At 40.6% G+C, this 111,120-nt stretch overlaps 2 protein-coding genes, 1 non-coding gene and 1 pseudogene across 4 annotated transcripts; 1 reads left to right on the top strand and 3 right to left on the bottom strand.

Moving 5' to 3' along the window:
• Window positions 1-4,611: 4,611 nt before the first annotated feature.
• birc5b (baculoviral IAP repeat containing 5b) lies at window positions 4,612-7,956 on the bottom strand. 2 transcript variants are annotated; one of them, XM_059333568.1, is made up of 4 exons: window positions 7,762-7,956; window positions 5,305-5,423; window positions 4,912-5,029; window positions 4,612-4,828 (listed from the first exon to the last, which is right to left on the bottom strand). In XM_059333568.1, exons 1-4 carry the CDS (start codon window positions 7,885-7,887, stop codon window positions 4,742-4,744), a joined length of 450 nt encoding a protein of 149 aa, XP_059189551.1. In that variant the 5' UTR covers window positions 7,888-7,956; the 3' UTR covers window positions 4,612-4,741. The 2 variants fall into 2 exon arrangements, with proteins under 2 accessions (XP_059189551.1, XP_059189552.1); XM_059333569.1 differs by having other exon boundaries at window positions 5,314-5,423; window positions 7,762-7,954.
• Window positions 7,957-21,177: 13,221 nt separating this feature from the next.
• Window positions 21,178-90,869, top strand: znf385a (zinc finger protein 385A). Its single transcript, XM_059333716.1, has 8 exons — window positions 21,178-21,296; window positions 56,110-56,261; window positions 66,629-66,739; window positions 74,712-74,886; window positions 82,652-83,026; window positions 87,207-87,391; window positions 88,166-88,258; window positions 88,664-90,869. Exons 1-8 carry the CDS (start codon window positions 21,287-21,289, stop codon window positions 88,910-88,912), a joined length of 1,350 nt encoding a protein of 449 aa, XP_059189699.1. The 5' UTR covers window positions 21,178-21,286; the 3' UTR covers window positions 88,913-90,869.
• A 4,103-nt stretch (window positions 90,870-94,972) lies between these two features.
• Window positions 94,973-95,150, bottom strand: LOC131972401 (U2 spliceosomal RNA; annotated as a pseudogene).
• Window positions 95,151-103,867: 8,717 nt separating this feature from the next.
• Window positions 103,868-104,059, bottom strand: LOC131972407 (U2 spliceosomal RNA). The gene has a single exon (XR_009394467.1). It is a non-coding gene; the product is annotated as a U2 spliceosomal RNA (small nuclear RNA).
• Window positions 104,060-111,120: the final 7,061 nt, after the last annotated feature.

Here is a 111,120-nt window from a genome sequence, read left to right on the forward strand (position 1 = left end):
CTGGAAGGCTTTAATCAGTGTCTGTGTGCCGGTAATCCCTCTGCCTTTAAACTGGGGCGGACACGGTGATCCCCCTCCCTCCTCTTGGACCACAGTACACACACACACACACACACACACACACACACACACACACATGCACACACGCCTCTGTGGGGAGCACAGGGATATGAGTGCCCAGGTTGTGAGGTGGAGCGGCCCGAAACGGAGACGCCCTAGACTTAGAGTAGCAGCTGGTAGAAGAAAGACTGAGGAGATGGATGGAGAGAGAGATGTGGGAAAAGACAGAAGAAAACAATGAAAGATGGCAAGGCTGGCGTTGAGAAGATGTAGGGGCCCGGGTTGGTCACGGTCAACATGGTGGAAGCAATTAAATGTAAATTAAAACTTCAATCTATTACTAAGTCATGTCAGACAAGACCTTAATTTATAAACTGAATAATTCAAGCTTTAAGTAATAAAAAGCTTCTGTACATCAACATTTCTTAATAAAACACTGTAAAAAACTATAAAAAGGATAAATAAATAATGCATGCTATAAGGTGACAGCTTGTTCTACCGGTGCAGGAGGAAAACAAAAAAGGAGATGTACATGGGTGGGGAGGAAAGAGGGCAGCTCACGGACTCATTACCTATGGGAGTGGGTGTAAAAGGTGACATTGTGTGCATGAGGATAAGGGGTGGTCCTTCTCCTCCCAGAGTTCTCTGAGAGTATTAGGGTGTAGGAGTTAAAGAGCTTCTAATGGGATCTGGATGCTGTCGTGTTTACCCTGCCTCCCCCCCTCCTGCACGCCCACTGCATTGTGGAAGTTGCTGGGCTTTGGGACACCACAATAGGCTGAGTGTAGGGACAGATGGAGGTCCCTTTCGAACAGGGCACAAAAAACAGCCAAGGTAGGAGGGCCGTGGTGTCTGCGAGCAGCGAGCAGCATGCCCCGCTGCCAGAGACGTGGGAGAACATTAAAGGTGGAGGAGGGAGAGGAGAAGCTGAAAAGGGGATTCCTAATTATAATGCAAGGAAGAGTGTAACTTTGAGAGTCCCTTTGCTCTGGTAAGCTGTTTGTAAATGCAACGTGATCGAGACACATTCACATGGATCACTGGTCTGTTTACATGCCAGCCTTTATAATCATTTATCATGCTTTGTGTTTCCACGCAAGTACTTTGCAGAGCGGAACAAGCAAGAAAAAGTTAAAACAGAGTGAGAAAAAGTGTTTAAATTCTACAGATATGATAGGCAGTTCCGTCTTTAATTAGCACTGTTTATTAAGGGTTAAACCAGGTCAGACGGGAGGGTAAATGCTGATGTCAGGGCAGTATTTGGAGCATCAGGGGAGAGGGGTTTGATGATAGATGCTGATGAGGAGAGAGGAAAAGCATTGGAGGAGGGTAGAGGGAGGTACCGGGGCGCAGGAGCAACAGATGGGGCCTGATGGAAAGCTCAGGTTGTAAACTTTCTGTTGGTAACATCTGTCCGTTTGTCCATCTGCTACACTCACTGTTTACAGTTTGTTTAGCAGAAACTCATTAATTACAAAAAACTGCAGTTGAGGCCACTGGTGCACCCTTTGTCACAGTGTATTCATTAGATAAAAATCCCATGTGTAGTTAAGGGAAGGGCAATAATTAAATATGATAATTTATCATCTTTTAATAAAATTGTATCGATTATATCATATCAAGATTGTGATACACAATAACATTGTCTAAATGAAGATCATTTGAAGATTGCAGTTGTATTTTTATATCACACTTCACATTTTCACTCAACAACCTTTATATCACACTTCACATTTTCACTCAACAACTCAACAAAGAAACTTTTCATTCTGGGCTCGCCAAAAATACACCGTTTGACATAGAAACTGTAAAAAACATGCATTTTCGGAATATGAACTTGGAAAAATCATAGGTTATGAAAGGTTTTCCATCAGAAAAAGTAACCATAACAAAAGATGAAAGATTAAAAAAGAAAGATTCAAATTGTGAAATTTCTGTATTCTACATGTCTCATTTAAAACATCAACACTTTGGAATAACTAGATCATGTCAAAAACATTAAATTCTGCTCCTCAGTGACACTGTGAAGCCATGATTGATTCTGCTGAGATGAACAGTCACGTGACAAATATTCACTGAAAATTTGTTTACACAGATCAGAGAGGACAGGAGAGGTTGTAAAAATGCATTTAGTTCAATATGTATGGAGACCCATCACCAATATTTATGACACTTGCAAAAGTGTTATCTAAATTCCATTTCATTCTTATTATTGCTGAGAAATTCAACTTGCATTTTGTCTTTTTATGATTTGTCTTTTAACTGATGTACACGGGCCACAGTGAGTAAATTGTAAAAAGACACCCTAAAACTGCTTGGGGTTTGGAGGGTTAAACTACATTACCCAGAATTCAATAGTGCATACAGCTCAGATCAGGGCTCTATCTGCATATTTATGGTAGAGAATAATGTGCAAAGGTCCAATTGGAACCCAAATGTTGGTTAAAATAAGTAGTTTGACATGTTTTACAACATCAGTGTGCAAGATTTACTTCATTCATTCAGCTTTATTGTTAAAGTCCTGAATACCAGAGTGTAGTTAAATGGGCTGTACACAACATTCAGAATATTCACATAGCAGTAAAAAACGTTTGTTTTAAAGTTATGGGAAAATACTCAGTGCTAATTCCCACAGGAGTATATATAAAAATAGGCTTAACCATGTGGTTATTTTTAATATATTTATTGAATTGCCAGAAAACAAAATATAATCATATCTAGCATTATGGAGACAGGGGTGAGCCATATGGCCAAATTCATCTATGTGCAGTAGTGCAATGCAGATTCCTATTAACTAATAACTAATTCCAAATACCTTCTAATGGGTTTATAGTTTGAACTGCCATAAAACTGGGCTGGGGGAAAACATATGAAGCCAAGCTCCCACCTTAGTTATGATCCAATCAAATCAACAGTTTCGTCTCATTCCCACAGATAAGCCCATCTCTCACATCTGTGCCGCTCAGGGACAGAAGTCACGCCATGCCATTGTCTCTGTTCATTTTCTGGAGCACACATAAATAAGTGGATTTACGTTGGATGTGGGTATAAATCCTGATTAGATCTACATTAGCAATTACTGTAAACACACTCAGTATAAGCTGTTACTTATGCAAATTCCACACCACTTACCTAACTAAATATCAAAACCAATATATGACACCGTCATGCATCTAAAATATTTGGTTGTGACCGCAAAATATGTATAACTGGGGGAATATTTTGCAACAGCATCGATTTTACAGCACAAGAAAAACACCCTGAACAACTGAAGCATGACAGTTTCATTAGAAATGTTACATCACCTATGGGTATATTACTTTTTTTAGTCTCTCTTCAATTTGCTCTGCAGCGAGCGGATAAAGGAGAATTAAGCAGCTGATCTGGGCTCAGTGGCCAGAGTGTTACATTAGACATTAATCCAGAACAGAGGAAGGTTGCAGAAGGGATAGCATCTTTTAATCCTGCCAACCCTCCCATCAGACTCACACAAACTGAGCCCAGCATCCTCCCTTCTGTTACATTAAAAAAATGGTAAAAAATCTCAAGACTTTATGCCAACTTTGGCAAATAGTCTATAGAAACATTTGTTCTTTAAGGGCACACTGCAGGTGAATAGGGTAATTTTTTAATCTTATAAATAAAATCATGAAACTTCCTCAGTTTGATATTTACATTACAATTTATTTGGAAATTGGGATAAGACCTTTTATCATTTCATAAATCAGAAAACACTGTTTAAAAAGCTATTTTAATCAGTGATGACTATTTGAAGACAACATTTTGACTAATTTACAGCAACAACAACAATAAAGAACATGTTAAACAGATATTGTGCTGTAGAGTGGGAGCTTTCTAACGATGCCTGTGATGGTGAGGTTTAGACTATGCTTTCTGTACTACATGCTGCAATAGGATGCCAACTTTTACCGAATTTAGAAGAAATCTACAGGCGCAAACAGATCAAATATGGTAACATATACACTTAAATGTTTGTTTTGCATGTTTTCTTTCCACTATTCTGAAAGAAGGCATGTTATGGGACTAGTGCATGAAAAAAACATTTTGCCTGTTTTGTCTCGCCTTAAATGCTAAATGAAACATTACAGTGTGGCAGCTTTGACTGCATGAGTACCTTTTCCACATTTCCCCATTGTCAGCAGCAACTTCCTTAAGGGTTTCCTAAATCTCAGCCTGCTCACAGGGTTAGGCAAGTGTCCTGGTGAGCCCTCTCAGTGCACACTGTCCCCCTATATGTAACAGATGTTTCTGGGGCAACAGTTGGTATTGGAAGGGAGGGGCTTCAGGCCATCTGTCCAGGGTCAAGGTTTGAAAAGGGGTGGTAGTGATGGTGGCACGTTCAGGAAAATGGTAAGTATTTGCTTGAAAAGAGGGAATATAGCCCACATTGTAATCCTGCTCAATGTGCGCTTTCATTTCAGATTGCCTTTGTGGAGGTTTGAGAGTGAGAGAACTTCACAAAGTGTCTGAGGCAGAAGTGCAACTTTAGTGCTAAAGCACCATCTGGTGGTCAAAAACAAAACTACGAGCAAAGAGTAATATTCCTTTATTGATATCTTAAACTGCCATAAATACTAATTAAGAGTATAGGCTCGTGCAACACCCTTAAGATCAGTGTGCCAATAAAATCACAATATGATTGAAATCAAATATCTGGTGTTTATGAGTCCAACTGAGATTTAAGCCTCTCAACCGTAAGGTCTATTTCATCCCGGAAATATGCCATCTTCTTATGAAAAACCTTTCTCTGAGGAAAACAAGCAGAATATGGAACAAGTAAACAAACAGCAGAACCTCACTTCATTACACATAGGGAGCAGAGACACTCACGATGTAGATCTTCAGCCTCTCCTTTTCCATGTGATAGAACTCTGCCACAGTCAGCTCGGTGAAGTCCTTGCTCAGGTTTAAGAAGCCGCAGTAAGGGGAGCGTTTCACATGCTCAGACCTGGGCGAGAAAATGGAAAGAAATTAGTCAAAGGCACAACGTCTGAATTCTTAAGTTCTTTATGTGCATGCATATACCTGCATGTTTCTTTGTATATGTATGTATTTATTTTACTTCATAAATGTATTTTTTTTTCTCCTTTTAAAAAAATCATCATTTCATTTCTCTTTTATTTATTTTTCTCTTTTCCAAGGACCTGAATGAAACAAGGAGAATCTCAGATATAAAACTACACTGTTCCCTGGCAGTCGGCATACTATTTTTTAGTGACATACTTTACTAACCAGGGATCGTCCTGTGGCTCCCAGCCCTCAAGTTCAATGAGACAGAAGAAACAGCAGGCAACATCGGGCTCATTCTCACTGGGGCAGTGGACAAAACCAGCCTTGGCCATCTGAAAGACAAAACAGTTATATAATAAAAAAAACAATCCTCCTCTGAACCCCAACAGACTGTTTCGGGGCATTTTTGCTCTATTTACATTTTACTCACTGTGGCCTTGAATTTCGCCGCAATATATAAAATGTATATGAAATATACAAGTACTTCAGCTCTTTGAAATCAGCATAACCATTGCTAGAAGTGTGAACTCAAAAATATATTTTGTGCAGAATAACAGTTATAATGGCAAATCATAAAAGAAAAAGGCCAATTGAATTTTTCTGATTTACAGCCTCTCCTGTCCTCTCCTCTCTGCGTAAACAGATTTTCAGTGAATCTGTCACGTGACCATTTGTCTCAACAGAATCAATCATGGCTTCACAGTGTCGCTGAGGAGCAGAATTTAATATTTTTAACAGGATCTAGTTATTCCAAACGGTTAATTTTTGGGGACGTTTTTCATGAGACATATAAAGTGATAATATTAAAAAGTGAAACACATGTCAGAGGAGTCAAGATAAAGTGATTTTGGCAGAAAAATCACAATTTTAATCTTTGATTTAGTTAGTTTTTCTAATTGAAACGTTCATAACCTATGATCCAACAATGACTGCCAGAAAGCTAAAATTCAGACGGGTGTAATGGTGTATTTTTGTCGATCTCTCAAAGATAACATAGGAATTTAATGAGCTGATAACTCGGTAACAAATATGAAATAGCGAGAACAAAAGGCGATAGCCACAGGAGGATTAGTGTCAGTGAGAAGGAAACTGCTTTTGGCTGTTGGGGGTTAAGAGTTGGTAACATGGTGCTCAGCATTGCTCATCAAGTGGTGTGTCAGCAGCTCATCCATCATGACAAGATGAGGGTGGGCGAAGGCGAGGGTCTGTGCACCGACACCTGATGCAACGAAACTGAATCTGACAGCTGCTTAACCGTACATCACACGCTGTCACAGCCTAAACCTCTGTAGTATAAAATTGCGTCACTTAAGAGTGTAAACAAGGTTGGGTTATAGCAATAATTATCTATCAGCCATAGTCAAGTACTGCATAGGTTCATGTACATTAAGAGCTTAAGAGCTGTGTGACACATCCTGAGTAGAATAAAAACATCACAGGAAGGCTGTTTATATCATTATAAAGCAGTTAGATGCTTCACTGCAGAAACACACCTCTTCAAAACGGCTTTAAGTTGTTTTGTGCTAGATTTCGGTTTTCTTTCTTTTGCTCTCAGTGTGTTCATGTGTTTTTGTGTTTTTAAATTATGTTTGTTGACGTGTAAAGTGTCTGACTACTCTGAAAAGTACTCTATAAATAAAATGCATTATACCAATTATTATTTTTATTTTTAACTCATGAATGATTTTAATGAACTTTACAAAAACACTGAGTTAGGGCTAATAATTACTTTCATTATTGATTAATCTGTCGCTTAAATTCCTGATTCTTCTGTCAGAAAATAGTGAAAAATGGCCATCCTGGTTTCTCTAAGACCAAGGTTATATCTTATTTGCAGAAACTCAAATAAGACATTGATTTAAGTTGCACCTTCTGCAGAGAGCTCAGAGAATCACTTATTTTATACTATTTTCATATTATTCTGTATGGTTTGTATTCACTGAATGACAGAAATATTTGCTAACAATTCTATTTGAATAATATACTTATTTTGACTAAATTCTACTACCATAAATACACATTTGCAAACAAAAAGCCAAACTTTACAGAGCTAACTGCCAAAATCAAATATGAATTCCTTCTATTTGTGAATGTAATAAGAAAAAAGCTTTGAAAACATAATCTCTGTAAGCTTTACTATGTTTATTTAACTTTTCTTAATTATTATTAGAATTTTTCTTGTTTCTCAGCCTTTAGTCTCCCTGGTTTGCTTTTAATTGTATACTTATTCTATAAACACAAGGTATGCAAGACTTGTGTTGTTGTTGATACAATAAAGTTTGGAGGGAGAGAAAAAAGGACAAACATGAAGGCCAGGTGACGAATCTTTTGAAATCACACGTAAATGGTACTAAAATGCACTAAAATGTGTTTCTGGAAGTTTCAGGGGATAAACAGGTGCGTAGTAACAGCATCTTGATCCATATTTGATCGGGGTAGTTTGATGTGACCAGAAGGCAGCTAGATAAATCCTTTGGGTACTTCATGTATATTTTGAAACCAATACTTGACTTTGAATGCAGTACTTTTCTTGTACATTATTTGTACACTGCAGTATTGCTACTTTTACTCAGGTTTGAGTACTTCTTCCACCACTGGTTCCTGAATATCCACCTTCTGATTATTCATATTTCTGAAAGCATTTTGCGGCGTGGAGACACAGCGGCCTACCTTCTCAGGTGTGCAGTTACATTCCTCTCTAAAAGGCCAGTCTGAAAAGCTTTCCTCACGTAAATCATGGCTGTACATCTTGTCATATGAGAAGAACCTGCTCGCCAGTACATCCGTGCTGGCCATGTTACAGCTGGACTTCACTGAAAGTAATTTTCGCGATGTGATTGTACACGTGAACGTGTGCTGACGGCGCCTGCAGCTCTCACAGGTGTTGGTAGTTTTTGCTGATTAACTGCGCCAACTGTCCGATGTGGGCGGGGCTACGTAAGGTCACCTGACCCCACAGGTAACTGGCAGAGTGCAGCCTTAAATTTACTATTAACCCTCTGAACCCCAACAAGCCGTTTCAGGGCGTTTTTTCGTTGTTGCTGTTTTTACATTTTACTCACTTTGGCCTTTTATTTCACATCAATATCGCCACCCTGTTAAAATAATCGCTTAACTCATTTTTTTCAACTTTTGCAGGAAACACAAAAAAACTTAAGAAACCAAAAAGTGTAACATATGACATTTATTGATCATTTCACTCAAAAAGGATGTAACAAAGGATGGCTATTGGCATAGTAATAACACTGTGTGTAAATTATGTAACTTAAGAGAAATAAATGACTTTGATATGGTAACACTTTATTTTGAAGGTGTCTACATAAGAGTCACACAAGCCTGTCAGAAACATGACAAGACAAGTATCATGAGCATGAATGTTACTTCAAAGTATCATTAATGTTCATGACACATACCATGTCATGTTTATGACACGCTCATGTCACTCTTATGTAGACACCTTAGAGTAAAGTGTTACCAATATTAGTGTCAACAATAAAACACTGATAAAGTAAAATGATAACTAAACAATCTCCCTCTAGCTCGGACACACACACCACTACACATCAACGGAGAGGGTGGAGAGAGTGTCCAGCTTCATATTCTTGGGCATACACATCTCAGAAAACATGGACAACAAACACCACAGCAATAGTAAAGAAAGCACAGCAGCGGTTATACTTTCTCCGCACACTCAGGAAAGCCAATCTCTCACAACAACACCTGAGGTCCTTCTATCACTGCTCCATAGAAAGTGTGCTCACATACGGCATCCTGTCGTGGTATGGTAGCAGTTCTGCTGCAGACAGGAAGTCACTGCAGAGGTCCATAAAAACTGCCCAAAAAATAATCAAACAACAGCTACCTACCATGGACACCATCTTTAACTGTCGATGCTTGCAGAAGACACACAACATTCTGAAGGACTCATTCCACCCTGCCAATCATCTGTTTGAACTGCTGCCCTCAGGGAAACGTTACAGGTCCATCAGAACACGCACCACAAGATTCATGAACAGTTTCTATCCCGCAGCTATCACCATACTCAACTCAGACCTGAAAACAAACTCAGTGGTCTGACAGCACTAATCAGGGACATCCACACCTAACACAATCCTCTGCACTTTATATATTTATATAATTACAGTATTGTTTTAATGCATACAATGGCACTAAGTTGATGGTACAGTGAATGAATGACATGAATATACTAAGTGCTGAGAGAATGAGAATGTATCTTTTCTATTTACTATTTATTGAGATTAGATGATAAGAATGTATCTTGTTATTTACTATTTATTATGCTTTTTTTATGAGTCCAGTACGTGAGTGCATTGAATTTCGTTGTATTTCTGTGCAATGACAAATAAAAATCTAATCTAATCTAATCTTTGCTGGGTTCTTATCTGATGCCTATGAATGTGGCAAATTGTCAAAGAAGTGATGATCTTAAAGGGATAAAATCACATGATCTGATCAACTGAAGATATAGGCGATTTTACCATAGGTGTCCAGTGTCATGAGGAGATGATTTAGGCAAAAAAAAAAAAAAAATTGACAAAAATGACTTCGGCGATTATTTTAACAGTATGACAATATATAAAATATGTATAAAATCTATAAGTAGTGCACCTCAATTGAATCAGCACAATCATAGTTAGAAGTAGGAACAACTCAACATTTATTTTGTCCAGAATAACACAATTATATTGACATACTGTGACATGTGTTGATTAATGAATATTTTTTTTTATTTTATAGAAAAAAATGATATTGTATAGCCAATTGACTTACTGCAATTATACACTTCAACATTTTAATAATAATTTTATAATGTAAAAAAATAAGATAATAATTATTAATCATATGCTCTTTATTAATTGATTAATATGATTAGAAACAATAGTAATACATAATAAAAAATATGAAATAATAATCAGAAGAAAAAATATATGTGTGTGTGTGGGTATACAGAATATTAAAATTATATTTTTGTATTCAAATTTTAAAAAATGATTTTATTATTATTAATTTATATAAATATTCATATTCATATTTATTTATCTAATTCTTGTTTTTACTGTTATTCTAACCATTATTCTTTATTGCCCACCTACCTTTTATGGCATAACATAAAAAATGTCCCACCCTACATCACATATCATGAATAAATAATCATACCCTCTTAATATAGCACGAATAAAAGCTACTAGAAAAACCTAAAACCAAAGATTGAGCTGAAGATGAAGTGAAGTTTCTTCAGCAGTCTGAGCGAGACAAATCAAGGGTATATTCCACAGTTACAGTCTTTTTAATGTTGATCTGACTTGATCCACTGAAGTATTGAAGTAACTAAAGCATACGAAAACATATTGAACTTAATAAATGATAAATCTCTCATATTACAGTTGGGAAAGTGGAGGGAAATAACGCTCCCTGTTGGCCATTAAAAGAAATTCAATGATGTTTGCTTTAGTGTTTATTTTATTATATCTCTACCAAAAATAACAAAGTTTTTTTTACTGTGCTTTTTCTTAATATCTGAGCTTCTATTCGACACATCACTGATGTGTATAATAATGATATTTATTTGTATTTGTTTTGCACAATTAAAAATAATAATAATAATAATAATAATAAAAATAATATATATATATATATATATATATATATATATATATATATATACATGCATACATACATACATATATATATACATATATATATATACATATATATATATATATATATATATATATATATATATATATATATATATATATAAAGTACAGTGCAGGTAAGGACAGAAAACCCAAAATTATTTGAAACCTTCACATAAATAAGTAATAATAACACAATATATGAAATAAGAACAACAGAAAATATGAGTTTGTGTGTGTGTGTGTGTGTGTGTGTGTGTGTGTGTGTGTGTGTAAATAATAATAGTATAAATAATCTAATTTATAACTACTAATACATGACTACAGTAATATGATCAGGCATTCTTATAGAAGGTGTTCTTGCTTTAATTCTGACTGACTTGAATGATTTCCAGCTGAGCGTGTTTAAGACATGTAGTAAAAGAACACACACACACACACATAAAGAGTAAAGTCAACTGTCCAGTTTAATGGTTTGTGGTGTAAATTTTACTGGCCTGTTTATGACTGTGAGAGACAGGGACAGTCCTGGTGAGCAGTGTGTCCCTGTAACACTACCCCTCAGGCCCCTGGGTGCTGAAATGTGCTTACAACTGTAAACTGCCGTCCTTTTCCCCTTCTAACCTTATCTTCCAGTGGAGCGCCTGAGGGAGCGCGGAGACGCAGTGTGCCTGCATATAAGGCAGAGTGTGTGATTTTCATTCTTTATATATATATATCACACTCTGAGATGATGTAAGGGCTTACTGACTGTACATTTCATGTCATATTACTGCAGCTCGCCCGTATGGTGGGTGGCTGCAGAATAACAGCTAGCTCTGAATTTACACATGTGTGTGTTACTGTTGCCACTCACTATTTTTCCATCATATGTGCAAATTTTCTCGCTGTTTTGCGCCGTTTCTCTCTGCACCACAGGAGTGATGTTTAAGCTTCCTCCTCCATTATTCACAAAAGGGAAGTTTGTTTGGCATTTTTGCTTGAAAAATAACCTCAACAGTGATTATCAGAATAGTTGTCGAAATAACTCTAAATTACTCTTTTGATCGACTAATCTGTTAAAAGATTATTTTCTGATGACACTTAAAGAATGTGCTTAAGGTGGCTGTCTAGTATGATGGTGTAGTTGTGAGTTTCAGCGATAAATGCTCATAATTAGAGCCCGACAGATATATCGTTGACAGATATTATCAGCCGATGTTGGCCTATCAAAAGCATATCAGTATCAGTGTGTATGCTGTCTGATATGCGCCTAAAGAAAGCTTTTCTTACACAATATATAATGCAGAATTATTATTATTTTTGGTCAACAATTGACTGAAACTGAACAGTAATAATGTTAATTTAGCTATTTATTTTATTCCTTTTTTCCCCTCGGTTATCAATTATAGAATTGGCTGGCAATGTAATACATTATTTGTATTATATATATAACAATGTTAAATATTATTTAATGAGGTTTTATGTTTAAGAAAATAGCTCTCTGGGTACATCTGCAGAGCGGTGAAAAACCAGTTCAATCCACGTAAAAAAGGTCTATTTTCATTCTAGCTCAACCAGATCAGTTATTGATTCATCTTGATTACTCATAACAGTTATTAAAAGTAGTTTTTGTTTCCCTCTCTGAATGGATGGTCCTTTATGACACAGTTTTGCAGCTTTTTAAAAAACTTTTTGTCTTACCAAAAAACATCTTTTCATAGGTTTAAGTTTCTTTATCACACTTTAACTCCTCATGCCCTCATTGCCATTTGATTCTCTGCCTCAGCCTTCAACCCTCTGCCCTCTTTCTTTCTTCCGATGCCCTCACTTATTAAGCTCTGCCACGATTAGCCGCTGCACTCCAGTTTTGTTTTCACACAGGCCTGAGAGTGAGCCAGTGAGCGAGCGAGAGAGGGCAGGAGGGAGGAGATAGGATGTAGAGAGGTGGAGGGGAGGTGACAGAAGCAATGTGTTTGTGGTCTCAATTTCCACATGTCCTTTTTATTGCCAGCTTGGGCATCAGGCTGTGTTGTTTTCATACGGGATCCTTTCGAATTAATGAGAACAGTTGAGGATCTTTCCTGTTCATTTTTCTTCCACCTGGGCAGTTTTATGCTGGAGGGCTGTGTGTGGGGGACTTAACAGAGGAAATAGTTGAGTCTCAGTGTGCCTGTGTAGGGTTGGAGATTGGACTTAGTCAGCAGGCGCAGCAGGAGGTGCAATCAATGTGGAGCACAGGTAAGAAAGGAGCCTATTACCATCTACTGCTACTGTATCCCTCCGTTTAAAATGATGCAGCACTGTCTCTGCAGGGAGCAAGAAATATATCTCCCTCTCTATCTTTTTTCTCCCATCTAGTGTGTATATATATATTTAAACATTCAGCAGATTATTGTGGCAGTTTTTTGTGCCATAAATGTGCTTTGATGCAGCACAAAAATGTATTTTAATGAGTGATTGGACAAATGTGTGAGCAAGCAATTGGTCTTCATTCTTGGGTCAAATATATACATGACTGTGCAGCTGACAACTATCCTGACAGCTCCACCTGTCTTCTTCTGCCCTCACACCCACACTGAACACTGCATATTCAGGGTGAGGCTGACCTTATCTTGTGTGTGCGCAGTGCTGAAGAATAAAAATAAGATGTGTAAATGTCTGTGTGAAGGAGACTACATTTTAAAGCAAGGATGTAGTTTTAGCTTCACTCTCAGCTGAGGAATGTCTGAGCTTTAGAAATAAACTGTGATTTTGAGAAGATAATTACTGCAAATTGCTGTCTTCTAAAATAGAGAATTGCGTAATATGGTCCAGGAATGTGTCAACCTCAAGTATTTAGTCAAGTAGGAGCAACATAACAGAAATTATTGGAGTGAAGTTTTGACGAGTATGAACTGCGAGCAGTTCTAGCGCAGACGTGTGATTGTGATGTGAATGTGGTTGGAAAGAAAGACGTCCTGTCCTGTGGTGTAAAAATGTCGGGGATGTGTGAGTGTGTGACAGTCAACATCAACATTCTCCGTCTCTGTAGGCGGGCGTGGATCGTCAGGACAGGCACTCCCACCTGAGCACACACATCAGAATCAATCTCTCTACATTTTAGTTCCCCTCTGTGAAGGTTTATAGTGTTTTCATCAAAAATGATGTTGCTAAAACAAAAACATAAAGTTAATCATACTTGCAATGTATATTTTTGTAACTTTTTAACACACACTTTTCTTTTTTTGCCTAATGGAAAAGCTTAAACTGTAATGTTTTTGCATGAGGCTTAACTTTTAAGGTAACATCTTCTAGTTTCTGAAAATCTGTTGGTTTGGCTGAAATAAAACCTAAAGACACAATTAGTTTCCAGTGGCTCAAAACGATTTTTTAAAGGTCCTTATCTATAGTAAATGCTTCATGCCATATCTTTGCAATTTACAACATACTTTCTTCATCTTGTCAACCATCTCTGTATAAAATGACAGATCGCTAGACTGATCTCTAGACCTAACGTCATGGGAGCTAAGAGGTTTTTAGTTTTTGCTGTCACTGGTCTTCCTGAACCTCTCCAGAACTTTTTGAACACAATAAAGGGTAACTACACGGTCACCCATAAAGTTGGAATAATTTTGTTTTCAGGCACAATCCTCTGTTAGCTGTGGTTTCATTTCCATTGTGATATGTTTGGAAGAGATTGACTGATAAAGTTTTGAGAACATATACACGTTATCTGTCAAGAATAAATCACATTGTCACAATCATTTCATGGCAAAAGGTAAAAAAAATTTTTTATTTGCAACTTTATGAGCAACCATGTATATACAGTATACTGTATACTATATAGTTTGTATTGTAAACTGTACAAGGGGCTGCAAAAGTAGGTACACAGTAATGAAAAACAAAACACAAAACATATTTTATTGATTTTTACAAACATATCATATCAATAATAACATAGTAATCCCTACTATGGTGGTATGTGGAGTCAATTAATCATTTGACTTACAAAATGTCAGCAAACAAATAAAAATGGTTATCATAATATCCGACAGCTCAAGGTTACATCTTCAAATGTCAACATTTGAAAACCCAAATATATTAAAATGACTTTTCTCCAGAAAAGCAGCAAATTGTCACATTTGAGACTCTGAAACCATCTATTGTTTGGCATTATTGGTTGAAAAATAACTTGACTAAATGACTAAAAAACATTATTCTGTTGACCAATCAGTTGAAATATTAGTATCTGATGATCTGAAACAAAAAGAAAGGACATGTTCTAAGTGAAGGATTGTCTTAAAATTTCTCCCCAATGTGCTTGTTATAATTGTTTTTTTTCATGCACATGCACATTTTTCCATAAATTTTTGTAAAAAGGTACATAAATTCAACCTCATTTGTAACAATCGAAACACGTGCATCTTGATATATTAAAGTCTTTCCAGAGAAAAAAAGAAAAGAAAAGTGAATGCACAGGAAACATAGTGTACAGCTGGCCACATTTCCTGCACATGTCCACACCTGATCAATAGTCTAAATTTAGTGAGATGATTATCCCTCACAGTTGCAAACTGATATGCTCAACTGTCAGACGTGCAGCCTCAGGCCACTTCAAGGGGAATGCAGAGGTCCTTTTACTCACACTGAGCTCGCCTGCTCTGTGCTGTGAACGCTCCAATGAAGATAAGATTTATTTGGTAAATATGTACAGATGATTCTTGTAAAGTTCCCTAAGATTTAATCATCAAATAAGCTGTGATTTATCATCTGGTAGCTTTAGTTAATCCTCTGCCACATTGTGAGGGCGAGTGTGTGCATGCTGGTGCCCGTTGCTTGCCTCACCCCTTCACCTTTGACCTTCATAAGCTGCCTCTAAATTCACCACCACAGTGCCAGGAGACACCCAGAGCATGATATACGACCTAGGTGTGGACTCTGTATCAACAGAAATCCTTTTCATGACACCAGGCAAACAAACTCACTGAGAAAAGAAAAGGGAGAAAAAAGGGTGAACTAACGTTTCTGGAAAGTCACATACCGCCTGCAGGCCCGGACTCATGAAATATGGGTAGAATTTACGATCAACAGAAGTTGCATTTTGACACTGCGTTTGAGCTGTTGTGAGGAAGTGAGTTACAGTCTGTCTGGCAGATTTCAGTGAGTTTAGATTTACTGTGTTTTTACCCTGCAGGAAAGAATGAGGACGACAGATCTTAACGTCGTTTATATGGAGTTTGATGTCTCTCTCGTGGATAAAGTCCTTATTCTTGCTTAGTACTCAGCAGCCTGTCGCTCCCTTCACATTTGACCTGCTGCACTCACTCCTCTGCCTCATTCACCATTCTGCCCCTAAACTACAGTTCCAGTAAAGACACCGGACTCAGCAGCTTTTTGTCAAGTCTGTTGTAAAGATAGTTTTCTGCACAAGTAAGGTGTTTCTGCTTCAGTCTGACAGGCCATCAATACTACATCAGCTGTGCCTCATGTCTGTGTGGTTCCCTTATTTAACCCTGTGTGATGTCATGCCTCTTAGCCTCTCACTTTACATGGGATCATTTTCCAGACTGCTGTCTACTTCCAGGGGTTGCTAAAGCTGGAATATTTAGGCAGATTCCCAGGGTCCTTTTACATGGAATGAGTCATGTGTTGACAGACTTACACCACTAGAGGGCAGCAGAGGTCAACCACAAATCACCTTACATGCTCAGCAGTGGTGTCCCTTTGCTTTTACACTATGTGTAGTGTGTGTGTGTGTGTGTGTGTGTGTGTGTGCGTGCGTGCGTGTGTGTGGGCTTGTATTAATAACATTGTTTGACCTCATCTTCAGTGCTGCTCTTCACAGTGCAAACCACTTATTTTAGGGCTTGGTTTCAGTGTTAAGGCTAGAATTAGGCTCACATTGCATTTAAAAGGCAAAGGTAGGATAAATGCCATAAGGTGGCAGACCTTTGCCAGGTTGTACCGACACTTGGCGTCTGGTGCACCAGACTTTCAAGTACCTCCAAAGTAAACCCATCTGCAATATTATTACACACTCAGAGAAAATGCTCAGGAAGTCAAGTGACATGGTTTATAGTGTGACAAAGTGTGCATCAGGAGGACGGAGTGGATGGGCAAGTGGATGTTTGTGTTTCGTTCTGTTGACTTATTTATGTTGACTACGTACATTACAAACGGCTAAAACACAACTGAGTTTGCAAGAAGAGGTCCTAAAAATGCAAATAGTTATGCAAAGTGTAATAAGTTCAATTTTACTCCAATGTTTAAAAGATCACTTATCAGAAAAATTCAACTTGTGTTTTCTTCTTTTTTATGATTTATGTCATTATAACTGTTATTCTACACAACAGACATTCTGCGTTGTTTAGTTTGTTTGTAGCAATGATTGTGCTGATTCCATAGAGGTGCAGAACTTATAGATTTTATATGTTGCAGTGAAATACAAGGCCAGAGTAAATAAAAAGAGTAAAAATGCCCTGAAACAGCTTGTTGGGGTTCAGAGGGATAACTTACGTAACAAACTTGTTTATTTTGACCCAAAACATGATCCTTTCCTGAACCTTACAAAGTATTTTTGTTTAAATTCACAATGTTAACTCAACATGCTTTTATGTGTTAAAACTGAGAGTGCCATAGTTTGATGTGTAGGGCTACAAAGTGTTATCAAAGGGCTCCTGACCAAGCATCTGGGAATGGTGATGGGTTTAAAGTGAAGTTAGGATGAACCTCCAGAGGATTGTTGAGGAATGTGTGTGAGTCAATACACAAAATAATAAAAACAAGTCTTTGTGTGTTGGTTGAATCCACTAATCGTCCTCAGCCAAATTAGCCTCTACAGTGGCCCTGATGTTTAAAACACAACAATATGGCACAATTCAGTGAAATATTTCTTATTTTAGTCATTTATTGCTCTTTTATTTACATTTCTTTGTTATAGCTGAGAATTAAGGGTACTATATTGTTAAGCTTTCTCTGTAATGGTAAAAACCTATGATCTATGACAGGAATTAATGGACATCAGTGACAACACTTTGCCCAAAGATAATGTTGCGTGACTCACAGTTGGATCACATCTTGGAGCGGCATGAAGCTTCTCAGTTGTTTTTTTTTCTCTACAGGGTCACAATATCTTTATCATGTAGATACAGTATGCACCATGCATGCACACACACACACACACACACACACACTGGACCTATTGTGATGCTTTCTCTTTTTCTTCTTCCTGCTCTTTAAGTTTATCTGTTTATTTAGCATTGAGTGTCAGTCAAAAGAAAAAAAAACTGTGAACAAGAGTGAACCTAGAGGAATACATTTGGTCTGAAATACATTTTAAAAGTTTTAAAAAACAAAACAAAAACACTTCACATTGGAAAAAATGTAAAACAAAAAAACCAGCAACAAATTATAATGACAAATATTTTTTTTCTGATTTTCTGACAATAATAATGCAAGGTTCTGCAAGGAAAATACCAAAAATTTTCAGTTGCTACATTTGTGCTGAATTAATTCAAAATCATCAATTAATTAATTCAAAATTTCCCTTCAATAAATATGAATGGTTAAAAAAAGGGCAGTTCATCTTATTTTTCCCTATAATTACTAACTTAGACAGTTTTCAGAATGTTCCCTTTTAAAATGAAATTACCGATCTGTAGAATAAAACCATATACTTTATTACTCACTTCACATTTGTAAAGGCATTTGTGAGTGAAGTGCCTCTAGCAAGTGGAGTGGATTGCAAATGAAACAGTGTTTGTTCATTATTCATTGAGGAAATACCCCTCATGGCCACTTAACATGTGTCCCCTGATGCGGGGCCATCTAAAGGTGATGGAGGTCAGCACATCATCATAGGAATGATTGATCTGTAGCCAATGGCAGACAGAGGGACCTAATAGCCCAATTTCTCTCTCTCTTCTCCTCTTCCTGTGTCTCTCCATCACATACCTGTCCATTAAAACCATCTGTCCTCCTCCCCAGCCCTGTCTGTCTGTCTGTCTCCTCCTCTGCCCTGTCCTCCTTCCCTCCTCTTACCTATAGATGATACAGGATCTCCATGCTCCGATTTCACCCTCTCATCATGACATCCATTAAAGTGGCGCTGGGCCCTGGGCCCCCGTTGGCCCGACAGCACATTAGCACTCGGCCCATTGAACGCCAACAAGGACCAACTCTGAATTATTGATACCAACACAACTAATGAGGAAACCCTATCTCAGCTCTTTTTTCTCACACACAAACACACACACAGACAGACAGACACACACACACACACACACATGCTCATGAAAGGACTTGCACGCAAAGCTGTATTGATGATAAGTTATTGTTCTAGCTGCTTCTCAAATTTTCAAAAACTAATACTCTCAGTTTGTTTCCTACAGACACTTTGTGTTTTTCCTGCGTTTGATCCAAGGATTCCCTTTTTTAAAAAAAAATCTGTTTGTCTTTTATGCCTTCTGTAAAACTGCTTATTTTTATTACACCTGCAGGTGTTTGATCTTGGTGGCGCTTGTGAATGTGGGAAGATTTGTGCACCTTTGTTAACAGCCACCATATGTTCCATAACAGCAGCAGCTTTTAGTCATGAGGCTTTTACTCCAATTTACAATCTGTATGACTGTGTGTGGGTGTTTGTGGCCCCTAAGTCTACCAATGTTTACATACAATGGTTTAAATGTGTGCAGTGGAGCTGCTGTGCAGAGAGGTATTGGAGGTGTCAGCCAGCCTCCTTAGTATTCACTCCAACACCCTGTGACTCACAGCCTCAGCCTGAGAGCGTGAGAAGGGTGGGGGGGTAGAGATAGAAAAGAAAAAGGGAAAGAGAGAGCAGGACAAGAGGAGGCAATATGAACATCAGGCAGCATTTTCTGTAGCCCCAGGCTCACGTGTTTGTATCTGTGTGTTTGCAAGCATGCCCGCCCAAGGGGATTAATTTTTTGACAGCTTTGTTAAGCCTTCTCTTAAGCACTGAGCTTCTCAATAACATTGTGGCTGTGTGATTTTCAAAAGTCTCTTTGGCTATCTTGCCTCTTCACAGGGGAAAAGGAAGAGAGAGAGAGAGAGAGCGAGAGAGAGAGAGAGAGAGAGAGAGAGAGAGAGAGAGGGAGCAATACTCGGACATGACAGTACGTTGTTTGAGTGGTTTCTTGGTGTGAAGGAAGCGGACCATAAGAAGCTGGCTGTGAAGATCCTCTTCAATTAGTGGCTGCATTGCTATGGTCCACAGTTTAATTCTCCGCAGCCCTTCTCTTGTGTCCGACTCTCTGTCTCTGTCCCCGTCCTCCTGGTTGTCTTTCTTCATGTCACTCCACGTCTCTTCATCCCTCTGTCAGTTTGTATTTAGTTTAATCTCTGCCCCTCCTTCTTCTGCTTCCTCCGCTCTGTCGCTTTCTATTTCATCTCTCCTTTTTGCTTGCCACCCCCCCTCTCCTCGCCTTCCCCTCTCCACTCCCAGTCTAAATTCCATCCCTTTGACGAAAACACAGAGGTTGATAAAATGCGTAACCTTGCCTGGGCAGGTTAAGAGATCGAGGGAGAAAAAGGGAGAAGGACAGAGCCACACAGATAAAAGGTTAATCCTTTAACAAGTCCCTCGTACACATGGAGTCAAAGGACATCGAGGGCGGGTTACACAACAAACACAATAAACACATCTGACAGTCAGGCGAAGGGGGAGGATGGGTGAGGAGAATATGGGGAAATGGAAGGGGGAAACAGTGGTTTTTGGGGGGAGACGGCATTTTCAGTCAAGCTCTGTCTCTTCTTCATGACTTCCACTCTGCATGATGACAAGTGTCTGCTGCTGTTCCCATTGGTCGAGGCTGCCACCAATCAGAGCGGAGGCATGTAAGGTGCCTTTAGGTTATACCCAACCCCAAAAACAAGAAGCAGAGAGAGAGGGAGAGAGAGCCAGAGTGTGGAAAAGGCAGTGTGTGTTTTACTGAGAGGGAGAGACCAAAGCAGGCGTTGCTTTAAAGTGCACTGAGGACCTTCAGTATGAAGCTCTGTTTGAAATGACACAGTTAATAAGAAGATATTGCTTGTCAGCTGTTTGTTGGAGACCCCTGCAATTCCTCCTGGCTGCTGTGGAGAAGAAGATCTGAGCTGTGAAGCCTCCCCCTGTGATTGGCTGTCACACTTTAGGCTCCCCCTCCTCTCTCTCTGACTCCCCTCTTCTCTCTCTCTCTCTCCCCTCTGCTACTAACCCCCTCCATACTGTCCTCAGGCTTACCTGAGCCACAACTGCAGAAACGCTGGACCCCCTCCTCCACACACATACACACACTCTCCCCCTTTCTCTCTCTCTCTCTCTCTCTCTCACACACACACTCAGCTTTTCACCTGGAGAGGGCAGGCGCAAGAGACGGCATGTGCAGCAGCAGCAGCAGCAGCAGCAGCAGTCTCTCCTCACATCTAGTGCTGCCGCTCTGAGTTGCCTCTTTTCTGGAGAGTGGAGAGGAACTCTGAAAAGAGATTTGGGAGCCATTGTCCCTTGGCGAAAGCAGGCGAGACAGGGGCAGTGAGGGAGCACTTGTCAACCCAGGGACACCAAAGGCAACACACACATCATGATTTTGGGTGAGTTGTCGCTTTTTTTTTTTTTTTTTTTTTTTTTGGTGCATGGGATTTTTGGAGAGGTCAGTCATGTTGCTGGATCACTAATCCCTACTTAAACTTGGCCACCAGCAGCTCTTTATTAATGTGTTCTCTGCTTGGTTTTCATTCTAAACAGACATCTGTCAATACCGAGCACTGGGATCAACCTTTAAATCATGCTTAGTGCTTGTAATTACGATAATAGTGTGTCATTAATATGGCAGGTGTGAGTGATGACAGGGAAGGTCAAAGTGTTTGGAGCTGGACTGTATCATTATGGACTGTTTGGTCACATGACCACGCTCTATCAGGTCCTGTCAGACGAGGTGAAGATGCTAACTGATAATTCATGAAATGCTTTTTTAAACAAGTTGTCAACACAGGATTTGACATGTTTAAATGTATTTCTTTAGGGGTTTTGTTGCAGTTTCTTCATAACCTTTTCCTGAGCCAAACAAATGGTATTTTTTGAGAAAAACATAAAAGATTCAGGCCCCGGTTTGCAGCACAGTATTGCTTTTAGTTATTATAGAGGGTTTGTTCTGTTCTGAGTCAGCCAGCACTTTCTTCTTTAGTATTCTGGTCTCATCATGGCCATGTCTGAGAGAGGGGATTCTGTGTGGTCTCTGTGCTCTACATACTCAGTGTGCACGTTCATACAGAGGATGGGAGGTTGCCACTGTAAGTCCAGCGACATGACCGATCCTGTGTGTGCTGCTGCGTGGATCGGACAAGAAAAACGTGTGTGCGCGTGTTTTTAAAAAAGCAACGCAGTGCATGTCAGCTCGTGAAGGTGTTCTTCTAATTTTTCTGTGTGAGGTTATTGTGTGTGCATTTGCTTTGTGTGTGTGTGTGTGTGTGTTGCTATGTTCTCTGCCAGAGAGGCCACTTTGTTTTAACGCATGCCTGGGCTGATTCAGGCGCAGCTCTGCTCCCTTGCTCCCGGCAGGCATGTTTTTCAGGCAGACATCTCTAATGATTATAGGGAGTCATGTAGTCTGAGGTGTGCGGGTTTGAAGTGTGCACACTGACGGATATGTATTCCCCCAAGCTAAAGGCTCCAAGCAAGTTAGTAAAGTTCATGAGATTCTCACTCTCTAAAGTTTTTCTTTTGGTCATTTTGTCTTGTTTTTTTTTTGGCTTCTGCTGCTGGTCAAAGGGGAGCGATAACCTGACTTGAGCCTCATTTAACTGTTAGACAAGCACGGTCTTGATCAGGGTGCAGGTGGTAGCAGCTCATGTAAATGATATTTGGCCAGGATGTGCCCTCAACCACAGCTGTCTCATGATAACAAACAGTTGGTAGGCTTGCTTATAGGAGCAAATGGTTTATAGCTTAGCGTAGTTATTATAGTGCATCTATTCTAACGATTTACTACAGTTGTGGTCGGGGCAATAAAATGTGGAATGTGACTTGTTTTGTTGTGCAGTACCAGAAATTCTGCCTTTGCACACTGAATGCTGTCAGTATCAGCTGGCTGCATGTGCGGCAGACTGAATGGTATTTAAACAGCGATAATGTACTGTAGCTCAGATATATAATCTGTGTGCTTTTCATCACGTCTAATGGTCTATAAAATTGCCCCCACCCCCCTTCACACCTGCCAAAAAGCTGACCTAGACTTCTCCTCATTAACTTGTCACTCAGATAGGTATCTTCCATTATTCCTGCCTGAACGTTGAGATTTCGCAGTGCCTAACATTCTGCTCCATTTACGTGATGATGTGGCTGCTGAGCGATTTGACATTTCTGGCTTTCCTCCCCTGAAAAGGGTAATGTCATTGTAATGACCTTTACAATTTTGATGCTGGCTGATCTGGACCTCCGATCAGCAAATTTCCTGATTCAGCTCACTGATACGAATCTGCAAGGCCGTGATAACATATCTCTGACAAATGGCGCTATATATAAATATATATATATCATTAAAAACAAATTGAGAATAAAATGTGATATATGAGGCGAACCACATCGCCACATTACCAGCTGTGTGTCTATTCCTAAGCTTTATTTTCATTGACCTTGAGAATATAACCTTTCCCACTGCGGCTCTGTCCTTGACGTTGTATCCACAAGTCCATGATAACTAGCTTCGTAGGCAATCCGGGCCCCTGGCAGAGGTCTTTGGCCGCCGTGATAGCGATGACAGTCCTGATGCTGATAATGGCAGTGGATGTGTGGTTGTGCTGTACAGTGAGCTCTATACAAAGCCGCCGGCAGCAAGCTTAGCTCTCTGCCTCACATGAGCTCTGCACCAAGTTAGAGGTATGGGGGCTGCTGCTGATGCTGTGTGTATTTGTGTATCAAAATGCGTGTATGTGTGTGTTATCTGGGAGCCAAGAGAACAATGGCAAGATAATGGAGAACATGATCGCTGAGTTCCCGTTAACGTAGAGCCTCTCGATTGACTGGGGTGTCATTGTGATCAGCCGCCATGTTGTCGAAAAAAATCCTCCTACGCTCCTCAGCTCCCCAGTGCCTGGAGGGAGCTCATGGTATGGATTCTGCTTTTAGATAAGAAAAAGTGTCTATCATGTCCTCTCACTGTCACCCAAAATGCTGCATGATGACGGCCTGACAAGCACTCCTGGGACATTCCACTTTGTTAGCTTCATCTTAAAGTATTTTTTGGGGGGGTAGCCTCAGTCACGATCACTTCATGTTTGGATGTTGTTTTATGTCTCATCTGTCTTGTCTGTTTGAGTCAGAGCCCCCACCCCTCCACCCCCCGAGCTCAGGGCCATGCAGTCTATCTGTCTCTTTGTCTTTGTGTTTGTGTGTCCACTCCAGCCTCATCTGTCTTCATAAAATATGTCTCTCTGTTGACCTGTCTGCATAGCTATTGCTCATTCCATTGAGCGATCTCTCCGCTCCTCCTCCCCTCTGTCAGCGTGCACACACTCACCTGGTTCCAGAGGTCAGCTCAAAGAGACGCCGGAGAGTGCGTCTTTGAGCACATCAGCAGTTTTCCCCTCACATTTTCTCCATGGCTGCTCTGCTCTCTTTGTTTATGTCAAAGTGACACAGTAATTATAACTCCTTAATGAGCCAGATATTTGGTATGCATGGCACAGTTTGTTCTGTTAGTCTTCTTTGCATATCTGAGATATAACTGGAACGCTTTTGTGCAGCTGGAACTTGAGAATTCTGCAGTGAGACATGCTGAACATTTTTGCATGGCTTCTTCTTAATGCTTTGGCAATACTGAGACTATAACTATATATTAACTTTTAGATTAGCACCTGTGAGTGCCAAATCTCAATAAATTAAACTCCCAAAACTCACAGCTAAATTGGCTGTTTAGTTAAAGCAACTAAGGAACTGGCTAATGCGTGCATTGCATGTGAAAGAAGGACGCAACTTATTTTTATTGCTATTTTTCTTTTTTAAACACTGCTGTTTGCAGGCTGCATAATGATGAGGTAATCTTTCTGTTTGTGTCTCTGTAGGATTCATAGCTCATTCATAGGTAGGTAAATTCATATATTAATGTAAAAACCACATCTTGCAAAGTCTTTCATAAATAAAATAGACATAGCTGTCTAGGAGGAAGAGGGACAATTCAGAATAAGTTTTGAATCCTCCCAAAATCAGCCATTACCACAAATTATAACGAAAAAAATAGAAGAAAGAAAAATATCCTTCTTCGTTTTAACTGGCTAATGCACTACTCACTGCCAAACTGTGCCTGGGAAAATGTAAACATAGGCTCTTCTGGTCTGCATGCCATAAATCGTAAAGAAAAACTATATAGAAAAAGTGAATTAATCTCTCTGACAAGCCTGTTTGCTAATGTAGGTAATATAGAGGCATCAGTATTAAATTGAAACAGTTAAAGCTGCTTTAAAACTCAATGTGCACGCTTTAAGTGGGCCACTGATGTGTTGTTACGCAGAATATCACATTTTCCATTCTTTTTTTTGTGTTGGAAGGCTGTGACATAGTGCTGTGTGATGAGATAGTTCACTGCACTTGACCTAGTTCACCTTTCAATGGCTCCTCTATGAGGCGCGGCACTCATCAAGGAAGACTTATTCCCATAATCGTAATTAGGATAGGCCACATATCTCAGGAGTGACCTAGGATGCAAGATTAATGTGGCACTCATCTGAAGGGAGACTGTGTGTGTGTGTGTGTGTGTGTGTGTGTGTGTGTGTGCGTGCATGCGTGCCTGCGTGCGTGTGTGTGGTGTATGTATGTATGTGGCAGCCCTCTTTCTCTCCTCCTCTTTCTCTTGTTGAGAGGGCTCCTCAGTCAAAAAGCCACTATAACAGGTCTCTTCCTTTTTTCCCCTCCCTCCTTTGCTCCTCTCTATAGCTCCATTTGTTTATGCTGGAGTGACTGTGTGTCAGCAGGTTGTCAATACCGTCTGTAAGAGACTCTAATGAATAGGCCTGTTATTGGACTGGTGGGAAGGCAACCCATTGTGTCCGTGAGTGCATCTGTGTGTGTGTGGCCCATCAGTGTGTGTAACACTGCAGAGCAGAGGGAGGTGGAGGTGTCTGTTCTGCTCCGACTCCCACTGCTTCATTGGCCTCACTGCAGTGCCCTCTGTCAAAGAGCATTCACTAAAAGTAAAGGCCAGAACGGCACCAGAGCATGCATGGCTTCATTCTGTGAATCAGAGTGATGAGGTCTTTTCTTACTCAAAACACACACTGAATGTAAACACGATGCATACACTTGATAAAAAATGTGTAGTTTAGGCGACACACACCGGCGGCTGCACCTGCCACCACCAGCAGCCTGCTGCCGCCGCCGCTGCTGCTCTGTGAAGCACAAAAATGCACCTGTGCGTGATTATGGTGTCACATTAGTGCATTCACCAAGGCAGCCTGGCTGACTACTTACTGGGAATCCTGGGGCTACAAGACACCTGGGAGTTGGAGCCTGGAAAATGTTCTGTATGCTTCAACAGTCACTCTGATCACAAAGTGGAAAGAGGCACAGATGATTCTTCACACTGCAGCTCTCTAGTGTTTGCAGAGAAGCACTCTTTCCTTTATCATGTTGAATATTTATTGTCATCTACTTGGAGTACTTACACTTCTGAAGCATCTTATTGAGATCTTGATTGTCAATTGCCTTTTCGTTCATGGCGACATTGAGCCTCATTCTTCATATATACCTAAGTTTTTCTGAAATTTGTTCTTGAGTTGGAGTTTTGGGCTATTTTGGTCGTCTTTGAATGCTTTTCATTCTGCCTGTATATGCTACTATAAAAAATCCTGTTACCATGCCATGTTGGTAACACAACCTCACCTATATGACCTGATATTCATTTTTTCACTTTGACTTACTGGATCAATGCACAATCATGCTCAACAAAGAATTTTAAATGTTGGAAATGTGAGTACAGGTTGCAAATCTAACATATAAGAGGGATCTAGTACCATATTTGATCTTATCTTTGGTTTTACTATGTCTATCATCATCAAACAAAAACTAGCAGGGAGTTTCAGGCCACTACTTTAGAGGGAAGGTGACGGCATGGATCCATGCTGCTTCGTTTTAATGAAGAAATGTGATCATCGACTCCAGAGGGTTGAGAAAAGTCTTCAGAAAATTCTACATCATCTTCATGAAGGTATTCTTAAACCGTTGAATTGTTCGGACCTGTGTTCTTATAATGGTGAATCACTTTTTCCTTTCATGTTCGTGCAAGTGGATCCTAATTCTCATAGGTACATGCCCAGTCACTCCCCATAAAAGTGCATGATACTGCAGGGCCACACGGAAATTGAAAAGAAAAGTTGAGTAAATAAGTCCAGAATGCCCAAATGAAAGTCTAAAGAGGGTGAAGAAACAGACTGTGAAGTGGAGGTACTTCCTCAGGAAGTGAATGCCAAATGAGCTGTCATATTCAGTAGCTTCAGTAGTGGATATAAATTAACATTGATAATGAGAACAGGGCTGCTGGGAAGCTCACCTGGTGCTATAGACCGTTCTCCTACTGCAGCAGCAGAGTTCAGTCGCAGTTCACAGACATGTGCTGCATGTCATTCTCTCTCTGCTTTTTCTTGTCTTCTTGCAGATGTACTGTCCAATAAAGGCAACAAAAAAGCCCCAAAACAGTGTTTTTATGGTAGTAGTATATCTGTTTGTCTTTTTGATTGTTTTTCTTTTTTTTTTCTAGTTTTATCTTAACAAATATTAACTGTAAAATGTTTTGTTTAAGTTGACCTTCAACTTTAAAAATTAAAATAAAATTATATATATATATATATATATATATATATATATATATATATATATATATATATATATATATATATATATTAGTCAATATATAAAACAGACAATTAACAGTATTAGTTAGTTGCTTAATTGTCTTGAATGTTATAGTGAATTCTATGTAAAAAATGCCAAATGCCAAAAAGTCAGGCAGCAAAAAACATACCATCATATATATATATATATACTTTGTTATTTTTAATGGTAAGCAACTGCCAGACTTCTTACTTTTTTTTTTGCATTGGCTCTAAAATATCACTCAAATATAAACCAGACACCAACAATATATACTGACATAATCAGATTAAGACTTGCATATCATATCTCTACAGGTGCACGGTAGAGATATGAAAAACATATCAGCAAGCTTTAAATCACCCATGCTTGTCCATTTTTATTTGTAGGATACACTGTAATTTTTTTATTCGATCTGCTGCTACAGGGCTTGAAATAGCAGAATGCTATCCAATACTATATGTGAGATTATGAAAATACGAAATTATGCGAGAGGTGCAGTCGGTTTCAGATCCAGCCCTTGTGTTTTCTCTGTGCTGCTCATCAAATGGAAAAAGTCAAACTGTTTTATTGATCAACTGATGCGATAATTCACTAACAGCGTTGGAGGGTGCATGAATAACAATTTCCCAAACAGCGGCAAAGCATAAAAAGGTTGAGCAAAGCTAACGTTTGGCGTCGATAGATGTTGCATTAATCATGCCTGCTCTATTTCTGTGTGCTCAGAAGAGAAGAGGGGTAGAGGAGGAGGGGGAAGAGAGAGAGAGAAAGGCAGACAGATAAAATGGAGTGAAAAGTGTCCTCATGAAAGAGAATTAGCTTCATCCAGCTCTGGGGGGAAGAGGAAATTCCTCAGAGTGCTGTTGAGATAGGGTTTCACACAAAGACCAAAAGAGGAATCAATTCTCCTTGAGATGCAGCAAGGTCAATTCATAGGGGCATGGCTGGAGAGGAGGAAGCTGAAGGAGGGGAGGAGGAAGTTGATGAAGCAACCAAAGAATGGGGGAGCTAGATTGAGGGAGTCGTGTAGGAGGAGAGAGACTTAAGGGAGCAGTGAAAGGATAAAGGCAGAGAGGAAATGTGACTGGATACAGGGTGGGGTGACGATCTTTCGGTTAAAGCTGGCCTGCAGGGAGGAATAGATGCTTCCTTGCAACAGCGATGCATTGAGCTGCAGTCTGTGTATCATCTGACTCACGCAAAGGGGAAATGTGAGCAGTATATGTGACAAACTGTTGGGAATGTCAGCCTACAGAATTGCATGAACTTTGCCACAAGGACGTCTCCTCACTTTGTGACCTCATCCATCTGAACCGCTCTCACCTCACTCTCACAGGGTTAGCCGGGCACACAGACTGAATGAATAGTACTAGCTTTTGCTTCCAAGAAGCCTTGAGCTGGCTTTTAATCCTTAATGTTACATGAACAGCTCAAAATAGCCTAAATCTCCTCCTCTAACGCCTTCCCCCTGCCAGTTAAATCTGTTCCAATGTGTTTTAACGGTGTGTATAGTGGCTGACGGGACGCAGAAAACGCTTGGTGATAAAAAGGTGGCAGTAGGTTGAGTTCAGACCTGCCTTTTTTGGCGTCGTGCCCACTCACAGCTACTGTAGCTGCACAGCTATAGCAAAGGTTTAGTTCCACACTGGATGAGAGCCGGGGAAGCCTCGCAAGCAGGTAGTTATGGGATCCGCGTGGCGCAGAGCTTAGTGCAGGCGTCTGGTATGCACACCTGTCTCCATGCAAGTTCTTCCCCGAACAAGTGGCCCTACCCCTCAGAGAGAGAGAGAGAGAGAGAAATCGAGAGAGAAGGAGAAGGGGCTCTGCCAGGACCTGCACCAGAGCACCTGCCTGAGGGGAGCAGGGGGAGGAGAAAGGGAGGATCAGGAGAGTGAGGTGCCAAAGGTGTGGATTAGAAGGCTGTAAGGGACACAGGGGTAATGTGGTATCTGAGGTCAGTCATTTACAGTATGTTACTCGTTTGTTTGTATTGTGTTGCTGGTGTTGTATTTCTAAAAAAAAAAACCCCCCACAAATATTCAAACTATTCAATATTTTGCACATTTTGTTCCGCAAGATGTGATGTGAGACATATCTGCAGGTACAGGTTTATTTATTTCAATGTAAACATTTCTTTCCATCTTCAAACCTATACATCACCAAAATAAACAAATAATATAATGTTCATCTTAATCTTCATCCTACTCGTTTTTCAGACATTTCATTTAAAAAAAAAAAAAAATCTTTTCGATTTTTGCTGTTATATTAGTTATATAAGTCAATAAATAAATACATTTTATATCATAAAAAATTTCAATTTAAAGACCGTAAACCACCCTGCACCAGAGGCTTCTGATGGTTGAACCGGCTACTTCCAGTTTCTACTAATTGAATGGGAAAAAATTATTTATTCATGCAGCTCTTCTAGACTTTCCCAATGTTATTGGACCTAATTAATCAAATTCTGATAGTGAAACGAGTCATTTTGTGTGGGTTATGACATTTGGAGAACAAATTCTGCAAAATTTAAAGAGATCCCGATGTAAGTCTATGGGAAAAAGTATTTTTGGGCCCAGTGGCATCACATGATGGATCTGGAAATTGTAATTCTGCATGGAAACAACTTTGATGGGAGGAGAGCAAACTGTAACTCCGGACACAGACAAGCAATTTACTAATCACACATCACTTTACTTCCTCTCTGGTATACACTAATGTTATCTTCGCTTACAGTTATCAAATTACAGAGCTTTTTAGCCTTCAGTTAGTTTTATACACATAGTATTTACAGTTTATTTCATATAATGTACTTTTAGCATTTTTGGCCATTTTCATAGTCACCTCTGGCTAACCTAATACTGAGGTTAGCCTGTCAGCTAGCCTAGCTGGCTACTAAAATTAAGAAAAGCACCTTCAGATTTATGAGGAGTGTGTGTTTAGCTCTAAAGAGTTTAGCTCGGCCCCTCTTTGCTTTTTATGAGTTCATTTTTATTTCTCTGCCAGCTGATGGTGAGCCAGAGTGACCTGACGTCAGCTAAGCTGTGAAAATCAGGCTAACGGGGGTTCTACACTGAGTGGCGAGCTAATGCTAAAGCCACTGAAGTGATTATCAAAATGATCAAAAATACTCAAAGTGAACACTAAATACTATAACAATATGTACACAGCACAATATGAAAGGTGAAGAAACTTCCCCCCACAATTGAATAATAATTGTTTTATTTAAATGCCTATTTATTTTATATGTATTACTTAATTTTTAGATATTCTTTAACAGTCTTAGTTTACATTCAGTGTTGCAGTTTCTGTGCATGATGTTCATGAAGATCGAAGTGTGCAGATTGTTGCCTGTGCTGAATTTTCAATCCTCCACAGTCAGTGTCTTCCAGTGCAGTAGCAGCCTGTATATTGGGATACACGGATGGATGAACTCTGGCTTCCACACAGCTCTCAGCTAACACTGAAACTCCGACAGTGGCTGGTAATGTGGTTCAAAAGAGCACTGATGAAATGTAACAAATCGGAGGCAGAGAGGAAGAATGGAAACAAGCATTTCCATAAAATTAGCATAGTCGGGATCGGTGCAATTGGCCCGATGAGACAGGAATAACAGCATAAACATAAGCGACTTCACATTGCATTCTTCATATCTGAATAATGCCGGTTAATGTTTGGGCTTGTAATGAGATGGCGTATTAAAGCAGCATCAGGGGTATGGCGGTGTGTCAGAGCGCAGCAGCAGCCGGCCCACAGGCCCATACATTCTGCCTCCATCCTAAATTTTCTCATTTGTGTCTGTGATGGCTTGCGTAAATGTGAGAGATTGTATTTACAGTAGCACTGAAGATGGTTTTTGTCTCAGTGCCGGGCCAATAATCACCAGCCAGCCACTGCCACAAATCTTCATTAGAGGATTAGCCGGCAGGGAGACAGCCTGTGTTCTTTTGCTTTTATTGGTGGCCGGGCGTCCAGCGCCTTCAGCCTCGGCTTCTCCCCATCTTGTCTCCTCTCTTTAAACCTGTGAACTTAGCCTCGTGCTCACCTGAGAATCACACTCACGCCTACATATTCCTTTTTCCTGCATCACTCTTTACCTTCCCCTTTCTGTCTCAGCCTTTCTCACACATATGTTCAAACCCCACATGTACGTAATGTACGCTCACACATCCTGTCAGTTTGTTCCCTGGAGGTGCATCAGCTGCCCGTTGGGCTCTCGTACTCAAGACAGAACAAATTAAGGTCACAGCAGGGAGAGACGAGCCAGCAAAGGACAACGGGATCTGCCAAGTGTATTTGTGTGTGCCTATATTGTTTTGTCTCTTCTGACCTCTAAACAGTGGCACGGCTCCAGAGAGAGCCGTTGTCAAATGGCTCCTGTCCCACTCAGAGGAAAACTGACCCTCGTTGCACCATTTTGCAAGATAAAAGGTGTCATCCCCTCTCTTTGTATTCAGGCTAGAAATCAGAGTAAAGAATGCTCTTTTGAAGGCTCTTTGATATCACCTGATGAAGACTACGGGATTAGATTCCCTCTTGTGCCTGCTGAGAGTGTTGTGACTCAACTCGTTGTTGGCTCATCAATGCCGTTCTGATACCTGAGGGTTTCTTTCTTTTTTAGACACTTTGGTGCTGAGCATACAGTAGCCCTACACAGCAGCCATGGGCACGTAGCGAGAACACACTGATGTCTGTTTTTCTTTTCATCCGGACCTAGTCAGAGTCACCAGATACAGACTGTGGGTATAAGCCTATCATTGGCTGTGTCTCTCATGCGACATTCTCCCCTCCTGCTACTATCTCCACTATCTATTTTGCAGAGGGCATCATTGCTGCATCTTGGGCTTAGTGCCGCCCAAGATGATTCTTGATTGGTTTAACCTTCTGAACCCCAAGCTGTTTCAGGGTTGTTGTTTTTTTTCTTTTTAGATTTTACTCACTGTGGCCTTGTATTTCACTGTAATTTTTAAAATATATATAAAATATAGAAGTCCTGCAGCTCTATGAAATCAGCACAGTCGTGTCTAGAAATGGGAACAACTAAAACATTTATTTTGTGCAGAATAACTCAGTTACCATAATTCATGAAAAAAAAAGAAAAAACGCAAGTTAAATTTCTCTGATACATTTTTATTATTATTTTAATTGGAATAAAAAATAATTTATATATACAGCACTTTTCCACGTGCCCACAAATGTCATGAACATTGGGGGGAAATTGAGTTTTCACATGCTATAAATATTTAACTATTTGCATTTATACAGCCTCTCCTGTCCTCTCCTCTCTTCTCTGTGTAAACAGATTTTCAGTGAATATTTGTCACATGACCGTTCATCTCAGCAGAATCAATCATGGTCCACAGTGTTGCTGAGGAGCAAAATGTATTGTTTAAACAGGATCGAGTTTTAAATGAGACATCTAGAATTAAGTGATTTTGACAGAAATATTACAATTTTAAGCATTGTTTGGTTACTTTTTCTACCAGAAACTTTTCGTAACCTGTTTTTATAGTTTCTTTATATGATAAATGATGGATTTTGACGATCTTTTGAGAAAAACATACGTTTGGGGTTCAGAGGTTCAGGGCAGTTTGCAGTTGAAAATGTGCATAGCAAGTTAGTAGGTGAAGTGGTTACTGGATCGTGTGCTGTAGTTACTAGTATTAAATAAGAGATGTGAGTTAATTTGGCAGCTTTGACAGTAGAGCTTTATAAATTAATATCTTGAATGAACACTATAACTTTTGCCGCTGTGCCTATTGTGCTTCTTGCTGCCCTTCTACCTTTGAGCACTTGACTAAAGGTAGCTACATTGTCATAATGGCTGGTCCCAGTGGGGTCCAGAAGGACCAGTGGGCTCGTCTCTGCCAGCCCGGGCCTCAGACCTCCCCTCAAGGGCAATATCGTATTCTGCCTGACTGTGCTCGCCTGTGTAATCCATAGCTGCAGGGAGGGTGACCTTCACAGCAGGCACCCTCACAGCAGGCTGCGACACAGGCACTCAGGGAAGAGGACGGACTGGGCTAAATGGTGCTGTGGGCAGGACATGCCAGTTCTAAGATAATTACCCTTTCTCTTTATGTGGTTGCTCTCTCTTTCATGCACCAGCTATGATGAATATTAAAGTGTTCTTTTTCCAAAAAGGACACATCTGCATCTGTTTAATGGATGGTTTTTAAATATTTTGTCATTTTGCTAAGAATAGATATTACTTTTATTTAATCCTCTGAAAAGTTTTCAAAATCAATCATTCCGATAGTGCCGCAACTTCTAATGAAGTATCGCTCAATCTTGAGCTTGTCGCGTTGGAAAGAAATTTATCACCAACCACTCAGTGTTAAAGCAGCGTCCTGCAGTTTTTCTCGGTGTCTTGGAAAAAAAATGCTATTTATCATTGAACATTTGCTGTGCATCCAGTGCACCCTGCTGCCTGAGTAGAGGTGAAGCCAGAGCCAGAAAAAGTTATTGACAGTTATGTGAGGAGATGACGCAGCCAAATAAGTCCCTGCTCATGAATGATGCATGTCCCCACCGGCCCTGATGGAGAAAGAGAGCGAAGCTGGATGACAGCTGGGGTGCTGTGTGTGCATGGTGCAGAACAAGGTGAGACTCTTTATGGTACAGCCCGGCTCTCGCTCTCCCTCCCTCTCTCTCCTTTTCTCTTTCCCTCCTTAGCCTCACAAATATACACAAAATCAGGAGTTCTCAGTGGAGCTGTTACTCTCTACAAGTCTCCCCTGAGCCTGTAAAGCCACATAGTGACCTTAAAAATGATCTGCTCTAATGCTCCGTCTCTCTCGTCACCTTTCCTCCGTTTCTTTTTGTCATCCTTTGACTCCCTCTCTCTTTCTCCTGCTCTCTTTTAGCGTCTCCCTCTCGCCGAGCCCCTCTATTTTCGTCAGAAACAATCACTGTATTTTCCGTCTCACTGCCCTGCGCTGCCGCAGTCTGAGACTCTGAAAGCAGGACGGAGAGCGAAGGAGAGAGATGAGAGTAAAAGGGGGGTGGGTGGGCGTGGGACGTGTGCAGCTAGGGCAGAAACAGGAAAGGCTACATAATGGTTTGTTGTCGTCGTCACTGTAGCGTCACATCTGTCTGTCCTTTTAGCAGCAGTGGAGCAGCAGCTAGCACAGAAAACACGCCATGTATACATGCACAGTGACATGTACAAGCATGCAAACTGCATACTACATCATAGCTTTAGAGTTGCGTCCGTGATTTAAGAACTTCAGGTCAAACGTACATTAACTCTGTGGCTGTATCCAGATGTGGTCAAATCTAGAATCTCTCCAAGTAGTGCAGCCTTTAAAATATATGCACATGACATTTAAGCACACGTTTTTCTAAAAAATTGTAGCAGCGAAAAACAAAATGGAAATGAAGACTCTGCCTGTGTCCTGTGGCTGTTTATATTGTAGTAAATACACACCGGTCTACCAGCTGATCCTCTTTGTCCTCCTTTGTGGACACATTTACACACACACATGTACATATGTCATCATTGGCCTTAGGGGCTGCATCAATATTCATTGAATGTGAAACTCTGACTTGTCCTATTTGCTCGGTCCGAGACGGACGGAGGGAGGGTTTTACTCTGAGAATAATTGCTGGTGATAAACTACCTCTTCAGACGTGGCTACATTGATTTGGACAGAGCGTTTGTGTAAGGCAAAGGAACAGTGATAGATCTCAACACTTTACAAACGGACCCAGCGAGCGTTTGAATAAAACATTGTGCATGGGAACAACATCGTTGGGGAAAGCCATTAAGTCTCAGATTAGTAGCAAGTGGCTAATGCAGTCAGTCGGTGTGTGAGGCTGTGTGGCTCTGCACCACTCAAACAAACACATCAATCTGACTAACAGTGTGTGTCAACATGCTTCATGATTACCATGCTAATCCCACAGAAACACACGGGAGACCACAGGAGATCATTACAATCAGACGAGGGGACTCGACTTTAGTCTCAACTGAAATGCAGAATTTTTTCTCACATGCACACACACACACACACACACACACACACACACACACACACAATATTCCACATTTTACAGGCCACTGGTAAAATTATGTTTTTGTGACAATCAGCACAATGTAAATGGGCGCCGAAGCTCCTGTTGTGCTCTGCTATCACACAAACAATGCATCCCTGCAGTTGCTATTCAGGCACCAGTTTTATAGCACTTCAGCGTTAATGTCATGTAAATGTGTTGTGAGTGTTGGAGATTTCATGGTGTGTTAGTGGAGGAGGGTGTGCCTGCAGGGGAAAGTGGAGGACTATGGTGTGTGTATGCATGAATGTGTGTTTGAATGTGTTCTGGGTACATAGTGTTCAGGTGTTCTGTCCTTTTTGCCCAGAGTCAAGACCTCTTCAGTCAGAACTTTAAAAAAAGAAGAGAAGAAAATTATAGTCATGATGGGTGAAAATATATAGTTGGGGTAAAGAGAAAGGAGGAAGGGGCTGTCCTATATATGTTTATAGAAATTTAACTGATCTGTTTTAGCTCTCTGAACCCTACTTATGCTTTCTTTAAAAGATTGCCACAAATACACCGTTTATTGTAGAAAGAAACTGTAAAAGCAAGCATTATCGTCGAAAAATGAACTTTACGAACGGATCCTAGCAACCAAAACAAAGCTTGAAATTTTGATTTTTCTGTCAAGATCTCCTTAATCTATATGTCTCCTTTAAAACGTTGCCAAAAATAAAGCGTTTGGAATAACTAGATCCTGTTAAAATAAAATAATTCTGCTGTGAAGCCATGACTGATTCTGCTGGGATGAACGGTCACCTGACAAATATTCACTAAAAATCTGTTTACACAGAGCAGAGAGGAGAGGTTCTAAAAATGAAAATAGTTCAATATGTATAGCATGCATATTTATCATTTAACTGTTTTATTCTGCACAAAAGACATTTTTCTAGACATGATTGTGCTGACTTACTTGTTTCCTATGGTCTATGTCTAGTACCATCAGGTTGAATGCACTTATTGTAAGTCGCTTTGGACAAAAGCGTCTGCTAAATGACATGTAATGTAATGTAATGTTATATATTTTATATATTGCAGTGAAATACAAGACCACAGTGAGTAAAATCTAAAAAGAGCAACAAAGACCTGAAACAGCTTAGGGGTTCAGAGTGTTACACCAATCAACAATCGTCTTGGGTGGTGTTAAGCCCAGGTTGCAGCGGTGATGCCCTCTGCAAAATAGCAGGATGTGTTGCAGTCAAATACAAGGCCAAAGAGAACACCCTGAAACAGCGAGGGGTTCAGAGTGTTAAACTAGTGAGTAATGTGAAATAATGTGTTGCCACCTGCTGTTGCACCTGATGTGAACCCACGTCATTGTGAAGAGCAAGGTCATTTCTCAGGAAAAGAGATTTCTGTGCTCTTTTGTGTTCTCCTTAAACGAGACAGATATTGACATTGGCTTAATATTCCTCCAGGTTTTGCAGCCAAAATTTGAAATAAACTAGAATGGCACTCAGAGGGCACAGACCTCCGCCAAGGCCAGTGGTGCATTCACAGGCTCCTTGGATGGTCCCAATTTCAAGAAGTTGAGTTGAGTTGAGAAGTCATTTTTATCAACCTCATTGTGTTAATGAGCTTTTTAGTCATAATGTGAAAACAACAAGCACTCTACAAACAGTATGTGTTATATTTTATTGCTCAGAGGACTTTTTCCAGTATATGCATGCAAAGGAAACTGGTCAGGTGAGCCATGAATTATGATTGAAAACTAATCTCTTGATTATTCCGACAGCCCATGAATGCAGCAAAATGCAACTTAAGTATCTGCTCCATGATTCAGATCGGCTCCAAATTCGAATGGGGTTTTTCTTGGCCCGTGCTACACCCTTCCATCAAGTTTGATGAAAATTGGGCCAGCATTTCTGCAGTAATCCCGCTGACAGACACACACACACACACACACACTAACACACTGAAAACATAACCTCCTTAGCTGAGGTAACAATTAGTGATGGAATAAAAACAAAACCTCCTTGGCGAGGGAATTAGTGATGGAATGTGATGTGTAAGTGTTTACTTCCATTTGGTTTAGTTTGTTTTTATTTTGGCATAAAATGAATGTCACATAGCTCAGTTGTAAAACATGGATGTGCAGTCAAGTGTGTGCAAACAGCATATAATATAAACACGTTATGCATAAATTTGAAGCATGACACAGGATAAAAACACCAAAAGTCAAAACAATTTCCATAGTGCTCCTGAATTGTCTAGAAAATCCTAACAAAACAGTAACAACACTTTATCAAATAACAGTAAACAAGTTATTTTACAGATAATTTATTTTAAAATACAGATAATACACATAAAATATTTGTATATATATATATATATATGTGTGTGTGTGTGTGTCTGTGTGTGTCTGTGTGTGTGTGTGTGTGTGTCTGTGTGTGTGTATGTAGAATAACTAAAGTTTTTTCTTTAATGTCTTTTTTTACAAATTTTTTGTACATTAAATTGAAAGTTTTACTGTAAGAAATATGGAAATTTGCCTTTATTTTACATCCAGCAATATGATATGTATTTTTTTATTTTTTATAATTTACTGTAGTTAAACTACCAGACAATTAACCAATTGAATAATCCTGCTAAAATAAATATGTAATGTCCCATTAGATTAATTAACAGATTTAAACATTTATTTTATGGTTCTTATTTGTAAAAAAAAAAAAGTAATTTACTACTTTATGGCATTTGCACTATGCAATGTAGAAAAAAGAAAAACCCTGTCAAACAATTGTTTTTGTTTTTTACAGTTTATATAAGCAGGTTTTTATCATCTCTGCCATGATGAGAAAGGGTCAAACAGTTGTGATTTAAAGTCCTGAATCCTAAATAATGGCCTTCATTCATTCTTAAGTTGTTGTCCCCTTTTTTGTACTGTAAGGTTGTAAGGTTCCCTGGGTTTACTTCATGTGAAGCTATTTCTGCCTCTGCACGTCTTTAAATCAAACTTCCATATTTACTTTTATGAGGCATGTCTGATTGTGCTCTGGCACTGAAAACTCAGAAGAATGTTAATGTTCAGTCTGTCAGAGCTGTATGTGAGTCAGAGAACCCTAAATTACATTATTCCACACACTAAAATCTGAATTACAGCAGAAAATATCTGCGGGAGCGGCTACGCTTCGGACACTTAAGCTGTTTTTGTTTACATAAAGCACAAACTGATTAAAATAAATCTCTGATAGCAGCCTGCGGTGGATGGATTAAGCTGCTTTGTGTGACAGTAAGACCTGAAAGCATTAACCTAACACATTAATTATGTCATTAGTAAATCTATCCAGTCTATTTGAAACAGACTTTGTGACATAATGTGCTTTGTGCATTGTCAAAGCTCCATTACTACCACATTATTTACTCTGCTGCACAATACTACACTTCATTTAAATTATTCCAGCTCATGCAGCACCTAACATGAACTTCCCTTTTGCAATGTTTTGCAGATTTGGGATATGAGTACAGCTATGTGCTTGACATCTTTCATTGTCACCTCGTCTCTTAGGTTAGAAAATGTGCTGGTGCTGCACATCCCAGCGTCACACACACACACACACACACACACACACACACACACACACACACACACACACACACACACACACATAATGGACACTGGCTCACCATGGTACCATTGGGCTGTCCTCCAATATTAATACACAAGGCTGACAATGCTGTAGGACTGCATGCATGTCACACTGTCACAGCAGAGCAAAGGAGAACAGAGTGAGGGGTGAGACAGTGAGGGAGGGCAGGGAGGGGAGGGGAGGGGGTAATTTTGGATGCATGGCATGTGGAGTTAGGATAACCATCTCTTCTGCAGCTCTCCTCCACCACACTGTTTGTTCAATTACCGTTTACTGCAGAGAGAGAGAGGGACACAAAGAAAGAGAGGAAGAGGGAGAAGGAGAACAGAGGAAGAGAAGAGCAAGGGCGACAGAGAGGAGGAGGAGGAGGAGATGGTGGTAGTGGAGGTGAGGGGAGGTGCTCAGTGATGCAGGGTATAAGGAAGTAGATGTGAAAGACTTTGAAAAACAGAGGGGGGGGGGGGGAGAGAGAGAAAAAGCCAAAAACCTTCGGTAAACAGAGGTAGGAAGGGAGCAGAGGACGTGAGGTGAGACGTGGTGCCACGCTGACAGGAAGAGCGAACACACACTGTCACATTAAAGAGTCCCGTCCTTACAGTACAGTCGCATATAGGCTGGAACTTTAAAAAACCTGTGCAACATAATTTCCTTGTATAACAGCTTCGGTACATGCAGGGTTATGGAAACACAGCCACAGTTTCTGCTTTGATAAGTGTCATGAGCTGTAAGTGTAGCTTTTAAAAGAAAAACCTTATTTAAACAGACTGTTCCCAGCTCTCTGCATGGGGTCCCAACCGTACCAAATATGCAGAGATGTAGCTTGATTCCTGCACCCCACTTTAAAAAAAAATTCCTAATCCCTCCCTCTCTATCTTTCCTCAACTCGCCCTTCCTCTACAGTCTCTCTCTCTCTCTGGCTTTGGCTCCAGTATACCAAGCAATTACAGAGATGATATCCACTGTCAGTCAGCAGCTCACAGATGAAGCTGGGCCTCTTTAACATGCTAATGGAACGCCAGATTCAATCAGGCCTTTGTATGGCAGAGAGGAGGGCAGCGCTGCTCATTAAAAAATAAATCATAATAACAATGAGGCCCAGGCTGCAAAGGCAAGCAGCACCTAAGCTGTGGCATGAACTCTTCCTCTCTCTTCCCCTCCGAAAACGGTACGCGCCCATCGTCCTTCTCGTCGTCCACCAAACTGTAACGCCGGCGGTGTGTGAGGGATGGAAGTGAGCAGGAGGTGGAGGAGGAAGTGGAGAACAGGCAGGGTGCAGACTCGAGATTATGTCAAGTCAGCATTCTGAGAAAAGAGGGATAAAGATTAGGAAATGTGCACAGAACACTGTCCAGTAAGACACATACACATACAGACACACACACACACACACACACACACAGTCTACATCGCTAATCTGTATTCTTTCACATCACCAATTAGAGCACAAGGTCATCTCCAGGTCTTAAGGTCAAAGACCAAATGCACTCTTGCATACAAATTTTAGGATTTAGCCGGAGCTGTTATTTCGTTCACCCACTGAGAGACGCCTAAATACTGTATTTACTGTGTCTGAAAACACTTAATCAGAGGGCTGAGGACTCAGCTGCTGAGGACTGAGAGCCAGCTGCTCAAGGTCAAAAGAATAGTTTAAGAAAATAAGTTTCCAGCAGAGAGTTAGATGAGAAGATTGATGCCACTTTTATATCTGTCGGTTTAATATAAGCTGAATATAAACCAGCACCTCTAAAGCTCACAGTATATTATGCTTGTTTTATCGAAAGATGTGCGACCAGTAACTTCCTGGAGTCTCTGCTGCACTGTAAAAAAAACTTCCAGAAATTTACTGTATAGTTGTACATGGTTCTTCTTGTGTTTTTTTTTCCTGCATTAAGTGCAAAAATCAAACAATTAGAGTATGAATCTGCTTTGGCTTCCTCGATTTCACAGAGTGGCATGATTAAGGTCAGCCAATATGATGGTACACTATTAACATTTTCTATTTTTCTGAAATTTACTGTATTATTTTAGATGTTTTTCTTGTTTTTTTCTACATCAAAAACATTCCATTAAAAGGAGAAATTATTTAAATTTTAATTATTTTATTACAAATATTAACACATACTTTTGTTCTAAAATCACAAAAATATATGGTAAAAAAAACTTTGGCAGGCAAAAACGTCTGGCAGCAAAGGTTATCAAATACTTGTGTCACATAGCTGTAAACAACCCTTCGGTTAATATTTATAAATCTGTAGAATAACTAAAGTTTTTAATTTTTTTATTTTTGATGGTAAATGTTTGGCAACTTTTGCTGCCATATCTTTTTTCCATTTTATTTTCAGGGTTTTTTCCCTATTAAATTTATAGTTTTACTTTTAGAAAACAGAGAAGTGCCTTCATTTTATATACAGCAATTTAACATAGAATTCACTGTAATAATATAATTTAATTTACAGATTCCCAGTTCCTTTTTATGGTGAATATTTTTAATAAAAGTAAATAACCTTATTATATGGTATTTGCACTTAATGTAGGAAAAAACAAAACAAGAAAAGCCCTGTAAAATAATACAGTACATTTCTAGAAAATAATTTAATTTATTTTATATTTTGTGCAGTATCCTGTTAGAAAAAGCACGACTCACAAGAGACAGATTAAAAAAAGAAAAGACAAAATGCATTAGAGGTTTCTGGACATTTAGTCACTTGTTTGGGTCCAAGACATATTTTTCCCAAAATGCAACTCAATCATCCTTTCATTAGACCCTTGCGGCCTGGTGTACTGCATGTCTCTAATGTCTCCATTTTGGGTTTGGAGACATTAGATTCCCTCCAGAGCCACAGAAGACATTATACATCTGAATTCATTTCCTTGTGACCTGTCAACTGATTTTGATACATGAACTCTGTGTAGTTCCCCTTTAACTTTGTTTGAGGTGATGTGGTTCCAAACCCTGCAGCTGCAGACCAGTGTTGCCTTCTTTGTGAACACTTTCTATGACCATGCCGACAGTAAGGTGTCTTTAAATATCACCGTGAGCTGAGAAAAGGTTGAGCAGTGGGACAGAGTATTCGCTTCAGCAGTGTTTCACTTTAAAGCGTTGAAGCTCTGATGTAATTCAGCTGTCACATTAAACAAGCATATTGCACCACGTCCGTCTGATATCCTCATTACTCTCATTACCATGCTGCTTTGGATAGCTTTTCAAAAGCCCAGCGCGCCTTTCATCCATGCTACGCTTTGTTTAAGATCTCTCCACAGGGGTGTGATTCATAGATGCTCTCTCCCTCTTTATTCACCGTGCATCAACACTGGAGAATGCAAGTTTGTGTGTTTAAGTGTGTGCAGGTTTATGTCCATATATCTGTAGACCATGGATTTATTACAGCCGAGATCAACCAGAGCTCACTGAATAATGCATTGCCTGCTATCATGGAAAAATATGCTGAATATGCCTGAGCTGAACTTGAATGTGTAGGAGGAGGTATAAAAAAACATAAAGCTTGCTCCTGACTTAGCTTCTGTGTATGACACAACAGAGGGAAAGCACTGCTCTCTGCTTTGACAAATGAGCTCAGGTCTGGTTCAAGGAGGTTTCCCTCTTCCATTTAATGAGCTACGCCTGGGGAATTAGCATCAATGTAGGGAACTTTTTGTGCACTTACAAAGTCTCAATTACAATATGTTAGCGCACAACCTCAACCCAGCATTTTACATTTCAGATGTTGTTTTAACCTCTAGAAATTCTTGGTGGCGTGCCCTGATTCTGTGAGCGTGCACACCTCAGCCAGCTGCCAGCAACTCTTTACAACTGGGAGGCAATGGATGGATGCTGATTTAAACAAAAGTGTCATTTATGGTCACACCAATGACAAGTGACATTACAGAAGAGACCCCCCAGCACTTAAACAGATTGGGCTGTGGTTGGATTGCCCAGGGATGAACAGAGAGCACCGTGTTAGAGGACATGCTCGTTTGTTGGGCTACTCCATATTCATAGACAATGCACTGCAGGGCTGAAATGAAAGCAGTGGCCGTCAACCACATAAAGTCTCCTCCCCCACTCTATTAGGCTGATAGCATATTGCCCTCTACCCTCCTTGGGGAATGGAAGTCAATGAAATGTTCTGGCAAACACTGGGTAGGGAAAATTATGGCTGCTGTTTTTCAAATAGCACAGGTATATTTTTTAAACCCCCACATCCCCCTCTTTCACCAACCCATCATGCCTCCCCCCCTTTTTTTTTTCTTCCCTTAGAGTCTAATCTCAGAGGGAATCTGGTGCCTTTGTTGCCATCCCCTCAAGTGTATTTGGGTTGATCCACCTGTTTGTGGCTGAGTGATAGAATTCCATACCTAAGGGCACAGTTTCTGGGAGGTGCATGGGAATAAAGTTGCTGGCTATTGTTCCAGCTGGGTGTGTGACCACCGCCTTGAACAAGGGAAGAAGGGGAGGAGATGGGAGAGAAATGTGGGTTTGGGTGGGGGCTGGGTAGCAGGGAACAAGTAGCAGCAAATTTGAACAGGCTGCAGGGAGGAAAACAACGGACAACAGAGGACAGGTGGAGAGAGAGAGAGAGGCAGAAGGGACATGTGCCGGTGTGCTGCCTTCTCAGGCGAAGAATGTCACCTTGTCCTCTTTCTTTCCCTCTTTTTCCCTCCATCTCTTTGTCCCTCTGCTGCTGTGCACTGATATACAGGCAGCATTTTCCCTCGTCTTTCTTCCAGTGCCATAAGTCTAATCTCCCACCGCTGCAGTGGATCACTCTGTCTCTCAACAGATACAACAAAAGCAATGCTTTGGTTCCTCCTCATTCCAACAATCCATCCATCACTGGCTCAGACATTGCCTACAGCCAGAGACATTCAGACACATCTCCAGTGGACATCTCAGTGATCATCTTACACACCTGACTGGCCCTCAGCCAAGGGAGGAGCATCCATTACAAAAGGAAAATACATAAAAAGATAGAAACCTGAGAAAGAATGAGAGCGGACAGCAGGGAATTTAAAAGAGGACAGGAGAGATGGAGAAGCTGGTGGTGATGGTGTTCGATGATACATTCATTCAGTTTATTCCATATTCAGGTTCAGATAGTGATGGTAGACCACAACACATTTACATCTAATACTTTTAACAGATGTAATGTGTTCCCTCATACCTAAACAACAGAAAGGCTGTTGCCAAAGACTCCATTCTGTTCTATTTAATGTTGTGAAACAGTCCCGGTTTTAATCATGTGGTTAATGTTGCGAGCTCAGCACGGCACGCAGAGAGACCGGGCTAAATTTCCCTTCAATCCCAACAGAGCACTACAGTTTAATTCCAGCCTGCATGCACAATTTTCCAGCTTAACATCAGGTGTATCAGGTGAAAACAAAACAAAAAAAGAGATAAACAATAAATAAACTGACAGCAAAAGGAAAGCTGGGGCAGTCAGGAAGAATTCAATGTAATTTATTGTATTGTTATTGTTTTTTACTATGGTATCCAATAGGGTATCAAGGTGGTGTAATTCCTATATTCTGCCATCATGACATCCCTGTAGACATAATACATGACGTGGTTTCGTACTAAGGTTATTATGAGCACTGTTGACTGTTTAAAAACACGAGAAATGAACAGCAGTCTCTTGGGTCAGAGTCCTGTGATTGACTTTCGCAGACCTTATCGCTCTTTATACTATGTCATTGCAGTAAAAAAACTTGTCAATATGGGTCTTAATAAGCTTCTTGCAGCGACCTTCACTGCCATTTTTTGGGTGAGGACAGTCTGCGTGTTACTGTGTTGTTGACTTTGTTTGCCTCAGCGCTCCCTATAGGTCGGCATGTGGAAATATATTATAGACTTAAAGAAACACGCCCCAAAAAAATCTTTTGCGTATCAAATACTTCACACCTGTCACATGTTCCTTTGCTGAAGATGTCATCTTATATCGTCAGCTTAATGCACAGCAGCTACAATGTGTTCTGAAAATGAGTCACAGCAAAAAGTATCAAATGTCCATAGAAAGCAAAATCCTCTTTCCTGTCTCCTACAGCTGCAGTCGTCTGTGAAAAACAAAGTGTCAAACGTTTCAGAGCCACACTGTAAAAAAAAAAAAGTTAGTTTCCAGAAATGTACCGTATTTATTTAAAGGATATTTCTTGTTTTTTCTACAAGTACAAATGCGATGAAAAAGTACATTACTTTTATTACAAATATTAACAAACCCTAACTCTAACCCTAACCCATAAAATGGATGTTGAAATCTGTAAATTATTATTATTATTATTATTATTATTATTATTATTATTATATTTTATTAATAATATTTTACAGCATTATTCAATTACGTAATAGTTTTGAGTTTTAAATTACAGTAAATCATATGCAGAAAAAATATGAAAAAATATACATTATATTGCTGAGTGTAAAATAACACAACTTACAGTTAATGTAGAAAAAATCATAAAAAAAACACTCAATATCATATTAAAGATAAAAAACAAGCTTTAGTTACACTACAGATGTAGTTTTTTTAAATACAGACATTAACTGCATTATCTGTATTTTATAAGAAATTATCTGTAATATAATTTATGGTTGTTTTGTGTTACTTGGCAGCAAATGTTGGCTAACACTTACAGTCAGACTATTGACTACTGTTTCTTTTTACGACTTTTTTTTTTTAACAGTGCACCTTTCAAGCCTCCAGGCATTCAAAAAATAGAGTTAGCTATGTAACCATGTGGGTCAGGGTTAGTGCAATGGGTTGAAGTTAGGGGGGATTAATGTAAGCCAGTTCCCTGACAAGGGTAACCACAGAGGGGTGTGTGTTTGCACATATTTGTGTTTGTTTTGTGCTCTCATTGTGACCCTCTCTGTGTGAACACTGTAGCAGCGCTGTACGCCTGTATGTCTCCACAGTCGGACTGTGTTGGGCTGCGCTGCGCTGTTCTCTCTGTGTTCCCATCATCCCTGGCTGTCCCCTCCCATTAGCCCTGACAGCTATTTGTCTGTCATTACTGACCTCAAAACAGCACAAACACTCTCCGTCACTACACACACACACACATACACACTCACACAGGCTGCATACGAGCTGAGCTTTGCACTGCAAAATCATTTTAGGCCTGCGTTATAGTTCAAACTTAATTACATGGTACGGTTTCATCACGCGAGGTGCTATAGAGATAAATATCACATTGGAATGTAATGAGACTGAGGCCAGGCATTCAGACATATTTTCATTAAGTCTATTACTCCTGTCCTCAATGGGTTGGTGCAAGTTGTAACAAGAAGCCCAGCATACGGCTACTCTCCCAAAGTACCATCATTATCAGAGCTGCCATTGATTTAAGGTGGAACCAGAGTCAGACAGGATATAAGTCATGTGGGGAGGTATAGAGCCGTATCATCTTACCTGCCCACCTTTACTGCCCTTGGATGGATACAGATTCAGTGCAGAAAGAAAAAAGGGAAAATTACTGAGTCAAAGGATTTGGCTTTGCAGAGCTGATCGCAACGCTGCAACATATCTACAGTATGAATCAGGAAGGTCACAACCTACTCAAGAGAGATCAGCCCACTAGATCCGTGTGCATGCATGTGCATGTCTCTGTGTTTGTGTGTTGTACCGGCAACACACAATCCCTCACCCCACAAGTAACAAAAGCCAACAACCTCCAAAAGTTCAGTCGCTGCTGGACGATGAGCCAGCAGGAGATTTATCTGAAGGATTAAAGGGGTGTGCATCTGCTTCTGCGGCTCAAGCACGTGCACCGGCTCTGGTTTGTATTCTGGACACTGTGTATTGTGTAGTTGATGGTTGACAGGCAAGGTAGACGGACAGGGGTATCAGAGGCCGGCTGTCTTCACCCTCATTCAATCCCATTATTTTTTGCATCACACCAGCTCCCATCTTTCTTCTCTCCGTCTTTCTTGGAATCCCCAGTCAGCTCCTCTGTGTCTACCAAAGAGACAGACCGGCAATTAAATCCTCCCAGCCTTGATTCAGCTACTTAGGAGAGATCAAGGTTGGATCTTTTGGGGGGCTTTCTGGGGCCTGCCACGGTCATATTATCTCACTAGGGTGTCATTACCACCCCATCCACTCTGTCATTATGCACAATGCTCCCCTTTGAGAGAGACTGAAGGTTTACCCTGCCTTATCTGTGTGTAGCGTGCATATGAGCTGTTGTTGTTTTTTTTGGTTCCATGTCTGGTGTTGTTTGTCGTATGCAATGATTTTTGTTGCTTCTGAAATGAACCTGTCTGGAGTTATGTTCTCTGATCAGATTGCAGAGAGTGGCAGATTGAGTTTCTGGTGTGTGAGTGTTGGGCGGGGGACCACACTTAGTTGTCCTTTCACCTAAAAATGTAAACTATTCGTGTGACTGGATTCTAGAGGCTTTGATCACCCATTGGAAACTTTTTTTGACCTTCTTGTTTTTGCCTTTAAAACCTCAGCTCCAGATCATAATACCACACACCCTGCAGTCTGTTCTTTACTTGTACCTCAGAGTACAATGAAATTAGTAAAATTGCTGTTCTCCAAATTGGTAGGTTGGGTAAAATTTTAAAAGACCTACAATTACAGGGGAAAGTTTAACACCCTCCCTCTGATGTAGAAATATGTACACAGACGTAAACATGTTGCCCGTGCAGCGAGAGCTAGGCAACGCACATTTATTTATACGGCACATTTCATACCCAAAGGCAAAGTGCTTTACAGATTACACAGGTAATTGTGCACGAAATAAATGACGAAACAGTCAAAAGCGCACAGAGTTAACATACTAACAAATAATTTTGATTTAAAATTGTGGTTAACTGGTTGGTTTTTAACTTGGTTTAAGCCAAAATTTTCTCAAGGCTTAGCTTTTCTGGCAATTTATTTCACATTTAAACAGTATATAAGCTAAAGAAAGCTTCACCATGTTTAGTTTTGGCTCTGTGAACAGCTAGTAATCCACAACCAGCCAGAACAACCAACCAAAAAAAAGGAAACTTTCATTCATGAGCCATTTAATACATCATATTCCTTCTGATACTTCACTGTGTAGTAGAGTGTTATTTGCAGTGTGTGTGTGTGTGTGTGTGTGTGTATCTCACTGCAGTGCGTATATTTGGATTAAGGACCGAGACATGTTCTGACTAATACTTAGCACCATGTTGAACTCTTAAGAGCGACCACTGCATCATTTCACAGTAACTAAGCTCTCATAACCTTTTTACACACACACACACACACACACACACACACACAGTCATCTAGACACACACAAACATAAAAACACACATACCTTACATGCAGCATGAATGCAAACATAGAAGCCAACTGGCATTTGAGGCAGGGAAACAAGTTTCAGCTTTCCCACTGTAGCTCTCCCCTGCATAATCCTCCCATTAAAGCGTAGCATAACACCAGCAGTTCCAGGCAGCATATCAAAAAGATCTTTATCTGCATCCACCTACCTTGTGTGCATGTATTAACCTTCATAGGAAGCTAGAAATTAGCATACCGTGATTAGAAAAGATGAGGACGATAAAGTTTGATTGGAACATGCAGCTCTTTATATTTCATAATAATTTTCAGGTTCTGGAAGAAGAAGAAGTGGCTTCTTTGAAGTTTACAGAGGGGCTCAGCAGCACACTCTTGTGGGCACTTTAAGTCACGCCTGCTCAGGTTTTCAGGCTGTTTGCATGCCTGGCATGAAGGTGGGAAGCTTCACCGTGTGACTCCCAGCACTGTGTGAGCCGTGTTGCACTCAGTGCTTTCTCTGATGAAGCGCATCACTACCTGTGAGTCAGAGGCTGTGAGTTCATAATTCATTCCGAGCAGAGGCTGAGGTGGAAAGCTGCTGCTGCCACAGCTGTCTGTGAAGGAATACAGCTCAGGATACAGCTGCCAGACAAATACTCAGGGCTAATGACCTGCGCAGTGCTCTGTGCTGCTGCAGGGTCTTGAGGTGACAGGTGAGGCATCAGGCTGTTTTTAAAATGAATGTGAAAGAGTGCAGAGGCAAACTTAAAATAGAGTCAACTGCTTTGTGATGGACACAGGTATAAAGACGGAGAGACATGTGAGTCAGAGGAATGTTGTCTTTCATGAGTCTGGCTGGATAATCCTCTGTATCTGTAAAAGTGGGTGCACTGTGGTATAAGTGTGTTTCACAGAGAAAGTGAATTAAATCTTTTGGAACACTATGTGTGCGTGTCTTTGATGTGAGTGTATCTGCCGACCGTTGTGCGCGAGTGCTTTTTTTTCTCTTTGTGCATTTGTGCAGAGCTTTTGGCCAGGCCTGTGATCCTGTTGATTGCGCTTGCGGTCAGGTGAAAGGGAGGCACACAGTCCTGCTGGGCCTGAGACTGGAAGGGAATACTGAATGGAGCAGGGCCAAATTTTCATTCTCTGTCTCCCTCTTGTTCCCTGTGTCCGCACGCTGCCTCCACTGCTGAAATGAATTGGCTATTCCTGTAGGCCTGGGCACAGCTGTGTTCAGCCCGGAATACACACTGAGCAGATCATGAGGGAGGCGAGGGGCGAATGAGAGATGAGAGAGATGGTAAGAGAAATGGAGACGGACAGACAGATGGCCAGCACTACAACCCATATGAAACGGCACACCAGCAGGGACATAATAGAGAAATCTGACAGCTCCGCCTGACCACAAACACTGTAATAATAATAAGATAGTAATTTAGGTCACAAGAAGTCTGCTCCTCAGTGGTTATGAAATAGTCTGGCAACCCCAGTTTGTATCTCTGTCATTAGTTAGTCAGTGTGCAGACAGCCACCATCCTCTGAACTGTCAGACTGGGGCTGAGGAGCTGCTAATGGTGTTGCTACAGCACGAGTGATGTACTCTGTTGTGTGTGCATGGGAGAGAACGAGAGAGAAAGAGAGAGAGAGTCTTTGTTGGGGTATATGTTGAGGAAGCTCCCAGTGCAGCCGCTGGTCTCTTTAAATCATCTTACTGACTCAGAGTTCTCTCAATAATGTATACATAAGCGGAGGGCAGGTTTTCTCAGGATTTAGAGGCAGCTGTTAGTCTGAAATCTCAATACGCCGCACACACTAGGTCGATAAAGTAAATTATGAACGCTGCACAGATAATCAAAGCTGCTGCATGGCACAAAATTTCAAGATGCCAAAAAATATTTCCTGCTTGTCATTTCATTAGGTTTATCCCGGGCAGTTCCTGTACCGAGTCATCAGAGTTTCTGTCTGTAATATCCCCACATCAAACATAATCAGCAGCACCAACTACATACTGAGTGTGTAGTCCTGATGCTGCCCACCACTCTGGTTCCATGTGGAGGATAGGTGCCTGCTTCACGGCCCAGCAGAAAGGCGAGTTGGCAGCCGGACTGTTACCACCTCCTTCTCCCTGCCTCTGCTGCCAACCGCCCTGGCACATCTGTGCTTGTCCAGCGTGTCTGGTGCCAACTACCCTGCTCCCATTGTTCTCCCCTGAATGCACCCAACGCCCATGGGAAAGAAGGCTGAACAAACTGTGGCACAACCTACACAGCCTGTTAGATAATCTCAAGACATGAAAAGATTCTCTTAGCCTAGATTCTAGAAACAGCTTTTTGTCTTGCGTTGCAGACAAGGAAAACACCCCATGGTGATTTTCATGAGATTCTTCCTCTAACAGCTTCAGTTTCAAAAGTTCGACATTCACTGGATTGAACACAATCCTGCATGAGCACAACAACCTGATATATGTTTTATGGAATAACAGTTTATACTGATTTTATTGTGGGAAACCTGTCTCTCATAATTATTGCATGAGGTGGGAGAACACACAACCAACCAGATGCAAATGCAACAATCCTCCATCTGCTATTTGCTCTTTACTTGTGTGTTATTTTTCTCCACTTGCTCACACAAAGTTGGGGAATTATAATGTGTCACATGGAGAAATAGGATTGGGGAGCACTGATTTCTGTGCATGTGTGTGCGTGTATATTTCCCCAGTGGAGGCGGGGATGTGGCCAATAGCAGATTTATCAGGGCCACGCAGGCTGGCGAATTATTCCAAATAGGAGAATCAGACGCTCTCGCCTTTGATCTCTCTTCTGCCTGCTCTCTAATTTTAACCCTCCTTCCTTTCCCCTCTACACTCTCGTCTATACTGCACCAGTTTTCATCTTTAACTCTTTCCCTTCTGCCTCCACCTGCAGAAAGACTGTTTTGTCCTTTGTTTCTCTCTCATTCTTACATAATTTTCCTCTATTTGTGCATGTACTGTGTGAGCGTGTTGTTTTTTAATTTTCTTTTTATTGACTTTTAAAGAGAGACCAAACAAAAAAAATGTATAAACAAAATCTAAATCTAAATAAATGAAAACCATATGAGCAAGGATGGTTTTTTGCTGGTTTTATGAAAGTGTGGGTGGTTATAAACTATATGAATAAAAATACTTATTTTGTTGGTAAGGCTCTTATTAATATGCATTCATCGCCAACCACCACACTTGCATGCCTAACCCATCCCTACTGCAACTATAATCTAAACCTAAAACATGATTCTAACAAAAAAATCCTTATTTTTAAGGTCCAAGCTCAAAATGGCCCCCACAAAGATAGAACTGTTAAAGCTAATGCAAATACACACATTTCAAGCAATCCACTGGCTGCAACACCGAGCCCTCTGGCGGTGTCCCGCAGGCCGTTTAAGAGCTCTGATTATGGCCCCTGCGAGCCTGGTAGGATTCCTGGCATGTCCGAGGATTTAACAACATCCAAATCACTGTCCGAGCCCTTTCAGCTCTTCCAGACCAGCCTGTCCATCATTCTGTCTCACACAGATCAGACTCCAGCAGCCAGTAGGGAGAACAGAGGAAGGGAACGGACAGGCGCAGTTTTATATAAGTAACTTGAATATATATCTATTTGTTGTTTTCAAAGAATTTCTCTGATAAATCATTTTTTTAAATTGGAATTAAATTTAAATTTATATATAGACAACACTTTCCCAAGTGCCCACATGTGTCATAAATATTGGGGGAAACTGGGTCTCCACATACTATACATATTCAATTATTTTACATTTTTCAACTTCTCCTGTCCTCTCCTCTCTTCTCTGACCATTCGTCTCAGCAGAATCAATCATGGCTTCACATTGTTGCTAAGGAGCAGAATTGAATGTTTTTAACATGATCTAGTTATTCCAAATGGTTCATTTTTGACAATGTTTTTAATTTTGAAAATAAAGTGATTTTGACAGAAATATCAAAATTTTAAGCTTCATTTTGGTTACTATTTCTAGGGGAAACTTTTGTAACCTATGATCCATCCAAGGACTGTCAGAATGTTCAAATTCTGACGATAATGCCTGTTTTTACATTTTCTTTCTATGATTAGGTGTATTTTTGGCAATCTTTTAAAAAAAGCATATATTTCAATCCTTCTGGAAGGATGGTGGGGTTCATAAGCTGTAGCAAACTCTGTTTTAAAGCATTGTTATCAACCATGTCATGCTAGCTTGTTGGAAGGGGGAATAAATAACTCTCCAAAGTTAGGCTTAATTTTGGCGAGGAAAAAAATGCCTTTTTCCCCTCATTTTGACCTTGGACCTCAAAATATCTGAATAATAATTCAAAGGGTTCTATGGATACCCACAAATCTTCCCTTTACAGACATGCCCACTTTATGCTAATCCCATGCAGTTTTCTGCATACGGTAGAACTGTTTTATTTTCACCTATTCCAAGATCATGTACTGGAGTATTTCTGCAGACTGAGTCCTTAAACAGTCTTGAACTTGCATTAATTGGGCATGACTGGAAAGTTGTGACTCTTTGGGACTCAATAAGCCCAACTGTATTCATGTTAGTCCTGATACTAGCATTTTGTTGTAGTGAGAGCATTTCATGGAACTTGACCTCACTGTATAAAATGAGCTGCTGTGACCTCTACGATTATCACAGCCTCATGAGACCTAGAGCATATCTTAGTTTTATTAACAATAAAGGGTTAATAAAAGTAAATAATAAAAAAGGGAGAAATCCTCCCATTTAAGACAAATGTTCAACATTTTTGTGTCATTATCTGTGATTTATCAAAGCATCTGTTCAGCACTGGTGTTACAGCTGTGCACGGTAGCGATGCAGTGTGGTCCTTGGCTGTGGTTTTATTGTGTCATGTGGTTATCTTGTTCTGTTGTTACAAAACAGTTTTTTTAATAAGAGAAACACTAACAACTAATCATTTTATTAGCTCTGGCTCTAATGCAAGATTTTGTCAGCGTGCGTAGTCTGGTGGGACCACATACAAACAATTACTCTCTCTCTCTCTGTCTCTCTCTCTCTCTCTCTCTCTCTCACACACACACACTGCAGTAACACACACAAAAACATGCGCAGGTCACACAGGCACTTGCCAACTCCATACAGCGATTTGTTTGATTTACACTGTGGGAAGGTCCCCAAAGAGAGGTTTAAATTAATGGGGTAATTATACACTGGGAGAAGTAAGCAGCCACACTCTGATTTATGCACACTGACGAACACACATGCCTCCACACACACACACACACACACACACACACACTCGCACACAGTGTCCCTGATGGGACAGATTGTGTCTTTGCTCCAAGGACGACTGCTCCTCTCTCTTTCTCTCTGGTCTTCAGCTCCATTCACTCCCTCAGATCTCAGCTCCTCTTGCTGCAGAAACACGTTCTGTTCCCCGGTCAGCCAATCTCCCTCTTTGTCTGCCTGCCAGAGGCTGGCTGACCCACTGCCAGTAACAGTCTCCATGTTCAAGTGCAGACTCACTGGGGAGCTGCAAACATTACAACTGTGCAACTTCAGCTAACAGAGTAACTCCTTCCAAGTAAAACACACACTCAGTCACACATTCCTGCACAGAGAGCCACAAACATGAATGCAGGCCATGTATCAACATGCGGTATAGTGTCATGATAAATGCAGTTAAGAGGCAGTGTATTAGTCATGCTGTTAGTGGTGCAGCCTCAGAGGTGGAGCTGCCTTCATCAGTCATGGCGGTAGAGGTGGAGGAGAGAGCAGCTACAGGACCTCCCTCGTCACAACAAACAGCATCAAGGAGGAGTTTTGCTGCAGAGAGAAAACTGGATGCTTGTACTTTTGAGAATGCATACTTGAAAATAAATTGACACTGAATGTTTCTGTAGGTTAGTGAAGAGTTAAAGTGTGCTGAGTCAGCCTGCAAGTGCAGTCCACCAGTTGTAAAACCAACAGGCACTTGTTTCTCATTCTGTAAGAAAAGAAAATTGTGAGCACTCATACATGTGCGTGCATGTGTATATTTGTGGTTTGTTCAGTGGAAGAAACTTACATGCCCAACTAGAAGTAATGATGCAGTCCTCTCCACCTCGAGGCCCACAGATGCGCAGCAGAAGGCAGCTGGGCTTCAGCTGAGACAGCATTTTCACTCACTCTGACAAAGTCAATCTCTCTCCCTCTATCTCTGTCTCTCTCTCTCTCTCTCTCTCTCTCTCTCTCTCTCTCTCTCCTCCACCCTCGCTAATCCAAACTTTGGAGGCTGCATCTGCTAACGTCATATTCCTCCACGTCATTTTCTCTGAGCGCATTCAGTTGACATAAAGCTTGATGAAAATGCAGAGGTGTCAAATAATGCACAAATTACCATGTGACAGGGTGGGAGCAGGTAGGAACAAGTTGCAGCAGGAAGCAGAGCGAGGGACAGCAAGTAACGGAGCGAGAGAGTAGCTTAGAGCAATCCCAAAAAGGAAAGCGGCAAAGCTTTAAGTCTCGGGGGAATTTGAAAGCCACAGAAATCCAGTTGCGGATATTAAGAGGCTTAATCTAAGAGCTTGCTGAGGCTGAGTTTTGCTGTGTGGGCCCCATCACTATCATCCTTGACAGAGGTTAAAGAGGAGACGAAGGGGGGATAAGGAGGAGTGGAAGAGAAGGCAGATGGGAGCAATGACGAGAATAAGGAGCTGTGTATCATTATGACAGCCTTGCATGCTTTTAAAGGAGAATTAAACATTGACATGGTGCACAGGTGTGTGTGTTTGTTTGTGCGTGTCTGTGGGTGTATTTGTGTGTTTAGGATACCCTTGAGGTGTTTTTCAGCTCCTGTGAAAATCTGCTCAAACATCATGTTGGCTGCAGTTAAAGCCAGGGAGCAAGTGTCAGACGTGAGCAGAGAAATCTGAGTCCATGATTCATTCATTCCTTATACAGACACAAGCAAGTGCTCCAACTGTAGTGCATGAGTCAGGATGACATGAAACAACACACGCTGAGATGAAACTCATTATCATCAAGCTGCAGATGTCTCCCAGGAGAGGAGAGCGGAGGAGAAGAGAGGAGACTGGCAGGCAGGTGGATAAGAGAAATCCCCACAGCCTCTATGGCATTCCTTTCTTCTCTGTGGCATTCCTGCTTCATTTGATGTGAATGTTTTAGTATAATGAAATGCTTCCGTGATGTGGACTCTACAAAGCCCGGAAAACCGTCAGTATCACAGCATTCGTGCACAGCAGTGCTGCAGCACTTTGGCGCACTTCAGTCTTGTCAACTTGTCAGGAAAAATAGAATGAGTGTCCGCAGCAATCACTGGAGCGTCCTTAACGGCCCAAATGCTTTTTCTCTCAGTTTAGAGATTATGTGTTCCACTGGGGTGCCACATAGTTTTGCTTTGTATGCAGAGAAATAATTGCTTTGCAGTGCAATTATGGTGCTCATTGTCCTTTTTGGAAGTCAGTGGCATATTCAAGGAAACAGCATCATGCAATCCAATCTGCAATAAGCTGCACAATTCATTTAATTTTCTTTGTGTCTCTAAATGTTGAGGGAATAACTCAGAATAGTTATAGTAATTGTCAAGACAAACATGGCAACTGTTTTAATGTTAATCTACCCATATGAGTTGTAAGAATACAGCATATTTATCTGCCTCTGTCTCCGTCTGTGTGCAGGAGGTATAAACCGGGCCGGGACGGCGGTGCCAACGTTCTTGCGGACCCCCACGATGCTCCAGCCCCACCTGGACATGAAGCCCTTCCTGCAGTTCCCCATGGAAACCGCCCCTCCTCCACACAGCATGAGCCTCTTCCACAACTTCAACACGGTGAGAGTTGACACAGACATAAACAAACAAACAAACACACACATACTGCAGTATTTTAACTTTCCCAGTGCAATGAGGAGGACACACAAAAGGGACCTGTTTGTCCCTGTATGTGTATTTACCTCCATATTACAGTGTTAATGTTATACTGCCCATGTGTAGCATATATTTTTTATAGTACTTTAACCCTTAGTGACCCACCGCAGACCCATTTTGTCTCTTCTAAGGGGTAACAGGGGATCTTTAGGGGGAGATATCAGGTCAAAAGTGTAGATGTGGGAATGCTGGGAACCTGGAGATTAATTTGAGATACAGCTCATAAATCTGTAATAAAATGGTGTTCTGGTTAAAAATCAAAATCAAATCAAATCAAAATTACTTTATTCATCCCCGAGGGGAAATTCAGTTAGTCTGGTAGAATCTCTTGAGGAATGAGTCAGCCTGATGGCTGTAGCAGCGAAGGATCTTTTGAATCTCTCCATCCTGCAACGGAGAGTGAGGAGCCGTCCACTGCTGGTTAGTCCTTATTCAAATGTTAAAACTAGTGGGCATTGGGGTTTACAACATTATGATGATAGAATATTAAGACCATTCCCATTTTAAATTATATCTCATAAGTTGTTGCAGAAATGGGGTTGATACCATTTGTTACAAAGAAATTATAGCACAATTTAACAATTTTTGACCACTCAAGAATTGGTAAGAAATGGTCAAAAATCCACCCAAAATATAACATTAAGACACCAAGACATTGAGGGACACCAAAGAAAAATCTTGCTGTGATTTGTTTTAAAAAAACATTTGACATTTTTCAGATTACTGCAATTACTTCTGTTTTGGAAATGGCTTAGGAAACCACTTATTGTCAATATATATTACCAAATATATATATATACCAAGCTTTATATCCTCTGAATGCTCTACGTCTCTACTCTGTGGTTGTAAAGTTTCATGAGGCTGTGATTATCCTAGAAGTCACAGCAGCTCATTCATTACACTGAGCTCAAGTTTCAATTCAATGAAATGATACTCTGGGGACTAACATCATCACATATCGCCACTGTCTCAGCTTTTCAGTCATGCCCTATTTATACAATTACAAGACTGTTTAGGGACCCCAGTATGCAGAAATATTCAAATACAGTAGGTGAAAATAACACATTTACACATATTGCAGGAGAAAAACTGCATGGGATAAGAATAAATCGGAACTCATAGAACCCATTTTCATTCAGATATCTTGACATCAGAAGTCAAGGGACCCCTTTTAAAAATAGCCATGTCAGTTTTCCCATTGCCAAAATGTTGCTCGTCTATTTTCATATGAAACAATATCTACACAGCTAGCTTTAAATCTGGCCCTGAGGGGGTTAAATTGTTGATATGCTGCTCTATCCACATCGAGATGGCATTTTAGTGTAAGACAGGCGTCACTACAAGGGAAGCAGGGTATTCCAAAGATTGTACTATTCCATGTAAACACACTCTGTCCCATTCCCTAATTCAAAGCGCAGAATGAAAGAGCAGTTCTCAGGCCATCCTCGTAGCTGTGTACTTCAAACACCACAGTTTGTTTGATGTGGTATTTATTTTAACGGAGAGGGATCTTCCTGTTTCCCCAGGCCCCGACTAACATCTTATCATTTAGATGAGACCGTGGAGACACTTAGCATTTCACCAACTCAGCATAAAGTGCCGCCTGTGCCTCCAGACTCCATTAGGGAATGTCAACACATTTCTCGTCAGCAATATGTAAAATCACTGAACTTTGTATGTGCTGTATGTGGGCCAGTGCTATTCTCGGAACATGTCTGCAACAGAGTTACTTTCTGCATGTGTCGACTGGTATATTCGGCTGCAGTTTGCATTAGGTGTGACAAAGCAATCACTGTCACTAATTGGAAATATCTGGCACATGCTTTGACCACATATGATCCTGCAGGGATAGTAACAAGAGCCCAGACACTGTTAAACAAATTTTAACGATACGGCCGTTTTAATAGCCCTCCATGGGCCATGACATAAGTGGAAGCATTCTCACTGATGTTAAAACTGCAGTGCACCCAGCAGACACGGATTAATAGAGATACTGAAATTACGCAGGCACTCAGTTTCCACTCTTGCGTCTGCTAGCACAGACCTGAAATCACTCTTGCTTGCTCTTTCTTCCTTCCTTCTGTCTCGCTGCCTGTGGAAGACTCCCTGTGAAGCTCTCTCTCTCCCTCATCCTGTAACATCCCTCTGCTCCCCATCCGCTTCTTCAGAACGTTAACCACGTCTGAAGGTCCACAGGGACGCTGTGAATGTTAATAGCTGTTGCTGCTGATGACTGCGAGCCAGCACTACATGGTGTTTTGCAGCCCCGTGGCCAGGAGATGGGGCCATAGGAGAGGCTTGGAGGACAGTGTGACCTTACAGTTCCACTGCATGGTGGCACGTCCACATGGACATTAATGCTTTTACTGCATTGCAAAACAATGACTGACTGACCCTGATAGTACAGTTGATATTTGACTGAAAGGTTGAGGAGAAGTGCATGTGATGCCTGAAGCAAAGTGCATGGTTGTTTTATCTGCAGCGTGCATCATATAGCTTTAGAACACAGCTTTGAGTTGTAAAAATGCAAAATATAAGACAAAACTTTTGTTGCAACTGAGGAGAGCTCTGCCTTGATGTTTTCCTACTAGAGGAAGTCACAGCCCTCAGCTTTCACAGAGTTTTTAATGTCTAATTTAGTTTACAGGAAGACCCAGAGTAGTATGGTAAGTGTTTTCAGCTCTGTTTACATCACTGACAATATTTTATGGCTTGTTGGGCTTTTAGGCAGAAGAATGTTTAAACAAACAGAGCATGACTCTAGTTTGGTGTTCGCTATTTCAGAGTGGCATGAATAAGGTTGGGCAAGTTATTTTCCAGACATTCATTGTATAATTTTGCAGGGTTTGTGCAAATGCAATGAAAACAGGTAAATTACCTTTATGACAAATATTAACCCAAAAAAGGGATGTTGAAAATCTGGAAATTTTTATAATGGGACATTCACAGCATTATTCAATTGCTTAATGGTCTTGAATGATAAATTACAGTGAATTTGATCTCTTCTACAGACATTTTTTTTAAATAAAGTAAGATACAGACATTTACTGTATATTATCCATAATTGAAAAAGTTATTATCTGAAAAGTAGCTTACAGTTCTTTATGGTTATTTGACAGTAAGTGGCCATTTTTGCTGCCAGAGTTGTTAAAGTTTTTAATTTTTTTACAATATTTTTACTGTTTACAGTGTAAACACTGTACGTTGTAACTCCCCCACATCTGATAGTTTTGTCCATTTATTTGATATTTCTAACCTCTAACCTCATATATATATATATATATTTTTTTTTTTACAATTTGTGTTTTTACAGTGTATTTACCATGCACGGTTTGGTGTCTGCCATTGGCTGCGCCTCTCATGCGGCATTATCTTCCCCTTCCGATATCTCCACTGTTTATTTTTCAGAGGTTTTGTGCCACCTAAAACCCCTGTGATTGGTTTAAAGAAATATAAATAACCCCCTATAGCAGAGGCTGTCTGACTATGCGAGACCACCACATCAGCTCTTCGGGACAGGATATGTAGCACATCAGAGCTGAAGTCTTGCATGATTCACATGAATCCAGCTGTGTTGCAAGGTCAAGGGATTTGGGCAGACATGGAGGAGGAGAGAGAAGTTGTAAACACAGAGCAGGAAGAGGCTTCCTGTTGACTGTAACACTCAGGAACCTTAAAGTCTTTATTTTTGAAAGAATATTAGTTCTACCGTTTCAAGTCTTTTTTTTTTAAACTCAAGTATTGTTTTTGTTTGTAAGTAAGTTCCAAAGTAAAGAAAAATTGCTATGCTATGACTATTTAAAACAATTTCTTAATTCAATTTGCAGAACAATTACTGTGTCTCCTTGTGATATATAATCAACATGTTACCATGAAATAAAATTAAATCTGCTGTTATGTAAGATTTCCCTGGTATGAATGGAGGAGGCTTATTTCACATTAAAAGCACGATTCCCAGTGTCTTCAGTGCCTCCTGGTGCCGGTCTGCACCGACGCTCTGTGATATGATATGCACATTATTTCAATTAAGGTGCAGCATTACAGCAGCAGTAACACTCATAAATGTAGCTACACTGAGCTAGCAGCCAGTTATTCTATCATTCTCTGTTATTAAGTGATCTGTGCTGAGTTTGTACAGTCCTAATGAGACTCACATTGAGGGTTATTAGCCTCATAGCAGACGAATGGCCTCTCCTAAAGCCATATACAGCTTTAATGGTCCTCTAATGTGATTTCTCCTCTACCTGCCTGTCTCACCCAATGAGCCTCTGGACAGTGACAAGGCTGAATTATTTATCTGCAGCAGCTGGTCCTGATATAGACGCACGCTCACACACCTCTGAGCCGAGATGCATGCCCTGATGCGGGCCTGCTCAGGCTGCAGAGTCAGGAATTTCCAATGAAGGTGTCCAATAATGCAAAGCCGTGTGCAGACTTGTTGATTCTCACCTGCTCCTTTTATCTCTTTTATCATCCTCATCCTGAACTCCTTTTCATCATGTGGGAAAATATAGCATCCTATTTTGTATCTGATTGTTCTCCAACTGTCTTCATCATTTTGAAACCATAACACAGGATGACTCATTTTCACTCCTGCCTCCTAAAAAGAGGGAAAAAACTATCAGATGTTGTTATTTTTAGGTTACACAGCTCAGTTGGGGTAGGAATTTGATGTAAACAGCATTACTGATTGTGAAACTATTTTTTGTTGGAGTAGAGTTCATAGAACAAATGTTTAGCTTGACAAATCTACCACATCTACCACATCTGAATCCATCACATTTTAATATGGGTTGCTCAAAGATTCCCAACAATGCAAAAATAAATGTGGTCTTCAATAATCTGACAAGAGAAGAAAATTCACTCAGTTACATGAGATTTCTTTAAGGAACTGCATAGTAGAAGCTTAGAACAACCCCTCCTGACAAAGTTTAGAGTGATATTTTGTGACTGTCCTTCCCCAAAAAACAACCCCATGTGTCGTCTGTATAGCAGTTTAAAATGCCCATATCTGTGTTTGTGTCCCATGTTAAACCAAAAGTCAATGTTGTTATTTGAAGTTTTTCCAGAAATTTACTGTATTATTTTATTACAAATATTAACCATAAAATGCAAGTTGAAATCTGTAAATTAGTATCATAGCATATGTTCAATTTTTTTTACAGTATTATTCAATTGCTTAATGCTCTATGGAAGAACTTTAAATTTAATAGAAAAGAAAATGTAAAAAGAAAATTGCAAAACACACACACATACATACATACATACATATATATATATATATATATATATATATATATATATATATATATATATATATATATATATATATGTGATCCCTATGCACTTTTTCCCCCTAACCTTATGTACGTAACCAAACGTACTTTAACCAAATTAATTTTCAAAACAGCAACCATCCTGTTTAGGTAAGAGGACACATGATTATGTGACTGTATGGTTGAGAGGATTTAGAACTGGCTAGAACTGTCCAACTGTGTTAAAGAGACCGAGGAAATTTGACACAAAGTTGACGGTACTTTAAAAAACTAAAGTATTTGGTTCTTTTGAGAAAACATTTGGGTTATGAGTCATATCCCAATCCCCTTGTGCTCAATGCCGGAGTTTCAGACTAATTAAAACAGTAATCATTTAGAGTATGTTTTGTTTTGGGGCTTTATCAGATCTTATGTGCACTGATGTCTGGCTGCAAGGCATCACATATGTTGTAGCAAGAAACCAGAGAAGAAGAGTTGTGTGTGTGGTTTGGCTGGGGGTTGCTGGGGTGGGCGAAAGCTTCTAGTGGCTGATGATGACATTTGATAGATGGTGTGAACTTGGGAAAGAGGGCGAGAGTCGGGCAGCAGGAGGAGGGGAGTGGGACACACAATCCTGGCTGCATCTGGGCAGATCGAGTATGCATGAATAAGGGGGAGAGAGAGAGAGAGAGAGAGAGAGAGAGAGAGAAGGGGAGGAGAAAAGTGGAAAGCAGGCTGAGAGAAATGCACTACATGGAAGCGTGAGGCAGAGAGAGAGAGAGCAGCTGAGAGGAGAGGAGAAGGAGGCTGAACAAAAGGGACAGGCACTTGTTAGGTGATGTGTCAGTGAAAAAAAAATAGAGTAAGGCAGAGATTTGAGAAAATCCCTACAGCAGACACTTACTTCTCCTCTTGCAGCATTTCAAAGAGAAGCAGGGAGTGTGACAAAGGAGGGAAAACAAAGAAATCGTGGCTGGCAATGCATCACTAGGCACAAGTCCTATTTTCTTAGTGAGTTCGTTTGTATTCAGCATTGACAAGCAACCAGGGGGCTGAATGAGTGAGGAAGGTGCACCACACAGTCTCAGTCTTGCACATGCTGAGGCTCAAACACACATCTCGGCCAGCAGCACACACACAGGAGGACCAATGCAGCTCCAAGCTTCCACAGACTCAGAGGAGAAGAAGGTGAGTAGCATAAATGCTGGGAGATTTTCTTTCATTTGTTTGTTTTTCACCCAACAGTGTCTTAATCTGGGCAGAAGTACTGTAGAAGTTGAAGCTTCAAAGGCTGGTTTTATCTGGCACAGTGCAGACGTTAGTGTGACTGCCAGAGTGGTCCCACTGAGAGTCACAGAACAGTGCATCCTCGCTGCTGGAATTGAACCTTTCCAAACATTTTGTTGCAGGGAACTGATCAAACAAGCTAGGAGACGAGAGCAGAACAAAAAAAAAGAAAGAAGAAAGAGGGGAAAAATCAAAGAGTTGGGAGAAGTGACAGGCAGAGAAAAATATATTAAGAGGATGTTGAGTTTAGGTGCATGCCATTGTGAGATGCTTGGTTGCTCAGAAGGAGCTCTGTGTTAACAAAAGGCATTAGGGTGACTGGGTGTTAAGGCCCTGTGGAGCTGTTGATGTGACCGCTGAGTGATGCTAAAGTCAGCGGTCTGTGTGGTTCACTTCCATCTGCCAGAGCTCTCACCACATACTCAGACTGACATGTTTCCAAAACTCACTCAGTCAACTTTTATTAATCACGATGACGATGCATATTACTCATTGACCACATTTAAGGAGTTTAATTGTAAACTATTAATGCAGGGAACACAATTTGACAATTGCTGATTGCTGAGTTTTGGAAACTCCCTCTTGAGTTACATCATAAAGCTCCCATTTCACAAGGACATGTTTTGGAGAACATTTGAGCAACAGGCCATGTGAGCCGCCGTCCAAAAAGGCTATTTGGCAGCTGGGTGGTGTTTTAAACAGCTGAATAGATGAGGTGGATCATTACTGACCCACACCCAGAGTACTGTATGACTGGCCTGGGAGAAACCCCATGATTCATGCGTACAGAACTCCACCAGGCCAGAAAAACTGTGGGCCTCATGGGCGGATCATGGGACAGTAGGCTCCTGGACCCAGCACCTCTCCTACACAGGAACAAGACACATAGACCTTATAGCTGTTTAAGATTTGTAGTCATTTAGTTTCTTGTGGTAGTTGTTTTGTGTCTCTTTGCAGCTGTTTTGCATCTTTTATAGTTGTTTTTGGTCTCTTTGTTGTCATTTAGTGTCTCATTGTAGTTGTTTTGCCTCTCTTTGTAGTTGTTTTGTGTTTCTGAATAGTCGTTTTGTGTCTCTTTGCAGATGTTTTGTGTCTCTTTGAAGCTGTTTTGCATCTCATAGTTGTTTTGGTCTCTTTGTTGTCATGTCTCATTGTAGTTGTTTTCCCTCTTTTATAGTTGTTTTATTTTTCTGAGTAGTTGTTTTGTGTCTCTTTGTTGTTGTTTTGTGTCTCTTTGTAGTTGTTTTGCGTCTCATTGTAATCGTTTTGCCTCACTTTGTGGTTGCTTTGTCTCTCTTTGTAGTTGTTTTGTGTCTCTTTGAGGAGTCGTTTTGTCTCTCTTTGCAGCCGTTTTGCATCTCTTTATAGATGTTTTGGTCTCTGTAATTGGCGCTTGTTGATGGGTCACAGCACATGCAGTATGTTTGATTATAATGGGGGAGTTGGGTTAACTTTACGTTGGGGGGTTTTGAAAGATTTGACAACATAAGCTGAGTTGATTTTTCAGCTGGCTATTGCACAGTAACTGCGGAGGTATTCAGATAATATTCGTCCAGCGACGTCATTGCTCAATATCCACTCCTCCCCTTCTCCCCATCTGAATTCACAGCAGCAGCAGTGGAGCCTACTTCTGGCTGTTTCTGGGGAGAGAAATAGAGGGAGTCATGGAACGTGGAGTATGGGAAAGAGAGCCAAATGAGATAAGAATGTGCGATGGGAGGATGTCCGGCCTGGGCCTCTTTCTCTCTCCGTCGTTTTGGGCTTTTTCCCATGTCTCCCTCCCCTTTCTCTTTCTATCTGTCCCAATCCATCTTCCTCTCTCACTCATTCGCTCCTCCAGATGGTGTGTTTCTGTACTGTCCTGTCACCCAACTAAATGTCTCCGGCCTCCTCCCCATTTCTCTCTCTCTCTCTCTCTCTGTTTACACTGTTTCTCTGCAGTTGCTGAGTAACAAGCACCGTGCAGAAATTCAAATTGTTTGTGCTCTGAATTATGAGAATATTCAATTTAGCCGGCCTTTTTTGTCTCCCGTCACTCCTCGGGGCCAGAGTCTGGAGCCATGTGCGTTTTAAATGAGACCATGGCTCTGGGTGCAACATAGCTGTGGGGAACATTTGGTGATTATCCAAATTAAACGCAGGGATGAGCCAAATTGAGTCATTTACAGTCTGCCGGCTCTCTAAACCAACAGGCTTGCATCAGACTTGGAGGACTCTCTGGAACATTCCCTCGGTACCTTATGAATTCAAAACACACAGCATCATATCCATTTAGTTCCTCGGGCCACGACTTCTGTCTCTCTGCATTCCTGCTGCATGCCCATATACTGCCACATCATCCTATACATTGTGCATGCTTTAGCTGCAGAGCCAGACAGTTGACTCCAGACTAATGCGAAGGTCAATTAACAATGATCACTAGGTAAAGCAGCTTCAAACATAGAAAAATAATTGGAATGGAGCCTTTATAGATGAGCATGGGCTGGGTCTTTTGTGTCTAAGTGGGCGGCTTAGCCACCGACACATTGAAGAGCTCCTAAAGCGAGAAGGTTAAATTTATACGAGGCGCTTAACACCACGTAGATGATGGACGTCCCAGCTGAAACAATTAACACAGGGACAGTGTGAAAGTACAACCTGGTCAGGGTCAGCAGCCGGAGCTCAGGCAGGATGCAATATGTGTCTCAGTTAAAGCAACACGCCATCAACACTGCTGACCGCTGTTTGCTGAACATAAACAGATATACAACAAACACTGGATGGACGCTGTAAACACTCTGCATGTAGTGAGTTAGACTTTCAGAATTAGTCTTGGGCAGAAAAACTGTGGCATTATGAGGCAGTGGGCTCCATGTGAAAGGACCTAGCAGCTCTCCTACATAGGAGCAACACACAGACATTATAGCAGTTTCAACTTTTTTGTTGCTGTTTTGTCCAAGTTTGTTTTGCTGCTTTTGTAGTCGTTTTCTGTCTGTTTGTTGTCATTTAGTGTCTCAATGTAGTTACTTTGCCTCTTTGTGGTTATTTTGCGTCTCTTGGCAGTTGTTTTGCATCCCTGTATTGTTTTGTTTCCCCTTTTGTAGTTGTTTTGTGTCTCTTTGTAGTAATTTTGCCTCTTTGTAGCTGTTTTGTGTCTCTAAGTTTCCGTTTCGTTCCTCTTTGTGGTCTCTTTGTGCCTCTTTACAGCAAGTTTGCATCTTTTTCTATATTTGTTTTGGTCTCTTGGTAGTGTTTTTTTATGTGTCTTTGTGGTCCTTGAGTCTTTCAGAGTTGTTATGTGTCTCTTTGTGGTCATTTAGTGTCTCATTGTAGTAATTTGGTGTCTCTTCGTTTTCATTTTGCCTCTCTTTGTAGCTGTTTTGTGTCTCTAAGTTCACATTTTGTCCATCTTTATGGTGTCTCTGTGGTTGTTTTGTGTCTCTTAGCAGCCGTTTTGCACCCCTTTATAGTTGTTTTGGTCTCTTTGTAGTGCTTTTTCTGTTTGTAGTTTTCTCTTTGTAGTTTTTTGTTTCTTTGTGGTCATTTTGAGTCTTTTGAGGTATCTCTTTGAGTGAAATCTTTTAGGTGAGGGTCAGGGGAGCCCTTGACTCTACCATCCAAAGTAGAGGGCATAGCACATTGATGGACAGGCCTGTAAGCCCTGGAGCTTCTGGAGCACAGAACTAGTATACACTAAGTATGAGTTATGGCTCACAGATTTTTCTCTTTCTCTGTTTCTTCCCCTGTCAGATGGATCCGGTGCAGAAGGCCGTGATCAACCACACCTTTGGAGTTCCTCTGATCAAAACCAAACGGCCGGTCATCTCCTGTAACGTCTGCCAGATCCGCTTCAACTCAGAGGTACAGAAAGATAAAATACAGACACAGAATCTCCCTCCCTCTACCGCTCGTGGTGTCTCCTTTCCCCATGTGGCCTTAAAGATGCTGTATCTTGCTGCATACACCTTTCACCTCATACAGGAATGTGTTGGGAGGGCTCTTTCTTCACTGTTTGCACTCCCAAGAGAGTGTATTGACACAGAGGTTGTGGTTCATTTGTTTGGGCTGTGTTTTGGCAGTTGCGACCCTGTTGGAATTTAATTTTGTTTCAAGACGGTGCAGAGTTAGTAGAAGCAATAATCACTGCAGCACAAAGCCGACAGAGCTGTTGCCGAAGCCGAAAGACAGAGAAATAGGATTTTTGACTGCATTTTTAGAGATTTTTTCCTGCTCATCAACATTGACAAAGCTTGATTAAGATCTTCAACACATGGAAAGTTAATTTTACACAAGCAAGCCATGAAGTAAGAACCCCTTTAGAAATAATGGTTTTCTGCATGCTTTTGTATAATTCTTTCAATTAATTTTAACAGCAGTCTCATCTGTTTGTCCATATGGTGCAGCTTAGATATAAACTCATAATGGGAGTTTAATGGCATGTTATACCCTGGGGCAACTTGCATACATGACTGATGATAAATTAAAGAAAACAAATATCATATGGAAGTATTTTATGCATACCGACGCCAACCCATTCTCAGTCTTTTCTTCTTCCTGCGGACGAATAGGACGGACACATGACAAAATCAGTGCCAAATGTCATGTGCGCAGTGTATAATTTGGCTGTGATGCTCCCTATTCATGGTGCAGACTTCAGGGCCAGGGCGTACATTCATCCACAATACACAACATTAAGGAGTGGACTGCTGCTATATATACTCATCAGGTCTGCAATCATGGTTTCCATGTGGTCCTGGAGCTGCAGGGCTGTAATCTTGAGCCTACTCTTTGCAGAGTTCTCTGCTTTATATCATCATAGATCCAGGAAGCAGTTAGACAGAGATGTTTATATGATGAAACACTGAGCTCTGCAGCTAGCGGTCAAATAGTGTCTTCTTTACTAAAGACGTGTCCTAGTGGGTAAAGTTAGGATACAGTAAATCTGCGAAGAATTTAAATATTTAACTTAATGCTTAATCTGTTGCTTTAATGACAAAGAAGGAGAAGAGGAGCATCTAATGTGTCCAGACACTACGGTACAGTGTTTTTGCCATTAAATTCAGCCTAAAATATAACAAAAACATTGTGTGTTGAGCATGGCTGTGTCATGCAGCAGGTGGACACAACTGCAGGAGACTTGAGGCAACAGGAACTTATATCTAAATGCAAATGTTGCACAATGAGGTTAAAAATCTTGGCGTCTTCTTGGACACCTCATTAAATATAAACCAACAGGTCAGTTGTGTTGTGAAGGGAGTATCAGCTTAGAATTTAGCCAAATTAAAGAATTAGAGCCAGTTTTATCTTGTTGGGACCTGGAAACGGTTATCCATGCCTTTATAACCTCACGGCTTAATTACTGTTATTCCCTGTATAGGGTTAACCTTTTTCTTCCACTGCAGCCACTATACTTTTAATAAAACAAAGAAAAGAGGACACTCCACTCCTAGCTCACTAATGAAATATAGAATACCTCAGAACCAAAAGTGACCAAGACTTTTTCTGTTGCCGTTTTTAAAAAAAGCCCCATCCAGTTCTACCTTTGATAATTTTGAAACAAATTAAAAGACCCACTTCTTTAGTTCAGTCTGAGGCTTCCCCATGGCTTTTGTCAAGTCACACCTTGGCCGCGTTCAGACTGCAGGTGAATCTGATTCAAATCAGATTCTTACTCAAATCCGATTTTTAGGGCTGACTGTCCACACGGTTATTAGCAAGTGTCCAAATCGGATATGGCTCTGTTCAGACTGGGCCACATTACTGACTGATCTGACAGGTTGCTGTAGTAATGGCGTCAGAGCGTCTGACGTCATATAATTGCGACATCGACAAGAACAATAACAACAAACATGATGGAGGCAGGTCACCTCAGTATATTGGCCTTATCACTGTCCAGTAGAGGTGCAGAACATCTCAGACGCACCAGGGGAGAAACCGGGCGGATGGACGCCCCCATCGGGCCGCATGAGTCGGGCGCGGCTGCCGGTGGACACCTCGTCTGCCCGCGATACGCATGCCGCGTAGCGTGACGTCACAGACAGTCAAAACCGATCTGAGTGTTTGGAGCGGTTCAGGCTGAGACGCATCTGTCCAAATGCGATCTGAAACTACCTCCCAAAGGTGGTTTCGATCCTGTTCCCAAAAATCGGATTTCATGTGATTTGTGACTGTTCAGATTTCAAAAGAGCCATCCAGTTCCAATCTGGATGGGCTAAAAATCGGATTTTGGCTGGCTGTCTGAAAGCGGCCTTATGCTACCTATACACCAGAAGACTTTGAAAAGATTTGGAAAGACTCCTGCAAAACTATCAGCTCACATCTGCTCACATCTAAAGACAACTGTTGAGAGTTTTTAGTCCCAGCCTAGTCTCAGACTGAGATTCTACAAAGACTGTGAATCTTGCAGGATCACTATTTACAAGACTACAACTAGATTTCCCTTAGCATTGTTTACCTACCATGCCATTTTTGTGTGTGCAGTGGTTTGTGTTGGAAAAAAAAACAACAAAAAGAAGAGGAGAAGACGCCACAAAATGCCCCCTCACAAAGCTGAAAAGGGGTTTCTGTTTTTCTGACATGAAAAGTGACTATTTTACAGTAAAATAGATATAAGGAAGAATAAAGGAAAGGAAACTGTAGAAAAGAATTCATGATATACATTTATGTCCTATTTAATTATTTGTTTAATTGAATAATTATACTTATCAGCTCTATCAACTTTCATTTAGTTAATCACACATTCATCATCAATTATTTATTACTTATTTATGTAGGTCCTATACATTTATTTATACATTTTAACTGGGTCTGCTTACTGTTCTCTTTACTAAGAAACAGCGCCCCCAAAATCCCGCTTGTGGCCATAAATATATTACATCTCTATATTTGTATTTAGGATTGAGTTTACTAACATTATTGTGATGTAACTTTTTCCTGTTGAAGTGGTTTTACTGCCGGTCTGGACCCGCTCATCTATTGGTTGTTGATTGTGTTACGTCACTGCGACTTGCGATCATATCAAACACGTTTGATATGATCACAAACCAAAGACTAGGAAAAGACTGATAAGAAACAGCGCCGATTACTACCTTACACTTAACGATCGGGATGACGGGAGCGCGCTGTGACTCCAGTAAGACTCCTAGATTTACTAAAGACTTTTAGTTTTTAGTCTGGGACTGGGAAAATCGTTTGGTGTAAGCCCAGCATTAGAGGACTAAGGCCTCATTCAGATTTTTGCGAACCGGATCGAACACGGTGTCAGGGCATCTGACACCGTGACGACGTCAGATGCTCTGACACCGTTACTATGGCAACCTGTCAGATCAGTCAATAATGTGGCCCAGTCTGAACAGAGCCAGGGGACACTTGCTAATAACAGTGTGGACAGTCAGCTCTAAAAATCGTATTTGAGTAGGAATCTGATTTGAATCAGATTCGCCTGCAGTCTGAACGCGGCCTGTCTCCTCCTAATCTGTTACTGGCTTTATTCTATTTTTCTTAACCTTGTGCTTTATAAGTCCAACTGAGATTGTATCTTATTAGCTTTTAGGTTTCAACTTTTAGCCTTCTCTGTATTATTTTGTGTTAAAAGTCTTAATTTTTCTTTGCCTTTTATTTCTTTGATGATGTTTTACTGTATTGAGGCAGAACCTAACCCATCTCTTTAACTTAAAGCACTTTGGCCAACTCCTCTTATTTTCTAAAAGTGCTCTATTGATAAACTGACTTCACAAAAAAAATAGATCTTTTTCAAGGTTCATGCAGGCAGGGCAAAACTGATCAGTACCCCCACAAAACTAAGGAGCAAAAAAAGACTGAACCAAAAACCGTGATTTAGATATAAACTAATCTGACGAGGTGATGAGGTGCAGGTGGGGAGCAGGGCGGAGACGCTCAGGTGAGGGGACTGAGGAGATGAGGCTGGCAGGGAGCTGATTGGCTGCGAAAAACTCTGCACGCAAGGAAGGACTAACAAGGCTGATACAGAGAAGCTGTGTAGTTTGGAAAAGGAGGGAAAATAGTAGCAAATGTTTGTTAAGGAAATGGGAATGTGGCTGAAGAGGAGGACAAACCGACATTCTGGTTGGAAATGTGTGTGCAAGGTGAATACTGTTTATAGCAGTAGGCTGCACTTTACTTTATAATTTCTGATGTTTGTCATATTTTGGCCATAGTCTGCCCCCATCATGGACAGATTGCTCCACTTCACAGGGCCAGTTACACTATGAGCAACTGGGCAAATAACTCTGACTATAAGTGACTTAATTATATTTGCAGTTTCCTTTATTTAACCAGGTACAATTTTAAGAATAAACTCTCAAATTCAAGAGAGATGTGATTGTAAGAAAAACACATTGTTCCAACACAAACCACAAAAAGCATGTAAAAAGTATCTGCAATAACATGCAATAAAAGAGTTTACAGTTATTACAGTTATTGTTGGGTGCATAAATTGACATGTTTTTCAAAAGAAGAACACATATTAAAAGCACATGTTGAGGTTCTCCCCACTGAAACTCATGTTTTTATTTTTGTGTGTGAGGTAACAGTAGGTGACACCTCCTGCACCCTCGGCTTATCTCAGGCTGCTGAGCTGACAGATAAAACACATACACACTTATACTGTACAAACATGAATCCTCAGGATTATTCTATGCAGGGTTGCACCACCTCTCTGCTGTCATTGTCACTTTTGCTTCCAGTGTACACAAGAAAAAAAAAAAAAGCACACGCTGCAGTATATCAGCAATGTCAAACTTGCAGCAGGCTGTGTGTAATTCGTGCTGTCCTACTAAGCTCGGCTGGAGAAAAACTGTCCTTTATATCTCCATGGAACGACTTCCCACCCACACTGTTCTCTTTTACATAATGTCAAGTCAGGATGAATATTTCATGGGTGAAAATAATACAGCGGGAAACACTTCGAAGAATCCTGTGCAGCATTCTGCACCTTGAAGCAAGAGAGATTATTTTGCTCCTGATGTCGACATTTCTCCGTTTTTATCTGCCATCTGTGAGCTGATTGGGTTGTTTAGGTTAAAAAAAAAGCAATGGGGGTTTACTGTGTAATGTCATGATCAATGTATTTGTCTTCAAAGGATGCAGTTCTGCTGTCCCGCTCACACCCCGTGCTCCCCTCATTTCACGCATCATTTTGCCATCATTCATGCGTCCCTATTTGATCTTTCTGCTTTTCTTTCTCAGCCTCTCTCTCTCTGCGACCTTCTCCCCCTCTTTCTATCTGTCTGCCTCTCTCAGGCTGCATTATTTACAGTGTGGAAATGCCTAAAATTGCCTGCCACTACTTATTATAAGATGCATTCGTCAAGGGCATGGATTAGTGTCTGGCTTTGACAGCCCCAGTGCATCTTGGGAAAGTGGGAGAGAGAAGACTTGGAGGGGAAGGAGAGGAGGAGAGGCTTGTGCCCCACTGTCCCTGCATTGTGTGGTGGTGTGAGGTGTTAAATGGTGGCTTATGCAGAATAACCTTGGTGGTGTGCTGCATTAGTGACATCATAGGCTCCGTCGCGCTGCATTGACCAACGTCACAGCTGCTGCAGCAACGACTTCACTCCCTCCCTCGGTCTGCTTCCTTCTTGTTTATTGTTTCAGTCTATCTCTGATTTCCTCTCACTTTGAACTTCCTCTCCTTTTGTCTCATCTGGAGCTGCAGCTTTGCTGTAACATCACGGCTTTCCACTCAGAATAGTAGTCATGCCGGAAAGCACTTGTTCAGTTTGAACCCTCTGCATAATGAAACACAGGCATCACAGCCTGATGCGGTGCAGCTTTTCCTCACGCTGAGATTTTTGTCTCTTTTATCATTCCCATTCTCAGTCCAGCTCTGTTACCTTGCTTGCATTGTAGTTCACTGGCTGGGCACCATCTCTCCTGCCCTTTTATTCTCCTTCCCTTTGTCCTATCTAGGACCTCACGCTGAAACTCAGTCGCTTTGCAGTTGATCCCTTTGGCTTGGTTGGGGAGGCTGTGTGGCAGCTTCGCCATACACCACCATATACCTTTATATCTCCCCTCATTCCTTCTTTCATCCCTTTCAGCACCCACCCCACCCCACCCCACCCCATCTCTTTGCACTCACAGCTCTCTCCACCTTGATCTGCAGGCTTTGCTTAAGCAGCTCCTTGAGACCCTTTTGACAGGGTCCAGTTACAGAGGGTCTGCTATATGTGGCGTCCAGTTTGTCATCGTGATTTACAAGAAACATGCGATCATCTAAATCACTGCAGCCACTGACCCCGGGTTTACCGTGCCAGCTCACGTCCTGGATGCCATCAGGCCTGCAACACACATGGACTCATGAGCATTACTCATCACCGCCTGCCCCCCTGCCAGTCTATCCACACTCCTGAGCCTGTGGTCAGTGCCGTGTCCTAAGTTCTCAAAGCCTTTCAGCACCTATGGCAGCTGTCAGCCACTCTTCAAGATAACGCCTCTCCCTGGCGACTGACTGTAATCCAGCTACTTAATAATCATCTTCATGATTGGCCCCTCGATAAAAAGATGATTTGGCCAGCACACATCTGCTCAGACGTTATTGTGGAGAACGGAAGCTATTTGACTTGAGTGTCGCACTGATATAATGTGTCTGTATCCGTAAGGAGCCTATTTGTTCTTTTAAATGAGGGACACTAAAACCATAATAGAGGAGAGATAAAGATCAGGCGAACAGATGGAAAATAGGGTTAATCAGTACCCCCTGCCCACTACACATGCCCACGTCTGAGTATATGTGTGTGTTTTTGTTTCACAGTGACCATACTGCGAGGCTAGACTGCTGGCGGCAGCTCAGTATAGCAAGCCTGCCTCTCATCCACCATGTTGTCCCACACTCACATACCTCTGTGCAGACACACCAACACACAGACTCCCCTGATGTTCCGGTAGTCTCCTGACGAATGACTCGCCTCTGTTGTTTACTCTCTGAACAAACACATTAGCTTGTAGCTAGCCTTTCATCAGGAGATTAGCCACACTAGCTTCTGGAATAGATCTCGGTGCCATTTTTCTTTCTTTGCTGGAATGCAGGATGATCTCCAGTCCCTGAAAACCTTCAGACCCAGAGGCGTGCATCCCCATTTTTATCTTTTGGTGAATTATTACAGGCAGGGTCTTATGTATGTATATATGTATAAGTCTGGGATTATACAAGAGGCTGACCCTGTTCACTGAGCAGCTGAAGGCAATCGCAGTATTTATGTTGCAGCCTTCCAGTGATAATGTGTTCTGTAATAATGCGTGACTGTTGTGGGAGGTTTGGAAGTGTCAGGGTGGGACTTATGGGTCCTCCAGGCAGATAGCGTGGCATCTCACTGAACCCTAGTTCAACCCTCTTGGCATGTCTGTCAGTGTGGTTGTAGTAATGAAAGCTGGAGCCAAGTGCTGTCAGGGTGGATGTCGAGGTTTAGACTATGTCGAAGCATTGAGCTTAAAAGTTTTGTCTAATGTCGGCAAACAAGAGACCCAGAAACAGATGTACTGTTAGACTAAATGATAAAATAAAGTATTGTTTGTTTGAAAACATGACAATAAGATGATGAAGGGACAACCGGGACAGCTTTAAAGGTCACACACGTCTCCATCACTGCATCTTTTTGTTCCCAAGCTAGTAATCCATTTATACATCCTCTGTAAACCTGCCTGCTGTCTGTGGCTCCAGTCTCCAGAGTATATTGAATAACATCATAATGACATGCATGTGTGTGTGCGGGTGTCACATTGAGTGTTATCCAGCCTGCCATGTTTTATTCACCTGTTGGCATTGGTGTTCACTTACAACATAAACATGTATTCTTTCCATGTTCTCCCACAGAGCCAGGCAGAAGCCCATTACAAAGGGAACCGGCATGCCAGGAGAGTCAAAGGCATCGAGACCTCTAAGAGTCGCCCTCAGGAGGGGGACAAGCCTCATACCGTGCCCCCCACCTCTTCCCCATCTCCGCCCGGTGCCCCTGGCACAGCCCCAGACAGTGAGCCCATCAAAGCAGGTGAGACAGCAAAAAAATGTTGCCGCAGAAAAAAAGGAGCTTGTGTGAGTTTTGTTGCTGAAATAATCATTTCAATCCGTGCAGGATGTTTAGAGGCTTATCGTTTTGCTGGAAAATAGAACGGAAAATATGCAAGAATAACAAAGGCATCTAATCACAGTGGCTTTGCAGTTTGTTTTTCTTTTTGTGAGCGTCTCAGCTCTCTGTGGGGTCTGATGCGGTCCCAGCGGAGCTTAAGGCCAACAGCACAGTCACACAAACCTCATATTTGCACTGACAGTCATGTCTGACATGAAAAAAACTTTGTATTGAAAGTGTATTTTGCTTCAGAATACTGAGGGAGTTACTTCAGGACACAGATCAAGCAATAAGTTACTTTAAGTGGCCTCAGAGACATTAAATTAAGAAATTAGGTTTGCAGCAGTGGGTTTAAGTCAGTCTGAATGCAGCTACAGTCAGTAGAAATTTGGCAGATGCTTGATAAAAACAGCTGATGATCAGATGACTGAGAGGAAGCAGGTTTATAGGAAAATTAAACCCTTACCAGAAAAATGTCCATTTTCCAATGAGTTTAAGAAGCTTAAATTAAAACACTCGCCCAAATCTACCTAAATATAAAATATTTAACGCATATTCATTGCATTTACTTATCTGGTCTCATTCATTGTTCGTACTTGTGCATGTTTGTAATAAAGCTGCTGCCTCTAATGGCCATAGTAATTATTATAAGAACAGCGAAAAAGTCTGCAATGGAAGGAGGTCGGGTGGATGAATAGGTCCGAGGACACTGTTGTAATTCCTGTGGAACTAAAAGCCCAAATTGTTATTTTAAGTTACGTACAGAAGTTAACTTGTATGTCACGTTCTATGTCATGTACATACATAGAAAATAACTTATTTTAACCCTCTAAAGCTCTACTTACAGCCTCTCCTGTCCTCTACTCTCTCTTCAGTGAATATTTGTCATATGACCGTTCGTCTCAGCATAATCAATCATGGCTTCACGGTGTCGCTGAGGAGCAGAATTTAATGTTTTTACCAGGATCTAGTTATTCAAAACACTTTATTTTTGGCGACGTTTTAAATGAGACATGAAAAATGAAGTTATTTTGACACTTTATTCTTCATGTCACAAAAGTCACTTTTTTTGTTACTTTTTCTAATGGGAACTTACGTAACCTGTGATTGTGATTTCATAACCTCATTATAATCCATATATATAAAAGAAAATAATATTTACAACTGGATTAATTGGCGAACACAAATGATAAAGATAGCATTTTTTGCACCACAAATAAATAAATGTCTGCTGTCATAAATGACACTGTTACTTCATTAGTTATATCACAGCTGTTTTCTTATTTAGCACAGTTGTAATGGGGACAGCATTTGATTGATCTTGTCTGGCCGACAGCTGAGCCGCACACAGAGGAGTAAACTAACCAAAGCAGACGTCAGGTGTCCTGCTTTCTGAGTGACAGGTTGATCAAAGTGGAAGCATCATTACTTTACAGTCTAACCACAGCAAGGCTTTGTTCCACTGAGCAGTGTTAAACTGCTGTGATGTCCATCCGTTTACACTGTGAGCAGGTGAGTTGGCAGACACATGGTCACATGGCAGTTTGTTGGCATCTTTTCAAGGACCCCCACTGTGTTGTGCACATGTTTGTGTGTGTGTTTTCACTCGACTGAGAGAGTTGTTGAGCAGTGCAACACTATTTGCCACAGAGTCAAAATAGATGTTCCCTGTGCTGAGGTTGCTGGTAATGAGCGCTAAGACTAATTGAGGAAAAATAAAGATGACACCATTGTGGAAGAGTTTGACCAGAATCTAAGCCAGCATGTGAAAGGACAGAGACAGCAGCTGATCCGACTTCAGTGAAGAGCAATTCTCTGTAGGGAGATTAATTTATTAGTTGAAGACGCAGCATGGCCGAGACGTTGCAGGCTCTTTCTTTAGCAGCATCTCTGTTGTCTCAGTCTTACTTTCTCTCTTCCTGTCTTGCTAATCTTCCTATTTCAAGCTATAATTTAGAGGCTGGGTGCTGTGTGCCTTTGCCCTTCTCCTTTCTCCACCCAGAGTTTTCCATTCCCTCAGCGCCACCACTCTGTCCTTGGATCAAACACGAACGAATGAATAGACCGGCCATGTTTTGGTGACATTTACAAAGGTTTCTGTAGCTGACTGTTTGCCAGACATTTCCGCCGTATTGACAGGAGGGCACAGAGCAAACATGATGAATGAAAAGATGACACACGGGTCCAATAAAGGCCAGAAAGGCAAAAATATAAAAGCAAAGACCTTAGCTTTTCACTGTCTTTGACTCTTTTTTATGCATAAAAATAAGACTTCCTTGCGAGCTGATCCCAGAGTAGTAAAGGGCCAGTCTTTTCCACTCCTCTGCCCTCATGGGGGATCTGAGATCAGCTCCAGGCCTGTCGCCATTAGTGAGACTTCCAAAAGCACAAGGAGCCAAAACAAGCCTGCCATGACCGAAATCTGAAAGTAGCAACATGTGAAAGAATGCCTTTTTCCATTCAAGCCTCTTTCTCGTGACCCTGGAAACTCGTCTCTTCCTGGTCTGCCTGCCTGCTCGCTTGCGTGTGTGTGTGTGTGTGTGTGTGTGTGTGCCCTTAGCGTGATCCTGTCCCCCCTGCTTCATGCTAGGAGGACAGATCTCATGCAGCTGTGTGCGTGGCCTCTGCAGCGTCTGGAGGACGGACACTTGTGGTTTGGCCTGTCTACACTGGGGCAGTTACTCTGAAACTGACAAAGACACATAATGCATGCACACATATACACAAACAAAGTGGTCAGGCTCATGGAAGCGCACAGATGGACGGACGAGGAGAAGATTTCCCACAATTCAAATCTCATACAACACAGAGCAGTGTTTGTTATTGATGTCGAGTGTGATGCTTTTTCTGTGAATGGTCTGTTTGTTGATCTGGGATTTTGCGCGATATGACTTCTAGACATTCAGAAACGATATTACAGTCTAGCGTTGGTATGATGACCTTCTTTTTATGTACTGCATCACTTCTCATCAACACATCAAAAGCAGTCAGCAGTGATGGCTTTAATCAGGACACACTGAGACCTTGCTGAAGGCTAAAGCAGTGAAAGGTCAGTTATGGCGCTGCCTTCACCTTATGGCTATCAGAACAAGTCACATGTTTCATAGCCCTCAAAGGGTTTGCGGTCAGAGTTGCCCCCAAAGAGGAGGCCCTTGGCTTTGAGGGATTTGGCTTGGTGAGCTGAGGGTTTGGCTGTGCCGGGGGCTGATGGAGAGACAGCTGTTTACTTGAAGAGAAGCTCTGCTCCTCCCTCCTTCCCTTCCTCTTTATCCCTCTGCCGTCTGACACTCCCACTCTAATGAAGGGCCCTGTTAAAACCACCCTCGTATTATGGCACTCTTAAGTCCACACAAACACAGACAGGCGCACACACCCAAGGTCAATTAAACGGATGACTTTCATGCGAGGGCTAGGGTTGCATGGCTGTGAAGTGACGACAGTATCGAGTTTCACAGATATGCTTTTTTTGCTCGGCCTGAGTTTGTTGTTAGTCTTGGAGTTTTCACCGAATTTCACAACTTTTCCCTCTGAAGTTATTTGATCAAATCAACCTGAAATAATCAGTATCTAATTGCATGTCTGTGAATGTGCGTTTGTGTATTTGTGTGTGACTCAGAGTTCGGATGCAGGCCAGACTGGGGAAAAAGGCACCCAACTACATTATGAATGAGGCTCGGCTCTTGTAGGGGCAGCATTGGGTTTCTTAGCTCATTAATCATTAAGAATGGGCATTGGGGTGGTGGGAGGTTGGGGGGTGGTAGACAGAGTCATCCTAACCCCTAATCTCTCTCTCACACACACACACACACACACACACACACACACACACACGCACACACAGATAGAAACACACCCACCTACTAACTATCATACCCACACAGTCAACATGCCGGTGCTGTGTTAAACCTCCTGGTATTTTTGCTGGAGCAGTATCTCACATTACTCAGGACTCGCAATAAAGCCAGCCTCTGTAATCTGTTTACCTCGGTTTAAATTGCAGCACTTTTATTCGGCATTTGAAATAAACAAAGTGTATCCATCATTGCACAATGTTCCACCTACACACACGACTGATTACAGCAATAACTCTGTTGTTCTGCTTTCAAGTTTATATTTTATAAACACAAAACGACCACAAAGGTTGTTTGCTCCTACCCTTTACCACCCACAGTGGCCTTTTCTAAATTAGCAAGAGATTAATCCTCATATCTCAACACAAATGTTTCAAAAACATGGTAAAGGTTGTCGAAAAAAGTTATTTAGCATAAAATTGCTGTGTTGCTGAGTTTTACTTTTATTTTTTTTAAAGTAAATTATTATAATGGAATATATATATATATATACTCCCCCCATCAGCAGGGATATATATATATATATATATATATATATATATATATATGGTCTTGAATGTTAAATTACAGTGAATTCTATGTAAAAAAAATATATATATATATATATATATATATGTTGCTGAATGTTAAATTAAGGCATCTTTTTGTTTTTCTTACAGTAAAACTTTAAATTTAAAGTAAAATAAAATGAAAAAATAAATAATAAAGTCACTTACCATTATAATAAAGTAAAAACAACAAAAACAACTGTAAAAATACAAAATAAAATACTCATCATAATTCTGAATTTAAAATTAAGGCAACTTTCTGTTTTCTTACAGTTAAACTTTTAATTTAATGTAAAAAGAAATTGTAAAAAAAATCCACTGTTTCCACAAGTTTTTCTACATATATTTTTAAAAATACATATATTTCATGTATATTATCCATAACTTAAAATAAATTATCTGTTCAATAACTTTCTCCCAGCATCACGTCTGACTTCAGATAAGAAGTTACCAGCAAACAACAAACGTAAATATGGGCTGTAATAACCTTCTGCACAAATCACATATGTGGTCGTATTTAAACGGAGGACAGTTTCTTTATCATTACCATTACCATTACCCGCAATCGGGTCGCGGGGGGCTGGAGACGATCCCAGCTGACATTGGGCGTGAGGCAGGGGACACCCTGGACAGGTCGCCAGACTATCGCAGGGCCAACACATATAGACAGACAATCACACTCTCATTCATACCTACGGGCAATTTAGAGTCACCAATTAAATTAGTCACAGTTTCTTTATATAACAACAAAATGCATACTTTTTGTCTGGTTCCCGACTCTATGAGATCACTTACTTTATCAGTTCAATAAGGAACATTTGCTGACATAAGTGTTCCTTAATACCCTGCGTGCCACATCAATTTCAGAATCAGATATCTTTTACATTTCAGAAAAGCTATCACTGATAAGAGACAATTTTATACTGAAGAAATCAGGATGAACTTTGACTCTTGCGGCAAACAGTGGAAGTGGTTTATGGTCTGAATCTGAATTAGTATTAAATCCCACGGCTTTATCAACAAAACCTCTCCCCGTGGACCGCATACTATACATAGCTTTAATTTCCTGAGGTGGATTAAGGCGATGCAGACAAACCGGACTATAGTGTAAAGCATCTGGACTGAGTTATCTTCCTCCGCTGACCTCTCCCAGTGAATAATGCCTTCTTATGTTTGCTATGAGGCCAGCTAGCAGGGAAGAAGGTCAGTTAACTGCCTTATCAATGTTTAATTAGGCTTACAGCATATCCCTACTTTCTGGAGATTCAACTAACTCTGACAGTGGGATTCTGCAGGATAAGAAAAATATCGCAATTTGTCTCCACTGCTCACAGAGAATAGCAAATCTAGTGTGAATATTGCATGCTTTTCATTTTAGTCAGTAAATATGACAAAAAGAAACACTTTGCAGCTCAGCGAGGCTCATAACTTCAGGTTGCTAAGACAGACTGTGAGTTACCGTGGCTGTGGAGGCCCTGAGGGGTTAGCCTCAAGCTGAACTTGTTCTGAGGGGGATGAGTGTGAGGCATTCACTGTGGTATGAGGTGAACAGTGACTGGATGTGACGGTTTGGTAAGGCAGACCTCCAGGCCATCGTGGATCATGAAATCCCTCATTACTATTTGGCCGACCACCTCCATCCCTCCCCTCTTGATTTAAACTCAAACCACATGTTTTGGACGCTGTGGATTCTGGGTTTGTTTCTCGGCATTGTAATGCAGCCGTGTGCGTGTGTGTGTGCCTGTGTGTGGGCGAAATTAAAACAACAACAACATTGCAGAAAGCTACTTTAGCTTCCCTATCATTCTGCCTTCCTGCACTTGTAGGTACAAGCTCTGCAATCAACTTAACCAGCTCAGGCAGCGTTGTGGCAAAGTAAGCCCATTATGAGTCACTAACCTCTCCAAAGAGCACTTACACTCACGCTGCACTTTGATCCAGTCCTGGTTTATAGACTCTTCAATGTCATATAGAGTCAGAGTATAATAATATATATATTTTTTATTTTTATTTTTTTCTTCTTTTTCTTTTTAACAAAACATCTGTTTGACAAACGCTCTGAGCAGCCAGCAGCTTTGCAGCTGGAAACTTCCAATATGGAAAGAGAGAAAATTTTGATCTTGGACGCTGTGGAATGGAAAGCACTCACAGAGGCATTTTCATCAGAGGTGATGCAATGCAGCAGCCATAGCAACTATACATGACCAGATGATCATATAGTTACATAAGGTGCAGCACAAACATACCACGACCCCTATGGACTCTGCCATGTGACAGCATGACAAAGCGTGTGGGAATCCGTAAAAGGAAATTGAGCAGTTAAAGTCAATATTTGTTTTCTTCCCAGAAATACTCCCTGTTATCCCTTTAATACCCTAATCCGTGGGGCTTTTCCATTGCCTGCCCTCGGCACTACATCCTGTGGAGTTTGGAGAAGGGCCTGCTGCTCCCTGCTGACGGGGGAGTTCTGAATACCCCACCCAAATTTAGGGGGTCTTTTTTCAGCCAACACCCATCGCTTAGCGAATTCCGAAGGCATTGTGTATGGGAGTGGCTGACCAGAAACATGTGTTTGGAAATGTATGTATAAACATGTTAAAAAGTCGTGCAATTGAACACATGAAACAATAAGAGATGGAAACTATAGACAGCGAGAAGAGGAAAAGTGAGCGGCACTTAATGATATTTTTTTTGGACTGCATGTGGTGCCCTGTGACAAAGCAAGTGCCATTTTGCTTCAAACTCAGCCAAAAACAACAGGTGTGTTGGAAAGAGTCATAACATGCACCGGCTGTGGTATCTGCTTCCTCTTTCTCCCTTAGGAAACATTTCAATAAGATGAGACCACATCAGTGAAAGACTGGCTCGAAAACTTCAAAAAAGCCTCGAAGCATACCGTGTCTTTTCACATATGGGACATACGTTCTCCTCCTCTGATCATCTACTTTATATGAAGCTTAGATTAAATGGGACGCTTTTTAACCAATTATGGTCTTTACAGTGGGAAATAAAAAGCACTTCCGTCTGCTTTATGTCGGTTTGTGTGATCTACGCAGCAGACTGTGCTGTCCACATTGAACTGGGAGTGGTTAGTGGTGTGGTTTGACATAGCAGAGAGTTTATGTCAGGGGGACTTTGCTTTTCCACTAAGTTTAAAGACAATGAAATCACTAGTGAAACACTTTATTGTTTGAGTTATGTGCTTTTTGGACCACAAAATCAGATTTTTCTTCGCATTGCATTTGACATTTATTCTATTTCTCTCTGTTTCTCTCTTTGTTTTTGCAGATGAAACACGGCCCCTGTCGCAGTTAAACGGCCCCCTGCTGGCCCCAGGGCCCCTGCTGGCTCCAGGGCCCCTTCCACCTCTCACCACCCCTCCGACCCCACCCATGGACTCCCCTGTGCCCTCGGTGTGCCCCCTCCTGCCCACACCCACTCCTCCCCTGATCCCTCCTTCCTCAACCTCCCCAGGCTGCGGCACTGGCAGCGCCAGCTCGGAGCAGCCCGGATCTGGACCCCCGGTCTCAGGAGCTGCCGGCACCACGGCCCCCAGCCCGTCCAATCCAGAGACAGAGGAGGACAAGGCCAAGAAACTGCTGTACTGCTCACTGTGCAAGGTGGCTGTCAATTCCTTGTCACAGCTGGAGGCCCACAACAAAGGTGGGTTGGTGTGTGAGCTATGATGTGTTGAAATTACTGCACTGCTTCTGCATTTTCCAGAAGTTCACTGGCAATCAAAGCATTTGGAATTAACTGTGACGTTCTTGGATCTTCTGCTGATGAAATACGAGTTTCTGGAGGTGGAACTTTCTTTCCCTCATCTACTTCAGCTACAGTTGGATTCTTCTCTGTTTACTCAAACCACACTGCTGCTGCGGCTGTTGTTGTTGTTGCTGGCAATGGTGTCACATCCTGTGTCCCGGGAGTGTCGCCAAGACAATCCATGAAGCATCTAAATATTATGAATTTCTAAACTGGAATTTTAAAAAAATACTCTAAAAGTGTAAACAACGTGCATGTGATGCAAGTCTAGATGATCTTATAACAAGAAAACACAAGAGAGCTCAGAAAAACAAACAAAAAAACGGGGCAATTTTTAAGAGAAGAAATTAATTGAAAACTGCATTAACAAGTGAAGTCAAACATTTATATGTATCTTATATATTTTAATGTGTTATGTCAGTACAATTTTTATGTTACACTCCTTTTAAAAAAATAGCTGCTGATTGATGTGGACCAACAGCCACCATGACGTCATTTACTGCTTTGTAGACTGACTCGTTTTGAAGCCTTGAGTTTGGCATTTTAGGTGTCGCCATCTTGTTTTTTTGGAGCCAGAAGTCACCATATTTGGACAAGAAGGTGGAGCAGGGGTTGTTCCAATTAACTTTTAAGAATTAAAAAACAAACTATGAAGGGTCAATGTTTTGAGACACACACGGAAACACAGAAAACGCTTAAAAACAAACAAGCTTATGGCTACTTAAATGTACAGTGCCCTGGAAAGAAGGAATCCCCACCCTGCTTTATTATCTATTTTATTCTAAATGGGACCATAATTTACAAAATAAACATGCTCATTGGAAAAAGGTTTACTGCAGTAATAAATCAAGTCAGAAGTAGGGGGAATTTGTCAGACTTCTATACAATGTGACTTCTTTTTGCAACCAGTGGAGTCCCCCCCTGCTGGTCATTAGAAAGAATGCAGGTTTTAGGCTTGACTTCTCATGCCTGGAGGTTGCTGCTTGGCTATTTTTTTAAACACAATTTATAGTATAATTTTTATTTTAATAACTGATTATAGGAGTTACAACACCAGGTGCCTAGAAGAATGTAGATGTTATTGAGAATTCAGTTGGTAATATGAAATAACACAATTTACACGCCTCAAAGTTGCACAAAGACAAACCAACATACAGTCTATTAACTGCCTGCACTTACTGTTGATGACCTGGTCGTGCCCCAGCAGAAGAACACTGATCAGCAGATAACTGATCTGTTTGACACAGACGGGCTCGACCTATGTAACCGAGCACTGATCTCCTCGTTTCAGGAGCTCTGTCAAGGTGCCTCACCTGTGTGTGTGTGTGTGTGTGTGTGTGCTCTCTCATGCAGCACTCTGCTGTACTGCACTCACACTTTCTTCACCCACACAAGGCATGATTATTTAAAAGAAAAAAACTCTCCCCCACTTCATGATTTATCTTATCATTTGCTGCACGCAGCCTAAAATAAAAACTGTTCCCCATAGCCTGAAGCCTTCCACTTGAAGAAGTTGCAGGAGAGGATGGTAAAGGCAGGCAACCACTGCATAAGGGAATAGGAGAAAAATATGTTTTGTGGCTGAGCTCAACACAATACCAGCTTGAATATTCTGTCAGACAGCTTTCACACATGATGACACTTTCTCAGGGCTGCAAATACCCCTGAGGTGCCCGCTGCCTGCTTTAATCCTTTATGCCCTACCAACTTAGCTCTGCCTGTGACCTTGTGTCCCTGCGAGGACACTTTGTATCTGCCTGACTCCAGTCTCTATTATTTATACACTCTCCTACACAGAAGAAAAACCACAGAGACACAACAGACAATGAAGAACTGACTCCACATCAGTGTAACTGTATACCATTTGCCTTGAGTAATGTTTGATGTCAGCCAGACATGGAAGCAGCCAACAAAACGTATCTTAAGTCTGGATGAAGTTTTAATCAATAAAAGTGCAATCGCTGCCACCATTATGGTTAGATTAACCTCTAGAAGGCTTTTGGAATTTATGCTTTATCATGCACTGATTAATTGTCTGACAACTCTTACATCTGCCTACTAGCATGTTTATAATTTACACGCAACTGTACTGTAAGTACGAAAAGACATCACACAAGCAGTATATTAAAGCTTCTAAATATGCCCCTGGATCACAGCCTGCTGTCAGCTAGCTGGCCCTGAAGTTCAACCCTTGAATGACAAATAGTTGAAACTCTACGAAGGAAGCAATCTGGAAACAATCACCCTCACTTGTTCTCAAAATCAAAACTGTGCGAGTGGGGGTTCAAAAATAAAAGCTTATGTCATGCAGACATATGAGCCGCGTGCGTGGCAAAGAATGAACAACAGAAAAGACTAAAAAAGAAAAAGAGAAGAGAAGACAGAATGATGTGTTTGTTATGTTATTTCAACAGTTTTCTGCTTATTTTTTCAGTTTTCAAATGTGTCTGCTTGTGTGTTAGTTTACACTATGAGTCAACCGTACAAAGACAAAAAATCCACTGGGCCATCCATTGTCAGACCAAAATAGAACAAAGGCAAAAACAGACAACCCAAAAGCACATTTCTGGCCACGAGCGAAATCCGTCATTCCAGCCCCTTTTCCTCCCCAGTGGAGCCCACAGCCTCCATGTTCCCCACCACCACCATCTCCCTCTCTGCTGTAACCTTAACTCAGTTCAAAGGGATTTCAGTGAGTGACTCAAAGTCAGAGCCCAAGATAGTGGGATGTTTTACTTTCTGAGAGGCACGGGGGTCATTTGGGCGGGGGCTGGCTAAATTTTTTTCCGCCAAGTACAAAATGTGTGATTATTTAATGAGCAAGTATTCTGGCACACTCGTTGGTGTGCGGCTTTGCAGAACACTTAAAAGGGAAAGTCATGTGCAAGAGCACCTCTCTGTGTGTTGTCTGCTTTGCAAATTTAGCCCCCAGGAGTCTTCAAATCAAGAAAACACTGCATACAGAAATAAGTTAATGCATGAAACCTGCATGCTCACAGTTTATAATCTCCCATAAAGTCCTTTTTATAGCCGGTGAACATCTTGAATTGACAACATCTGACTGAAAATCTTTTTTTAATTGCTGAGTTTTTGCAAGATTTTCTTTCTGGCTGAAATAATGTTTGGTTTAATGACCGGGCGTTGGTTTGACTCTGGGGGATCAGACCATTAAAAGGTCTGAGTTCACATATAACTGTATTATTTGCCCAAAAAGACAGTTGTTGTTTATTTCCTGGGTGGAATTATTTTCTGTCTAGTGTGAGTCACCCATCTGTAAGGAGACAAGCCTCTATTTTGATTGCTCAGCAGTATGAATTAAATGTTTTATATATATATATTTGTTTTATTTTCCAATATGAAGGAAATAGTGTTATTAAATTATAAGTGAAGGATTGAAAAGTACAGGCGTCATGATCAGCGCAGCAAATCTGACTGCAAATCTATCGTGAGCTCAGACAAACCTGCTTCTCATTATGACTCAGTTGTAAATCTCCAGTGTTTGACATTTACAGATAAAATTATTGATCTTGACAGCGAGGGTTCAGTGGTGCATCCCTGCCACTGATGTTGGCACACGTGGTGTAATATATTTGACTACAGTAAGTACTCACTGTATGAGCGAATCTCACCAACTCCCCTGATCAAACATTATCAACAGGTTACTGTAATATTAGCATTAGAGAGCACTGAGTTCATGTTCCAGCTGCACAGCTGTCTGACTGCAGCCCTCTAGTGGTAAAAACGTACAACTACAACTGTAACAGCAGCATGTTCTGCATGCTGAGCATATGTGGTCGATTACTGGGGAATCAAGCCAGTTGTACATTTTCTTTTGTTTCTTGCTCTGATATTTGTCACTGTCACATTTTCTCCATCACTGTAATGATTTACAGAGAAATGCCGTCCAGACTGATTTTACTTAAGTCAGGTGGAAACAGCATGACTCGTGTTATAAATAGTCATGCATCTGCACTGTATTACTTCATTCTATTTTATTAAGCTTCTAAATATGTAATTTCATCTTGGCTAATGGAATTGCTGACCTGTGTCTTTGGCTTGTGCGCGTGTCTGCCTGCAGGTACCAAACACAAAACTATCCTGGAGGCACGAAGCGGGCTGGGCCCCATCAAGGCATATCCTCGCCTGGGCCCCAAGCCCATTGGAGAGCAGGGAGGGGGGCCGGTGGACCCCAACACTCAGGAACGAACCTTCCACTGTGAGATCTGCAACGTGCGGGTCAACTCTGAACTGCAACTCAAACAGGTAGGAGGGAGAAATTGTGCATGGAATTTTGATTTAATATTATGATTCAATTGGATTTGGTAGTAAGATGTAAAATATTATACATGTAATATAACCAGCTCTTTTGGAAGTCTTAAAATGTTGTTGTTTTTTCATGCAACAAGTTTTTGTGGGAGCATTTGTAATTACCATGCTAATTATATAATTGTGGAAGACATTCTGTTTTTATTAAAGCACATTGTAAATCTGGATTCCAGCTGATTTTGGTTCAGCTTTGTCAACTTTCCATACATACATTTCTATCATGGTTTAGTTTCTTTTTTCCCTTTCCCACAATGCAGTGTAGCTTTTTTTTTCAACACACAGTCAGACACAGTCAGATTTTTTATTTTGTCAATCCAACAAATTATAAAGCTGCCTGAAAGCCAAAATACTAAATCTATTTTCACCACTCATACACACAAATAGGAGTATAAACTACAATGCAGTTTATTTACATGTAAAATGAAACAGTAATAGTTATCATTGCAAAGAAAATTTAAGTTTTAAAAATGGTCTAAAAACATTAATGGCATACTATGTGTTATCTTCTATGACTGCACTTTCAACTGGATTTCTCAGCTTGTCTCTGCATTATACATAAATATAGTTAAATATCAGACTCCAGGGGGTAAAAAATTAACCAGTGTCCCGAATCTAAGATGTTTATGTTATGTTTGTGATGGTTTAATATGGCAAATTTATCCACTCTGTGAAAGAGAGAATAAGTTGTGTTCCTGTGTTTGTTCCCTTCAGCACATATCAAGTCGAAGGCACCGGGATGGCATGGCAGGCAAGCCTAACCCCCTCCTCAGCCGACACAAGAAGCACAGGGGAGCTGATCTGACGGTAACCTTTCACTGTTGAATTCTGACTCCTCCTATGGCACAGTTGGCAAATCTGAGATCCACAGATCAGATAGACAGTGATAATGGAGAACATGAGGTCTGCAGGGCCTCGTAGTGTTTAGCGCTTGTTTATTTGATCACTACAAAAGCCTGCCAGTTGTTCTGTTTTTGGCCGTGTCCTCCTCCAGAATATATTAAGGCAATTGAACTGAAACCTCTGCATTATGATAGATCAAAAGAGTCTGGAGAGGAAAGTCTATATCTGTTTTCCCTCCATGTGTTGACCTTCTGGAACTAATCATTTTATCCCCTTCTCTCTCTCTCTCTCTCTCTCTCTCTCTCTCTCTCTCTCTCTCTCTCTCTCTCTCTCTCTTGTTTCTCTTTGTGCACCCCCTTCTGTCTGCAGTCTTCTTTGACCTTCTCCAAGGATCTCACCAAAGCTTTGGGCGCAGGGCTCTTGCCCAGCCCCTTGGCTGTTGCTGCTGCAATGGCCGCCGCAGCTTCCTCGAACCAGATGGCTCTACGTGCAGCAGCTCCTGCGCACCACCCGCACCATCACCTATTGCAAGGCCCGCCTCTCAGCCACGCCATCCTGAGACCCGCCCCCGGGCCCATCCGCACCACCCACGGGCCAATCCTCTTCTCCCCTTACTGACACATCACCTTCTGACTCCGGCCAGTCAGGAACAGCCACTCCAAAAGCACACTGTGAAGACACAAACATGATCAACAAACAGCAATTGATAGGGGGAAAAAAAATCCAACCATTTAAATATTGAACTGAGAGAAACACGAGGGAAAGGAGTCGAAGTTTATGTCTTTCCTCCCTTTACCTGAAACTCTCCCTCCATTTCAAAGACTTCTGCAGATGGAATGAGCTGAGGAGAGATTTTCTCATTATGCATCCAACTCCCTTGTTCATCTCTCACCTCCCCTGGTCCCTCCCCCTTGCACTGTGGCCCCGTCATGGCCGCCTCGATAGCTACAGAAGAAAACTCCTTTCTAGAAACATTAAACCACATGTAGTGTTACATAATTATTCTGGGCCAGGTTGGTTTTCTTCTGTCGTCATGGCTCAACATGTTCTTCTCATCCTATGCACCTCAAAAACCAAGACAATAATGTTGTGTCAGTAGGGTAGCTGCTTCAATCGGTCTTTGCTGTTCGCCACATGTAGCTGTGGCGGCCTCCGCGGTACTGTACATGTCCCCTTCTGCGCCAGAGGCCAGCAACTCTTCAATTTGTGACACTAGGTCCTCGCTAGATACAACATGACTTGGGCTGACAGGCAGGTGGTAGCTGCATCTGAACATGTCTCATGGTTGGGGGGGGTGGGGGGGTTTAAGAGAGCAGAAAAGTGACGGTGGGGGATTGCACTCCCCTGTCACTTCATGAGACGGTGAGGTGAGAGGAGGGCTGGCACGGGTCAGTGGATGGATTGACCCCGGGCAGCATGCAGACACACACAGGCCAAAACGAATCTGTTTTAAAATAGACTGCACCAACAAAAATCCCCACAGGGCACATCTGCCAACCTCCATATCAGTCAGGGAGAAAGAGGAAAGAAGATGAGAGAAAGAGGAGAAGTCACACATTGGTACATACTGTACTGCTCTATTTAATACACGATCCCTGGCCTCCAATCCAATAATCTGTTCTTTTACTTACAGTAATGAGAAAGAGGAGGGAGCAGAGTTCAGATGTATTTTGTGAGACTACTGCTCACATTAGGCCATCACAAAGAGAGTAATCGACATCCTTACATCTCCCCGGTCTTCATCCTGCAGGCTGATTCACCGTGTAGGTGTGATGGTTTGACTTTAAGGTGCAACCCTGTGTACCGATGTATTTATGTCGTTTCTGCATGCAGCCTCACAATAAAATCCTACAGGGTCAGGCTTCTGCATAACCGGAATGACCTCTCTCCATTGCTGCCCTATCCTCCTCCTCCTCACCTCCCCCATCTACAGTACAAAGGTTCACACGAGTCTATAGCAGAGGGCACATCGACACTGGCAATCATAATGCTCAAAGGGAACAAATTAAAGAAGAGGAAGATGAAAGCCAAATACATTCTTGGAGAAATGATCTTGAGCTGGTTTGACAGCAGAGTCTGAAGCCCAGCGAGGTCACCCAGGGGCAGGGAGCTGAGACTTCCAGCTCAAGGCTTCTACCAATACTTCCCGTCTTACAACTGAAAGCCATGAAACGCACCATGATTTGGTTTCTTTAACAAAGACTTGGTGAGCACTTTTGTTTTTGTTTGGTTTTGGACTGTTGGTTTGCGTTTATATCACACGTAAAAAAGAGCAAAATAGAAAACACGACAAAAATATTTTTGTAGGTAGAAAATGTTAATAACTGTATTCATGAAGGGATGAGACGAGTTATCGATGGTGGTTATATAAGTGTTGACTCAGACAGACAGACAGACAGACCGAAGCTAGCTAAGCAGCAGCAGACGCTTATTGCTCGACAGCTTGAAAAACCCTTTTCTGAACGAGATGTACACTGTGCCCTTTCATTGAGAAGCAATGAGCTCTAATGTCTTACCTTTGTCTGAATATTGCAATGCAATGAGCAATTTTTATCAGAGTGACTTGTTATCATTGTGACATGTTGTGACATGTTGTCTGGAGTCATGTGTAAACTGGGAGCACGCCAGCTGACAGACTTTTCTGTTCTTCCATGAGGAGTAAATGCCCTCGAAGGGATTGAGAGAGGGACAGAGAGAGATGGAGGTGTAGCTGGGCTTAGGGACCGACCCTTCATATTAAAGGGCCTTTTTACTACGGTAATCTCTGCTTGGGGAACAGGGTACAACGCCAGGTATCAAGGGATTAAAGCTAGAATTGTTCAACAGGCTTATTTCTTAGTTGGACTTACTGAGTTGCATTATTTTTTTCTGTGTGTGTGAGAACTGTGTTTAAGTGAAAATCCTGAGGAACATCATTATCATTATTATTATTATTATTAATGCCATTACTTAAAGAAGAAGCTGGCTCGGGCGTCAGCTTCCACCGTTGTGCTCTTTTTGTTGCTGAACGAAAAAACCTTCTTTGCAGAGTTCATTTTGTGAGTGAGATTCCAGGATTCGTGCTCTCCTACCTGTTGGTGTGTGTACCATGTGTATTCTAGTGTGTGTTGGGACCTGCTCTCTCCCCACTTCCCACCAATCAGAGACAAGAGGCAACCTGGAGCTATAAAGTGGCCTAACACAGTAACGAGACAAAAACATGCACACATTTGGTTTGGAAAGATTGATTTATCTTTATCAACCAAATCTGAGTCGTGCAATCTTGTCCCTGGTAGGTCAGAAAAGTAGCAGCACCACAGATATGTGCATACTGTGGTAACTTCCACTAATGCATCCTCATTGTTCACTATGGGAAATAAATGTTAGATTCCTATTTTCTGGGCAGGTATTTCATGTTAGCTGTGTTTAGGCTAATAGCCTTAGCCTTATTCTGCCCACAGCCTCTCCAAGAGCAGACAGATGGACAGACAGAGGGACGGAGAGGCTATGGTGTAATTTTGTCTTGCCAATAAAGTTATTTTTGAATTTCATTGTCAGAGGGGACAAAGAGTTTGTATGGCGAATTGTAGCAATACCTGACTCATTCTGGCTACTCTTGTTTATTGCAATAAGAAAATTAAACAATAAATGTGTATGTGAGTAAAACATTATAAATGTAATTTAAATGAAAAAGAAACTTTATGGTAAATAATATTGGTATCAAGAGAAACCATGGTGGGAAAAAAAAGTAAATGTCAATAAATCATTAAATGAAACAAATGTGTTCAGAGTTCAATCATTGTGTGAACAAACACCCTCCGTCAGATGTCATAACTCATGAAGAAGAGTACTGAAAAATGTCTCATACAATACAAACAGGGTCTTTTTGCATCACAGTCCTAGCATCATATATGTCACTTATATATAATGTTTAAGAACAAATTCACCCTCAAAAGCAGATTAACCCATGTGTGTCTATTTTTTAAAAAGTTGCCCTTGAAAAGCTGTCAAAAAGGATATTAAATTGGTTTAATTTATAATTATTTAATATGATTATTTAGATTGAACTGATTTTTTATTGTGATTTAAATATATAATTTAATGATATAGTGTGTGTCTACTTAAAAAATATCTGATGTCCTTGAAAAACTGTTAAAAAATTATACGTAAAATAATTAATTAAATTAATTATTTAATTTTAATTGATCTTTTTATTACAACTCTGATGTCCTTGAAAAACTGTCAAAATATATATTAAATTAAATGTATAAAATTATCAAATGTAATTATTTAATTTGAATTGAATTATTTTGTATTATTAAAATATATAATAATTATTAGCAATTATTAAGTATCACTTTCAATGAAAAAAAATCCTGATCATTAGGACCAAATATTTATTCATTTTAATCCTAGATAATACCACTTTCAGCAGAAAAAACTAACACAAATCATGAATTACTTTCTGTAATCTAAATGTTCCGGGCACAACAACTCTGATTTTGATGCATTGCATCAAACACTGCAGTGCTCCATAAAAACAGTAGCAATAACTCCAGTGGAAACCAGGAAAACAAGAGAACAATTTGAAGGCAGGACTCTGCAATAGATTGAAAGCCTGATGTAATAAAATGCATGATTTCAGTTGATGATATATCAAAAGTTGTATAGTAGCAGTTTAATGTCTTGATGGGTTTGAATAGGAACATTATGTCCTTGAGAATGTGAGTATCATTATTGTTTGGCAACATTGTTTATTATAGACTTAATATAAGAAATTAGGTTGAATTTTAAACATTAAAAAAAGATCACACTCTTGCCAAAATGTTTGCTACATGCATTAAATACATTATTGTAAACAATTTGGATTAGAAAAATATATTTTTTAATGTCATTAAATTAAATTAAAAAGCTAAAATGTATCCAGTGATGCACAAGGCTTAACACTGCGTTGATTTAAATTGAACCCTTTAAACAAACAAACTATGCTACAAAACAAGTCATAGATTGTGTCATAAGGAGATCATTTTTGGAGTCAGTCTGTTGACAGAGAATTAGTGACTGACTCTTAAATACTGTAAATTCTTCCTGCTGTGAATCATGGAAAACTCCTCCCAGTGAAATCACCATCACCACTCTCATAAATCAGGAGCTTCTCTTTCATTAACTGTCCATGGAAAAGTTCCAGGATTTCTCCCCTGATGACACCATCACTAATATAGTCTCGCCTTTTAAACAGAGAAAAGACATGTCCAAGTTTGACCAAAAGACACCCATATAACCAAAGTAACATCTACGTTGTGTGAATTCAGAAAATGGTTTTATGTTCATTTGATGAAGTTCTTTTATCCAGAGTGTGCTCAGGAGCAACAAGAGCAATTACAAGTTTAGTGGTATGATTAATAATAGTAAGGATGTAAACAGTGTACACTAGAATAATATATAACATATCGACATGGTATGGTATGTTACAGTTAGTATGAGGTACAGTATACAGTATAAGAAACAATGAAATAATAATAATAATAATAATAATAATAATAATAATAATAATAATAAAAAAGAATATCGTATTTCCCTTTGGGGTTCAATAAAGTATTTCTAATTCTGATTCTCATTCTGTAATATAATATAGTACTGCAGTATAACACAAAATCAAATGCAACACTATATATTACAGTGTAGTTTGTATATAATATAATATAATGTAATATAATATAATATAATACTATTTAACTTTATAAAAGCCCTGAACCCCAAGCCGTTTCAGGGCTTTTTTGTTTAATGCTCTTTTGCCATTTTACTCACTGTTTAACAGGATGTAGTTATTCCAAACGGTTGGCAATGTTTTAAATGAAGTGATTCTGACAGAAATATCACAATTTTAAGCTTAGTTTTGGTTACGTTTATAACAGAAATATTCGTAACCTATGATCTGTCCAAGGACTGTTGGAGAGTTAAAATTTTGTTTCTGCAACTCTTTCTACAACAAACAGTGTAACTTTGGCGACAATATATGTTACTGGAGGTTTTCACTTGAGGGGGCACCTGAGAAGACCATGGCTGTGTCCCAATGTCAAGGAAGGATGCTCAAACGGCTGGATTTGAAGGACACTACGTCATCGACATCCGCCGAAGGACTGTCCCAATGTCGAGGATGCTCCGGAGGACAGAGTCTTCTTTTGCCCAAATTCCGAGGATGCATGTGTGTATCCTCCGTGCGCTCCGACTACCCATAAAGCATTGAATGTTGTCACATAACTTACAAAACGTGTGTTCAAAGTCAAGCAAAAACATATGAATAAGCATATGCCAGAATATTAAGCTTAAAGATAATAAACGTCATCTTGATACATTGCCAGTTAAGTTAATTAATGCCGTCTCAGTCGCTAAAGTTATTGTTTATTAATTTATATGTGTCCGATGATGATGTACTATGTGCAACTGTGCCATTCAGAAAGTTATACATTTCCTTATTGTGTTTACAGGGACCGAAAGTCTGATATTATCCGTTATTGTTATTTATAAATAACTGTTATTGTACTGTACTGTAAAATAAAAAATAAAAAATCACAGAACATATTTCCATGATGAATTATGCGCCGCTGCATTCATGGCACTAAGTAGCAGCCGAATTCAGCCAGGATCAGTTAAATATTCAGGTTTAATCCACTTTATGGTTTTTACTTGATAAATCGTGGAGATTCAACCTTAAAGCATCTTCTTCCATTTTCACAAATATGTGTCAGAGTGCTGATGCCAGAGACACATTCATGTCGTGAACTGATTTTGAAATTGCGGCGCTGAATTTATTTATTTTTTATTAAACTGATAAGAACAGATACTACACTTGATCTTAGCCAAAGGGCCGAGAGTGGCGCTGAAGTTAAGCAGGACGTCCAATTACGCAATGACGTACAGCTGCACACTCCGAAGGCTGTCCCATTTCCGCATTACACCAGTCAAAGGAAGGACTCTTGCCTTGCCTTCGGAGGACCCGACTCTGAAGGAAGGATCCTACCAAGGAAGGATCCTTGACATAGGGACACAGCCCATATAAGGCTACACATTTAGGGGGAAGAGTGGACACCGGGAAAATCTCAGGCCACGCCCTCTCAAAAGTCCACTCACTCTGCGTGTCTCCACTACAGAAAGGCCGCCAGAGGGATTGACTCCGGAGGTGACGTATGGTTTTCGATCGCCGCCGTCGCTAACTGTGCACAAAGTCAGCAGCTGATCACAAACAAAGCAGCATGGCTAATTAAGCACAGCTTATGATCGTGAATTAACCGGCAAAGATCGCTAAGTGAACACCTCATGCAGCAGCAGCAGCAGCAGCACATACACACTGTACTGCTGCAGAGCTAACTGTTAGCCAGCTTTGCTAATTTTAACAACAAAGTTGCTAAGTTGGCAACACTTCGCTGGCTGTTTTTTTTTTACAAACGGCACTTGTTGTGGCATCGAGTACTACGTCAAATCCTGCTTAGCGATCTATCCAATCAGTTACCAGGTTTTGTCAGAGGAGAAAAACTATTAATAGTTGATATTTTTATTCACTTATCTGATTGTGTTCTTATTCTATTGTGTGTTTTTCCTGTTTTACTGTAGATTTTTTTTTACTTTTGGATCAACTTGGCACAAGAATTTCCTTCAATATTATTATTATTAAAACATTAATAATAAGAACTTATTATTAAGTTCTATCTCATCTTATCTTCAAGGCGTTGTTGTACTCGGGGATGCCGTATGTGAGGACTGACAGCAGCCCTAAAAATATGAGAACATCAGTAAAAATGATTATATGTTATTATATTATAAACCGGTCGGCTTAAAAGAATACTTTCTTCACAATGCGCTGATTAAAAAAAAAACCAACAACATTCAGACAGTCTATTAAAGATACTGTATGTTTGATAGGATTTTAAGCAATATAGTTATATTTTCCACACAATGATCCTAAGATGACACAAAAACAGCACATTTCATATAAATTTTGCATCAAATTGTATATTGCATTGTTTGCAGGATGTTGCATCCTTGTCTGCACAGTGTAATATTTTTAGCGTTAGTGTAGTTTGCAGCAGTGAAGTAGTGGCACCCAATGTGATTTTCTTTCTGGGGCAAAAAAAATCCCTGGTAGCACCCCTGAATACACTGGTGTGGGAGGTGTATGTTGGAATGCTATATATTTTCATGTATTTACCACCTAATAGATGTTCTTAATAAGGTGAATACTGAGTGTATTTGGAATCTATGTAAACTTCTAAACTATTTTTAATGAGTTTGACCGATTAAACATTTGAGTATTGACCGTTCTACAAGCTTTTGTAACTTGTCCAGCAGAAACATGAGCTCAAACACTAACTTTTTAAATAATCATTCTGCTCTCAGCTGCAGTCAGACTTTGCTGTGGCTCCTTTGTGAGCAGCAGATGCAGTCAGCAGGAGCAGTGGCTGACTGGTGCTGCATTGTACTGTCTCATGAAGAGTGGCATTGTGCTGTCCGGAGAGCGTTGCTGATTTCCCGTAACAGACGGCCCTCATTTCGTCCCCCTGGGATGTTTTTTCCTCTCCCCAAGCATTCCCAAACACAGTGACAGCCTGCCAGCAGTTCTCTGCATCTTGCAGCATTGCACAACTCTTCCACTAGATGGCCCTACTGTCATGACTGGGAAGCAGGTCCACTTGAAACAATGGCTGAAAAGAGCTCCTCATATTGCAAAATATAAAGGAAATTATTCACACATGAAGCTTGTGTAACCCCTGTCGTGCTTTGGTTGTATTAATGAAGGCTAATCTCCAAGGGCATTCAATGGACCTGCTGATAGAATCAGCATGTAGGAGCACCTTTTGTCCTGGATATACAGTACGTTATATAGAGCTGTCCTTACAGCTCCTTGAGCATGTTTAAAGAACATATGGTGGAGAAAAGGTCACGGACAGATGGTTTCAATGCTCGCCTTTCTATACTGCCACGCTCGTCAAAAACATTGTAAAAGTAAATGATCCGTATGATTCTATAGCACCTTTAAAGAGAAAAAAAAATCTACTCAGAGACGAATCACCCGATTGTGTGCTGCAGGAAGTTCATGAGATATATAAACAGCATTTACATACTCACTTGAAATGTATTGTGAACATAGCCATGTTGTTAAACAATAAATGTATATACTGAATGTGTAGGGGGAATAGCATTGTATTCATACCATCTCTTGACATTTACACTTCTCAGAGAATCAAGAATCAATTTTATTGCCTAGTAGGTTTTCACATACAAAGAATGTATTGGTGCATAAGAACAAATAAAGTCCTGTAAATATAAATCGAGATAAAGGCAGGTTCTGTGAGTCAAAAACAGCAGCTTAAATAGAAAAAAAGAAGGGTAGAAAAAGTAAATGAGGGAAGGAGCTGCACAAACTTTCCAGGAATGTGCAAATAAAAAATAATTTTATTGTATGAAAATGTTTCTTAGGAAGTCTATTAACAACTAATGTGAGAGAAAGATCCTGCTGCCTTTTGCGTCATTTTGTCCTTAATGGTAAATTTGCAAAACCTGTACTATCTTAATGTCCAAGTTCTATTCATTATTTTAGTTTCATCAGAACAAGATGAAAAGAAGACAGAAATAGTCTTCCCTCTACTCTTTTTGTGCGTGTGTGTGTGTTTTTTTCTATACATCACAATCTCTGAAAGTAAAAGCATGATTGCGTGGAGCTACTTTTGCACTAGACAGACGCTCTTTTCTTGAGAGCTCCATGCATTGAGACGTGGCAATAACACAGTGAGATGGTCAGACAGGGATCTTCAAATGGAATCTGAAGAGGCAGAGATGCGTACCTGCACTTTCCTCTAAATGGAGGTCTGCACCTGAGAGGAGAGGGCATGGGCTGCCCTTCCATCTTCCTCACTGGCTCCTATTCACAGATTTCGTCTCACACGTATTGCACGTGAAGGAAAGACATAAAACATGTTTCTGGTGTTGATGTGAAGGCAAGAAGGACTCTGCTTGGTAAAATGTAATGTTTGCTAACTGGATCCAGACAAATAAGATACAACACAGAAAAAATTACAAAAAATGTTTTGTCTGCTGTGTACACATTTTCCATCTTATTTAGATAAAATATTTTTTCAGGGTAAAATAAGCTCAGAAAACATCAGATTTGGGACACAGTTAAAAGCTAACTGTAGAAATCAAAAAGCAAGAGATAATACATATATATCTCAGTGTCTGCGTTAGACTCTTAACGCAATCAATAAGATATATATGGACATTTAAAAGTGCATTTTACATAAGTGACTGTCTCACATCCCATTGTCGACTATATCACTATAGAAATGTAATTGACTTTGAATCTTGCTCTCAAAAAACATTAGCTTAACAGCTGAGCCAAAGGGTTCTATAGGGACAGAGCGCATTTAAGCCCCGCCCCCACCAGAGGGGAAACAATCCATCTCTCTACATTGACTTTGTATTGTACAAAGGAGCCTCCTTGACAATTCTGTCTGTTCAGAACTAAAAAAACAGAAATTTTAAGAGAACAAAAGGGGATACTGACAGATACAGACGTGACACATGAGCAGTTACAATGGGGGAAACTATCTAGTGGTGTGTACGTTTCGTTCACTTTGAAATAATCTTTGATATGACTTGGGAGTAATGAGTATTTCAGTGAGTGTTTCGTTCATTTTCACTCAGTGCGTTCCTTCGTCTAATGGCAGGTGCATAAGGTCAGTCAGGAAAGGAAACAGAAATGGGTAGTGTGTCTCAACTATGTGTCCTCGAGTTTGAGTCTCTCATTCATTTGTCATGTGACAGTTGTAAAGGCTCAGCCAGTCGTAGGGCTGTTGGATGAGAAGCAGAAATGAGTCGTCTCTTTGAGTTTCATAATAGATTGTTGGGTTTGTGTCTTACGTCCATTTGTCACATGACAGGCAGCTCAACCACAGGGCTGTGGGTGCCACACTAGTTAAAATGAATGAAATTACTTTCAAAAAGATTAGTTCAATTTACTGTACAAGAGTCAGTGATCCAAGTCAGTAAAAAGACTCGAACTTGCACTGTGTCACTAAATCATATAACCAAAATCAGATTCAGGCTAACTACATTTCTGTAAGTTAAGCTAAAGCATTTAACACTACGTATGTAATTTCTGGTGTAGTAGAATGTTGATAATTCAGAATGCTGTGCAATATTAAGTGTCATAGGCTACGTTCGGACTGCAGCCTGAAGTGATCCAAATCCGATTTTTTTCGCCCCTATGCGACCTGCATCTGATCTTTTAATGACAGTCTGAACAACACAGATCCGATTTTTTCAAATGCGATCCAGGCCACTTGGATATGTGGTCCTAAAACCGATACATATCTGATCTTTTGACATGCGACTCCAGTCTGAACGGCCAGGTCACATTCATCATACATAGGCTTACTGCACGCGGCCATGTTTTCCGCTATTTCCGTAAACACTGAGCACGCTCGCTGCGTGTGACGTCGTCGTGTCCTCCAATGCGCATGCAGGACACTTTTGGTACGTTTAAAGTTCACACTGGAGATCACATACAAGTCACATTTAATTGGAAATGTGAACGACCTTGCAATAAAATTGGATTCCACAAAAAAATCCGAATTGAGCATTAAGCCCTGCTGTCTGAACGTAGCCTTAGCTTGCCGACAGCCAACTTGTCCTTTGCGGTAGAAGAAAATAAAATGATATGCTTAAATAATATAGCTAGAAACAGGCATTTTGTTAGCGTTTTAGCAGATGGTTGTGTATTTTGGCACAAACAGTATCCCCCCAGTGGACATGGTTTTCAGAGTATGACACAGAGTATGGCGCTCTGTCTCTATTAGCTGAGAGGACTAGAAATATCTCCCAGTCTTATCTAAGGTTCGCCCTATTTTCTGGTGTAGTGAACATCATTTTCATCGCATAAGAACCTTATGGGATGGGATTATTGTTCCAGGCATTAGTCAAACCCTCAGGTGTCGCCAGGAAAAAAACTTTAGATTTTGCTTGTAAAACACATGAAAAAGTGTCCATGATATAAGCAGGTTAATTGGCTTTTAGGTGTCCATAATCAGGAATAAATTCCTGATTATTATCAATTAAGACGATGTAATTGTGTGTGACAATATGTCAGTACAATTACATGAAGATTCAATTTAATTCAAAGATAATAAATTATGATATTATATATTTTGCCCAGCCTTAATAATAAGTCTGGATATTAAGACTTGAAGAGAATAATCTACTGCAGGTGTTCACCTGTTGACACTGACAATAGAAAACCAGGGAGAATGAGTCATCTGCATGATTTTACTCAATCTGAATGCAGAAATGACAGAAGGGTTAGTGTTCAAATGAAAGAGGTGACACTCTTCAGGCTACATGAATTTAAATGTAAAAACTTTTAAAAGCTTTTATGGATGAGGAAAAGAAAGTAATGATAGCCATTAATGTTTTCCGAGCAAATAGACGTTGCTGATTGAAAGTGTTTACACACTCTGTGCTGCATTTCAACGACTAAGCGAACAACTAGAAACATGTGACCATAATGCTAATTGTCAAAAGCATGATGCCATGTCGGAGACGGAACAGGAACATCATCAGCATGAATACAGATCTGTCTCCATGTTACAGCTAAGGTTAATCCAGGCGTGTGCTCTCCTGTCTGTCTCCACAAACATGAGTTGGCAGGTTCAGGAGCATCAGTGAGAAGATAATTAGACCGGCAGCTGCAGACAGTCTGGGAGGAGAGAAGAGAAAGAGAGGACACAGCGGAGCAAACAAGTCTAAAAACAATTTTGTTAAGTAGGTGCAAAATTGTGTCGAGACCAACTATAACTCTTTTCAGTTCAGCCTGTTTCAGTGTTTGCACAGCTACTTAAGGGTGTTGCACCAATGTATGTTCTCCAAAATTAAACATCAGTGCATGCTCTTCATCTCAGAAGAAAACAGCTTCTGAGACATGACTTATCTGCTTCTTCAACTGGACCATGCCTGCTGATATTATCCTGTCTTTCCAAACCTATTTGGACTGAAGGCATCACCTGCTGTGAGAAACATTTATCAAAGCTCCCTTGATATAATATATAATATCAAATAGAAGGATCACTCCTCCGACTAATATCTCAGCCTCCTCAGGGAAATTAAGTCAATACAAGCAATATCCCAACTTCTACCCAAGGGTCACACAAAATAGCCACACAGCCTCAGCTAATGTCTGCATACAACAAGATCATGTCACGCACCGTACATTTAGGTGCACGGAGGCAAACGTGTCTACTGTGTTCATCATTAAGGGCTCTAAAGTGACTGAATATGTTGCTCTCACAAGGCATCTTGGAGGGCTGAGCTGGCAGTAGTTGGGTGGCTCAATTGTGTTGGCATGGCAGCAGCCCAAGACAAAAGCCACAATTGTGAGAGAACGGTCTGCAGTCCTTCATGCCGGAGTAGGCGGTCAAGGCAAATTGCCCTTCTGCACTGACGCAGTACAGGCCACGGCTGCAGTGAATCTAATTAACTGTCCTCACGCAGTGAATGGAGCTCCTTCAATAAAATGTGTGGCAGATGAAAATTTAGTGTGCTTGCACAAGTTTTTGTCCTTGAGCGAGAAAGAAAAGACTTTAGAAAAGGAATGGAATGTGCTGCAAATTTATCAAATGTCTGTCAAGAATTCAAGCTTTGTCCAATCTTACTACAGCGCAGGTGATAGAAAACACTTGACTGCAGAGTAACCTCAACTGACTTTATTACAGAGTATGCTGTGTCTTATTAGAACAGACATATGGTGGTATTTAGAAACTGGCAACCATGATATACATTTCTAATAAACCAAAATAAGAGGAACAGTTCTGAACAGACAATTTCATCTCTGCAGGTCTATCAATAAAAATACTCATCATTTATTAGACACAGAGAACTGTGATGGCATGTACAATTTACGGACAAAATACCTCAACAAATAAGAGCAGGCAGAAGTTCAAATATGACAAAATATCAAACACTGTAAAGTTTTTGGTGATGGATTTAAGTTGTAATGTGGAAACAATATAGATGCTATAGAAATATTGCTTTACCCGACTTGTCAGGATTACTACTAATAACACAGTCACTCTTTGTGGACAGCAGCGACTGGTTCTAACCTGATACCACATGTGAGCAGACAAATGGATAGATGAATTAATCAAACGTTTCTGTCAGTCAACCCATCGTTTATTTTCATACACCATGTTTTTGCATAACAACGTCAACATTTCCTATGATTTTCCAGGTGGTTGTTCCAACTTGAGGGGAGTTTCACATGAATTTGGAAACTTATTTTTCAGATTATTCTAACACCACATGAATGCAGAATCAGTCCTTAGATCAAAGGTCAAGATCAAAATATTAATATCAGTCTCTAAGTCAAAGAAAAACAACAATTCTGTGTGGTTTTAGTCAGGACCACCGATATGTTTTTGAATTATGGGTTAATTTACGTTTAGCTGCTTTGATTTCAGGGTGCTGGTATTGCGCATACTAAATGGCTCCATGCCACTGGGCCATCGTTACTGTTATTAGTAATAAAATGTCTGGTGAAAAAGGCCTATTGTGTCACATTATTGTATTAATTAACAGATGGTGGTAACATGCCAACATGTGCAGCAATGTTCCAGCAAAGACACCAAAAAAGAATTCTCCAAGATAATAAACATTGGACGTGAACAATCAAACAGGCTTTGCAAATGTTTAAAGTTTTTCAGAACGTTTGCTGAGTGCAAGAAAACACCACAGAGCTCCTTTAAGTTGAATCAACAACTCAATCAAGCTGACAATCACTTTTACATTTTTCAGCATCACAAACTGTAGCTGTGTCCCAATGTCAAGGAAGGATGCTCAAACGGCTGGATTTGAAGGATGCCACGTCATCGACATCCTCCGAAGGACTGTCCCAATGTCGAGGATGCTCCGGAGGACAGAGTCTTCTTTTGCCCAAATTCCAAGGATGCATGTGTGTATCCTCCATGAGCTCCCATTACCCATAAAGCATTGCTCACACCGGTCTACCGGGAGATTTTAAAAAATGGCGAGCGTAGAAACAGCGACGCCGGCGGCGCAATATGCATTTAAATATATAAGTATTTTCAGTTTATACTGAATGTTGTCACATAACTTACAAAACGTGTGTTTAAAGTCAAGCAAAAACATAAACATAAACAAATGCCAGAATATTAAGCTTAAAGATAATAAACGTCATCTTGATACATTGCCGGTTAAGTTAATTAATGCCGTCTCAGTCGCTAAAGTTATTGTTAATTAATTTATATGTGTCCGATGATGATGTACTATGTGCAACTGTGCCATTCAGAAAGTTATACATTTCTTTATTGTGTTTACAGGGACCGAAAGTCCGCTATTATCCGTTATTGTTATTTATAAATAACTGCTATTGTACTGTACTGTAAAATAAAAAATAAAAAATCACAGAATATATTTCCATGATGAATTATGCTCCGCTGCTTTTATGAAACTAAGTAGCGGCCAAATTCAGCCAGGATCAGTTAAATATTCAGGTTTAATCCACTTTATGGTTTTTACTTGATAAATCGTGGAGATTCAACCTTAAAGCATCTTCTTCCATTTTTACAAATATGTGTCAGAGTGCTGATGCCAAAGACACATCCATGTTGTGAACTGATTTTGAAATTGCGGCACTGAATTTATTTATGTATTTATTTATTTTTATTAAACTGATAAGAACCGATACTACACTTGATCTTAGCCAAAGGGCCGAGAACTGAACTTAAACAGAACTTAACTTCGCTGAACTTAAGCAGGACGTCCAATTACGCAATGACGCACAGCTGCACACTCCGAAGGCTGTCCCATTTGTGCATTACACCAGTGAAAGGAAGGACTCTTGCCTTGCCTTCGGAGGACCCAACTCTGAAGGAAGGATCCTACCAAGGAAGGATCCTTGACATTGGGACACAGCTTGTGTCTGCGCAAAAATAAGAATCATTCTCATTTTAAAAACTAAGGCAAACACAAAACCAGTGCAGGGTAAATGTGAGAAACAGAGTGAACACATGCAGCTTTTAAAGCCCAAAGGCCCAGGTGAGCTCAATCAGCTGACGACCTTCCTCTGTCAGCTGATTGACTGCTGAGGTTGGTCAGGACAGCCTCCAAGACAACGGGAGGGGCATCAGAGTCCAGACAGCTGCAGCTGCACCTGTTAAAACACTCTTTATTTTAAATAAGTACAATGAAGTTTTAGTTTTCTTCGGGGTTAGGACAGAATTAGGTACCAACCTCAAGCATGGTTACCATTGTTTTCCTTATTATGAAAAGGAACAACCATGACTTATCTTTAAAGATAATTTAAAACACACACACATACACACACACACACACACACACACACAATAAATGTGTTTTACAAAAAAGGGATGTACTAAAACTGTATGTTGATTGTTTTATGAATTTAATTTGATGAGTTTAGTCAACTCACATCATTACAAGTCAAAATAACTCATGAAGTGGTCTGAAAATAAAAACTTGAAGTTTGTTGAACTTGAAATTGATCAAATGTACGCAGTTATTTTAAGTAAATGAGAGTTTAGTTGATTAGATTAAATTCCTGCAATATTTTGTCGTGTGAAGATTTAAAAAAAAGTCACAGCAGTCATTTTGACTTGCACATAGCGGCTCCTTTTATTCAAAATGTCCCAGTTAGCTTTGACAGTGAGCCAGTATACACAATACCAGGACCCTGACCATGAAGCAGCTAAATGGAATTCAGACATTATTGATTGTATTATTTACACTTGCTCTTTCTATTGTTGATATGTCAAACATCTCCTATGGTTAAAATATTCTTTCAGATCCAAAGTCATGAACCTGAAGGCAGTTTAAACAAACATCCTGGCCTTTACTGGGACGATGCATACACTGATACCAAAGACAAACAGAGATCAGATGGAGGTATGTGACAGATCGGGTGACAAGCAGCAGCAGAATGTTTTATGTATCTTGAGACTAGATGATCCGGAATGGCAGGTTTGAAACAGAATGTACATAAAACTACCTCTTTAAGTTCAATATTTTACATTTTTCTGATACGGGACTCAAGTAATTTTTTCCAAGTCTCAAGTAAGTCCCAAGTCTTTTTTTCTAGGGCGAATCAAGTCAAGCCAAGGTAAAGGTGCAGTATAGCTGATTGTTGAGCTGAGTTGTGAGAGAACAGATTGTATCAGCACTCACAGACACTCACAGATCAATGAATGAGTCTTCAAATGACAAAGTTTGATTTTGTAGTCTGACTGTCAGAAATATTTAAAGATCAGGTCTTGAATTCACCAGTTTGCCTTTTCCCTCCACATGTGAACCAGTGTTGACTCTTGGCTCAGGCGTGATGATGATAATCTGAGCTGATCCACATAGCATCAGGTAGCGTCGTGAGAAGCTTTACTGATAGGTTCGTCATCCACCCATGACAATGCCACTCCCAGTGTGAGCTCACACAGCGGGTAGTGTTACACAGACGCTTGTTGATAACGCTGATAATATTGAACATGTTTAATATTTAATCTGAAAACATAGACTGTAGACACACAAGTCACTCAAGTCTTAAACCCTGTGGGAGTTTTGGCTGTTTTATGACTCCTTTTTTTTTCTGCCTGTATACACAACTTAAAAAATGTTTACAATGACATGTTGACATAATTTCTTTTAGCACAGCCTCACCAATATGACCTGATGAATATTTTTGCACTTTGACCTACTGGATCAACATTTTGAACACAAAAAACACACAAAGAAACATAAAATCGGATTCTAGCTATTAGGGCTGCACGATAAATCGTTAAAAAATCGCGATCTCGATTCGCACATACACGTGATCTAATTTCTACACACGTCGATTCTGAAGCATTTTATACCTGGAGCTGCATCAGAAAAAAATGCTCCTATTATCTCCCGGATTTTTTCAAGCGCCCCCAAACGCAGCACTGCTGCTGCCTCCTCCCTCAACCAATGGTAAAGCATCTTTACGTTAACACGTGATTCAGTGGAGGACGCCCGCCTGTAGCTGAGCGTTTTGGAAAGAGTGAGCTAAAGCGGAGGAAAGTCGCCGGTAAGGAGGGTTGAATGGATGCCGAAGAAAACCAAAGCTGTAGTGGCGAGAGTCACCCACCGTCCCGAACCGACCTCGTGCCCAAAAAAGGTTCACATTCGGCGGTGTGGAAGTATTTCGGATTTCAGCCAGACGATGACAAACAGTGTGAGGTGCATTGTAGCATGTGTTTTGCCCTCATTGCGGCGCCGCAAGGCAACACTACAAATCTCTACAATCACCTTAAACGTCACCACAAAGTACAGCATGATGAAGCCGTACAAGGCAAGAAACAAACACAGACGTCAATAACCGGAACCTTGTACAATGCGACGGCATACCCACCAAACTCCAGTAGACATAAGGAGATCACAGCAGCTATCACATATCACCTAGCCAAAGATATGGCCCCAATAAACACTGTACAACATACACTCTACGTTCTAAGGAAATCAGACTGTTTGATGTGCATATGATGATAGGGGGAAGTTGTTATCACCTGCATGTCTCAATTTTTACTTTTTATTTTTGTTAAAGTAATTTATCTTCCAATGATTTAACTACTAATATGCTACTAATATAAGTTCATCAGTGCAACAAACATTTTGTGAAAAAAAATCGTGCCAGAGAATCGTGATCTCAATTCTAAGCAGAAAAATCGTGATTCACATTTTTTCCAGAATCGTGCAGCCCTACTAGCTATACATATTTACACTAAATATATATTTAACCTTATTTCTGGTTTTACTTGGCCTATCATCAATCTTCAGTTTCAGGACAGTACTTTAAAAGGAAGTTGACGACAGGGCTCATTGTTGCTGTTTTTTAGGTTGTGACATCATGAAGAAATCATGTGATTTCACACACTGGCCTGATCATGACTCCAGAGGGTTAAATTTCAAGTCCAAGTTGAGTCTTGAGTGATTTATTTTTTGTCAATTTAAGTTGCGAGCCATTAAAACAGTGACTCAAGTTGCCTCAAGTCCAAGTCACAATGACTGAAGTCTACATTTCTGTTCATTTTAATTTTGAAATGTTCTTACTGTATCTAGATTAAACACTTTTACACACCAATCAGCTGGCCTGCAAGCTCCTGCCGTGCTGATGGACTACTGTCCGTACTGTACAGTTCCTTGCCGCTGCGGCGACCCAAAAGGCGCAGTGAGTCACAGATGTCCTTCCAAGACTGTTCTATTTAAATCCCCTATCCAATACGTGCAATGTAAACCCTGGAGCATTTCAGGAGATGAGGGTGATGAAAACAATGGTGGGGCGAGTGGGAGACGGGAAACAGTGTCACAGAGGCTTGATGGTCAAACGCTGGATGTAATGTGAAAGATAGGATGCCACCTTTAATTAGATGATGAGTTAGTGGCGGAAGGAAACAAATAATGTTGTCATTCAACAGTATCCTGTTGTGACAGCCACTCACTAATTATCCTTCTGTCCTCTGACGGCTGAGTCTCCGGGTCCTTAGGTCGAAAGTAATAATTCCCTTTCACACTCTGTTGTCAAGAAATATCATAGTAAATATCATGAATGAGTGAGGGTGAGGTGATACATTTTATCCTCAAAAGACTCAAAACACATACTTTTATGAACAAGCGTTTAACTTTAAGATACAGGACAGTAAGGTTAACAGAAAGTAGCTTTTCAGTCAGTTTTCTTATTATTCTCAAAATAACAGACGTGCTACACCCTGTTGAAACAAATTCTACCTAATCAGTGTTTTACCTTGACATGGCATAGTATCAAAGGATACAATAACCATTATTGTGTTCACTAGTGAAGTTCAACTAGTAATTACCCTGAATGGAGATGGACGTTATTTATAAACCGCCTTTTTACCTTATCGAACAAAGCGTTTTACAATATGCCTCCCGTTCAGACACATTCGTTCACCAGTGGTGGCTGCCATGCAAGGTCCTGGCCATCTCCCGTTATGTCACCAATATTCCTTTTAAGCCTTTATTTTCAGTTCAATTCAACTTTATTTATAGAGCCCTGTATCACAAATCACAAATTTTCCTCAAAAGGCTTTACAGACTGTATGGGGAACAACATCATCTGTCCTATGATCCTCATAGTGTAACAGGAAAAACTCCTCAACAAAACCCTATAATGGGGAAAAAGAAGAAACCTCAAGGAGAGCAACAGAGCAGGGATCCCCCTCCCAGGACGGATAGACGTGTAATATTGTTTGTATGAAACAGATCAACATGGGGGGGGGGGAGTGACAACAATATTAGCACTAACTATAATAAAGACTGTGACTAAGGGTAGTGGTTTTGGTGCTGGTAAATATAATCAAATAACAGCGGAAGTAACAATAGTAGCAGAAATAATCGAAGGAATAGGACTAAAGGTAATAATCATTGTTCCAGTGAATATAAAATGACAGCAAAATTGTCCGTACCAGTAGTAATGACAATAAGAAATTCCACTCATACTGATGAGATAATAATAGTGGGTGTATAATACTATTTCTGCTCAAAGCTGGGCATTTTAACATGGGGGTCTATGGGGATTGACCACACTGCAGCGCGTCCCAATCTGAAAAGTGAATCCAATGTGGAAGCGCCTTAACCCTGCTGCCACCCAGCAGGGGGCAACTCTACTGCTTGTAAAGAAAAAGTAAGTGTGTGTAAAAGTCATTAGGATTAGCATGATGTTCATTTTGTAAGTTAGTGCAAAATAGATGTTAAATTAGGGTATGCTTTTGACCAGAGCTACCTTGTGATTGACAGGTCACTACCACAGTCTACTGTGTTTTATTTCCCCACCAAAGTTCACCTTAACATTTAATTCACAAAAAAATGTCTTGTTTAGTGTTCAGTTGGCCTTCAAACTTTTTGTGCCTAATGCACACCAAAGTGCGAGCCAAAATCTCAAGGCACACCTGTATTCATATCGGTGCAAAATAGCCTCTATAACACTTGTATCACTCTATGAATGTTCTTTACTTTTTCTTTACTTTGATGTATCACAATCCAATAATCAGGGCTTTGGACACTTGGACATGGAGTAGCCAGCCATGTTAGCTGATGATCTAGCATAACTCTAGCTCCCGATTCGCTCTGCACATGTGCTGGTTTAAAAAAAACAATATGGTGACGGCCAAAATGCCGAACCTGAGGCTTCAAACCCAGAATCAACAAACCAATGGTTGACGTCAGCTTCACGTGGCCATTAGAGGAATTGCAGTATTTGGCACTTCCACATATATTTAATTTTTCAAGCCCAGAGTACTGAACCATAAGCACTGTGTCAGTAATGTGTGCAAACTAAAATATTAGATTTTTGTTTGGGCTGTTGGACTGCAAAACACACAAAAAATATTATAGATTGTGATGAGACAGCTCAGGCACATTTTCTTTCTCCTTGCAAAACTTAATTGGCCAGGATTTACCAAAGTTGGTAAAGTTATTGTAAGTTTTGAAAGACTAAGGACAAAATCTCAAGAGTGGGTGAAATCACCTGTGTGGGCGTACCATGGAAGTGTAGAAATGGAGCCAAACTGAGAGCCCAGTTGCCTTCGACTCTGTATTTCTAGATGCTGCATCATCATAAGTAAATCAAAGTACATTCGCTTTAATCAGGACATGACACTATCAGATAAGAATCTCATTATAGGGCCATCTCAGATTTATAATGAATTATAATGCATATAATTATCAGATAGGGATGTATAACAAGTTTATAATGTGCACCCTATGCCCACAATAGACCTTAAGCGTCCTCCTCCTGGTATCTTATCAGTTTTTATCATACTTGGCCGTCTCCGACATCCTCCGGCTCAGACAGTCACAGTTTCTACAGTAAGTGAGGTGGAATAAATGTGTAGTCCATCCATCTGCCATGTCGACGACAACCCTCTGTGAAGACGAACCAAAAACACAATCCATAATTTTGACTGAGCAATTTGCCTTCATGTCTAGCGTCACAGCCGTGGTGCCAGCTGTGTTTACCAAGACACCGTGTGTTATGAACATAATCACTTTACCAGCCCCTGCCTGCCTGTTATGGATGGCACTTGTCATTTACAGAAGACAGCCCAGGGCCATCAGTCATCTGTATGTGAGAGTGTGTTTCTGTCTGTGTGTGTGTGTGTGTGTGTGTGTGTGTGTGTGAGTGTGTGTTGAGTGGGGCTTTTATCTGTCTTTGGCTCCGTGGAGGACAACACAGTAAAAGCTCCTCACATAATCACTGGACAGAGAAAATGTTGAACTGGGTGGGAGCACGCACAATTACACAGACAAGCACACGTGAACAGTCAATTACAAAACACACACAAAACTGGTCTCAGTTGTGTCTGGCTGCTGCATCTTCAAACCTTCTGTAAAATACTCAATTTTACACACACAAATGTAATCTCAATGCTGTTCATTTTAATACAAAGCGAGAAATCATACTATACACCATGCAGCTGCTAAAAGAAGAAGAAACCACCACAGTTGACCACTTGCACAATGCATGAGCTAGTTAGCATGCTAGCACATTAACAGTGTTCTACATCCACTTAAAGTAAGTTTATTTACTTTTCACATTTCACTGTGTACATATTTTTTTATGGTTAGTGTTTTTGATCATTTTGAAAAACACCTCTGGCCATTAGCAATGTTAGCTTGTCACTCAGTGAACATGATTTTCACAGCTCACGGAGAGAAATAAAACCTAACTGATGAAATAAAAAGCAAAGAGGGACTGAGCTAAAAACCGTAGGGCTTAAAACACTCTCCTCATAAACCTG

Source organism: Centropristis striata, chromosome 5 (genome assembly GCF_030273125.1).
Source record: "Centropristis striata isolate RG_2023a ecotype Rhode Island chromosome 5, C.striata_1.0, whole genome shotgun sequence".
In the NCBI taxonomy this organism is placed as follows: Eukaryota; Metazoa; Chordata; class Actinopteri; order Perciformes; family Serranidae; genus Centropristis; species Centropristis striata.

What these genes read in the sequence shown, in the direction of transcription:
- znf385a (XM_059333716.1), top strand. An exon ending in CAGTGAGCCCATCAAAGCAG is followed by an intron (nt 74,887 to 82,651) that starts GTGAGACAGCAA and finishes TTGTTTTTGCAG; the next exon opens with ATGAAACACGGCCCCTGTCG. An exon ending in ACAGGGGAGCTGATCTGACG is followed by an intron (nt 88,259 to 88,663) that starts GTAACCTTTCAC and finishes TTCTGTCTGCAG; the next exon opens with TCTTCTTTGACCTTCTCCAA.
- birc5b (XM_059333568.1), bottom strand. Translation starts at nt 7,887, where the DNA reads ATGGCCAGCACGGATGTACTGGCGAGCAGGTTCTTCTCATATGACAAG. An exon ending in GACGATCCCTGGTTAGTAAA is followed by an intron (nt 5,030 to 5,304) that starts GTATGTCACTAA and finishes TTTCTCGCCCAG; the next exon opens with GTCTGAGCATGTGAAACGCT. An exon ending in AGAGGCTGAAGATCTACATC is followed by an intron (nt 4,829 to 4,911) that starts GTGAGTGTCTCT and finishes TGTTTTCCTCAG; the next exon opens with AGAAAGGTTTTTCATAAGAA.